General features: G+C 45.3%; 1 protein-coding gene and 1 pseudogene across 1 annotated transcript; one reads left to right on the top strand and one right to left on the bottom strand.

Annotated features, from left to right (window-relative positions):
* Positions 1-24,335: 24,335 nt before the first annotated feature.
* Positions 24,336-24,934, bottom strand: LOC115503014 (annotated as a pseudogene).
* A 9,761-nt stretch (positions 24,935-34,695) lies between these two features.
* CDH1 (cadherin 1) lies at positions 34,696-117,639 on the top strand. Its single transcript, XM_030298968.1, has 16 exons — positions 34,696-34,858; positions 35,742-35,856; positions 93,332-93,549; positions 95,211-95,354; positions 95,454-95,609; positions 96,367-96,511; positions 97,861-98,036; positions 98,297-98,425; positions 100,432-100,614; positions 101,886-102,130; positions 106,352-106,497; positions 109,432-109,656; positions 109,971-110,201; positions 113,089-113,219; positions 114,796-114,939; positions 115,864-117,639. The coding sequence occupies exons 1-16, from the start codon at positions 34,811-34,813 to the stop codon at positions 116,071-116,073; spliced, it is 2,646 nt and encodes an 881-aa protein (XP_030154828.1). The 5' UTR covers positions 34,696-34,810; the 3' UTR covers positions 116,074-117,639.
* The last annotated feature ends 1,328 nt before the right edge of the window (positions 117,640-118,967 follow it).

Here is a 118,967-nt window from a genome sequence, read left to right as displayed (position 1 = left end):
TGCTTTTGCTGATAAGGTGAGAGGATTCGGTGTCTCAGCCAGCAAACACCTGCTGCCCCTTATCTTAAACTCCTCTCTGAAAAGCCTGAAACCCTATCTTCAGCTGAGACTAATAATAAAACCAAACAGCCCCTGTGCAGCCTGGCCTTCCTCCCCTGGGATTTTTGGAGGGTGTTGAGGAGGAGAAGTGGCCTTTTCTAGCCAAGGCTGGTCTTTGTGGATGGATCTAGATTCCCCTGGCACTGGAACTAGTCACCAGCCTCTGAGTGAGTTGGAGAAAACGAACCTGGGCTCTGGGATGGGGATGGATATATAACATCCCTTTCTCACTCTGGGCCTGCTTCTCATCTGCAAAATGGGATTTTAGGACTCTGGCCTTTAGGGCCTATAATAAGGAATCCAAATAAAGTTTAGCACCCATAAATAACCAGTGTGTTTGGCCATACCAGTGGGGACCACCTGAATGTTAATCCTTCATATTTTGTGGTGCAACAGTTTGGTACGTGTCCTTCCAACCTTTTCCCCCTGTGCATTCATTACACACACATTTTGCATTATACCTTTTCACAACAGGGCCTCGGAGGCTGCCTTTCTGCCTATGACATACCCAGTTTGGATGTCAGCATTTATTCAATGTCCCCACCATCCATGGACATGAATGATTCTACTTTTTTGCCCTTAACAATGTTGAAATAAACTCCTTGGAGCACCCAACTCTGCAGATGCTTCAAAGCCAGTCCTCCAGTGACTAGGAATGAGTCTCACTAGGGTGAGAGGGGCCTGTGGTTCTGTTTGGGATCAAGGCTGCTTGTTTTCCAAGTGGAGGGTTCAGTCAAGGATGACAGCTTGGTGCTGAAAGGACCCCTTGGGCTCATTGTTTTAAGTGATTCCCCCCTCACCCTCATCCAGACTTAAAAGCCAAGGTCCCAGATCCCTAATCCAAAAAAGCATGAAGTTGTTGGAGGGGCACCTGGCTGCCTTGGTTGGTGGAGCATGCAACTCTTGATCTCGGGGTTATAAGTTCAAGTCCTATTTTGGGTATAGGGATTGCTTAAAAATCTTACAAAAATGAAATTGTTGGAAATAAGAGTTCAGATGGCCAAGAGACATGCCTGTTTGGCCTCATCTTCCCAGTGTTTCTCCTTAAACCCCCAAATGCAGAGCACTTTGAAAATTGCCCCCAATCCACCCCTGTCATTTTTCAGATAGGAAAAGATACAGGTTCCAAAAGCAAGCACTCCCCCAAGATCATCCAGCAGGGCCGAGATGGGCAGAGCCCAGGCCTCACTTCACACGGTGCGTTTTCCCTTGCTGCTGACCTGAGCTGAGGGGCTGCAGATAGGACCCATCTCCCCAGGTGGGCTTGTCCAGGCCCTTGAAGGGGCCTGAGGAAAATGACTATCATCCTTGGAAGGTGGGCAAGTAGCTGAGGCCTCAAATTCATGGCCTCCATTGCGAGGCATGGACCTTCCTTAACCACAGGCCCACACAAAGGCACTCCAAGAAAGGTCCAGGCAAGGAAATGCCGAAGGATGGCCAGTCGGGAAGGGGCCCTGAGGTCAGCTTGGTGGCCTGCCATTGAACGGGTGGGGGCAATCACTGGAAAGCCCCTTTTTCAGCCCACAGCCTGTATGTCCAGTTTCAAACTCGCATGGGAACTCCACAGGGCCAGCTCTTGGGCTAAAGGTAGAGCTACTTCCCACCTTCCACTAAGGAGCCACGGTTCAGGGCACAGATTCAAATTCTGGCACTTCCAGTGTATGTGCCTTAGACAAACTACTTAGCCTACCTGTGCCTCACTTTTCTCATCTGTAAAATGGTCATAGTAAATAAATTAGTGTCTGTAAAATGTTTACAAGGGTGCCTGGCATACAAAGCTGCGTTAAGTGTGATCTCTACTGTGGTGGTTGTTGAGACTGACAGGGCCAGTTACTGCTCCTTTATCTCCACACCCACAGCCTGAGTGGAAACTGCACTTCCCACCTGGAGAGAGACATTCCCCGACTGCACAAAGTAGTGAGGGCAGCCGTGATTTCTCCGCAAGCCCTTCCCCACATGCCCAGCAGAGGGCACTATTCATCAGAACCGCAGACCGTCCCGAGCGCCTTCCACTCTGGCGACTGAGGGCAAAGTCTACAGGAAGGGAATCTGAGGGCGGAACAGTCTCCCTGGCTGGCACGCACCTTGCAATGGGAGTCTGCCGTGCGCCAGGAAATGCCTTGGACATTTTGGTGACGATAGTGGAGGCAGCGGCAGTCAGTATTGGGCAGTGACTGGCCCTGCCTTTCACGTGGGTGGAGTCAGTTACCTGCATTCTTCCACCAACAGTCCTAACAGGTTTTATGCTTCCCTTTTTAAGAGGAAATTGAGAGTAAAGAGAGTAAAGGCCATATACAGACAATGAATGACCGAGGCAGTTTTGGGGTCCAGGTTTCCTTGATTCCCAGGTATGAGCTCTTTTTACTATTAAGAATAAAAACTCCAAGGCACCTGCCTGGCTCAGTTGGTGAAGCTTGCAACTTTTTTTTTAAATTGCTTTTAATGTTTTTATTTATTTTTGAGAGACAGAATGAGAAGGGGTAGGGCAGAGGGAGAGGGAGACACAGGATCTGAAGCAGTCTTCAGTCTCTGAGCTGTCAGCACAGAGCCCAACGTGGGCCCTAACTCATGAACTGGGAAATCGTGACCTGAGCTGACGCTCAACTGACTGAGCCACCCAGGCCCCCTGGAGCTCGCAACTTTTGATCTTGGGGTTGTAAGTTCAGGCCCTGCTTTGGATGTAGAGATTACTTAAAATCTTTATTTCTTTCGAGAGAGAGCTCACATGCAAGCTGGGAAGGAGCAGAGCGAGAAGGAGAGAGAATCCCAAGTAGGCTCCATGCTGTCCACACAGAGACCAATGCAGGGCTCAACCTCAAGAACAGTGAGATCATGACCTGAACAGAAATGAAGAGTCAGATGCCTAACAGACTGAGCCATCCAGGTGCCCCTAAAATCTTAATTAAAAAAAAAAAAAAAAAAAAAAAAAAAGAATAAAAATTCCAGCTATGATGGGAGTGTGGGTGCTGACAGGTAGTGAGAGAGGGACTTCATATAAGGCATAGGGTCCCCCATGCAAGGCAGAGTTGACCCTACCTGACCCTGAGATTCTGAGGCCCTGACACTGAAAAGCCACAGCATTTCCAACCACTTCTGGGGTCCCCCTGATTATGTGGGGCATCGCCCTACATCTTTTTCATTGGTTCACTTAACTATTTATTGAACATGTATTCTGTACCAGGCACTGTTCTAGGTGCTGGAGATACAGAAATGCAGAAAATATTCACAATCCCAGCCCTTAATATACTGGGGACTTTGGGTGAAATTGTGGATAAGGCTCACATACCATATGAGTTGACTCAAACTGTTAAATAAAAGATATTCTATCTTCGTGCTGGAACAAGCATGGCTTCACAGCTATCTGGAAGGCCAGGTTTTAATCTGGTTCTTCACACATCCAGAGTACTGGGCCAGAATGTGGCTTCACAGGCAGAGTTAGCCCCCAGCCCAGGAGCAAAGGTCAATCTGCTTTTCTACCCATCTCATGCTCCATCCACACCATGACATTCCTGTGTGTGTACCGCAGCCCATGCATCCAAGCTTTGTCTACTGATCCCCCACGGCCTTCCATCCCCTGAGCCTGGGAATATGTACCTGGGCTATGCTGACTGCCCTCTGGACAGACCTGGTGAAGGCCTAGGGCCATTTGGTCAGGGAAAGGTCCCGATGGCAAGGGAGGGGACCCGGGTGCTAGCAGTCACAACTCCTTGGCCTCATGGAAGGAGCTGGAGAGCCAGAGCAGGGCCTTCTAGAGCACAGTGCAGAGGCCCTTTCTGCCCAGTCTAAGGGCAATCCTGCCAACATTCAATGGGAGACATAGCATAAATAAGATAAGTCAGTAAAATACATGGTACAATGAAAGGTGAAGCTATAGAAGAGAAAGCTGGGATCGGGTGCAGGAGGGATGGGGCTGGGGGCGGGGCTCAGTTCTAATAGTCCGGGAAGTCCTCGCTGAGAAGGGAGCATTTGAGCAGAGTGGAGGGTACTGGGGAGCAAGTATGCAGGTATGTTTGGATAAAAGGAACAACAAATGCAGTGGCCCTGAGGCAGGAGTGTGCTGGGTGGGATTCAGCAGGGAGGCCAGTGTGCCTGGAGCAGAGCAGGAGTCAAAGGGCAGTGGGAGGTGAGGTCAGATGCGTGGCCCAGGGTTCCCAGTTCTGGACCGCTGCCTCTACTCCAGGGCTGGAGGCTAAGTCTAAGAAGCCCTGGAAAAAGGCCTGACTCAGCAACCCGGGTTCTCTCCCAGAGCTGGTGAAACCTGATTCCTCCTCTGCTCCATCCACAGCCGCTGAGGAGGCAGCAGCCAGGACCTGTCCAGGCCTGCGGGCAGCTGCAGAGCTGGCAGGCAGGAGCTGCGAGATTCTTCTCTCAGTGGGTGGGGGAGCCTGTCAGAAAGGGTCCTCAAAGCCCAGTGGGGCAGAGTCCTGGTGAAGAGTGAAGCCCCTAGAGGGCACAGAATGGGTGTGAGTCACCTGAGGGTGTGACCTCTCTAGGCCTCAGGTTCCTAAGACGGCCCTCTCTCTCAGGGCTGAAAAGAGGCTGCTGGGAGGTAACACTTGGAAAGCACTCAGCGCTCTGCCTCGTGTTCAGTTAGCGTTCAGTAAGTGGTGACTGCTGTTATTGTTGTTGCTGCTTGTTATTTGGCCTTCAAGTTAGGCCCAACCCTCAGCTGCCTCAGCATTCCTGTGCCCACTGCCCAGCAAGCTGCAGGGGTGTGGCGGGCCTGGGGAGGAATCTGAGAGGGGATGGGTGGGCCAGGAATGCTTGGGCTGGGTTCCATCCGTTCTGTGCCCCCTGCCTTCCAGTAAACCAGGGCCGGCCGGCTGATAGGACAGGGCAGGCCTCTGTGTGTCACCCTGGAACCTGACGACCAAGACATTGTGGGGAGACAGTGCTAAGTGATTACAGGAATTATTATCGTTAAAGCTCGTGTGAATTAGATACTTACCATGTACCAGGCAATATGCTAAAGTTTCACTCCAAATCAAAAACAGAGTTATGTCTACAGGATCTGACCCCTTTGCCTCTGGGACGTCACCTCCTACTGCTCTTTTTCTTCATTCACACTGTTGTTATGACTACATCAGCCTCCTGTTTGTCCTGAAAAATTCTAGGCTGGCTCCCACCTCAGGGCCTTTGCATTTGCTGTGCCCTCTGCCTGGTTTGCCGTTCCCCTCAATATCTCAGGACTCCCTCACCTCCTTCAGACATCATCCAAATGTCAGCCTGTCAGAGATTCAACCCCTGGATTACCCAGTTTAGAACTGGCAACACTGCCCCCTCACCACACTTTATTTTTCCATAGTGCTTATTGTTCCCCACCATACTATACTTTATATTTTATCTATTGTCCTATTTAGTTTTTCTCCTCCCCATACCCTTTGAAGGTTAGCTCTGTGAGGGCAGGGATTTTTGTCCCTTTTCTTCACTGCTACATCCTCAACCCACAAAATAGTGATAGGAACATAGTAGGTATTCAGTAAATATTTGTTGAATAAAGGTGCTTTAAATTCTCAAGGCAGGTTTTAGAAGTTCCTTTTCGGAAAAGAGGAAACTGAGGCCCAGGGAGGCAGGGCAAGTCACCTGGGGTCATGTACAGACGACAAGCAGCAGAGCTGAGAGAATCCAGGAACAGCATGTGTGACATCTCATTTAACCTTGACAGCAGTCCCAGGAATGGTTATGATCATCCCATTTTACAGAGGAGCAAACCGAGGCCAGAGAGTGGCACAGGTGGGAGATGAAGCTGGTTCTGTCCTGACCAAGCCACTGTTTTGTGTAATAAGGGCTTCTTGCCTGTGGCGGGATTTGAGATGACTTTGGCCAATACACCAGGCAGGTATGGAAGTATTAAATGATCCTAACTCACATAGAAAGTTACTCTATTTTCAATTTTCCTGCAATCCTGCTTGCATCAAGGAAAGAGTCCTCCTTTTTTGTCCTTAGCAAGTCTAATGACTTAAGACTTATGGTTCTCTCTCTGGCTAAGAGGGCCTAGGGGGTACCTGGGTGGCTCAGTCGGTTGAGTGTCTGACTTCGGCTCAGTTATGATCTCATGGTTCTTGGGTTCGAGCCCCAGGTTGGGCTCTGTGCTCACAACTCAGAGCCTGAAGCCTACTTCTGATCCTGTGTCTTCCTCTCTCTCTGCTCCCCTCACCTCTCTCTCTCTCAAACATAAATAAACATTAAAAAAAAATTTTTTTTAGAAGGCCTAGAATTTAACAGCATTGTTCTGTCATTATTATATTTATATTTACTTTCTAGTTATGGCAAATGATGCTGGTTTTCCATTTACACTACCGTAAATGTTTTGCGTTCAAAATATATTTCCTTGGGGCACCTGCGTGGCTCACTCGGTTAGGCGACCGACTTCAGCTCAGGTCACAAACTCACAGTTCATGAGTTCAAGCCCTGCATCGGACTCAGTGCTAATGGTGCAGAGCCTGCTTGGGGTTCTCACTCTCCCTCTCTCTGCCCCTTCTGCATTCTCTTTCTCTCTCAAAATAAATGAATGAGGTTTCATGAAATAAAATATATTTTCTTGGGGCACCTGGCTGGCTCAGTTAGAAGAGCACACGGTGACTCTTGATCTTGGTGTTATGGGTTCGAGCCCCATGTTGGGTGTAGAGATTACTTAAATAAAACTTTAAAACAAAATATGTTTCATAAATAAATACATAAATACATAAATAAATAAATAATAGTTCCTTAGATTTTAAATAGTCCATTTAAGGGGCGCCTGGTTGGCTCAGTTGGTTGAGCATCCAATTTCGGCTCAGGTCATGATCTCACGGTTCGTGAGTTTGAGCCCCGCATTGGGCTCTGTGTTGACAGCTCAGAGCCTGGAGCCTGTTTCAGATTCTGTGTCTCCCTCTCTCTCTGCCCCTCCCCCACTCATGCTATGTCTCTCTCTCTGTCTCAGAAATAAATAAACATTAAAAAAATTAAAAGAAAAATAGTCCATTTAAGGGCACCTGCATGGTTCAGTCGGTTAAGCATCTGACTCTTAATTTCAGCTCAGGTCATGATCTCATTTGAGCCCCGTGTTGGGCTCTGCACTGACAGTGCAAAGTCTGCTTGGGATTCTCTCTCTCCCTCTCTCTCTGTCCTTTTCCTGCTCACTTGCACATGCGCGTGAGCACACTCTCTCTCTCTCTCCCCCAAAATAAATATTTTTTAAACAAATAAACAAATAGTGAATCCACTTAAAGAAACAATATTAAGTAAACATTAGTGAAGGTAGAACTCAGGGAAGCCATAAGCAGTGAAGGTGGTATTTCAAAGAATGAAGCTATAAAATTAAAATCCATGCTCTACGTTTTAGATGTTCTTTCAAAGAGTATTCACTTTTTTTGGAGGGGGTGGCAATTTACATCCAGAAAGTAAAAGAAAAATTATGTGCTAATCTGGGTATTAAAAGTTGCCTACAGGGGCGCCTGGGTGGCTCAGTCCAACTTTGGCTTATGTCATGATCTCACAGTCTGTGTGTTTGAGCCTCGCGTCAGGCTCTGTGCTGACAGCTCGGAGCCTGGAGCCTGCTTCGGATTCTGTGTCTCCCTCTCTCTGATCCCCCTCCCCCCTTTTCATGCCCTCTGTCTCAAAAATAAGTAAACATTAAAAAAAATTTTTTGGGGGCACCTGGGTGGCGCAGTCGGTTAAGCGTCCGACTTCAGCCAGGTCACGATCTCGCGGTCCGTGAGTTCGAGCCCCGCGTCGGGCTCTGGGCTGATGGCTCAGAGCCTGGAGCCTGTTTCTGATTCTGTGTCTCCCTCTCTCTCTGCCCCTCGCCCGTTCATGCTCTGTCTCTCTCTGTCCCAAAAATAAATAAAAACGTTGAAAAAAAAAAAAATTTTTTTTTAAGTTGCCTACAGTTCAGAGGAGAATGGGAGGGAACTTTAGGGACTGGAGAAATCCAGGAAAGCTTCCTGAAGGAGGAAGCCCTTTGAGTTGGCTTTAAAATATACATAGGAGTTAGGGGCGCCTGGGTGGCTCATTCAGCTAAGGATCTGACTTAGGCCCAGGTCATGATCTCACGGTTCGTGGGTTAGAGCCCCACATCGGGCTCTGTGCTAACAGCTTGGAGCCTGGATCCTGCTTTGGATTCTGTGTCTCCCTCTCTCTCTCTCTGCCCCTCCCCCACTTGTTCTCCCTCTCTCTCTCTCTCTCTCAAAAGTAAATAAACATTAAAAAAAATTTTTTTTAATATATATAGGAGTTAGATAAGGGCTGAAAAAAAAAGAAGAGTCCCCTGTTTTCACTTGCCATCAAGTAAGGTAAGAAAACTGAGGCCCAGAGAGTAGTTATAGCTCAAGTCTTGAGGGAACCCAATGAAGTAGAAAATAAACCAAGCCAAGCCAGGGGAGGTAGGACCAGGGGTGGCAGGGAAAGGAGGGACAACAAGGACCAGGGTGGCAGTGGGGGTGGGGAGGAGAGGACAAGAGAAGTTTTGGGCTTGAGGCAGTAAGGAGTCCCAGTGGGCTTTGGAAAAAGGGAGAGGCCCCTAAGAACAGCAAACAGGTAGGCAGAGTGCATAAGAGCATGAGCTCCGGAGCCCCACTGCCTGGGTTCGAGTCACTCTCTGTCACTCACGACGAGTTATCCATTTCTCTACTCATTAAGAAGGGGATGATGAGGGTACATTCCTCACAAGGTTGCTATAACAATTGAATAAGTTGATGCATGTAACAAACTTAGAACAGCACTTAGTATATAGCAAGTCCTCAATAAATATTAATCCTTATAGTTATTATTACTAACTATAGGGTGGACTGGAAAAAACAAGACGTTGGAGTCAGGATGCTGATCAAGGGGCGCCTGGGTGGCTTAGTCGGTTGAGTGTCTGGCTCTTGATTTCAGCTCATGTCATGATCTATCAGTTCATGAGTTTAGGCCCCACATTGGGCTCTGAGCTGACAGTGTTGAGCCTGCCTGGGATTTTCTCTCTCCCTCTCTCTCTGCCCCTCCCTCACTCTTGTTCTCTCTCAAGTAAATAAACTTAAAAAAAATGTGTTGGGGTGCCTGGGTGGCTCCCCACGTTGGTCTCTCTGCTGTCAGCACAGAGCCCACTTTAGATCCTCTGTCTCCCTCTCTCTCTCTGCCCCTCCCCCACTCATTTTCTCTCCCCCTCAAAAATAAATAAACATTTTTTAATATATATTTTTTAATGTTTATTTATTCTTGAGACAGAGACAGAGCGTGAACAGGGGAGAGGCAGAGAGAGAGGGAGACGCAGAATCTGAAACAGGCTCCAGGCTCCAAGCTGTCAGCACAGAGCCCGACACGAGGCTCGAACCCATGAACTGTGAGATCATGACCTGAGCCGAAGTCGGATGCTCAACCGACTGAGCCACCCAGGCGCCCCTAAATAAACATTTTTTTTTTAATTTATTTAAAAAAAATTTTTTTTCAACGTTTTTATTTATTTTTGGGACAGAGACAGAGCATGAACGGGGGAGGGGCAGAGAGAGAGGGAGACACAGAATCGGAAACAGGCTCCAGGCTCCGAGCCATCAGCCCAGAGCCTGACGCGGGGCTCGAACTCACAGACCGCGAGATCGTGACCTGGCTGAAGTCGGACGCTTAACCGACTGCGCCACCCAGGCGCCCCCCAAAAATTTATTTTTTAAAAAAGGATGCTGATAAGAAGGCTACCACTTCTGTGTCTCAGTTTCCCATCTGAATCACCTGCTCTCTGGGGGTTCTCCTTTCCAGCTTCGTGAGGTGTGGGAGCCCATGGAGTACAGGGAAGAACAACTACTAGAACTTGGTGCCTGCCTCATCGTTCAGCAAATATTTATTGAGCCGCTGAGTGCCAGGCCCTAAGAATATATGGAAAAACATGCCTTCCTCTTAAAGCTCCAGGAGGAACCAGGCAATTACAATGCAGACCAGGAGGAACCTAGCCTGACCTGGTGTGGATGGAGTCAGGGAGGGCTTCCTAGAAGAGGTAACACCCAAGCTGAGACCTGAGGTCTGTGTAGAAGTTTGTCAGGAGCTGGAGAAGGAGATCAGGAGGAACAGCATGTGATCAGCAGGGAGAGGGGCATGACCAAATTAGTACTCTAGAATGATCCCTCTAGCATGTGTCCCAGATATACTTGCATATATGCAAAATTCCAGATGGACAAAGCCATTCAATGTTGTTGCATTGTCTGTAAGAACAAAAGATTGGTAACAACCCTTACTTTGGGGGGGGGGGTGCTGCTTAAATAAACTGCCACATTCACGGCTTGGGATGGATATTCTGCAACTGAAAGCAAAGAAGGAAGAAGCTCTTTAAGGACTGATGTGGAAAGATCTCTAAGGTATCTGCCAAGTGAGAGAGCAAGTTAGAGAACAATGTGTAAAGTGTGCTACTTTTTGTGTAAAAAAAAGCGGGGGGGGGGGAATGAGGGTATGAGTTTTTTTGTTTTTGTTTTCATTTACCTAAACATGCAGAGAGAAACTCTAGGATAGAATAGAATAACCATCCAAAAGAACTTTTTGTGATGACAGAAATGTTTGTATTTGTGCTGACCGACACTGTAGCCACTAGCCACACATAGCACTTGAAATATGGCCAGTGTGACTGAGGAACTGAATGTTTCTTTCATTTAATTTACCTGATTATTAAATTTAAATCCAAATAGCCACATGTGGAGGGATGCTTGGCTGGCTCAGTCAGAAGAGCATGCAACTCTTGATCTTGGGGTTGTGAGTTCGAGCCCCACATTAGGTGTAGAGATTACTTAAAAATAAGAAAATAAATAAACTTTAAATAGCCACATGTGGAAAGGGGAACTAACCAGCACAGAAAACATTGCTGTGACCCAAGTAGAGGTGATGATGGGTGGGGCAAGAGTGGTAGTGAGGAGTAGACAGAAGTGAGTAGATTCAGGGATATTTGGGAGGATTGGATGGCTGATTGGATGTGGGCTGATAGGTGAGTGAAAGGATGGACTTACAGGGACACCAGTCTGGCTCAGTCAGTAGAGCATGTGATTCTCCATCTTAGGGTTGTGAGTTGGAGCCCCACATGGGGGGTAGATTCACTCAAAAAAGCAGGGAGCATGCCCAGGTGGCTCAGTCGGTTAAGCCTCTGACTTCAGCTCAGGTCATGATCTCGCACTTGGTGGGTTTGAGCCCCACGTCGGGCTCTGTGCCAACAGCTCAGAGCCTGGATTCTGCTTCTGATTCTGTGTCTCCCTCTCTCTCTGCCCTTCCCCCGCTTGTGCATCTGTCTGTCTCTCTCTGTCTCTCAAAAATAAATAAAAATGTTGGAAAAAAAAAAGAAAAGAAAAAAGTAATAAGGAAGGTGTTACAGACTAGATGTTCAAGCTTCTGGTTTAGGCAACTAGTTGATAAGGTGCCATTTTCTGAAATGAAGAAGAAAATTAGAGGAACAGGTTGGAGAAGGGCAGTGATGAGTTTGGTTTTGGACATGCCTGTATTTTGAACACTTTGAGGTGCCTATGGGACATGTCAGTGCAGATGTTCAGATGCAGTACAGTTATATGAGAATCAGGGTGTGGAGAGAGGTCTGGGCCACACCCAGGCCAGGGGACCTTGGAAGGGAGGGGCACTGGTGCTAGCTTCCCACAGCCTCCATCCTGCTTCCCACTAGAGATGGAAGAAGGAAGTGGCCACCAGATAGAGAGGAAGGAAGAAGACTAAAGGAGAAGCGGGGAGACCCTTCAAGATCTTTATGTCATAATTCTCATTTCTGTGGAGTGGTTTCCTGGGGAAAGAAGTAAAAGCTGAGGGACAAGACCCAAGTATAGGGCATGAAGGAGAGACAGAGCTTCAGGGACCCTGCTCTATCATCTCATGACTTGCCAGGCAATTGGGAGGAACTGGCAGTAAGAGGAACAAGGTACCCAGTCTACCCCTGTGCTTCCTGGCAGCCCAGCAGTGAGAAAGCTTGGGGATGGGGGAAGTAGGATGTCACTGGGCCAACCCCAGTACTGAAAATCTAAGAGAGTACCCCCATCCTGGATGACCCCATGAATCAATGAGTCTATGAAAGTTTCAATAAGAGCAGCTGAAAAGCTGAATAACAAGTAGCCAATGAGAACTTCAAAGGAAATGATAATACAGTAAAGCTATGATAATAATAATAATAACCCCCTTGTCTCAAGAGCTTAAGAAAACTTGTAAAAGCCAAGTCGTTTGCAGAATACTTTTTTTTTCTTTTAACCCATTCCAATCAGGTGGCCAGAGCAATCTAATCTTTTTAAGATATAGATCTGATAACATTCATTGTGCTCTATGATAAGGATATTATGACCCCCATTGGACAGGTAAGAAAATGGGGAGGGGCACCTGGCTGGCTCAGTTGGTTGAGCATCTGACTCTTGATTTTGGCTCAGGTCAGGATCCCAGGGTCATAAGATCGAGCCTCCGTGCTATGCATGAAGCCTGCTTAAGATTCTTTCTCTCCCTCTCCCTTTGCCTCTACCCTGCTCATGCTCTCTCTAAAAAAGTAAATACAAGGATGCCTGAGTGGAGCAGTTGGTTGAGCTTCTGGCTTCAGCTTAGGTCATTATCTCGTAGTTGGTGAGTTCGAGCCCCACATCGGGCTCACTGCTGTCAGCACAGAGCCTGCTTCAGATCCTCTGTCCCCCTCTCTCTGCCCCTCCCTTGCTTGTGCTCTCTCTCAAAAATAAGTAAACACTTAAATAAATAAATATAAAAAAGTAAATACAAGAAAACCTTGGATTGGGAGTAACTTGTTCTGCAAGTGTTCGCCAAGACGGGCCAACGTTTCTAATACATTTTAACTTGATGAACGAGCGACGTCTTACAATAGGAGTAGTATGTGATGCTGAATGTCACATGATCACAACTAAGCCAGAGGTTCTTCTCTCTTTCTCTCTCTTGCTGCGGGATTGTGGGTGATTGTCTGCTGTGCTCCAATGCTCTGTCTCAGCCCGGTGTTTGACAGAAATTGGTGACTTTTCCAGAACATTAGAAGGTGCCCACAACTGGCACTAGCCTATTTTTTGTCACTTCAAAGCACGTATGGACAGTCCTTTGCTTTTCCAAACAAGAGTAAGCTTAGGAATGCTTTGCTTCATTCTAGGTCAGGCTGCCTGCAGATATAGACCCTGTCTTCTGCTGCCTTATTGCCAGTTACATGAAATACAGTATATGACAAGAGTTTATCAATACTTTACTGTAGTCAACACACATGTGAGTGTATACAGTGGCCCCCATGCAGAAGAAGATTCCATTGAGACAATAGATAGCAGTGATTCCATTAATGATAGGAAAATCTGTCCTACATAATAACCGTCCTCTCTCTTGTTTCCCTCACACGAGCCATGAAGTATTTTAAATGTAAGTGCAGGTTCATTTGTTTATTTTTCTTTATATTTTGTATTTTCTTTGTTATTTTGTATTATATTACAGTATTATAATCATTTTTATATGAATATTTTGGGATTGTGGAAAGAATCATCTGAGTTTCCATTATTTCTTATGGGGAAATTCATTTTGATATACAAGTGCTTTGGATTACAAGCGTGTTTCTGGAACGAATTATGCTCACAAACCAAGGTTTTACTGTAAATAAAAATTTTAAAAAGCAAATTTAAATTAAAAAATAATAAAAATAAAAAATATCTTTAAAAAAATAAGTAAGAAATAAAAAGAAAATGGGGATAAGATAGGTAGGGAAACAGCTGAGATTTGAACTCAGGATTTCCTAGCTCTGAGGTCCTTATGCAGTCCATTTCTAGGCCCAACACATCATCCTCTCTGGCGTGGCATTTTCTCCCTCCCACTGATATTGGCCCTTGGCCAGTGTTTCCCCCTCTTTCTCCTCCTGATACCTCTCCACCCTTCCATCCCTCCCCTCCCTCCCTCCCTCCCTATGTCTCAATGGAAGTGAAGTCAAGATTGTTTTTGGTGGAATGCACTTTATGATCCTTGAGAAATATTTTAAATGTGGATCTCATATATTGTTTCCATTAAGGAAAAAACAATAAAACCAAGTCAATTCATTCTTATACGTCACTCTTTTTTATTTCCGCTAGTAATTCAGTTGACCCACAATTAAAGACGAAAAGTTTCCCTAATGCTAATCAGGTTGCTCTTGCTCCTGCTGGCTGGGGTCAGGAGCAAGTTTATTTTTCCAGAGATATTAGGCATCTTGACTCAGGAGCCACCAGGGAATAACTTCAGGTTTTTCATTTCAAGTGTTTCAGAGGGCTGCTTACAAACACTCTGCCCATCCTCCCTGTACCTACCAGGTTTCTTGCTTAAGACATATACTGTTGCTTTTGAGTTTCGCTGCCTCCCAAGGATTACCCCTCCCCCTTCTGTGCCAGAGTGACCTTCTCAGAACATAGATCTCATCATGTCCCTTCTTTGCTTAAACACTTCAGTTCCGTTCCCATGACCTACTAGATGAAGTCCAAGTAACATGTCATGTGAAGCCCTCTCAAAACCCTGGCCTGAATTGACCTTACAGGCCTAATGCCTGCCCGCTCATCACCTCTCACCAGGTACAGGCCCCACAAGCCACATTGGGCAGTTCACTCTTCCAGAACATATGCTTTCCTATTCTCCTTTGCTTGTGCTGTTCCCCTGTCTGAGAGTCTTTCCTTCTCACCCCATCTGTCCCTGAATCTGGTAAACTCTTACAAGCATTTCCTCTGCAAAGCCTTCCGTATAATCCTAGGAGAGTCAGAATTACCTATTCCCTTGACATTTTGTTCCTTATGCTAGTAGAGCTCATGAGAGCCTAGCTCTCTTTTTTCCTTTAAACATTTTATTTTATTTTAATTTTTTTTAATGTTTGTTTTTGAGAGAGAGACACACACAGAGTGTGAGCGAGGGAGGGAAACACAGAATTTGAAACAGGCTCCAGGCTCTGTGCCACCCAGGTGCCCCCTTTAAGTTTTTTAAAACTTATTTATTTTGAGAGAGAAAGAGAGGGAGAGAGAACGGGAAAGGCAGAGAGAGGGGAAAAGAAAGAGAATCTCAAGCAGGCTCTACACTGTCAGCGCAGAGCTCAATATGGGGCTCAAATTCATGAGCAATGAGATCATGACCTGAGCTGAAACCAAGAGTCCGAGGTTTAACCACCCAGGTGCCCCATGAGAGTCTAACTCTTAGGCGTTTTGTGTCCATCTCCTCTCTGTCTTGAGCTCACTGAGGGCCTCTGCCTTAATATTCCCAGCCCACATTCTTTTTTTCTTTTTTTAAGATTTTTACTTATTTTTAAAGTAACCTCTACACCCAACATGGGGCTCAAACTGACAATCCTGAGATCAAGAGTAACACACTCCACCGACTGAGCCAGCCAGGTGCCCCTCCAGCCCACACTCTCACTGCAGCCCCACGCACTGTACCTGGGACCCAGGCAGGTGCTAAGAAATGCTGAATTGAAATCCAAGACCGAAAACCTTCTCTGAATCCCATCTTCACATTTCCAGTAAAGGGAGTTAATTAACAGCTGGCCTCTCAACTTTCAATACCATTTTGCCCCTCCTTTAGCTTACAGGTGACTTGGCTCCTGCCATAATGTCACTTCACCCAGGAAGTCTTCCAGGTTTGAAGTCTCCCTCCTATGAGCGTTTCCTTAGCGCCTGCATTAGCACTTATCACCCTGAATTATAAATGCCTCTTTACCTAACCATCTCCTTCACTAGTCTGAGGATACCTTGAGGGTAAGGGACTATGGGTCTAGCCCAGGGCAGGTACCTGGTGATAGTTAATAATTACAGAGCACTTTCAGCATGCCCAGTGTGTTTTGAGTGCTTAACATATACACTTTATGCATACTCAAAAAAATTTTTTTAAGTACTTTCTACCCCAGGACACCTGGGTGGCTCAGTCGGTTCAGCCTCACGTCATGATCTCGCATTTCCTGAGTTCAAGCCCCACGTTGGGCTCTATGCTGGCAGCTCAGAGCCTGGAGACTACTTCGGATTCTGTGTCTCCCTCTCTGTCTCTGCCCCTCCCCAGCTTGTGCTTTCTCTGTCTGTCTCTCTCTCTCTCAAAAATAAATAAATATTTTTTTAAATTTTTTTTATTTTTATTTTTATTTTTTATTTTTTTAAATTAAAAAAAATTTTTTTAACGTTTATTTATTTTTGAGACAGAGAGAGACAGAGCATGAACGGGGGACGATCAAAGAGAGGGAGACACAGAATCTGAAACAGGCTCCAGGCTCTGAGCTGTCAGCACAGAGCCTGATGCGGGGCTCGAACTCACGGACCACGAGATCATGACCTGAGCCAAAGTCGGCCGCTTAACCGACTGAGCCACCCAGGCGCTCCTAAAAAATTTTTTTAAATAAAATACACTCTCCTCCCAATGTCGGGCTCAAACTCACCACCCCAGGATCAAGAGTCACATGCTGTACTGACTGAGCCAGCCAGGCACCCCTGTATACTAACTCATTTAAATGCCAGAACAATCCCAGGATGTGGGTATCATTAGCCCCATTTTCCAGAAGGGGAAACTCTCTTTAGAGAGATTCTAAACTTTCCCAAAGTCACACGTCAGGAAATGGAGGAACAAGGATTTTAATCCAGGCCATCTGGCTCCAGTGCGAACTCTTACCCACTGCATGATAATAACTGCATAGTGATGAACGGAAGTAGGGTTGATGGTAAGGAGCCTGGTACACCCTGAACTCCTGTTCATCTTCTCCTAGGAGACATAGTCCCATGCCAGACTGCAGGGAGTTGCCCAAATGCAAGGCCAAGATCTGTACTAATAAAGCGTTCTTGCTGTATAGCATTTTAATAAAGACTTGTTTTCCTCTGCCAGAGAAGCCACCCCATTTCCTGCTACCCCACAGGGAGGTCCTGGGAATGGTTAACATTGCTTTGCTGATGAATAACCTCTAAAGTAGCTTTAGTAACAAAAGACCTCACAGTACCAGGTCTGCTGCCAGACCTCTTAAAGACAATACCCTCTCTTCTTGCTGGTGGGCACAATATATGGCTCAACCCCCTGAAATATGCACATTATCTTTGACTTGGTAACTCCCCGGCAAAACCTATCCATGAGATTCATCAAAAGTGTATATATAGGGGCGCCTGGGTGGCTTGGTCTGTTGGGCATCTGACTTTGGCTCAGGTCATGATCTCACGGTCGTGAGTTCGAGCCCCGCGTCGGGCTCTGTGCTGACAGCTCAGGGCCTGGAGCCTGTTTCAGATTCTGTGTCTCCTTCTCTCTCTGCCCTTCCCCTGTTCATGCTCTGTCTTTCTCTGTCTCAAAAATAAATAAACGTTTCAAAAAAAAATTAAAAAAAAAAGTGTATATATAAAGGAGTTCCTCATAACATTGTTTATAAGACTAATCACTGGAAAAACCCCCAGGTCTACCAGAAAAGGGATTCGTTTAATAAATTATAGGCATCGGGGTGCCTGGGTGGCTCAGTCAGTTAGGTGTCCCACTCCTGATTTCAGCTCAGGTCATGATCTCACTGTACATGAGAGTGAGCCCTGCATTGGGATCTGAGCTGATGGCACAGAGCCTACTTGGGATTCTCTCTCTCTCTCTCTCTCTCTCTCTCTCTCTGTCCCTCCCCTGCTCACACACGTGCACATGCTTGCTCTCTCTCTCAAAATAAATATTAAAAAAAAAATAAATTATAGGCATCTAACAGTGGAAAAGTATACAGTCATTAAAATGCTATTGGAAATCTCTATTTATTGATGTGATAGGGTGCTCACGAACTGCTGTTGAGTAAAACACAGGTTACTTTATAGAACAGGTAGAATTAGGTAGTTTATTCCTGAAGGATACATTAAAAATGGTAACAGTACTTGCCTTTGGGGAGAGGAACAGAGTAGCTGGGGAACCAGAGAGGAAGAGTTACTTTTTTTTTTTTTTAAGGTTTTTTTTGTTTTTTTGTTTTTTTTTTAAGTAACCTTAAGTAATCTCTACACCTAACATGGGCCTCAAACTCACAACCCTGAGATCAAGAGTTTCATGTTCTACTGACTGACCCAGCCAGGCACCCCAGAAAGTTACTTTTTAATTTGTATTATTATTATTATTATTTTTAAAGTTTGTTTGTTTGTTTGTTTGTTGTAATCTCTACACCCACCATGAGGCTCAAACTCCCGACCCCAAGATCAAGAGTCACATGCTCCAACTAGGGTCACTGATACGGCTATTCTAGTTGCTAAGATACTATATTGAAATTTTTTCATATTAGTTCATAATCAACTGCTTCCCTGAGGCCCTCAAGGACTCCCCACACCTGCTGCCTGCCCCCATGGCCCCCAAACCTCCCTACCACCCGGTAATCAAAAGGGTAAAGGGCCTGGGGTCCCTGTTCTGGTGTTAAGGGCTGGTGTTTATTATTTTGAGTGGTGCCTAGGTTTGCCAGTTGTTAAATATTACTGATGTCATTCTTGCTTATTGCCCTGGATTGTAAACACCTGGTTATGTTGTCTGTTTATTCCACCAAATGGAAAGCTCCTTGAGGGCAGGAAGCCACCCCCTTCACCAGCAAAACTCTTGGCACATGCTAAGTGCCTGACGTGTGTTTACCAAATGAATGGATGGATGAGTGAGTGAGGAATGAATGCAGCCTGAAAAGTTGGAGAGTCACTCCGGAAAATTACAGGCCTCTCATCTTCCGTCTGGACTCTGGAGTTCCTTCCTGCCATGGAGACCTTGCTCTTTGCCCAGGTTTTATCTCTGTGCTGGTCTCCACCCCTGCAGGAGGCTCTGTCCACTTGCCACAGTCTTTCTCAGCTTCACTTTCCCTTCCTATAAAACATGGACTGTCACTGAGAACTGCTGACCCTGAGAGGACCAAGATGGATCCCTTTCTTTCATGAGCCCATGAATAGACAAGAACACGTGTGTCCATTTACACAAGCAAACACGCACAAGGACAGGAGGGGACAGTCAGCATGCTCACTGACTGTGGTAAGGTGACTAACTGAGCCTGGTTTACCCTGGGCTTTCCTCGTTTTACTTTTTTTGAGAGAGAGAGAGAAAGAGAGAGAGAGAGAACACATGGGGCAGAGGAAGAGAGAATCTTAAGCAGGTTCCATGCTCAGCACAGAGCCTGACGCAGGGCTCAATTCCACGACCCTGGGATTATGACCTGAGCCCAAATCAAGAGTTGGGCACTCTAGGTGCCTGGGTGGCTCAGTTGGTTAAGTATCCGACTTTGGCTCAGGTCACTCTCTCATGGTTTGTGAATTTGAGCCCTCTTTAGATCCTCTTTCTCTGCCCCTCCCCTGCTTGCATGTGAGTGCTCTTTCTCTCAAAAGTTAATAAACATTAAAAAAAAAAAAAAAGAGGGGCACCTGTGTGACTCAGTCAGTTAGGCGTCCGACTTTCGCTCAGGTCATGATCTCATGGGTTCGTGAGTTCGAGCCGTGTGTCGGGCTCTGGGCTGACAGCTCAGAACCTGGAGCCCGCTTCAGATTCCGTGTCTCCCTCTGTCTGCCCCTCCGCTGCTTGCACTCTGTCTCTTGCATTGTCTCGAAAATAAATATTAAAAAAAAAATTAAAAAAAAAAAAAAAACAGTCAGGCACTCAACCAGCTGAGCTACCCAGATGCCCCTGGACTTTCCTGGTTTTAACACCAAGGGTCCTATACTCCAGGAACATCCACTATCCCTGGCAAATAGGGATGATTGGTCTCTAGCACTGAAGGTTGGTTGGGTCATTCTTCATGGACAGTGGAGGGGTGATGGCCTTCAGATGGACTTCTGTGTTGCTGGTGCTGAGCCCAGGACCAGGCACGTGGTGGGTTTGCCACAGCTCTGCCACTTACTAGTCTTGGAAAATCACCTCACCTCTTGGCGTCCTCAAGAGGGGACAGCATAGTATCTTCCTCAGAGATGTTCATGAGTCAATAATATGAAAAGTGCCTGGTACTAGTACCTGGAACACAATGAGTATTACATAAATGAGGGCCATTTTTGTTGTTGTTGTTACAATTATATATTACATGGATGAAAGGTTTCTGGATTTTTCCATTTGTGAAACAGAAAATGTAGGAGGTATAGGGCTACAAAAGTCACCCCTCGGCTAAGCTTGCTCTTAGCAAGATTCTCCTCCCCACTTAAAAAAGAAAGCTTTCGGGGCGCCTGGGTGGCGCAGTCGGTTAAGCGTCCGACTTCAGCCAGGCCACGATCTCGCGGTCCGTGAGTTCGAGCCCCGCGTCAGGCTCTGGGCTGATGGCTCGGAGCCTGGAGCCTGTTTCTGATTCTGTGTCTCCCTCTCTCTCTGCCCCTCCCCCGTTCATGCTCTGTCTCTCTCTGTCCCAAAAATAAATAAACGTTGAAAAAAAAATTAAAAAAAAAAAAAAGAAAGCTTTCTTCTGATAAAATTCATAAACCGCACAATTCACCCATTTCAAGCATCCAGTTCAGTGGCTTTTAGTGTATTCACAAGGTTGTGCCGTCATCACCGCAATCTAAGTTTAGAACATATACTTCCCTCTCTAAAAGAAGTCCCGTACCTGTTAGCAGTCACTCGCAATTTTCCCTCCAACCCCCCGGTCCTGCCCAGCCCTAGGCAACCCCTAACCTATTCTCTAAAAAAAAAATGGAACCATAAACTATGTGGCTTCTTTGTCTGAGCACCATGTTTCCAAGGTTCATCCATGTCGTAGTGTGTATCAGACCTTCATCCTTTTCATGCTGACACCCCACCGCCCTCCTTCAATCCATTTTAGATATATCTAGAAAGGGTTAGACACTCGGCAAGTCAGAACAAGTTGGAGCTTGTGGAGACAGAGACCAAATAATTTTTTATTTTTGCTATATCTGTTTCTTTTATTCATTATATCTTACATTTTCTTTTTCCCTTCCTTATTGATTTTTAAAATCTTTTTTGTCTTTATTTTGCTTATTTTTTTTAATGTTTATTTTTGAGAGAGAGGGAGGGAGGGGCAGAGGGAGAGGGAGACAGAGAACCCCAAGCAGGCTCTGTGCTGTCAGTGTAGAGCCCCACGTGAGGCTCAGACTCACGAATCGTGAGATCATAACCTGAGCTGAAGCCACGAGTCAGTTGCTTAACTGAGCCACCCAGGCACGCCCCCCCCCCTCAGATTTTATTTTATTTTTTTACTTTTATAATTTTTTTGTAAATTTTTTTAATGTTTATTTATTTTTGAGAGAGAGAGAGAGAGAGAGAGACAGAACGCAAGCAGGGAAGGGGCAGAGAGAGAGAGGGAGCAGAATCTGAAGCAGGCTCCAGGCTCTGAGCTGTCAGCACAAACCGTGAGATCATGACTTGAGCCGAAGTCAGATGCTTAACCGACTGAGCCACCAGATGCCCCAGATGAACTTATGACCCCAAGATCGAGAGTCACATTCTCTTTCAATGGAGCCAGTTGGGTGCCCCTTATATTTTCTTTATCTTTTAAAGAGATAATATTTGAGTTTTTTTTAGAAGAATAAATATATAAAAAAAAGAAGAAGAAATATATATATGTTACAAAACATAATATAACAGGTAATTGTGCACTCGCCAGTCACCCCAAATTTCCCTCTTCATAGAAATATCTGTGGGAAGATGAGGATTTGGTGTCCTCACAACTGTCCCAGCTTCCCTCTCAAACAACTCCCAATTTTTTTATCCAATTTTGAAAAAAAGATTTTAATGTTTATTTTTGAGAGAGACAGACAGTGCAAGAAGCAGGGGAGGGGCAGAGAGAGAGGGAGACGGCAGCTCCAGGCTCTGAACTATCAGCACAGAGCCCGACATGGGGCTCAGACCCACAGACTGTGAGATCATGACCTGCACCGAAGTCAGACGCCCAACTGGCTGAGCCACCCAGGCACGCCAACCCAATTTTTAATAGTTATATGTTATTCATAATACTTATATTTTGTTCTGTGACTATAATTAAGTCTTCTGTGCTTTGTCTGGAGGTTAAATCTAAAAACTGAAAGCAAAAGGCAACAGCACCATTCCATAAATGTCACTCACTTGAGAACCCCTGGCCTCCAAAAGAAGGAAACGTGAACCTGGCCCATGACCCAATTTCCTATCTCAAGAAGCTCAAAGTCATTGTTTTTATTATTTTCATTTTTATTTTTTTTAGTGTTTATTTTTTATTTATTTATTTTTTTATAAATTTGGTAGTTTTTTTTTTAATTTTTTTTTTTTAACGTTTATTCATTTTTGAGACAGAGAGAGACAGAGCATGAACGGGGGAGGGTCACAGAGAGAGGGAGACACAGAATCTGAAACAGGCTCCAGGCTCTGAGCTGTCAGCACAGAGCCCGACGCAGGGCTCGAACCCACGGACCGTGAGATCATGACCTGAGCCGAAGTCGGACGCTTAACCGACCAAGCCACCCAGGCGCCCCTATTTTTTTTAGTGTTTATTTTTGAGAGAGAGTGCGAGGGGGGAGGGGCAGAGAGAGAGAGGAGGACAGAGGATCTGAAACGGTGGTTAGAGCTGACAGCAGAGAGCCCAATGCAGGGCTTGAACTCACAAACCTGGAGATCATGACCTGAGCCGAAGCTGAAGTTGGATGCTTAACCGACTGAGCCACCCAGGCACCCCAAAGTCATGGTTTTTAGAGGCAGAAGGAAACTAAAGAATCCTTCCAGGCCAGCTGAGTCATTTTAGAGACAAGATTTCATTGGCAGAGCCTGGAGGGTGGCCTTGTCAAAGGTGAAGGTAAGAGTAGGAGGGGATTTCTCTCTCCATCCCCTCTGGGTAGTGTCCTTGGCTCTGAGAGGAGGCGAGGGGCCTTTTCTGCTGGAAGGTGGGAGACAGGTCTTTGGAGCCCGCCTGGACAGCAGTTCTGCAGCAGCTTATCTGTCATTCCTGAGTTACCGGGTAAAAAGACATCGGTGCAAACAGAGGGCACACAGCCAGCTATGGAGCTCCCCCGCTTTCAGCAGGCCTGGGAGAGCGTGAGAGGCTGGAGGGAGCCCGCTGCCCACAGACTGCACTGAGGGAAACCCTGAGCATCGTGAAATGTGGAAATTGTAATAGTTAATGTTCATTTAGTACTTCTTGTCTGCCACATTTACCTAAGTTATTTCACCCAATTCTCAAGACCACCCAACCAGGTAGGTGCTGCTGTTATCCCCATTTGCGCAGATGAGAAAATTGAGAACCAAAGAGAGTTTGACTCCTTCAAAGGCTTATAACTAGCCGGTGGAGGAGCAGGATTCAGGCTCAGGCAGTGAGCACCTATCCATGCCAGTTCCATGCTGGGAACCATTTTGTCATACTGGTGTTGGAGCCCGATCACCAGCCTCAAGCCTACTCTGCTATGACCTGGTTGTTCATCTCTCTGGGCCTCAGTCACCTCTTCTGGAAAATGGGTATAATACATTCTGCTCTGTAGGCAGGTTGGAGAACCACATGACCCCCCCACCCCCACCAGGGCCCACCCCTCTGGTTTTAGCTCTCATCATTACCCCACCCCACCTCTTGATGCACTGAAGCCCCAGCCTGGCTGAACAATCACCAGCTCCAGCCATGCCCTTACCACCTTCTCCCGGCTGCCCTGGGGCCCGGAATTTCAGGTCAACTTGACAGATCAATCCTTGCTCAATTAAGCAAGGTTTGCCTCTCAGTTAAAATGGTACCTATAAATAAAGCCTGCCCTGACCCTAGCAGCGTAGCATGGAGATTAAGAGGCTTTGGAGGCCAGTGGTCCTGGGTTCAGATTCCAGTTCTATCACTTGTACTGTGTAACCCTGGACAAATCTTGTCACTACTCTGAGCTTCTGTTTCCACGTCGGTGAAATGGATGTAGTGGTAACACCCAAAGGGAGGTGTGAGGCCCAGTGAGAGAAGGCATGCAGAGTATGCTGAGCTTCAAAACATGGTAGCTATCTTCTTGATGATACCACATATTGCAATTACGGGCATTTAGCACAATGCCTGGTACATAGTTAGCATTCAATAAATATTTAATAAATAAATGGATAATGTTTACCTGTCTGCATCCCTCATTACCTCTGAGCTTCTTAGGGCAGGACACATTTTTAAAAAAATTATTGTTATTATTATATTATCGTCTCGGTTCAAGTTTAATAGAAATGGCAAAAGATCCAAAGGGATGCCCCACTACCATACAGATCAGTTGGCCTACCCTCGTAGCACAGCTCAGGCCATTCTCTCCAGAGGAAGAAAGGCGGGCCCCCTCAACCCCTGAAGGAAAGGCCTGTCCTGTCTCCTACCACTTCTGCACTGAGTCTGAAGTCTTGTGTTTTAAGCATGACAATAATACAAAAGAGATTCTTGTTTTCATGGCCCCCCACTGCAGCCCGGCCCCAAAATGAGCCAGTGCTCACTTCTGCTTAGAGAAATATTTTTTGCTTTTCTGGACATCAGGCTTGATGCTAGCACTGCCAAGCTTTCAGCCAGCTGGGCGTACTTCCTCATGCTTGTCAGTAAACTGGACGGCTTGAACCACTCTCAGAGTCTCATCCACAGAAACGCCGATGGGAAGGTCATTCACGGTGATCTGCCGAAGGATACCTTCATCGTCAATGATAAAGAGGCCCCTAAATGAGATGCCTTCGTTAGCCTTTAAGACTCCATAGTCCTGAGCGATGTTACCTTGGGGTCTGATACCAAGGGAATGTTTGTGGGTCCCAGTCCTCCTTATTTCTTGGGTGCATGGCTCCCTTTTAGGTGACAGAAATGAGAATCCACAGAGGCACCAATCACTTGGCAATCAAGTTTCTTACATTCTCCTGCCCTGTCACTGAAAGCAATGGTCTCCTTGGGGCACACAAAGGTGAAGTCAAGAGGGTAAAAGAAGAACAAAATGTATTTTCCTTTGTAGTCAGACGGACTGATGTCTTTGAACTGGCCATCTGGCATAACAGCCGTGGCTTTGAAGTTGGGGGCGGGATGCCCAGTTTTGGCATTTCCTCAAGACATCTTGCTGTCAGCAGCTCTGAGACAGAACGCACCAAAGATCAATCAGGAAGAAGACGCCTTAATTTTTTTAAGTAAACTCTACACCACACATGGGGCTTCATCTCACAACCCCAAGATCAAGAGTTGCATGCTCTACCAACTGAGCCAGCCAGGCACCCGAGGGCAGGAAACATATTTATTTGTGTCCCCAGTGCTGAGCAGAGTACCTGGCACATGGGAGTGCTTCATAAATGTTTGTTGTTTGCCCTAATGTTATGGATCTGGGCAGCCATCATCTACGGTGCTAAAATCACAAGGTAAAAGGCTGCTGGAGAACTTGATAATGGGGGATCGGGTGACACTAACTGAATCTTAGTATTCTAATAGAGCTGACGAATTTCTTGCTTCCAGATATGATGTTGCAGGAAATAGTACCACATATGAAATATTTTGCCTAAAAAAAAAATGAACCTGAATCAAATCAAGCCTCTGGATCTGAGGACTAGTTTGTGTCACATCTAGGATAGAGGTACATGTTACATGACACGACGAGGATGCATTTGACCAAATACAAAACATAAGACCTCCAACAGGACAAATAATCCGGTGTCTTAAAAAAAATAGCAAAATAGAACGGATTATATCAAATTAGAGAAAAGAGGATCTGTTCATTATCTTGATTGTGTTGATGGTTTCACAGTATATGCCAAAACTCATCATCAAATTGTATACTTTAAATATGTACAGTTAGGGGCGCCTGGGTGGCTCAGTCGGTTAAGCGTCCGACTTCAGCTCAGGTCATGATCTCGTGGTCCATGAGTTCGAGCCCTGCGTCAGGCTCTGGGCTGATGGCTCAGAGCCTGGAGCCTGCTTCCGATTCTGTGTCTCCCTCTCTCTCTGCCCCTCCCCCGTTCATGCTCTCTCTTTGTCTCAAAAATAAATAAACGTTAAATAAATAAATAAATAAATAAATAAATATGTACAGTTCTATTTCAAAAAGCTAAACAAAAAGGGGTGGGGAGACTGTTATGGAGACTTAAGGGACATAACAGCCCAATGTGAACTGTGACTTTTGCCAGGATCCTGATTCAAATGAACTAATTGTAAAAAAGACATTTATTTTTAATGTTTACTTATTTTTGAGAGAGAGAGAGTGCAAGCCAGGGAGGGGCAGAGAGAGAGAGGGGCACACACAGAGTCTGAAAAAGGCTCCAGGCTCTGTGCTGTCAGCACAGTTCAGTGGGGCTTGAACTCACGGACCCCGAGATCATGACCTGAGCTGAAGTCCGACGCTTAACCAAATGAGCCACTCCGGTGCCCTGTGTAAAAAAGATATCTTTAAAAATATGGCCTAGCCATTGGATGATATTGAGGAATTATTGTGAATTTTATTAGGCATCATTACATAATGGGATGATAGTCATGTTTTAAAAATGTCTCAGAGATGTAGACTGAAATATTTATAGGAGAAGTGACATGTTATCTGGGATTTAAAAAAATATTCTGCAAAAATAAAAAAAATTAATGCAGAGGTAGGGGTGCCTGGGTGGCTCCATCAGTTAAGTGTACGACTCTTGGTTTCAGGTCTCAGCTCAGGTCATGATGTCATAGTTCATGAGTTCGAGCCCCCCATTGGGCTCCACGCTGACAGCACAGGAGCCAGCTTGGGATGCTCTCTCTTCCCCCCTCTTTCTGCCTTCCTCCTCTCGTGCTCTCTCTCTCTCTCTCTCTCAAAATAAATAAATAAACTTAGGGGCGCCTGGGTGGCTCAGTCGGTTAAGCGTCCGACTTTGGCTCAGGTCATGATCTCGCGGTTCGTGAGTTCAAGCCCCGAGTTGGGCTCTGTGCTGATGGCTTAGAGCCTGGGGCCTGTTTCAGATTCTGTGTCTCCCTCTCTCTGACCCTCCCCCGTTCATGCTCTGTCTCTCTCTGTCTCAAAAATAAATAAACGTTAAAAAAAAATTTTTTTAAATAAATAAACTTAAAAAATAAAATAAAATGCAGAAGTACACTTCTGTTAAAATGGCCAAATGACCCCACCACATGTTGGTGACACCCTGGAGCAATAGGAGCCCTTGCTGCTGGTGGCATGCAAGCCAGCTTGACAACTTCTTACAAAACTAAACATACTCTTACCATCCATTCCAGCGACTATGCTCCTTGGTATTTATTTACCCAAAGGGCTTGAAAACTTAAATGTACACAAAAATCTGAACACGAATGGTTATAGCAGCTTTATTCATAATTGCCAACACTTGGAAGCAACTAAAATGCCCTTCAGGGGTGAGTAGATAGTTAGATGATGGTACATCCAGATGGTAGAATATTATTCAGTGCCCCCCCCCCAAAACCAAGCAAACAAGCAAGCCACAAAAAGCCATGGAGAAATCTTAAATTATATTAATAAAAGAAATCATAAATAAATACATAAATACATACATACATACATACATACATACATAAATAAAGCCAACTGAAAAGTCTACAAACCTTATGATTCCAACAGTTGGGGAGGGAAAATTTTTCTTTATTCTTCAGAATTCTTCTAGGTGACTTAAGAATAAAATTGACATGAGTCTGATTAACAGAAGGAAAAAAAAGCTTAATTACATGCACGTGGAGGCCGAATCATAAAATTGAGACCCAAAGAAATGATCAAGGCATGCAGTTTTTATGCATTTAAAAATTTTAATTCCAATATAATTAACATACCGTATTATGTTAGTTTCAGGTGTACAATTAGTGATTCAACAATTCTACACATTACTCAGTGCTGATCATAACAAGTGTACTCTTAATCCCCTCCCCCCCACCTCCCCTCTGGCAACCACTGTTTGTTCTCTGTAGTTCACAGTCTGGTTTTTTGTTTGTGTCATTTTGTTTGTTTGTTTGTTTGTGTTGTTTCTTAAATTCCACATGTGAGTGAAATTATAAGGTAATTGTCTTTCTCTGACTTATTCCATTTAGCATTATGCCCTCCAGATACATGTTGTTGCAAATGAAAAGATTTCATTCTTTTTTTTTTCTTTTTTTTTTTTTTTAATTTTTTTTTTCAACGTTTATTTATTTTTGGGACAGAGAGAGACAGAGCATGAACGGGCGAGGGGCAGAGAGAGAGGGAGACACAGAATCCGAAACAGGCTCCAGGCTCTGAGCCATCAGCCCAGAGCCCGACGCGGGGCTCGAACTCCCGGACCGCGAGATCGTGACCTGGCTGAAGTCGGACGCTTAACCGACTGCGCCACCCAGGCGCCCCAAGATTTCATTCTTTTTAATGGCTGGGTAATATTCTGTTGTGCGTATATACCACATCTTCTTTATCCATCTATCTATCAGTGGACACTTGGAACACTTACATAATTTGGTTATTGTAGAGCATATATCTTTTTGAATTAATGTTTTCATTTCCTTTGGGTAAATACCCTGGAGTGGAATTACTACATCACATGGTGATTCTATTTTTATTTTTTAAAATGTTTATTTATTTACTTAGAGAGAGAGAGAGCAGGGAAGGGGCAGGGAAGAGAGAGAGAGGGAGAGAGAAAATCCCAAGCAGACTCCATGCTCAGCTCTGAGTCTGATATGGAGCTTGATCTCACAGTCAGGAGACCAGGAAATCATGACTTGAGGTGAAATCAAGAGTCAGATGCTTAACCAACTGAGCCACCCAGGAGCCCCGATTCTATTTTCAATTTTTTGAGGAAACTCCATACTGTTTTCTACAGAGCTTTTTTTTTCTAAGCTTTTTTTTTTAATGTTTATTGGTTTGTTTGTTTGTTTGTTTGTTTGTTTGAGGGAGAGAGCACAAGAGGGGTGGGGGGGTGGGCAGAGAGAGAGGGTGACAGAAGATCAGAAGCAGGCTGTGTGCTGACAGCAGAGAACTCAACGCGGGGCTCGCACTTGTAAACCGTGAGATCCTGACCCGAGCCAAAGACGAACGCTTAACCTACTGAGCCACTCAGGCACCCCTTTTTAAATTTTACTTATTTATTTTAAGCAATCTTTACACCCAGTGTGGGGCTTGAACTCCCAGAGATCAAGAGTCACATGCTCTTCTGACTGAGCCAGCTGGGCATCCCCCACAGAGCTTTCATACATTTTACATGAAGAAATATAATCTGTGAGGAATTGACAGGATAAAGAAAATTTAGGTTGGGAGCTCCAATTTTTTTTTTTTTTTTTAATGTTTATTTATTTTTGAGACAGAGAGAGACAGAGCATGAACAGGGGAGGGGCAGAGAGAGAGGGAGACACAGAATCTGAAGCAGGCTCCAGGCTCTGAGCTGTCAGCACAGACAGCGGGGCTCGAACCCACGGACCGTGAGATCATGACCTGAGCCGAAGTCAGACGCTCAACCAACTGAACCACCCAGGCGCCCCGGGAGCTCCAATTAATAAGGAATTCTAAACAGAATTTGGGCTGAGGTAGTAAATGAGTACAACTAACAAGGTTTATTTATATAAGCTTCCCTGGCTCTCACTTCTCTGTGTCTCACCATACGGATGGATGTCTATTTACCTCCTGGTACAGGGAGGCTACCTTTCACATGGGAGATTTATTTCCTACTTTCAGGCGGACAAAGGAGGGTCCAAGTGTCTTTTTTGCACTGGCTATTTCTTAAATAATTCAAAATAATCGATATGCCAAAATGGCATATGGGGGGGAGTTGACTTGTGCCCCCAAACACATGACATTCTGGAAAAGGCAAAATTATGGAGACAGTGAAAAGATCAGTGGTTGACAGGAGTTAGCAGTGAGGCAGGGATGAACAGGCAGGCAGAGCACAGAGGATTTTGTTTTGTTTTGTTTTGAGCACAGCGGATTTTTAGGGCAGTGAAGTGACTCTGTGTGACTCTATAATGGGGGATACATGTCGTTATACATTTGTTCAAACTCATAGAATTGTAATGTAAAGTTTGGGTGATTGTAAGTGTCAATGTAGGCTCATCACCTGTAACAAATGTACCACTCTGGTGGGGTGTGTTAGGGGATGCTATGATGTGTCAAGGGGTATTTGGGAAATCTCTGTACTTTGCTCTCAAATCTGCTGTAAACATAAAACTGCTGTTGGAGCACCTGGGTGGCTCAGTTAGTTAAGCATCCAACTTTAGCTCAGGTTATGTTCTCACGGTTCGTGAGTTCAAGCCCCACTTTGGGCTCTCTGCTGTCAGCATGGAGCCCGCTTCTGATACTCTGTCCCCTTCTCTCTCTGATCCTCCCCCTCTTGTGTTCATTCTCTCTCTCAAAAATAAACAAATATTAAAAAAATTTTTTAATTGTTAAAACTGCTGTAAAACAGTCTTTTTTTTTTTTTTTTTAAGAGGGGTGAAAGGTGCAACAAGACTTGGTACAACTGTAAAGTTTACAAATTAGGAAATTATGAAAATTGCAAAAAATAATGATCGGACCTAGATGATAGATACGTGGTATTTCATTACACTCTACATGGTACGCAGTATACTACCTTCTTTACTTTGTGTTTGAAACAAAAATGTTTTTTGCAGACGTGAGTGGTTGAGCCGCAAAGGGCAAGGGCCGCACCCCTATCGGTTACCATTATTTTAACAGGAGGCTGAAGCTGGATATCCAGTCCCCTCCCATGTGTGCTGGCAGGCAGCCTGGCCCAGCAGAGGTTCCAGGAGCCCCTAAGACAGAGCCTCCTCTCTCCACAGTGCTGGGCGCTTGATCTGGCTGGAATTTCTAGCAATTTCAATTTCCCTGGGATTCCTCTCCAGCCAGCGGGGGGTTAAGCTCCTGTCAGAGAGGCTTGGGGAGGGGGTGCCCCTCTCAGTCTGAGTACCAGTATTACCACCGCTTTGCCAGGAGATGAAAGCAACCAGAGTGCCTGAGGAATTAATCATTAGCCTCCTGGCCGATCAGTGGCGAGGACACCCAGGAAATGAAAGTTCATCGGAGTCACACCCTGCAATAAGGAAACTTTATTGCTGTCCCAGTGATGGATGCCCAGTGAACACCGGCGGTAGGGTCTGTCATCCACCTGGAGCGGCTCCAGCAAGGCCTCTGGTCAACATTTCTTCTCACTGTAGATACTCGAAATTCTACCATTAACAGCGGACTGGCCTTCAGAGAGATCTAACTCCAAGATTTGGATTTTTCTTCCCCTCAGTTGAGAAGCTAATGAACGCAGTGGACCTTGCCACCTGCACTGACAAGGTTGGATACAATCTCAGAGGGTACGTGGCCCTCCCAGAAGCCCATCCACAGACACCAGTTTAAGAACCCTGGGCGGAGTTTACTAGCTCCAAAGTTCTCATTCTTTTGAAAGGAGCACACCCAAGAGCCCTCTTTAAAATGCAAATGATCCCTGGGAAGGTTGAAAAGACTAACCAGCCGGTTTGAAAGAGTTTTTCCAAGCTTGGGCAGAGATAGCATAAGAGATTTTAATGGTGGGGTGGGGAGGCTGCACAGGGGCTCACAATTTTGCCTAGCACTGGGAAGGGAATGTAGTGAGCCAAGAGTGCCGATAGCTAACTTTACAGAGCACTTACAACAATCTTGTGAATTAAGTGCTACCAGCATCCCCATTTTATGGATGAGGAAGCCGAGACTAGAAAAGGTCAAGTGACATGCTATGCAGTTAGTGGCAGAGGGGGAATATGAGGCCTCCATCAGCCTAAGATCAAAGGCCATCCTTTTTTGATGGAAGAGGAAACAGGCAATTCACTGAGGGCCACAGTCACTCAGTGCTCCACTTCCACCCCCCGTGTGTCCCCTCCTCACTCCAATAACCTGAGAGCGGGCAGTGCTTCACGACTGTTCCCTGGAGCTTGAAGGACTTGCTGAGAAGTCTGAAGAGAGCATCATGCTGACCTGTCTTCACTGCCCCTAATTGTTTTCTAAAATCCTTTTTATTGAATTATCAGAGTGTAATGGAAGAGTCGATGAGAGTCGCTTCAGAGTTACAAGGCCAGGGCCTGCTGGGTGGAGAAAAGCAAAGCCCTAAAGGCTCCCCGGGCTGAGCAATGGTATAAAATATGTATTTTTACATAACTGGGAGAAAAAAAAGAAACGGACAAGCCACCCCGTGGGGGAAACGCCTCTTTCCGTATTTCCATTATCTTGTGTAATGCACAGTCGGGCAGGAGCCGCAGTGGGAAAGGAAATACTGGAGCCTTTTCCCTATGAGCCTCCTGGTGGGTTAAGAGGCAGAGAGAGCCAAGATGCAGAAATCCAAATGGCCTGGGCCGGTGCTCAGAAACCCATTAAAACTGTGGGGACAGGTGAGGAAACCCATTACAACTGAGGGGCCGGGTGGGGGAGGGGAGCTGGGCTGATTCCAAAGATCGCCTTGGTTGGCAACAATACCTCTCCTCTGGGCTGAGAAAGTAGCCTTGGTGAGCTCAGATTCACCTTTAGGTCTGCGTGAGGTATTCTAAACGGGGCCTCCCCAGTGAGGAAGGGGGACACGGGGCGATCCCTCCTAAAGAACAACCACCACACCAAACATTTACCGAGCAGTTGCTACCTGGTGCCAAGTATTCCCTAGTGATTTTCCTGCATGGCTTCCATCGACCCATTTATACAGATGAGAGCATCGAGTTGCCCAAAGTCCTACAGCTGGTGAGCGGCTGACTCCACACTGTTTTTTTTTTAATTTTTTTTTCAACGTTTATTTATTTTTGGGACAGAGAGAGACAGAGCATGAACGGGGGAGGGGCAGAGAGAGAGGGAGACACAGAATCGGAAACAGGCTCCAGGCTCTGAGCCATCAGCCCAGAGCCCGACGCGGGGCTCGAACTCACAGAGCACGAGATCGTGACCTGGCTGAAGTCGGACGTTTAACCGACTGCGCCACCCAGGCGCCCCGACTCCACACTGTTTTGTAGTTCTGACCGTGCTTAGGAGGGTGAAGGGAAACATAGTGTCCTTGTCAGGGTAGCCAAAGCATACTGACATGGCTGGCCTCTGGCAGTCGGACAGGGAAGCTATCTGACCTAACGTTTGCATGTCTGTTCTTTTTTTTACCCTAAAATTATTTCACTAAGGACAGAATTCTCTAGAGAAGGCAGTGGTGGCAAGAGCGTGGTGTTAAGAGCCCCAATCTAGGGATCTGGAGATCTCAGGTTCTAGTCTTGGCTTTGATGTTAACTTGCTATGGGACATTGAAAGTTATTTGCAGAGGTGCCTGGGTGGCTCAGTTGCTTGTGTCCAACTATGGCTCAAGTCATGATCTTGAAGTTCACGAGCCAGAGCCCTGCCTTGGGCTTTGTGCTGACAGCTCTGAGCCTGGAGCCTGCTTTGGATTCTGTCTCTCTCTCTGTCTCTCTGCCCCTCCCCGGCTCACACTTTTGTCTCTCTCTCTCAAAAATAAATAAATATTAAAAAAAAAAGAAAGTTATTTGCAAATAACAGGCTTGGATAATCTTTAAAGGGTCTCTTCCAGGTCAACATTGAAAGACAGATTGAGGGGCACCTGAGTGGCTCACTTGGTTAGGCATCCGACTCTTGATTTTGGCTCAGGTCAGGATCTCCAGCTTTGTGAGAGCACATAGGGCTATGTGCTGACAGCTCAGAGCCTGCTTAGGATTCTCTGTCCCTCTCTCTCTGCCCCTCCAACCACTCACACTCTCTCTTTCTTTACCTCTCTCAAAATAAACATTAAAAAAAAAAAAAGAGGACAGGTTGAAAACTCCAGCTCTAGCTCCTAGACAATCTGGGGTCTACACGCGGTGAAGCTGATAGAAAGAAGGGTCCTGGAATCAGAGCACCTCCCTCACCTCCTTGCCTCCAAATGTTTATGCCTCAGTTGCTTAGCAAATGAGAATAATAAAAGCTCTTGGGCTGTTTTGGAGATGATATTAAGCGAGAGGGTCAATGTTAAATGCTTGGCATAGAGCCTGGCTCAGTACCTTTCAATGCTCTGCACCTATTGTTGCTATTGTTATCCTTATCCTTCACATCTGTATAGAGCTTTTATGGTGCAGGAAACATTGGTCTTATTTATTTGTTTGTTTGTTTATTTATTTGCGAGAGAGACAGAGACAGCACGACTTGGGGAGGGGCAGAGAGAGAGAGAGGGAGAGAGAATCCCAAGCAGGCTCAGCACTGTCAGGGCAGAACCCCATGCGGGGCTGGAACTCACAAAACTGTGAGATCATGACCTGAGCCCAAACTAAGAGCCGACAGAGCCACCCAGTTGCCCCTTATTTATTTATTTTCATTTATTTATTTATTTTTAAGTAGGCTCCATGCCCAATGTAGGATTTGAGCGCACGACCTTGAGATCAAGATGTTCTACCGAGGGAGCCAGCCAGGCGCCCCAAAACATTGGTCTTATTAATTGGTTGGCAACCTCACAACAACATAGGGAGGATTTTGTGATTAGTATTCCCATTTGGAGGGTGGAGAAACTGAGACTTGAAAGGTAGGTCCTGCCCAGTGGATTGATTTGTACACTCACGAACCTGTGGAGATCTGCAGTTAAGAAGACAGGCCCCGATAAAGAGAGAAGTCCTTTCTGCCCCCAGGTGTTAGTGAGCCACCGCGCGGCTGGGAGGGAACTTGGAGGAAACAGGAATCCTGGAGCCCCTATTCCCTCCCCGGACTAGCAATCCATCGCTGGCCGGCCGGTCGGCCGGTCACCCGGTCGGCTGGAGGCTGTGAGGCGGGGTCAGGGGCGGGCCTACCGCCCCCAGCCCGCGGGGAAAACCGAGACCCAGCCGCGCCGCTCATTGGCTGCGGTTCGCAGGTGTACCCTCAGCCAATCAGCGCTGTGGGGGGCGGCGCCTTCCAGGCTCACCTGGCGGCCGCGACGCTGCCCGGCTCAGTGGCGTCGGGAACCGCAGAGCACCTGTGGGTTCGCGGAAGTCCTGCCGTACTCTAGCCCGGCCAAGCTCCGCGGGACCCAGCCCGACCCGACCTCTGCCCGGCCCGCCATGGGCCCTCCGTCCAGTAGCGTCTCCGCGCTCCTGCTGCTGCTACAGGTACGTCGCGTCCCTTGGTTTTGCGGGGGACGCCTTCCGGCCCCACCATCACGCGCCCGGCCCCGTTCCTCTCTCTCCTCTCGTCCCCTCTTCTTCCAAGAAAGTTTAGGTCCAGGAATGGCCTGGAAGCTGCGCCGCGCTCTGGGCTCCACGGAGGTGGGAGTGGGAGCGGGTGCGGGTGGAGAGCGCGTGGCTTTGCCCACTCCCTCGCGCAAATACTAGAGGTGGGGGGCGAGCCTCGCTGCGGCTCTGGGGACTCCGAGCTGGCGGCGGTAGAGGCTGGGGGCGGGCAGTGGGGGGCGTGGGGCAGGGTGGGGGCCGGGGTACAGAAAAGGGGAGTCCCGCTGCAAGTCGGGGGAGCCAGGAGTAGTGGAGATGACCCCTGAGGTAAGGAAAGGGAAATCAACAGAAATAAAAGCACTTGCCTATAAAGAAAGGCTCGTAAACAGGTGTGGGGCGCCGTGGGTTAATAAAGGGCTCAAAAGGTGTTGGGGCGCCCCTCGGTGTGAGGAACTAGACTTAGGAGTGGGAGTGTTCCCAGCATAAGGAAAGTGAAGTGGGGAACAGTAAAGTTGCGTCTAGTGAAATTAAAAAGGAGAATGCAAAGAAAGGAGTGGTTGGTCGGGAGGAGGTTGACCCAGCAGCCCCCCTCTCCCGGGAGTACCTGGGAGCTTGGCGGCAGCAAGTTTCGGAATGAAAGAGTTTGGCGTGGCTGCCTGCCCTGGGGGTTGGGGGTGAGGGTGGATCCCTCCCACAGGCCGACGCTGGGAGCAAGGGAGGGGCGGCGCGGTTGGTTTCGGTGTGGGCAGGAGGCGACCCCTCCTCGCCGGGGGGAACCCCCCTCCCCCGATCACCCTGGTTCCATACCTTTCCCCTACTCCAGGTCACATCAGGGCTCTGCCAGGAGCCCGAGCCCTGCCGTCCTGGCTTTGGCGCCGACAGCTACACGTTCACCGTGCCCCGTCGACATTTGGAGAGAGGCCGAGTCCTGGGCAGAGGTGAGGACGTACTGTTGGGGTCCCGAGCTGGGTGCGGTGGGAGTGGGAAGGGTCCAAGAAATTGCTCCCACGGCTCTGGGCTGGACTGCGCAAACCCTTTTTTCCTGGCTCAAATGGCACCCCTTTGGAATTTACACAGATGTAACGATCTAAACTTTTACTGTGGTTGAGAGAGCTATGGTATTGGTAATTATGTGGGGGGGGGGGGAATTTTTTTAGAGGCCTTTAATGTGTCTCAAATTGTCCTGACCACTTGAGAGTCTGTCATTTCAGGCTGCTAAAACCTGATGTGTGGGGTGAGGGGCGGCAGTAATTCCCGTTTTGCAGATGAGCAAACGGAGGCTCAGAGGGTGGAGTCCACTTGCCCCAGGTCTGCCAAGCAGGAATTTGAACTAGGACTGATTCCCAGGCCCCATTCTGCACCATCTCTGGGATGACTGAGGTGCCAAGGGTTGTGGCATTTGCTCAAAGAGATGAAAACATTTTGATACACTTACTATTCCCCCAATGAATAATGGTTTAAAAAAAAAAACAAAAAAAAACCAGTAGCTGTGACTCAGGAATGAAAACACACACAATGTACTTCTGGGCCTTATCACTGTGATAATCAGGATTCTAGAGTTAGCTTTATTTCACTGTTGCCCAGAAATGAGAGAGCAAGGGAAGCTTGGTTTCTCTTCTGGTTTCATTGATTCCCAGATGCTTATTTCCTACCAAACGATTTCTTCCTCTTGATTTCAGTTGATTGGGCAAGTATCATAAGTATAAAAGAGACACTTTTTAAAATGAGAAATCACCCACAATTCCCCTGAGGAAATTCACTGCGTTTATTCTTCCAGTCTTTGGCCACATGAAAACTTGAGCAATCACGCTGTTGTGTGAAAATTGTTTGAATTTTGGAAGTTGTTCCAATAGTGGGTGGCATTCCCTCCCGCCCCCCCCACCCCCACCCAAACAGAGAAACTGCAGCTCCATTGATTAAACATACTTGGTTTTCTGAGGCCTGCCTGTGTTGTGTGGAGCTTTCTATGAAGTGAGAAAGGAAGTGTCTGATTTTGCAGTGGGTCCACCATTAGTCGATGGTTGACAGCTTGCCCAGCCCTGTGCTGGGTAACTCAGGAATGAATTGAAGAGATATGGAGACACTCCAGCCTGCTGTTGGTATTTCACGTTCCAGCAGATTATGGAGAATGCCCCAGGACCCGCTTAGAGGGCACTGTGGGACATGGGCATTCAGGTGCCAAAGAATGTGGGTGGTGTGGGATGTTTTGATGAGTATCAGTTGGCAGTGAGGGCTGCTGGCTTCTTGGAGGAGGCAAAGTTGACCCAGCCTTGAAGATTGGGGCAGGAGTTAGAAATTGGGGGTGTGCCTGTGTATATGGGGGTGTTCCAAGACAAGCGCCGGTCACTTTGTTTTCCCGTACCAAGGCTTTTGGTAAGTCCAGATGTGAGTTAGTCTGCTTTTATCACTCCTGCACCCCTCTTCCCCAGACAAGCTCTTGGTCTGACCAAGAATATTATTGCATAATAATATAAATATTACCATTATTATTAATAGCAGCCTATTCCTTTTGAACCAGACTCTGGGGCAAGTGCTCGATTTTATCCCACTTAATATTCCCAAGAACTGGGGCGCCTAGGTGGTTCAGTCGGTTAAGCGTCTGACTTTGGCTCAGGTCATGATTCCCTAGTTTGTGGGTTTGAGCCTCCCATCCAGCTCTGTGCTGTCAGTGTGGAGCCTGCTCTCCCTCTCTGCCCCTCCCCCACTTGCACTCTTGCTCTCAAAAATAAACATTAAAAAATATGTATATCTATTCCCAAGAATCTTATGAGGGTAGGCACTGTTATTTTTATTTTGCAGGGGAGGAAATTGAAACGTAAAGCAATTTAGTAATCTGTTCAGAGATCCACAGCTGGTCTTTGTCCTGTTCTCTCCCCCTCTCAATCATTTCAAAAAAAGAGGTGTTTGGAGAATTAGTGTCCATTGTGCAGTGAACGTTCTCTTCCCTGTGTGCCTGAGAGAGCAGAGGTGTTGATATAGCAGGACCCCGAGAACGGGAGGAGGTGGTGATGGAGGTGGGTCACAACAGGTGGGAAGTGGAGAGAGGCCTGTGGTGGTGAGCTTGGTGGGAGAGGCAGCTTATGAAAGCCGCCTGTGTGGCTGGGTTCAGTGTCCTTTATGTCCAAGACCCGTCCCATCAGCAGATTTGCTGACATTTCACCGTTTAGACCTTCCTCCGAGTCCAGTGTGGAATTACCCCAGGACGGAAGTGCCCTTCTGGTAAAATCACACATGTGACCTTAGAAGACTGGCTTTGTGACTTAAAAAGGCAGTTAGGATTTAGGGTGGTGGCCTCACTCTCTTTGGACCCTCCAGGGAAGTGGAAGGATGTGACATTAGCACCAGGTTTAAATATTCGCTTCACGGGAGTTTGAAAAGAAGGAACCTGTTGCTTTTTGTCCACCGTTTGCCATAGGGTGTCACGAATAGGGTTTGACCGAACTCAGGGGACCCTGGAGTGGTTTGCTGGGGCGATTGTTGTGCTCTGTGAGATGGACGACCCCACGGCCTCGGCCTTGAATTTATGTCTTTGGTAACTCTCCAGGTTCTAGAATAGAGAATGTTTTAAAAAACAAACAACTTTAAACCGGTTCTCTAGAGTTTGAGAATTTTTCTTTTTTCTGGCATAAACTGGTTTGAGAAACCCCGGCTATTTCATATTGCCTTCAGCTTTAAGTTGATTGAGGGGTGAGCTGCAAAAAGCAGACAGGCTTGGAAACCCATGGCTTCTTGCTTTGCTTCACCACCTGGTTTCAGGTGTACAGGGCTTCTGTTTTGGGTTTGAGCTCTGGCTCCTTGATGGATTGACCTAGCTCACAAGCACCCACTTGTGTGGATTAAATACATCCATTTCCCCCTTTCTAAAAGATCTGCTGAAAGGTGGTAGAAACAGGGTGCAGGCCTCCTAATTAAACTGGGCTTAAAAAAAAACAAATACGGAAACCTGCTTTGGGAATCTCCTTACATCATCAGACACCCACTCCCCTGTCCCTCAAACTCACTCAGTTCATGATGACTCACATCTGTGACAAAGGTTAATGTCAAGCTCACCGGGGAAGGAGATCTGGGTCCTCCCAGGTCCTGGGCCCTGCAAGGCTATGTAAGGAAGTCTGGCTGCCTCTCCCCCTGGGGCCTGCCTGCCGGACCTGTCCTGCCTCTGCCAGATGGTTATGGAAATCCCTGTTTGCTCTCTGGAGCTTTTTATTGGGTGAGACTTTTCTTCCGAAATGCTCACCTTGGTGTCTGTTACACATTCCCTTCCAAGTGTAACCCCAGATAAGCCAGATGCTGAAGCAATCACCTCTCACATCTCCCCGGAGCTGCCAAAATCCTAAAATCCCCGAGAGGCACCTGTCAAAATTCAGACTTTGAGTTTCTACTCTGCCTCAACTCCCATCTCTTTTTAGGGCTTTAGGCCTTCAAGGAGGGGAATGAAGTCTGTATGGCTGGTCAGGAGAGTTTGTGAGTAAGCACATCAAAGGTCCAGGTTTGTCTTTCAGCTCCTAGCTATGTGACATTGGGTAAAACACTTTATTTGATTGGGTCTCGGTTTCTCCACCTGTGAAATGGGGGGGGGGGGTAGTAGTACTTAGTGGTTTGTTGTGAGGATTAAAAGGCATGTTTGTTTTAATTTGGCTAGCCAACAAGTAAGAGTGCCAGCACTGGGCTAGACTCTGGGGTTACAGTAATTAATAAAGCAGATCTGGGCTGAACATAAAGAAGAGAGATGATGTAAAGAAACAGGAAATATTAAATGGTGCCTCATATTCTTAGCACAGAGTAGGCACTCAAATATTATTTTGAAGAAATGAATGAATGTTTATTACCCCTCATATATTGGCTTATTTTTCCCCCTCTCAAATTCTTTGGCCTCAGGCCCGTCCTAGATCTAAATGGACCAGAAGAGTTGTCAGTTAGAACGTTCTAAGATTCACGTGAGCACTGCACGCCCAGTCTGTGCTTCTAGAAGCTGGGCTACCCCATAAGTGTGTCCCAGGATTACAGCGTGCTGAGTGCTTCCTTCTGAATGCCAGAGGGCAGAGGTGGGAGCCCTCAAACCTGAATCTGGAAGGGGAAAGGCAGCCATTTTTAAGTGTTTTTCATCTTTGGTCAATTGAAAGAAATTCCTGTGGTGGCCTTTCGTCCTTTCTCTGCCTCTCTCTCTTGCTACTTCAACTTTATCTTTCATACACTTGAGCTCATGCTTGCTGCTGTCCAGAGGGCTTTAGCCACCTTGTTTTTACACATTTCCTCTTCTCCTTCCTTCCTCTTCTCTGCATCTAATCCTCCACCCCCCCCCCCACCCCCCCCCCCCCCGCCAAGGCTCTGGTGGCATATTTCCATCATTTAGAAGGTTCTTGAGGCACACTGCCTAGATTGAAACCCAGGGAATGTCCCTTGCCACCTGAGGGGAGGTCGGCCAAGGAACTTATCCTCTAAGCCTTAGTTTCCTCATCTGTAAAGTGGGCCTAACAGTACCAGGTGCTCAATGAATATTAAATATTAAAGCCCCGAAGTATTTGGTGCCTTCAGCTTGCGTCTCTCCCATGTGTTTTACCTGTGGTTCAGAACTTTTCCCTGTGCTCCTTCCCACCCCGTAAACCAGCCAAACCAGTTTCCTCACTCTCCCCGCTTCTGTGTTAAAGCAAACACTGCTCTGCAAACAGTGACAGACCAAAGTGCCCTTTGCTAGGAGAGGGAATTTGGTGACAGTCTTGTTTGCCTCTGCCAGCGGACTCCGCGGTGGGGCTGCCTGTGGACCTGCTTGTGAATATTGTTTGCAGATGGAGTGGGAGGGGTGGGGCAAGGAGTAGCTGGGGGTGGGACAACAAGATGACCCTGAACTTGTCAGCTTCTGCCTGGTTTTTAAAATTATTTCATGGGACACCCGGCTGGCTCAATCAGTAGAGTACGGAGGTAGACTTTTGATCTCGGGGTTGTAAGTGGGTTTTTGTTTATTTATTTATTTTGAGAGAGAGAGAGAGGAAGAGAGAGAGAGAGACAGGAGAGAGAGAGAGAGAGAGAGAGAGAGAGAATATGAGCAAGCACTCTCACCATCGGGAGATCACAACCTGAGCTGAAACCAAGAGTCAAATGCTTGTTTGACAAAGGTGCCCTTTTGGGTTGTAAGTTTGAGCCCCATGTTGGGTGTAAAGATTACTTAAAATCTTTAAAAAATTTAAATTATTTTATAATACACATGCTGTAGGATACTGTGTGTTTTCCCATTGCCAGAAATGCTCCGCCCTAGCTTCTGAGAGTATGGGTTACCTGCATGGCTTCGTGTGGGATCACCTGGAACACTTCAAAGATGCACATTTGCCCTCCTGCACTTCACTGAACTACAGTTTCTGAGAGTGGAGATCTGGACATGGTAGTTTTTAAAGCTCCCCAGGTGTCTGCTGCCACCAGATTTGTTGTCCTGGACAACTCCAGTAGCTAGGTCACAATGTTTGATGAGTAAATACCTGGTGCCAGTGGGGTATGAACATCTCGTTCAGCCTGAGGCCAGGGATCCAAGGGCACCCTTGATCTGGAAGGGATAAGGCTGGTCCTTCTGCCATGCTGGCAAAGGAGTGCTCTGTGGGTGTGGGGTGGGGCACATGGGGTGGGAATGGGGGACCCAGAGAAGTAGCTGCCTCCCCACCATGCACCTATTGCTTGGGGCACTGACTTAAGACCCAGCCTTTGATCTCAGGGAGATTCCAGAAATCTCTGAGACCCTTGCAGGGGGTAATTTCTGTACATTCTGAGAAGGGCTCTGCGGTGGGAAAATGTTCAGAGGATTCAATGAGCGCTCAGTTTTACCTGCTGGGCTTTGGTGAGTGATAAGGCTCCAGCCAGCTAGAGGTGAACAGACTCTCCAGGTATGGGAAACGGGGTGCCCAAAGGCATGGCGGGCCATGAAGGAGTCAGGCTGGAGCTGTGCTTGCAGGAGATGGTCCCAGGAAGAGAGTGCCTAGGTGTAGACCACAACCAGGCTATCGCAGGGCCTTGGACTTTAGTCTGCAGGTAATAGAGGGTTTACTTTGTTGTTTAAGAAATCTCTATGCCCAATATGGGGCTTGGGTGCATGACTGTGAGATCAAGAGTCGCAAGCTCCACCAACGGAGCCAGCCAGGGGCCCCGGGTTTTCTCTTTCTATTCTTTTTTTTTCCTTTCATTCCTTCCTTTTCTTTTAGTAGAAATCATTCACTTGGTTAAAAATATATAGTAAAAATATGTGTGTGTGTGTGTGTGTGTGTGTGTGTGTGTGTGTGTGTGTGTGTTGCCGACAGTGAAAAAGTCTCCTTCCCACCCCGACCCAGGAAGTGGCAGAGCTGGGGCTCCAGTCCTGCACTTGAATCTTCTAAGACTTGTGCCCTCATTGTGCCCCTCATCTGCCTTGTTGCCAAACTGCATCTCCAGTGGAAGCTGAGTCCCCTTTCTGAGGGAAAGGAATTCCCGCCTTCTCCTTGGAAAAGATGTCTTTATACCTTTTGTGTCTCACTGATTTTAACTGTGATGCTGGAATTCATCCTCTTTTGCTTTTGAAGGGCCTCTTTTGTCTTATATGGGTGGGTAACTTCCAGCCTGTTTGCCTGTTACCTTCACTTCCAAATAAATGCTAGCTGAACCACACTTCTTTCTTTCTTTTTCTTTCTATCTATCTATCTATCTATCTATCTATCTATCTATCTATCTAATCTGTGAGAGACAGAGTGTGAGCAGGGAAGGAGCAGAGAGAGAGGGAGACACAGAATCTGAAGCAGGATCCAGGCTCTGAGCTGTTAGCACAGAGCCCGATGCGGGGCTCAAACCCCCGAACGATGAGATCATGACCTGAGCTAAAGTCAGACCCTTAACTGAGCCACCCAGGCATCCATGAACCTCACTTCTTTTACTCTCTGTCTTCAACTTTCTGGGTCCCTGAAAATGCAATTCTATTGGCATTGAGAATTAGAGCTTGGGAGGGAAACTGTAGTATAATGAGGTTCCAACTGGGACTTAAAAAAAATATTTTTTTAATGTTTATTTTTGAGAGAGAGAGAGAAACAGAATGTGACTGGGAGAGGGGCAGAGAGAGAGGGAGACACAGAATCTGAAGCAGGCTCCAGGCTCTGAGCTGTCAGCACAGAGCCCGATGTGGGGCTCGAATCCACTAATCCCAAGATCACAACATGAGCTGAAGTCAGAATGCTTAACCAACTGAGCCACCCAAGTGTTCCCTCCCCCACCAAACTGGGACTTTTTCAAGGTGCGGGAGAGATCTGGGCCTGGATCCCTGTGAGCTCAGGCATTACTGCTGAAATCTAATGGGGCCTGTCTGGAAAGGTTGAACCTGTTCACCATGAGCAAAATCATAAACGGTGGCCAGCACAGGCCCCCGTGGGATAATTGGCCAAGGCCTAGATAATAATTAGTGGGCCTTGTAATTAGGAAAACGTGTAACAAGCTGAAATCCTTTCAGATTTATGGTACCTGGGCAAGTTGAAGGCTACGGAGAACACCTGTTTCTGTGGTTTGGCATTCAGACACACTTCTACACCTTCTCTGTTCCCAGGAGAGTTCTCCTGAAGGCTGTTGTAGAGCATCTTAGGTCATTCTCCTCTACCCCTACCCCAGCAGTCTTTTCTCCATTCAGCAGCCACCAGTGATGGTTTTTAAAATTTGAGGAGTTCCTGGGTAGCTCTGTCAGTTACGTGTTCAACTCTTGATCTCAGCTCAGGTCTTGATCTCAAGATTATGAGTTCAAGCCCTTTGTTGGGCTCTGTGCTGGGCATGAAGCCTACTGAAAGGAAGAAAGAAAGAAAATTTAAGTTAATACAAATAGTGAATAGTGTATTGCATGCCTGAAATCAATAAAATGTCTGTCAAATATACTTAGGAAAAATTAACTTAAAAATCAGAGTTGGCCAGTGGTTCCTCATTTCACAGAGAATGTAAGTCAAAGTCCTTTCTATGACATGTAAGGCCTCCGTGATCTGCCCCCCACCCCCAAACACTTCCCCTACCCCTTACTTCTTGCTATCAATTCTTCCTGACTCTACCTAGAAACACACCAGACACACTTGTACCCCTGGGCCTTTGCACTGGCTATTGCTGCTGTCAATAATACTTTTCTGATATCTGCATGGCTCACTCACTTTCTTTATTTTTAAGTAAGTTGTATGCCTAACGTAGGGCTTGAACTCACGACCCCAAGATCAAGAGTCACATACTCTACTGATTGAGCCATCCAGGTGTCTCTCATGGCTCACTCATTTAGGTCCATGTTTTTGCTTATATGTCACCCTCTCAGTGAACCCTTTCTTGAGCCCCTATTTAAGATAGTTACTCCTTCTTGCACTCCCCTTCCTCTTTTGCCTTATTTTCCTCTGTAGCACTTTTCACCATCTGGCATGCTATGTATTCCACTTATTTCTCCTGTCCATTTTCTTAAAAAAAATTTTTTTTAATGTTTGTTAGTTTTTAGGGAGAGAAAGAATATTAGTGGGGGAGGGGCAAAGAGAGAGGGAGACACAGAATCTGAAGCAGGCTGCAGGCTCCAAGCTGTCAGCACAGAGCTTGACATGGGGCTTGAACTCACCAACTGTGAGATCATGACCTGAGCTGAAGGTGGACACTTAACCAACTGAGCCACCCAGGAGGCCAGGGAATTTCATCTTGTATATTTTACTGGCTGTATTGTGTCTAGAGCAGTGCCTGGCATATAATAGGTGCTTAACAGGTATTTGTTGAATGAATAAATGTGGTTTCAGAGTGTGTGTGTGTGTGTGTGTGTGTGTGTGTGTGTGTGTAGACCTATATATTTTTTGTATTTAGGAGATATCCCAGGGTGGTTTTTGTATTTAAGAAAAGCTAGAACTTTGTCAGTGTGAGCCATAGAAGGACATGAGGAGGAGGGGACGTTCACAGGGCATGTGTCTCAACTTGGCCCTCTCCAGCTTCTCGGAGCCCTGCACACCTCTGGTGTAACCTTACCTAATTGTCTTGTCACAAAACAGCTTGCAGTCTAGAGTCTAAAGGTCAGAGGAGCCATTTCTGCCCACACTTCTTGGTGTAAGGAAGCACCAGATCAAAATCTAAACAGATACCTGAGCCAGCCAGGGCCATCTGTTGGGTTTCCTATTGTCTGGGTAACACCTTCCTTGAGCAAGACTCCCAGACGCACCCAACACCTTCCTGGGTATCTGCAGCATCCTTCAAGGCCATTAATTGTTCAAGACCTGGTATCCATTCTTCCAGATGTTGGCAATGCACAGAAGCCTGGAAGGAATTTGCTGTGAGATGCAAAAAACTCCCAAGACAAAAATTTAAAGCTGACTTAATTAGCAGCTCATGGCCAAGAGAGAAATCTCACAACTCCAAAGTCCATCTGATTGATGAGTATTGAGAAGGTACTATATGGCAATTTATGTAAGATACATTACCCTGCCTTCAGGAAGTACTTAGGGTTTGCCTAATGGGCAAAGTTGCCAGATTTAGCAAATAAAAATACAGACACTTATTTATATTTGAATTTCAGATACACAGTGATTAATTTTTTATTAGTATGTCCCATGCAATAGTTGAGACATACTTACCAAAAAATCATTATTGGAGCACCTAGGTGGCTCACTCGGTCAGTTAAGTGACCGACTCTTGATTTCGGCTCAGGTCACGATCTCCTGGATCTCACCTGGCCCCGAGTTTGGCTCTGCACTGTCAGCATGAAGCTCGCTTGGGATTCTCTCTCTTTCTCTCTCTATGCCCTTCCACCACTTGCACGCACACGCATGCTCTCTGTCTCTCAGAAAGAATCATTATTGTTTCAACCTGCATTCCCGTAAACAGCATTGCTTCCATATGCTGTCTCTCCCCTTCAGACCTCACAACAACCAGTGAGAAGTGACTGTCGTGGCTCTGAGAGGCTGTAAGATAGTGCAGCTCATGCCGACAGGAAACTGGAGAGCCTGGAGGTATGTTCTGGTGGCTTTTGGACTCCAGAGCACAGCAAAGCCCATGCCCCTCACGGCAGGAAAAGACAGCCAACCAGATGTCTGCGATTGACCAAGTGAAGGGGATGGGTAACTCCTGCTCTCAAGGTCTCAGGGGGAGGGAAATCCTTCTAGATGAGCATCCTCTGTCTGATCACTGAACACATTTGTGTGGACCACCTGCCAACACGAGTACTGTGCTTTCTAGGCACCGAGGCTATAACGGGACAAAACAGACAAAAATCCTTGCCCCCTTGCCCCTTCCCTTCTAATCAGAGGAGGCGGGAGAAGGCAACGTGGTGATCTGCGGAAGGAGAAAAATACAGCAGGAAAGGGGATAGAAAGAACTGTGTGTGGTGGAGTGGAGGCATTTGGGGGAATCATCACTAAGAACCGTATTTACTTAAAGACCTGAGGAGGTGAGGTGCTCAATAGATGTTAGAATTGGACTGTGTTTTTGAGGGGATTGGACTTGCCACATTCTTTTAAGCCCAAATTGGTGCCATTTAAAGACTATTCTCTTAAAAATAAAATAGAGATTATTCTCTTTATAAGGTACAAACTCCCAATTATTAAGACACGGGATACACTGTATAGCATAGGGAATACAGTTAACAGTAGCGAACAACTTTATGTGGTGGCAGATGGTAGCTGGATTTATCTGGTGATCTCTTTGTAATGTGTATAAACGTGGATCACTATGTTGTACACCTGAAATTAATACATTGTAGGCTGGCTACACCTCAGAGGAGGAAAAAAGGCTATTCTTTGGGCAGGTATTTTTTTTTTTAGAGGAATGATCCTGAGAGCTAACGTCTCCTTTAAAAGGTATCAGATTCAAACCAGGATCTAATGTGCTTTCCAAGCCACCCGCCCCTTGGCGTGTTGCCCAAGAGGCATATGGGTTTAAGTCTGGTTTTCTTAACCTTCTCATGGAGGAGGGATGGGATTGTCCTGTAAGCATCATGATTCTTGGGCATATTTGGGTGTGTTGGGGGGTGGGGGGTTGAGTTACATGTATCCTGGTGTCCCAGGACCTCTTTGGTCAGAATGAAGTATGAGGACTTTCAAAGACTGCAAACTTCCTCCTCCTCAAATTCTTCATCACAGTTGTGTGGGAGTGTTTGAAAAGGGAACAAGATGACCAAGTTGTTTGTGGGAAAAGTTGTGCCTTTTTTGTAGGAAACGTCATCCCTTGAGTCAGCCATGGGACAATAGCCTGAGCTCTTATTGACAGGTGGGGTGGAGCGCTGAATCACCAGCTGAGAGGCCTCCCCTGGTGAGGTTATCAGGATCAGGTTGAATCCACTCTGACCTCATATTCACAGTAACAGGTACTTTAGGTGACTGCTCTTAGTCATAAGTCCCAGGATGCTGGCCCTAAGATCTCTTTCCTCTTCGCCAGAAGCCTGGAGTTTGCAGAAATGACAGGGCTCAGCAGCTGCTTGGTGGAGTTCACGTGGCCGATTTCATTAGCACCTCCGCTCCTGGGCTTATAATGACTAAACTTTCTGGAGAAATTAGAATTTGTGGGTGTACTTCCTGTACCTTCTGATTTAAGTCTGCGTCGGTAAAGAAATGCTCTTGTATGCCTTGCAGATGGATGTTTCAGAGCTTGTCATTAAAATCTTTGAATTGGAAACTTTTCATGTAAATTGTGCTGATTTTTCTTGGGACTTTAGTTGTAATTTCTCTCTCTCTTTTTTTCCTTCCTCCTTTCTGCTAATCCTCTCACCCAAACCATGGGAGTACTTAAAAACTTCAGGAATGAAATACCTGGGAGGTGGTTCAGCTCAGGAAACTTTACCAGCTGTGAGGTTGCACTCCCAATTTCAACAGATTTGATGTCAACGTTGTGCCTTTAATCTTTAGTGCTTATTTATTTCTTTTTTATCCTGTGAAGTGAAGGAAAGAGTCTCCTTGAGCTCCCTCAGAGAGTAAAGATGAATTGGGGAGGGCAGTAGGAGGAGCAGAATTGTCTGGCTTCAAATTCCGACTCTTACTTGCCATGTGACCTTGGGCAATTTACTTAACCTTTCTGTGCCTAGTCCTCTCCCCTTTAAAAAGGGGATAAATTGTAGTTCCTGCCTTACAGGGTTGAGAGAGGATTCAGTGAGTTAGCATGTCTAAAGTGATTTCAGTGCCTGGCACATAACAAACACTTTTAAGTATTGAGGTGGTTTTTTTTTGTTTGTTTTGTTTTTAATTTTTTTCAATGTTTATTTCTGAGAGACAGAGACAGAGCATGAACAGGGGAGGGGCAGAGAGAGAGGGAGACACAGAACCCAAAGCAGGCTCCAGGCTCTGAGCTGTTGGTACAGAGCCCAATGTGGGGCTTGAATCCATGAACTGTGAGATCATGACCTGAGCCAAAGTCGGAGACTTAACTTTACCCAGGTGCCCCTTAAGTATTGAGTTTTTATTATGAGATGTTTCTGCTTTAGATTTGTGTCAAGGGGGTGAAACAAATAGTTAGATATTAGAGACCAAAGGAGCCAGAGAGGAGGATTACGGATGAGGAAGGGCTCCATCCCCTGTGTCTTTGCTCCTTGACCTCCCCAAATCTAAGATGCGCTCTACCCAACACCCATTCAAGTTCACATTGTTTGTCCATATGTCAACCACTGCCAACCAGGTACACTGTCATGAAGCCACTTTATGCTAATTTGTAGTCAAACCTATCGGTTCAACAGTCCTATGAACCTGACAGTAATATTGTCTCCATTTTACAGAGGAGGAAACAGACCCAGAGTTAGTGACTTGTCCAAGGCCACAGAGCTAGGAAATGGCAGTGATTTGAACCCTGGGCTGCTAAACCAAAGCTTATGCCACCACCTCCATGTGCTACCTTTACCTGGCTGGTGCTGTTCTGTGAACTCCAACTGCTCAGGTCCCTTTCAACCTGCTGTTACTATTTAATATAATTCCCCAGTGTTTTCTTGAATTAAGTATGTTTAGATACTTATTGCCGCCCCCCACCCACCGTTAACATGAAGATAGCATATTATATATACATTGTTCTGTACTATGTTTTCTTTACTTGATATTTCTTAAAGATTGTCCTCATTTTTTTTTTAAGTTTATTTATTTTGAAAGTGGGAGAGAAAATCCCAAGCAGCCTCCAGGCTTGTCAGCAGGAGGCCCACGGTAGAGCTCAAACCCGTGACACTTAACTGATTGAACCACCAAGGCACCCCTGTCTTCTCTTGATGGATATTGACTGCTTCTGGTCTTTTACAAGTAATGTCAAGAGCCTTCCATTTATTTATTTGTTTGTAACCTCTATGCCCAATGTGGAGCTCAAACTCACGACTCTGAGATCAAGAGTAGCATGCTCTACTGGCTGAGCCAGCCAGGCACCCCTGTTAAGAGCATTCTAGATGCTGTGTGCAGGATGCTTGTGATATGGAGGTATTTGTGGCCCCTGGGATGGTCATGGATCATAGGAGACAGATTCCTCCCCACGCCAGTCGTGTCATGGGAGAAGTACTGGGTTTTCAGGATTTCCTGATGATGCATGAAATAGGGTTGTTCTTAGTATTGAGCCAAGGGCAGATTCTCTCATCGAAACTGAGGACTTTAGTCTTGCCAGGGGTTCTTGCCCAGTCTCCCACGGTGCCTATCAGTAGTTCAGTAACACTGTTTTTACCCCGTGCCCAGGATCGTTAAGCCTCCCTGAGTGGGAAGTTTTATGGATGACTAACTACCATGGTCTCTACTGCTGGCCTTTTGAGAAAGCAGAGAACCAATTAATCTGCTTTGAAATACTTGTAAAGGCTATCCTCCAGTGGCCCCATGGAGAATGGGCTGAACAGCATTGGGGCAGAAATGCAGCCAGGAGGGAGACTTCTGAGATTGGTTTGTAGCACTGGAAACGTATGTTCTATGTTCTGTGTACTGATAGCTCCTTTTCCAGTTGTGCCCCTGAAAACATCTGTGGTTAACCCCAGCATCACCCTGCATCTGTAGCCCTGTTCCAGACCGTGAACTGCAAGGTCTCCGTAGCCCTCAGACCCTCCCTCCAGAGAAAGATTCAGAATTGTTCAATATTAAATTCAAAGAGCATGTTTTTAAAAAATCCGTTCTTTGGGAGCAAAATTAGAAGGGGCCTTAAGAATGACTTCGTTTTTCTCTTTCTTTTTTTAATTTTTAAGTAATCTCTATACCCGACATGGGGCTCAAACTCACAACCCCAAGATCAAGAGTTGCATACTCTACAAACTGAGCAGCCAGGCACCCCAAGAATCATCTAGTTTCTGTGGTGCCTGGGTGGCTCAGTTGGTTAAGTGTCTGGCTCTTGTGAGATCAAGCCCCACTTAGGGCTCCACACTGAGTGTGGAGCCTACTTGGGATTCTCTCCCTCTCTCTGCCGCTCCCCTGTTCCTGCTCTCTCCCTCTCTCAAAATAAATCTGGTTTCTTAGTTTATACATGAATTGGCTCGTTCACTGAGGTTAGGTGAGTGGGCCAGAGTCACACAACTGGTAGATGTTAGAATAAGAATATTGTTAGGGGCGCCTGGGTGGCTCAGTTGGTTAAGTGTCCGACTTCAGCTCAGGTCATGATCTCACGGTCCGTGAGTTCGAGCCCCGCGTCGGGCTCTGTGCTGACCGCTCAGAGCCTGGAGCCTGTTTCGGATTCTGTGTCTCCCTCTCTCTCTGACCCTCTCCCGTTCATGCTCTGTCTCTCTCTGTCTCAAAAATAAATAAACGCTAAAAAAATTTTTTTTAAAAAAAGAATATTGTTAAACTGCACCATAATAATCATTGTACCCGTTTATTGATTGAGTACTCAACTGTTCTTATAGGATCTCATTTTTTAATTCTGGCACTAACCTTTGAGGTAGTATGACAGTTCAATTTTCAGAATAAGATGGAAGCTTCTAGAGGTTATTGACCAACCCAGGATCCCACACCTAGAGGCACATCTCTCTGCCTCGCCTGGTTTTTTTACCATCCCTGTGCTCAGCAGCTCCATTTCTGGGAATATCTGTATTCCAGATTCTTCACTTTGGCTTAGAAAGGAGGCTTAAGGTCTATCCAATACAGCCTTCGAAGTCCTTGACCAGTTTTGGCCCTTGGGGTAAATGGGGCTTCAAGATGGCCTGCCCCTTTGAAAACCCAGAATGAAAGGGGTGGTACTGGTGCCCTTGAGCTCCACCCCCCTTCTTTTTTTATTTTTTAAAAAGTTTATTTATTTTGAGACAGTGAGTGAGCAGGGGAGGGGGAGAGAGAGAATCCCAAGCAGGCTCTTAGCCCTCAGCACAGAGCCCCATGGAGGGCTCCAACCCACGAACCATGAGATCATGACCTGAGCTGAAACCAAGAGTGGGACGCTAAACCAACTGAACCACCCAGGTACCCCTCATTATTAGTATTTAAAAGATTTTTTTGTTTTTGTCAGAGAGCTCACGCACACTAGTGGGGGGTAGGAGCAGAGAGAGAGAGAGAGAGAGAGAGAGAGAGAGAGAGAGAGAGAGAGTCTTAAGCATGTTCTACGCTCAGCACAGAGCCCAAAGTGTGGCTTGATCCCGCAACCCTGGGATCATGACCCGAGCCAAAATCTAGAGTTGGACGCTTCACTGACTCAGCTGTCCAGGCGCCCCCAAGCTCCTTTTAAATCTGAATGGTGAAGTGTGGCAAGAGACAAAAGTTTGCAAGCCGCCATTTCAGAGCTTCATAGTCTCCTTTAATTATTATATTTTTCTTTTCTAAACTAACACTTAAAGTTTGTTCTTAATCACTTGGGGGTGGAGGTTTTAAACTATTTAACTGTGTGAATGCCTCAGCTTACTTGATCTCCCTCACAAGCAGGATCAGAGGGAACATACTTTGTTTTTTAAAAAATTTAATAGTAGTAGTGGATTAGGATTATTTAAAAAAATTTTTTTTTATCTTTATTCATTTTTGAAAGACAGAGAGAGACAGAGCACCAGCAGGGGTAGGGTGGAGAGAGAGGGGGACACAGAATCTGAAGCAGGCCCCAGGCTCTGAGCTGTCAGCACACAGCCCGATGCATGCGGGACTCAGACTCACAAACCGTGAGATCATGACCTGAGCCGAAGTCGGTCACTCAACCGACTGAGCCACCCGGGCGCCCCGGATTAGGGTTATTTTTTAAGTGGGGGACTGGTCTTAATCCTCTGAAGGTTGACACTGACATGTTTACAGATGGAAGGAGGCGCCTGGGATGGGTAGGGAGACGGGTTGTGATTTCATCGATGAAATCACAAGTTCGATATTGTCGGTACTGCGTGATGGATATGTGGGGCTCATTACACAGTTTCCTCTACTTTTGGACATGTTTGATATTCTCCATTATAAAGCTTAAATTCTAGAAAGAAAACCTGAATATAATAGAAAGTTTAAACATCCTCCAAAATTCTCTCCCCTTCTCAGGTGGCTGCTGTTAACGGTTTGGCATGTATCCTCCCAGACTTTTTTCTAAGCATTTTTAGAACATGTGTGTCCATATTTGTGGTTTTCTTTTGCTAAATTGGAGTTTTCTGTAAATGGAAGTATGAATTGTTCTGCAAAATGTAACCATCTCCTGCCCCTCCTTTATAATATGTCCTGGGCAGTTTTGCACATCAGTGGTTGAACTTTTCCCCCTCATTCTCTTTAACCTGAGGAAGGTGTTTTTAATATCCTAGAAGCCGATTGAGTTCCCCTCAGTACAGTGTTTTGAGTGCCTACTGTGTGCTCTGTGTCAGTCACAAAGTTTCTCCTGTCTTGTGGGGTTTGGCGACGGGTCGGAGCTTTGGAAAACGCTGAGATGCCAGGTTTTCAGACAATGGGCGCATTCAGAATCCAGGTGGGGTAAGACCTGTGTGGGCTGGAGCAGCTGGAGAAGCTTCTTCCAGGGGGAGTCAGGTGGAGCCTGGCCTGCGGTATTGGGTAGCATGTGAGCAGGAAGGTGGGGAGGAGTCTGTTGTTGGCTGAGAGGAGGTTAGCTGAGAGGAGGTTAGCCAGTGGGTATGGAGGAGACCACCCGTGGGGATTCTGGGGGTAGGAACATGACAAAGGGGATGTTTGGATGGTGTCTCAGGAAGCTGAAGTGAAACTGAGCTCCCAGCTCCGGAGTCACAGCAGGATGGTGTGGGGCTAAGAGGAAAGTCCCTCGCCCCCCCCCCCCCCTTTGGCCCTTCCAGCTGGCCTCTAGGGCTGATGGGGCCTAACAGGACCATAGAAGGACAGTAATGTGGCTGCTGCTGGCTGACCGGGTGGGGCCCTGTTGGCAGAGACCGGGGCAAGCTGGGAGAACAGGAGCAGCAGGTTGCCTGCCCTGGGGCTAGTGGGCTGAGTCAGTCCCAGGCTCTGCTGGAGTAATCTGGAATGGGCCATAGCATGAACCACAGGCCCTCAGAGGCGGGCATGGTCTGGCCTGGGGCATCATATCTAGGGCATTCACCCAGCTGTCCCACAGCCACCTGAATGCTTATCTAAAATCCACCTCTGTCCCCTGCCTTGCTTCCAGGTGCCCATCTCAGCAAATGGCACCACCCATCCTATCTATTCATTTGTTCATTACTCATTCATTCATTTGTTCATTCATTTGGTAAATAGTGATTAAGAGCTATTCTGTGTCAAGCACTGTTCTAGGACTGGGATACAGCAGAAAACCAGACATGTACACCTCACCCAGGTGGAGTTTGTGTTCTAGTATGTTGATGGGAACAGGCTGTAAACATAATAAACACGTAAAACATTTAGGGGCTTGGGATGGTGACAAATGTTGAGGAAAGGTGAATCTGAGCGAAGAATTGCTGGGAAGCAGTGGGTTGGTTTGAGAAGGCCTCACTGAAGAAGGTCATTTAAGCATAGATCCAAGAGAGGTGATGGAATAGGCTATGTGGGGAAGGGTGTTCTAGACTAAGGGAACAGCAGGGCAGAGGGCTTGAGGTGGAATGGAAGAGCAAGAAGGCCAATGTGCATGGATTTGAATGACCAAAGTGGAGGGGGCGATAGAAGGGCAGAGGGGGATGACCCAGGGTCAAGGGGCTTGTAAGGACTTTGTCTTTAACTCCTGGCTCCTCTCTCCCGTTGACTTCACAATTTCTTTTTTATAAAGTAGGCTCCATGCCTAAAGTGGGACTGGAACTCAGAGCCCTGAGGTCAAAAGTTGCATCCTCTACTGACTAAGCCAGCCAGGTGCCCCTTCTTTCCCTGCTTTAGTCCAGATTCCACCCCCGCCCCCCCACACCAGTTCTTGTCTCTTTGCCTTATCTCTTCCCTTCTCCATTCTAGGCAGTGGAAGATTCATAAGTACTTGTTTGACGAGAAAGGCTCTTCAATGGGCGAGTATCATGCTGGTGGTTAAGAGCTTGGGTCCTGGCCCCTGATTGCTCAAGTTTAAGACCCTGGTCCAGAGTAAGGCCCATGCATTCACATTTCTGATGCTGCTGGTGGTCCATCCCCAGGGTAGCCAGACCCTATACCCTCCACCAGCAGCACTTCTGTGCTTTCTGCCAGGCTAACTCATCTCTCAGGGCTAGCTCAGTTGGTGCTTCTTCCAGGAAGGCTTCCTGACCTTCTGCTCTCAAGGCCTTGGTCAGGACATCTACCCTCCAGCCCCTTCTCAGGTTTGGGATCCCCTGAATTCTCTCTTCCCAGCAGGTCGGGTGCCTGTGAAGGTCCCCGGCACAGCACCTAAAATGTAGTTGGCACTCAACTGAGTAGTGTTTGAGGAGAGGCTATTCACTGGGGAGAATTAGGCTATGGGTCTAGGGTCCCTGGAGCTTGGGGTGACCTGTTTCCATCTGTTGAGGGCTTAGGGGGAAGTGTATTATAATGTAGAGGAGAAAGTCAGATTCCTAGACCTCTTATTTTTTTAGTCACATTTTGCTCTTCCTCTTCTGAAAAACAACAAAAAACCACTTATAGCTGAGCTTGGATGGGATTCCTCTGGACATTCTTTTAATCAGTACAGTAGAACCTTGGTTTGCGAGCATAATTCATTCTGGAAACATGCTTGTAATCCAAAGCACTCAAGTACCATGCGAATTTCAAGAACCATTGGTTCAGTTGTGATCTTGTGACGTTCGGCCTCACGTACTACTTCTATTGTAAGATGTCGCTCCTTTCTCAAGTTAACATTTATGAGAAATGTTTGCTCATCTTGCAGAACAAGTTATCGCAATCCAAGGTCTTACTATCATAGGAAATTTAAAAAGTTTTATCTGCCCCTCCACTCATGGCTATTTGTTTCCTAAAGATAAGTCAGGTGTAAAAAGCAGCTTAATTTAAAGTATTCATCTTCTCTGCTTTTTACATTGGAGGGAAATTAGGGTGATGGCTACTTACTTTTTAGAGTGTTTAGCGTCAGCCAGCCACTTAGCTCAGAACTTTAAGTCACTCTTTAACCTACTGAGCCTGCCCTTTACCAGACACTCCTGGGAGGTCAGGGCTGCTGGTGAAAATCACCACCCCCTCTGCAGAATTTCCATTCTAGAAGTGGGAGGGACAACTAACTAAGTACAATGTTATTAGGAAGTTGGGGGAAAAAGACCCGTGTAAAGCAGGGTGTGGGGGGTGGGTAGGGGTTGCATCTGTAATCTCATCATTGCCACCACCACGTCCTTGGTGTCCTAGGCCATTCCCATTCCCATTACACAGATGATGAGTTTAGAGAGGGAAACTACTGGCAATCCTGAGGGTGGAGGGTGTGGAGACAGTTGAGGAAGTGGCTGGGAGGGTGAGGAAAGGAAGGACCTGGAAGTGAAGGAGGGAAGTTAATATTCATGGGGGGGATGTCTCAGGCTCCTGTCCCCACTCCTTGGAAGGTGGACACCCTGAATGCTCTGCCATTTGAAATGGTGATTAGTTAATTAGCAATTGTTTACAGCTCTTCAGCCGTAATTCTGGGAAATAGCTTAGTCTTTATTGTGCTTCAAAACCACCTGTGTAACTAATTAAAAATGCAGACTACTGGGCCCTACACCTCAGAGATCCCCATTTATAAATCTGGGAGGGGTTCGGGAATCTGCATTTTTAAATAAACCCCACTCTATGCTTAGATGGAGGTTCTGGGATTGCACTTCAAAGGAAGCTGGTGCACAGCTTTGGTTCCCAAACCTGGGCTACAGTTTGTCTCACCCAAACCTGGGTTACAGCTTAAAGCGCAGACTTGGAGGAACCTCCCCGTGAGACATCCAGAGTCTAGAGATTGGCAGGGGAACTGGCGCATTTAAAAACACATGTACTCTCTTCTGGTGATTCTTGATTGGGCTTAGTTGGGGTGGGGAATCCATGAACCCACCTGAATGTAAACCAAGTGGGTTTGTGTGCACAAGTGCACTTAGAAGCCTTTGATGGGTTCGGTGGGTCCACAGCTTTTATCAGACTTTGAGACATCCAACTACCCTGAAAAGAGACTTAAGGCTTGGCTCTGTGCAGCAGAGCAGAGTGGGAACCCACCCCAGTGTCTCTCAAGTCAGAGGTGAAGAGAAATTACATTGAGGACTGTGAACTTGCATGTTTTCTTGGAGAAGCAGATATGAACAAAATAGGCAAATCATGCGGCCTAATGACAAAAATTGAGGTGGAGGAAGAATTCTATTGTGTTTGGAAAGGAGAGCTTAGATGGCCAATGGGCTTTTCCTCTCTTTGGTCCTTTCTTCCCTCCTCCCTTCCCTCCCTCCCTGCCTCACTCCTCCCTCTCTCCTTCCCTCCGTCCTTCTTTCCTCCATTATTCATCTTTCATTCAGGTAGTCTTTGGGCGTCTGCCATCTCCAGGATCCTCAGTGATCCAGGCTGTTAGTACAGGAAGGGCAACATGGATGATTCAAGACAAGTGGATGATTTGAACTTACTTGGTTTTGGACTGAGGTGTTAGGAGTTGCCCAGTCAACATTAAAATGCATCACCAAGCCCTGCCGCTGTCCTGGAGAAGCCAGCATGAAACTCAAGCTAAGCAGAAAACAGATTCAACATGGAGATAAGGCAGCTGCAGTTTCAGTTGTAAGGTTGGGCCAAGTAAGAATTTTAGGGACTTTCCTCCCTGTGAACAGGGACTACAGTTGCTTTTCTACTTTTCTGGGTGGGGGGACGGGGGTGGGATTCGGTTATGAGTAATCCACCTGGAGTCTGATAACAGAATCAGCGAATGTGTAAGGCATTTTGGAAATGTGATTCCAAATGCGCTTTTGAGATTTTAGAGGGCTACTAATCATGAACCTGAGGACTCATGGGTTATTAAAAAGATTTGCTCTGAGACAGGTGATTTATCTCCCCCCCATTTTTTTCCCCCAGTGTTTATTCACTTTTGAGAGAGAGAGAGAGACACACACACACACACACACACACACACACACACACAAAAGCATTAGTGGGGGAGGGGTAGAGCCAGGGAGACACAGAATCTGAAGCAGGGTCCAGGCTCTGGGCTGTCAGCACCGTGAGATCATGACTGAGCTCAAGTTGGACACTTAACCAACTGAGCCACCCTGGCACCCCTGAGTTATCTCCTTAAAAAAAGACATTATATATATATTTTTTCTTTTTTTTCTTCTTCTTTTTTTTTTTCTGGACATGTCATGGCTTTCAAACACTTAACATTTGTTAAAAGATTTATTTTTCCTTCATGGGGAAGTTCACTAGTATAGTTGGATCTGGTTTCTCCTTCTATTTTGTGACTTGTTCTCAACTAATCATCCTTAGTATAAGTGTCAAATAATTGAAGGCCATTTCTAAGAACCTTTCAGTTATTGTTACTTTTTATTTTATTTTATTTTATTTTTTTGTTTTTTGAGAGAGAGAGAGAGAGGGCATACATGAGTGAGAGGCAGAGAGAGAGAGAGAGAGAGAACTGAAGCAGGTCTTGAGCTCACCCAATGTGAAACTCAAACTCCTGAACCGTGAGAACATAACCTGGGCATGAAGTCAGATGCTTAAACTACTGAGCTGCCCAGGTGCCCCAAGAATCTTTCAGTCACTGAGAGGCACTGGCTTTACATTTGTAAGCTCATTTAGTTTGCACACCAACCCCATGATGATCATTTCCATTTTAGAGATGAGAATGAGGCTCTAGGGGGTCCCCTTGGCTACTTTGTGGCAGGGTGAGGACTTACAGTTGGATCTAAGTGCTAGGACGCACAGCTGCCCTTCACTGAGGTAACTAACTCAGGCTGTCCAAGGTCGCAGGAGTCCAGTCCTGGGACATTCCTAAAAGGATTTGTTTTCAAGGATGTCCTGTCTTTCTGTTTTCTTCCTCTGCAAAATGGGATTAGTAGTACCTATTTATAAGGTTATTGGGGAGATTAAATGAGATGAACAATAAAGAATGTCAGGCATGCATTGGGCATTCTGAAATAGTAGTAGTTATTGCTGTTGCTGATTAACTGTAAAACATAATCACTATTTTTATTATTATTTTATTTATTTTTGAGAGACAGAGTGTCAGGCGAGGGAGGGGCAGAGAGAGAGAGAGGGAGACACAGAATCCGAAGCAGGCTCCAGGCTCCCAGCTGTCAGCTCAGAGCCCATCGTGGGGCTCGAACCCACAAACCATGAGATCATGACCTGAGTGAAAGTCAGATGCTCAACCAACTGAGACAGCCAGGTGCCCCTATTTTTATTATTACAGTGATAAAGCTCTTAACATACGCCAGGCATTGTGCTGAGCATTTGTATAGTAACATAGAACTTGCCCAATCACTCTGTGGGAGTAGTAGGTTCTCCACCGATTTCACATGAGGAAATAGAGGCCCAGAGAGGTTCATTTATTTATTTATTTAAAAAAAATTTTTAATGTTTATTTTTGAGAGAAAGAGAGTACCAGCAGGGGAGGAGCAGAGAGAGTAGGAGATACAGAATCCGAAGCAGGCTCCAAGCTCTGAGCTGTCAGCACAGAGCCTGGCGTGGGGCTCAAACCCATGAACCATGAGATCATGACCTAAGCCATTGTCAGACACTTAACCAACTGGGCCACCCAGGCGCCCCCAGAAAGGTTCATTTAGATTGTGGTTCACCATGACATGTAGATCTGTTGCTTAGAAGGTCTTAAGGTCATTTTTGACCTCTTCATGGTAGGATACGATGAACTGGATCATCCCTTCCAAATTTTATTTATTATTAAAAAAATTTTTTTTAAATGTTGTTTTGTTTTGTTCTTAGAGAAACAGAGAGAGAGGGAGACACAGAATCCAAAGCAGGCTGCAGGCTCTGAGCTGTCAGCACAGAGCCTGACGTGGGGCTCGAACTCACGAACCACCAGTTTATGACCTGAGCTGAAGTTGGACACTTAACTGACTGAGCCACTCAGGCACCCCCTTACTTATTTATTTATTTATTTATTTATTTATTTATTTATTTATTAAAAATTTTTTTTTAATGTTTATTTACTTCTGAGACAGAGACAGAGCACGAGTGGGGAAGGGGAAGAGAGAGAGGGAGACACAGAATCTGAAGCAGGCTCCAGGCTCTGAGCTGTCAGCACAGAGCCCAACACAGGGCTTGAACCCACAAACCGTGAGATCATGACCTGAGCCGAAGTTGGTCGCTCAACCGACTGAGCCACCCAGGCACCCCATTTTATTTATTTTTTAAAAGTGTATTACTTATTTAAAATTTAAAAGTTTATTTATTTAGAGAGAGCGAGGGAGAGAGAGAATCCCAAGCAGCCTCCTGGCTGTCAGCACAGAGCCTGACGCAGGGCTAGATCTCATGAAGCGTGAAATCATGACCTGAGCTGAAACCAAGAGTCAGACACAACCAACCAAGCCACTCAAGTGCCCCTTTATTTATTTATTTTTAAGTAAGTTTTACAAATATTCTGGGGGTCAAACTCACGACCCTGAGATCAAGAGTCGCAGGCTCCACTGTCTGAACCACCCCCCTTCCACATTTTAGACAATGATATTCCAATAATGGGGAAGTTGGGATCCCCCAGATGATGGGGTTTCTTTTTCCTATGGTGCCAAGACTTCTTGAAACAATGTTCTTTCCTTTAAGACTTCATTAAGAACCTCCTCTTTCTGTTGGACTATTTCTTCACTTTATTGAAGAATTTGAAGGCATGGGTTACCTAGATAACATAATATCTCCTGTCTCAGATAGGGATTAGGAAATGAACAGAGGAAAATTCAGGATAAAAGATGAAGATAGGAGGAGGGTTGAGTAGCCACATGCTTTCTCTAAAGGCTGTATCCCTGCTAAAAGGCTACACATTTGGCTTTGAGTTTCCTACCAAAGTAAAGAGGGAAATAAGATCCCTTGTTTGGTTGGTGTTTTGTATATTAAGCATAAATCAGTCCCTTAGTGGGGAACTCAGATGCTCTGGAGAGCTCGTTCTCCTGCACTTCTAGCAACACCCCTTATACCTCAGACTTCCCATTTGTAATTGTCTTTCTTATACAACTGATACTTGTTTGTTGTCAGGAAAATAATAAAAGATGTGGACGACTAAGAAGAGAGAAAAGATTTAAATTGTGCATACTGTCCCTGCTTAGATATTAGAATGGGAAATATTTTGGTGTGTATCCTCCTAGAAGTAAGATCCCTATTATTATATCTCTTAGGCAGTAATATAATTTAAATGCATACTATAGCAATAATAATGTAACGGTAGAGATTTTACTCTTGCATGTTTCTCTAGCACTCTGCTGCCAGAGGGCGATTGTGTCTGCTGTTCCTTGAGCCTGGGACACCCTTCCACCACGTTTTTCACGGCTCTCACCTTCACTCCTTCCAGGTCCCTGCTCCAATTTCACCCCCATCAGAGTCTGTCTTGTATAATGGTGCATGCCTGTACCCTGTCACTGTACCCCGCTACCCTGTGTTGTTTCTCATGGCCCTCAATACTGTCAACTTTATATTGTATGTTATTTCCTTGTCTCCTTTTCTTAGAATGTGAGCCCCTTGAGGGTGGGACTTAGTTTGTTTTATCCATACCTCTAGGGCTCAGAACACCACCCTGCACATAGTAGGTCTTCAGGTATTTGAATGAATTCCTATACATAGCTCTTATTTCTGTGTTTATTACATATGTGATCTATATCAAAAATTATAGAAGCGGGGCGCCTGGGTGGCGCAGTCGGTTAAGCGTCCGACTTCAGCCAGGTCACGATCTCGCGGTCCGTGAGTTCGAGCTCCGCGTCAGGCTCTGGGCTGATGGCTCAGAGCCTGGAGCCTGTTTCCGATTCTGTGTCTCCCTCTCTCTCTGCCCCTCCCCCGTTCATGCTCTGTCTCTCTCTGTCCCAAAAATAAATAAACGTTGAAAAAAAAAATTACAGAAGCTATGTAAACGTTTTATAGAGATGTATGTACATATGTACAGTTGAAAACCATGATCTTGCTATGTTATACCTACTTAACATATTTATACATAGTTAACATCTGTTTGCTGCTTTCTTCCCCCCCCCTTTTTGTGTTTTGTTTTGTCTTTTAATTTTTGAGAGAGAGAGAGAGAGAGAGAGAGAGAGAGAGAGAGAGAGAGTGTGTGTGTGTGTGTGTGTGTGTGTGTGTGTGTAAGCAGAGAAGGGGCAGAGAGAGAAGGCAGAGGATCTGAAGTGAGCCCTGTGCTGACAGCAGAAAGCCTGACATGGGGCTCAAACTCACAAACTATAAGATTATGACCTGAGCCAAAGTCCGATGCTTAACTGACTGAGCCACCCAGGTGCCCCTGTTGGCAAGGAGCACTGTTGTACACCTGGCTTTTTTCGAGTCTTAGTCCATCTTGGAGACCTTTCCTCCCAGTCAGTTCCATGTCCTGTCTTGGCTGCTATTTTATTTTTTATTTTTATTACTTGTTTTTTATTAAAAAACATTTTTTTAATGTTTATTTATTTTTGAGACAGAGACACAGCATGAGTGGGGGAGGGACAGAGAGAGGAAGACACAGAATCCGAGGCAGGCTTCAGGCTTTGCTCTGTCAGCACAGAGCCTGATGCGGGGCTTGAACTCATCAACTACGAGATCATGACCTGAGCTGAATTCGGACGCTCAACCAACTGAGCCACCCAGGTGCCCCTGTTTTTATTATTTTTTAAATTCAAGTGTAATTAACATACAGCATTATATTAGTTCCAGGTGTACAACATAATGATTTAACAATTCTATACACAGTGCTCATTATGATAAGTATACTCTCTTTTAAAATTATTTTTAAAACTTTTTTTAAGTTAATTTTGAGAGAGGGAAAGTGTGAGTGGGGGGAGGTAGGGGGGGGGAGGGAGAGAATCCCAAGCAGGCTCCATACTGTCAACACAGAGCGTGACACTGGGCTTGAGCCCATGAACCAAGGATCATGACCTGAGCCAAAGTTGGATGCCTAACTGACTGAGCTACCCAGGTGCCTCATGATAAGTATACTCTTAATTCCCTTCACCTATGTCACCCATCTTACCCCCACCATCCCTCCGTCTGGCAACTATCAGTTTGTTCTCTGTATTTAAGAGTCTTTTTTTGTTTGTCTTTTTTCTTGTTCATTTGTTTGGTTTCTTAAATTCTAGTATGAGTGAAATCCTATGGTGTTTGTCTGACTTATTTCACTTAGAATTACACCCTTTAGTTCCATCCATATTGTAAATAGCAAGATTTCATTCTCCTTTTTTTATGGCTGAGTAATATTCTGTATGTATACATACCACATTTCTTCATCCATTCACCTATGGATGGACACTTGCATTGCTATGTAAATTTGTATTGTATCTTGGCTATTGGAAATAACCCAATAAACATAGAAGTGCATATATATTTTCAAAGTAGCGTTTTTGTAATCTTTGAAATATCCAATAGTGGAATTACTGGATCATATGGCAATTACAGTTTTAATGTTTTGAAGGACCTCCATACTGTTTTCCACAGTGGCTGCACCAGTTTGCATCCCCACCAACAGTGCCCAAGGGTTCCTTTTTCTCTGCATCCTTGCTAACACTTATTGTTTCTTAGGTTTCTGATTTTACCCATTCTGACAGATGTGAGGTGATAGCTCATTGTGGGGTTTTTTAAAGATTTAATTTAATTACAGAGAGTGTGAGTAAACATTTTGAAAGTTTATTTTATTTAATATTTGTTTTTGATGGAGAGTGCGCATGCACAAACAGGGGAGGGGCAGAGAGAGAGGGAGACACAGAATCCCTAGGAGGCTCCAGGCTCCAAGCTGTCAGCACAGAGCCCATCGTGGGGCTCGAGCCCACGAACCACAAGATCATGACCTGAGCCAAAACCAAGAGTTGGATGCTTAACTGACTGAGCCACCAGGAGCCCCTAAAGATTTTATTTTTAAGTAATCTCTATACCCAACATGGGGCTCAAACTCACAATCTCAAGATCAAGAGTTGTATGTTCCACTAACTGAGCCAGCCAGGTGCCCCTCATTGTGGTTTTGATTTGCATTCCGCTAATGATGAGTAATGTTGAGCATGTTTCATGTATCTGTTGGCCATCTGTATGTCTTTTTTGGAGAGATACCTGTTTGTGTCTTCTCCCCTTTTTTAAATTAGATAATTGGGTTTTTTTGGTGTTCAGTTATAGAAGTTCTTTATATATTTTGGATGTTATTATTTTTTTAATGTTTATTTTGGAGAGTGAGAGAATGCAATGAATCGGGGAGGGGCAGAGAGAGAGAGAGAGAGAGAAAATCCCAAGCAGGTTCTGCACTGTTGGTGCAGAGCCTGATGCGGGGCCTAAACTCACAAACCACGAGATGATGACCTTGAGCCGAAGTCAGATTCTCAAACGACTGAGCCACCCAGGTGCCTTTGTGTAGAAGCTTTTTATTTTGGTGTTGTCTCAATAATTTTGTTTACCTTGCCAAAGGAGACATACCTAGAAAAATGTTTCTACAAATGATGTCAAAGAGATTACTGCCTGTGTTGTCTTTCAGGAATTTTGTGGTTTCAGGTCTTTAATCCGTGTTGAGTTTATTTTTGTATATGGTGTGAGAAAGTAGTCCAGTTTTCTCAATGCCATTGGTTGAAGAGACTGTCTTTCTCATTGTATATTCTTTTTTTTTTTTAAGTTTTTTTTAACGTTTATTCATTTTTGAGAGACACAGAGAGACAAAGCATGAATGGGGAAAGGGAAGAGAGAGAGGGAGACACAGAATCCAAAGCAGGATCCAGGCTCTGAGCTGTCAGCACAGAGCCCAACATGAGGGTCGAACTCAACAACTGTGAGATCATGACCTGAGCTGATGTCAGACGCTTAACCGACTCTCTATTCTGTTCCATTGAGCTATATGTCTGTTTTTGTGCCGGTACTTTTTTGATTACTGTTGCTTTCTGTATATCTCAAAATCTGGCATTGTGATACCTCCAGTTTTATTCTTCATTTTCAACATTGCTTCAGCTATTTGGGTTCTTTTGTGGTTCCACACAAATTTTAGGACTGTCTTCGCCACTATTATGTTTTCTTCACCTTTGTCTGAGAATCAGTAGTTGGAGGGGCTCCTGGAGGACACTTGTTCCACCCCTTTCTCTGGCCTAGATGGTCAAGCTTAGCTTCCTACCTACCATCCTGAGAGTCTTGCTCACCACCACCTGGTGTGAGCTCCAGGGAGCTCTGCCTCACATGCTCAAAATGTCACCTTCTGGACTCAGGCCTCTTTCCCATGGATGCCAACCCTGGCCAGGTCCCCTCTGCCTCCATTCTCCCCCTGGGACTGGAAGCATCCCACAGGTAAGAATTTGGATCTCCTTTCTATCCTACCCTGACCCCAGCCCCAAACATAGAATTTGGCACTGAGTAGGCACTCAAGGAATGTGTATGGATGGATGAATGACTCCTCATGTTCTGTCAAGCGGACATCAGTCAATCTATGTTTTTCGGGGCCTGCCTTTTGCTGGCACCAGGGTACTGCAGAAAGGGCAACGTGCCAGGCCCGTGCCTTCAGGGAACTTCCGTTCTAGTGTCTGAATAGACATTAACATGTAAATGAATAGGATTTCAGGGAGTGGCACATTCTATGAAGGGAATAAAGCAGAGAAATGGGGTAGAGAGTAAATGGAGTGAGGAGGGGACCTCATGTAGGGAAGAGTGGGTCAGGCAAGTTTTAGGAGGGAGTGTGTGTTATGTGTAGTGATGGAGGGGAGGATGCGAGAAAAAGAACTGTCAGAAGCAGAGAAAAGCCAAGACCCAGAGCCCAAGACAGCAAAGAGCACAGTGTATGGGGGGAAGAAGAGGCCCTTGTGGCAAGGGCCTGGTGGATGTGGTGTGGTAACAGGTAGGAGACTGCATTGGAGGGGTAGGCAGAGGCCAGATCCTGTCTCTGGGTTAGATGGTCCCTTCATTTATGTTTATATTTATATTTATATTTATATTTATATATTTATATACAGATATTTAAATCCCATGTTTTTGCAAATGGCAAGATTTTTTTTTTTTTTTTTAATTGAGTAATCTCTATACCCAACATGGGCCTCAAACTCACAACCTCAAGATCAGGAGTCACACTCTCTTCCCACTGAGCCAGCCAGGTGCCCCAAGATTTCATGCTTTTTTATGGCTGTGTAAAGATAGTCTTTTCTGAAAGATAGGTAAATACCTCTGTGTCAGCTTCCACCCTGATGAAATGATAGAACCATTCCATTCGGCTGATTTATCCTTCTGGTAAATCAGGGAACCACCTTTGCCCTCAACTGGAGGCGGTTCTTTCTGTTTGTTTAGGAAACCAGAACATGAAGTTTATTCAATGAATATAGGTAGCTAAGTGGAGGCTATGTGTGTCAGAGGATTTGGAGTGGATGGTTGAAAATGAGCTCCTACCCCCTGTATCCTGTCTCTCAGTTCCAGCTAGATCTACCCTCCCCTGACTGCTGTACATATGTGCGGTTTCCCGCTCCAGCTCTGTTGCAGGTAGCATGTGGTTTTCTCTTCCAGGCCTGAAATAGCAGCTAATGTTCACTGAACTTCTCTTGTGTCTGACCCTGCGCTAAGGGCTTTACATGGATTAACCTGTTGAATCATCTCACCCCTTGAGGAAACAGGGACCATTGTGATCTTTGCTCTACAGATAAGCAAAGTACCGTGGGAGGAGGTGGTTGCTAAGTGATGGAGCCAGGGTTTGAACTTAGTCATTTGACCTCTCACATGTGCTCTTAACCACTTAATACTATACTGTGGGCCTTCCTGTAGGACTCTAGGATACTTGTCTCACAGTCGACCTCATACTGCCACATGATGGCCAAGAGTTTATGTCCTGGACTCCTTGCAGACAGAATCATTGTCTTCATGACTCTTGTCCTCTGGCCAGGCATGGAAGGGAAGGGCCCCATTAGTTCTGTGATGCCTCCTCTCTAATTTATGGCTTGACAGATACTACTCCTCCCAACCTCTTGGGAGAGAAGGATAAGTCTCTTTAATTAGTCCACTGAGGTTAATAAACCATAGACCTTTCAGGGAAAGTTCAATAAGCGTTCTCAGAGCATCTTTTGTGCGCCAGGCTCTGCATTCAGAACGAGAGATCGATGTTAGCCAACGTTTATTGAGTACTTACAGTGTGCCCAGCACTGGACTCACCTCTCCCTCCATGTGTCATTTTTTTTTTTTAAGTTTTTCCCTTTTTGAAAGTTTATTTATGTATTTAAGTAATCTCTACACCCAATGTGGGGCTCGAACTCACAACCTCAAGATCAAGAGCCGCATGCTCCACCCACGGAGCCAGCCTGCCTGCATGTACTTACCTTGCATGTATCTTCCCACACTCTGTGAGGTAGCAACTATTGTTACTACTACATTGTAACAGGACAGAGGCCTTCCTAAAAATCACCACACTGCAAAATCACCCAATAAGAACCACAGGATTTAAAGGGAAATGGCTAGGGGCACAGCACTCAAATACTTCATTGTGATACATTTTTTTTTTTTTAATTTTTTTTTTCAACGTTTATTTATTTTTGGGACAGAGAGAGACAGAGCATGAACGGGGGAGGGGCAGAGAGAGAGGGAGACACAGAATCGGAAACAGGCTCCAGGCTCTGAGCCATCAGCCCAGAGCCCGACGCGGGGCTCGAACTCACGGATCGCGAGATCGTGACCTGGCTGAAGTCGGACGCTTAACCGACTGCGCCACCCAGGTGCCCCTTCATTGTGATACATTAAAAAAAAAGTTTTGCCTGTGGGAGTAGGTGTGATGGGGCTGCGTCTTGTGAGTTCTTGTGGAAGGAGGATAATCGGAAGTCAGATGGAAAGTGGTAACACCAGATGCAGATGGGTGTGGCTGGAAGATCTGTGTGTTTTGTGCATTCCTACCCTTCAGAGTATACTGCTCCGTATTCACCTATGTTTCTCACAGACAAAATTACACACATGAGCAAACTTGAAATTGGAGTTATGCTCAAATTTTTCCCTAATAAGTCATTCATGTTGGAACACATTTGCATTTTCGAAACAAGTATAATAGAACTGACTGTATTATCTGTATCTTGCAGTGAAGTAAAACTGAGTCTTAGAGAAGCAAAGTGACTGGCCAGGCTTATGCAGCTAGGAGATGGCACAGCTAGGGTTTAAACTCAAGTTCTCCTGAATGCTCAATGCCACAGGGCTCGTCCTGTTCTCATTCGGGGGAAGCAAGTTATGCTAGCAGAGCTGGCCACGAGCAGAGACTCTGGGACATACCTAAGAAGAAAGAAGGGTTTTGGCAAATGGCCAGGGGTTACCAATATTCAGAAGTAGATGTTATTAAAATGTCCAGTCTAGCATGGACCCTTTGCAGTCAAAGTGTGGATGCCTGGCATCAAGTGCTCAAACAGATCCTGAGGTCCTGAGCAGCAGCTGGCGGGGGAGGGTTGTGGGCATGGGGGAAGCCCTCCCCACCCCACCCCACCCCACCTCACATCACCTCGTGGTTCCGGGAGGAGGCCGCTCACCCGCTGACAGGGGACTTGTTCAGTGGATCAGCCATTGGTGCAGCTGTCCGTGCCTCCAAGCTGAGCTGAACGTCAGTCCTCACTGCATCCTCAGTAAGTACGTGGTTGGTTAGTTTGGTTAGTTCTTCCCCCATTCACACAACTTCTCATTACGAAAAACTTAGAACATACATAAAGTTAAGAAATAGTCCAGTGAACACTTGAATACTTTTCATTTTACAATCAGCACCGTCAGATTTACCGTCCGTGTATTTATGTTTGCTCTGTGAGCCATTTGAAAGCATGTTACAGATGTATCACCTCTACATATTTTAGCCTGTAGCTTAGGAGCAAGGGCATTCTCCTTTTGAATCACAACTAAAAATCACCATTGTCCCAACAAAGAAAATTTACAGTCTCCTCCGACAGCCATTCCATGTTCAAAATATCCCCAACTCTCCCAGGAATGTCTTTTATTGATTATAGAATCTTGCAAGCCATTTATAAAATGTTGGCTTCTCTGATCACCATGTAGACGGTAGGGGACATGAGAAGTGGTGGCATTCTTCCCTTCTGATCAGAGCCGCTGGCCTCCTTCTGTTCTCCCGTTTTGGGGATAGAACTTAGAGCATCTGTTGGTTGCAAGGAGGTGATGGAAGTTTCTGTTTTTGTGTTTGTAAGCACGTGAGTTTCATGTAAGCTGTATCCATGTACATATCAGCCGCACATGAAACTCAAGTTTGTAATTTTAAAAGACTTTTTCTGTTTCCTTCCCCTGTAATAAAGCATAGCTGGGACTTCTAGATCTGAAGCTTTGGGAAGTAAACAGAGCTGGTGGAGTCAGCATGTTGCTTTCAAAAGGAATAAAAGGTTATGATTTAATAGGCCCTGAAGTTAGACCTCAAGGTCAAGACAGTATAAACTCTGGTGTAAAGCATTTTCCAGAACACTGACTTATGATGCTTGGGTGTTCAGCGTGAGCTGAATACCCCATTTCCACTTTTTATCTATATTCCACAGACTCCCCAAAGAGAGGAAATTTAGCAGTGAAAGTCATAAAGTCCCCAAAGACAGCTATTTTGGATTTCTTTTAATGTAGTAGCAGGTAACAAGGACAGTTCCTGTAATTTTGCTATTTTGGATAATTATGTTCTCTACAAACACAAAAAGTGCTTAGTATTATGCCTGATGTGCACTGAGTTCAGTGTTAGCCACCCTACCGTGTATTCACATGCGGATTTGACTCACTCAGACTTGAACTTGCCTATAAATGTTTTACATAGTAAAGTCTCATTTTGTTTGCAACCTTTTTTTTTTTTTAAGTTTACTTATTTATTTTGAGAGACAGAAAGAGTGCAACCGGGAGGGGCGGGCTGGGGGGAGGACAGAGGATCTGAAGTGGGCTCTGTGCTGTCAGGAAACTCAAACTCATGAACTGTGAGATGATGACCTGAGCTGAAGTCGGACACTTAACTGCTTAAGTGACTGAGTCACCCAGGCGCCCCTTGTTTGCAGCTTTTAAAGAACAGGAATCCTGGGGCGCCTGGGTGGCTTAGTCGGTTGGGTGACCGACTTCGGCTCAGGTCATGATCTCGCAGTTTGTGAGTTCGAGCCCTGCATCGGGCTCTGTGCTGATGGCTCAGAGCCTGGAGCCTGCTTCGGCTTCTGTGTCTCCTCCTTTCTCTACCCCTCTCCTGCTCACGCTCTGTGTCTCAGTAGTAAATAAATATTTTTAAAAAAAAAATTAAAAAAAAATAAATAAAGAACAGGAATCCTTCACATCTACTTTTACAGGAAAACTTAACACGTTTTGATTTATGCAGTATTTTTTCATGTCCTTTTTTTCTTTAGTGTTTATTTTTGAGAGTGCGTGTGTGAGCGAGCTGGGAAGGGGCGGAGAGAGGGGGGCAGACAGAAGTTCCAGAGCAGGCTCAGCACTGACAGCAGTGAGAATGATCCTGGGCTCGAACTCACAAACCACGAGGTCATGACCTGAGCTGAAGTCTGAAGCTCATAACCAACTGAGCCACCCAGGCGCCCCCAATTTACGCACCATTTTTAGCAAAACAACCTGTGTGTAAAATGCAAGTGTGACGGACTTGTAGGTCCGCTAGAGTCTTTTTCTGTCTGCACTTTCTCATTTAATCGTCTCCAGTCCTTAGATTAAGAGGTTGCCATTAGACCCATCTCTTAGATGAGGAAACTGAGGCCTGGCAGAGGACAAACGAGTTAACTTGAACTGGAGGTCTGTGTGTGTGTGATTAATTACTACCAGGCGGTCCCACCTCCTATGGATAGCCCTGTCACAGATGTGATATTGGTGTTGATAAGCCTTATAGAGCGTGGTGTTCAGGTATGTCACCTTCCTGTGCCACCTCCAGGGTTTCTCCACAAACTCCGTGTGCTCAGAAACCATCTGTGAAAGCATAGTGGTCAAGAGCGCTGGGGCCACACAGCCTGTGCTCAGATTCCAGTTTCATGTCAGTAACTTAAAAGCTGTGGGACATTGAGCAAGTTACTCAACTCCTCTGCACCTCAATTTTCCCATCTGGTAAATGGAGATAATACTAGCATTTCTTATAGTTACTGTGAAGATCAGATGTCTGATATCGTGAGCCTGCCCCATAGTACGCGCTATACAAAGTGTTAGTGGCAATAATAGTATGTGCGTAGAAAAGGTCAGTGGGAGAAATAGTAGTTGTTGTAATTACCACCACCATAAGGCTTCAGCCGGGGCTGCCTTCAAAGCAACTCTGTGTCTGAAGTGGTGATTTTCTAGGGGCGGTGACATGTTTCCTTAAAAGATGATTAGCAAAGCCACAATAAGATAGCACTTTGCACCCACTCGCTGGGATGGCTGTCATATGAAAAACAGAGGGGCAAGTGGCTGACTCACTGGGTAGAGCGTGTGAGTGTTGATCTCGGGTTTGTAAGTTCAAGCCCCACAGTGGGTATAGAAGTTACTTAAAAAATAAAGTCTTCAGAAAAGAAGTAAGTAAATAAAAATCAGGTCTTCAGGAGCACTTGGGTGTCTCATTCAGTTAAGTGTCTGACTTCGGCTTAGGCCATGATCTCCTGTTTTGTGGAATCCCCACATTGGGCTCTATGCTGACAGTGCGGAGCCTGCTTCGGATTCTCTGTCTCCCTCTCTCTCTGCCCCTCCCCTGTTCATGCTCTCTTGCTCTCTCTCCAAAATAAATAACTAAATAAACATTAAATAAATAAGATCTTTGAAAACCAAAGAAACAGAAAATGACAACTGTTGGCAAGGATGTGGAGGAGTTCGTTCACATGCTACTGGTGGGAATGTAAAGATGTGGAAAACGGTCTGGCATTTCCTCAAAAAGTTGAGCGTAATTGCTATGTGGGCCAGCAATTCCACTCCTGGGTATATACCCAAGAGACTTGAAAACATATGTCTACACAAACACTTGTACGTGAATGTTCACAGCGTTATTTCTATTAGCCAAAAACCGAACAAACAAAAACAACAACCCAAGTGTTCATCAGTTGATGAATGGGTAAGCAAAATATGGTCTGCCCATATAATGGGATGAGATTCAATCATTAAAAAGAACAGGGTGCTGATACATGGTACAATATGGATGTCTTTGAAAACAGGCTAAGCAAAAGAAGCCAGACTCAAAAGGCCACATAATGTGTAATTCCATTTATGTGAAATGTCCAGAATAGGCCAATCCATATGGACAGGAAACAGATGAGTGACTGCTGGGGGGGAGGGGGGAGAGGGAAGGAGAGGAATTGGGCTGTTGATGGGTATGGTTTTCTTTTTGGGGTGATGGAAATTTTCTGGAATTGGATTATGGTGACAGCTGCACAACATAGGGAATAACTTAAAAATCACTGAAATTATGCACTTTGAATTGGTGGATTTTATGTTATGTGAATTATGTCTTGATTTTTAAAAATGCCAAGGGCTAGAAAATACGTTATTAGTGAAACAGTTCCTGTTTGGAGTAGTAGAGCTTTATCTGAGCTTTCAGGAAACAACCTTGAAATGTAGGTGATTCCGCACGGCCCCACTCCCTGAAGAACCCTGAAGGGATTCTGGGAAACCACAGCCACCTACCTGCTGAAGAAAATGAACACCCAAGATAAGTTTGATGTATTGTGTAATGCAAAGGCAGGCAGGCTCTCCAGATGAGCCTAAGCTAATGGCTTAAAAGGGTGTTTTAAAGGAGAACATTGCATCCTGATTGGTCTGAACTCTTGCCCAGTCAGCAGAAATGGAACATTGAGACTAAGAGGGGAAAGTATTTAAAACTGGGATCGTTGGCAGGTCTTTGCCTTGTTGTATGGAGTTTGGTTAGTGCACTGTTTTCCCATTTAACTGATGGACAGAAGGTTTTCCTTCTCTCCCTGCCTCCTCTGGCATGCCTCCTTTGTCAGAAGGCAGGAAGTTCTCTGGGAATTAACACCCAAAAGTTGCACCCTTATCTAAGCAAGTAAGGCCTTTGGGGATGGTCAGGTCGCCACTCCGGTTTCACTAGGGTCAGTGAGGTCCAGTATCAGCCAAAGTGTTGAGCCAACTTTACTTATAGCTCTTAGAGCTAGTTCTTGTGCTGTTGAAAATCTCCAAAGATCTCCTCTAAATGGGCCTTGTCAGATGTCAACACACTGCCTGCCCCATCAGCACTTAGCTTTCTACCTGGAGTGCCAAACTTTAATGAAATGCCCCAGTGGCTTCTCTGAGAAAAAAAACCTCTCCTGTCTGGAACCTGACACTCCCATTAGGTGATCTTGTGCAGGAAGAGTGAAATGATAGAACCAGGGAAGAGAGTCTACAGAACAGATGAGAGAGGTAGGGCAAAGTGGAGACTATAAAGGCTTTGGGGTCAGGCTGGCCTGAGTTCAGTTTTCATCTCTGCATGTTTGCTAGCTGTGTGACCATGGGGAAGTCACTTCACTTCTATCAGTCTTGGTTTCTTCACCTGTAAAATGGGACCACAGTACCTACCTCCTAGGATTGTGAGGATTAATTAAGAATCTGCAAGGTGCTTGTGATGGTTAATACTTGAACACTTAACTAGTAATCATAGGTGTGAGATCATTATAACATAGCGTACTAGCCTGTTTGAAAAGACTCATGAAGTTAAGATGGGTACTCCTGACTCATGAGTATCCTTGTCCCCCTTCTGTTGGGGCTGACCCCAAGTCCCTTAGTCACTGTCTAAAACTGGGGATTTGGAGCCTTCAATTCCTGGTCATTTCCAGGCTCCACCATGGTCTCTGGAAAGTATGTTCACCTCTGTTGGTCTACTTGTTCAGGGTTTATTTGCTCTTGGATTGACTTTGGGGCCGTCTGGCCCATAATATCTTACCAATGTTTAGGGAAGACAAAGGCACCATTTATTCACTTGACAAATGTTTATTGAGTACCTATTAAATGCTTGGCAGTGTTGAGTCTGCTGTGGATATATAGTAATAAACACGACATTTCAGGGACCGGCAAAACTTCTGCTCTCATGGAACTTAGGAATAGTAGGTAAATAGTAAGTAAATAGGTCTGGTAAATCTATAATGAGGTGGTAAATGCCATAAAGAAAAAACAGAAGAAGCATGAGGAGGGAATACTAGAGACAGTGGGGTGCCGTTTTAACTAGAACGTTCAGGAACTGCATCGAAGGTAACATTCACCTTGACCTTTGAGTGGAGGAAAGGAGAGAAGGAGCCATGAAGAGCTTGGTCCTCTGGGTAAAGGGAACAACAAATATGGATGACTTAGGAGCATTTCTAGCATGTTGGTTTTAAACAGTGAGTGAGGTTGGGATGGTTGGTGACAGGTCAGAGAAGTAGCTGGGGCCTGACAATAGGGAGTTGGGCATTTATTCGGGAAGAAATGGGGATCCTTGGAGGACTTTGAGTGGATCACAGGCAGATCCTGATCTGACTGGTTGTACCAGGCCATTGTGTGGAGCAGAGGCCCAGGGGACCTGGGGCAGGGTTAGGAAGACCTTCAGGAGGCTACTGCAATGATCTGAGCATCAAGAGATGAGTTGGGTGGGTCTGGGGAAATTAGTGTCCAGTGCTTAACTGTCACCATGTTCTTCGCTTCCCGTTTTCATTTCCCTGCCCCAACCCCTTACCTGTGCTTTGTTTTTTATTATTCATAGCCCTCAAAACACACCAGCAGGAGGTTTGGAGTTACTTCTCTGCTTGCTGGTGCTCGAAGGTTGGGGTGGCATTGGAAGCAACCAATCTTTGTGGCATCATTTGAGCCCCTTCATTCTCATTCTCCCTCCCAGCAGTCACATGCTCAGTGTGTCTTTAGGCCAGAGCTCTGCTTTGGGAATCTCTGGCCCCTTCAGGAAATTCTCAAAGGCCATGGAGCTTCCTACTAGTGTCTACATCTTTACTGGTAATTCCATGGACTCCCCCATAGACCTTGAATTGGTTCCGAGGTTCTCACTGCTAATAAGTTCTCAGGAGGGACACAGAAAAGGAAAAGAGTATGGGAAACTTCGTTTCACAGGCATGGAGTTATTTCCAGGTGGCCTGAGAAGGGAGGACACTGTTCCCTGTGTTGCCTTCACTTTGATCTGAAGAAGTGGGAAAGCATTGACTTCCTCACATTTAGATCTTGCCCATAGGCAAGGGGCCACCACACCCAAAAGTAGGAGTGGCAAGTCCTGAGGGGTATGGTGAGTCCAGAGGGAGGCACTGATGGGATTTTAGTCTACTGGAGGGCCATAGAGCCTGTACCACCTTCGTGGCCCTGCCTCTCCTGCAGGGTGGCCTCAGAGGCAGCTGCACAAGTTTCCAGTTCCGAATGTCTATAATGTGACAGTAACTGCAGCACAGTTTACAGGGTCCGCCACATGGGATGCTCTGGCTGAGTGCTTGATGAGAATTCTTATCTTACCAACAGATTTCCATGGTGTGTAGGGACCATTCTTTCTAAAATGGACGACACTGAGACTTAAGGGTTGATGTTGATCATACAGCTGGTTAGAGGCATAGTTGAGATTAGAATCCAGATCTATCTGGACTCCCAAGTTTATGCACCTACAAGTTTATGCAGCTCAGCTGTATGGGGGCTACACCTGCTGAAGCCATCTGAGCGAGTGAGGGGTGTTGGGGAGGCCTGGCAGCCCAGTTCCATTTGAGGGTAGATCTTAGCTTAAGACATTTCCTTTCCTTCCCAAGTGGTCTCACTATTTCGATTCCCCCCCTGACCTTTATCTTGCCCTCTGGTGCCATCGTTACCAATGTTTCTAGGCATCAGCCCTGTACAGTCTGTCCCTCATTCTGTAGAGGGCAGTGTGCCATTCTTGCCCCTCTGCCTCTGGACTAGTTCCAGGGGTCAGTGTCCCTCTTAAAGCATGACTTTGGGAAAGAAAAAAGCATTCATCCTTTAGCTCGTTAGACTGTGACCCTGAGAATGTACTTCTCAAGCCGCAGATGGAATTGGATAGAACAGGACCAGATAGCCTCTCATATCCTGAGTGTCTTGTTTCTGATAATGCAACTGACGTCTGCGTTAGGGGTTTTTGGAAGCCTGAATGCAGGGCTTTCCTATTGAAATTAGTTGGCTAAACACTATCCCTCCTTCAGTTTAACTCTGTCATTAAAGAAAAAACTGTCAGTTTATGTGAAGATAGAAAGCAAACATGAACCAGTTCAAATGGTACAAAAGGATATAAAAGCAAGTCTCCCTCCCACTTTTCCCATCAGCCCTTTGCCTCTAGAGACAACCCAAGTTACCAGTCTCTTGTATCCTTCTGAATGTTGTTTTTTTAAAGATTAATTTATTCACTTAAGCAATCTCTACACCCAACGTGGGGCTCAAACTCAACTCCGAGATCAAGGGTCACCTGCTCTACTGACTGAGCCAGCCAGGTGCCCCTCTTTCTGAAGATATTCTAAGTGTGTTCTTCATCCCATTTTGCTTTTTGATTTTATTTAAAGACAAGTTCCTCCATATTATTACACATAGATTTACTTGATTCTTTTTTTTAAATTTTATTTTAGAGAGGGTGCCTGGGAGTGAGCAGAGAAGGGGTGGGGGGGGGGGAAGAGAGAGAGAGAGAAAGAATGAATCTTTTTTTTTTTAATGTTTATTTTTGAGAGAGAGAAACAGAGCACAAGTGGGGGAGGGGTGGGGGGGGGAGGAGTCACAGAATCCAAAGCAGTCTCCAGGCTCCTAGCTGTCAGCACAGAGACTGATGTGGGGCTCGAACTCACCACAAACCGTGAGATCATGACCCGAGCCGAAGTCGGACACCTAACCGACTGAGCCACCCAGACGCCCCTACGTGATTCTTTTTCACAACCATTTCATTCTTTGTAATTTCTGCACTATTTTCTGTTGAGTGGATGCTTATTGTTTATTTAACCAGTCTTCTGTCGATGCCGTTTCTGTCTTTTGCCACTTCCCCACGCCTGCAGTGACTCTCCTTAAATACGTATCCTCCTTTACCTGTGTGAGTCTGGCTGTGGGATGAGGTTGTAGACGTGGGCTTTGCTGGACAAGAGGTGGTAAGAATGGAAAATCTCTAAATGTGGTCAGAATGCCGTCCAAAAAAAGTGTACTGGTTCCACTTGCCATGATGTCCAGGAAGACCCCTGAGCCCACATCTTTGCTGATACAGTTCAGATGGTGTGTGTCATTGATGAGAAAACTAACCCAGGAATAATGAAAGGACTTGACTACTCATCTTCCTGACAAACCCCTGAGAGAATCTGGTCACCTAACTCGGCGTCCAGCATTTTTCTTACTAGACCGGCAGACTAGAGTCCTCCCCAGCAGCACCCCTTCCTTGTCTGGTCATGTGTGGATCATCCCCTTCCTTCATGCCACCCATGTGGACCCCCTCCCTATGATCTCCTGCATCCTGGGTTGCTGAGATTCTCAGAGGGGTCCTGGTCCCCTGGGGACAAGTCTTCTGAGCTTTTGCAAAAATATAAATTCTTCTCCTGTAGAATGAACAGAAAACACCTTATATGTGGTCCCCTACGATTCTTTTTTTTCTTTTTTCTAACCTAGGGATGAGCAATATGTTCACATGGCTGAAAAAGTGACCGGTACAAACAGCATACACAACGAAAAGTTGAGTCCCACACTGTCCTTTTTTTGGTCCAATAACAGCCCTACCCCCACCCTGTAATCTTGCTTAATGGTTTCTTCCAAATTTGTATATGCAAACATAAGCAAGTATGAATATATATTATCCTGTGTACTGCTTTGTGCCTTTTACCACTTGACAATATGTCTTAAGTTTCGTTCCTTGGTAGTGCATAAAGAGCTTTCTTGTTCGTTTTGTAGCCACAATAGTATTTTTTTGGAAACTAAAGAAATTCCATAGTTTATAACTGACCTCTCTTTTTTTTTTTTTCATTTTTTTAAGTGTTTGCTTATTTTTGAGAGAGAGCGAGCGAGGGAGGGGCAGAGAGAGAGCGAGACATAGAAACCGAAGCAGGTTCCAGGCTATGTCAGCCCAGAGTCGGACGCAGGGCTTGAACTCACGAACTGTGAGATCATGACCTGAACTGAAGTAGGACACTTAACCGACTGAGCCACTCAGGCGCCCCCTGACCTTCTCTTGATAGATGCTTGAATTGTCTCCCATATTTTGCTACTACAAACTGCCTTAATGGATAACGTTGTACATAGTTCATTTCGCATGGTGCAATATTCCAGTTTTGATCCCATGGGAAAATGGTAAGAGTCTGGGTAAAAGGACCGTGGAGTCTTGTCAGAGTTGAAACCAGGAAAATGAGAAGTTGGGGAGCCGCTGCTGGGACAGGGGCCACAGATACTGTGGTGGCAGCAAACATACAGTTGCATCTTGCAACAGTGGCCATGTGGCCTGTGGCTCTGCCCCAGCATATGGCACAGTCCATGTCTCCAAACCTTGACCTGGTCTTCATGTCATTTTTTTTTTTTTTTCATCCTACTTGGAATTCTTGGAGTGAGCACCCTAATCTGAGATATTTCTCCTTTTTCCTGGTACTTGGAGGGATGTAGGATTGGTTGCAGGGTTCATTTCTCAGGAGCCTGTGCAAGGGCACACGTGGGGTCTGAGGGTTTACCTTTAGAGCCAGCTGAGTGGATTTAGCAAACGCTCTTGGAAGCAACTCACTTTCGCATCAATGCTTATTTGTTCTTGATAATGAAAAATGATGCTAGCATCTATTAAAGAAGAGAAAGCCTCCTCTTGTAAGCTCTATTGGACAAGTGAGCACTTGTTTCGGAGTCATCTGCAAATGCATGTGACCCAGAGACTCTGTGGGAAATGCCTCACTTCTGCAGCCTTGGCTTCCAGCTGTTCTTTGGAGCCGTTTTAGGAGTTTTGTTGCAAATGTCAGAGGCAGGAGGCCCCAAGCTTTTCCAGCACAACCCACACTTGGAAAAGGTGCAAGCCTTCTTTGTGTTGCAAAAGAGGTTTCCAGACCTTGCTCCTGAGTTTACTGAATGATTCCAAATTCCGAACTCTGCAGCAGATTTCCGTGTTTCCGCAGCCAACGTCAGCACATTTCTGTGTGAGCCAGGGCTTGGGAACTGCTGCCCCCAGATTGGCGCATATTTCTATCTGGGTTGTGTTCTTTATAGAGAATTGGTCTGGCTTTGGTGGTCTATCTTTGTGGCCAGGATGGGTCTGCCTCCGTTTCACATTGCTCTTACCTCTCTTTGGAGCTTCTCTCCTTCCTCAAGTCAGAGCCTGTGGTGGCAGGTCCTGGGTGTGAATTCTGCTTCAGAGAACGACTAGCTCTGTGACCTTGAGCAAAGGACTTAGGCTTTTCTGGGCCTCTGGCTCATCAGCATCCAGGGTTTAAAGAGCACCACCTGCTTTATACCAGCTTGGGAGTCCAGGTTTTCACGTGCTCAGCACAAAGCTTACGCATAATGAGTATCCTTATATTGGATATTTATTCTTCTAATTGCTGCTAATTAGGAATTATTTATCGCCTCTCTTCTCCCTCCCCACTTTAACACCCTAACCTTGGCATTATGGGGTGCATGGATTGTATCTTTTCTGAACCATGGGACTTTGACTCAGAGGAGACCCAAGTAACTTATTTTTGTTACAGGTTCATCCAGATGTGAGTTACATACCACACAATTTACTCACAGCAAGAATACAGAGAGATAATTTTTATAAATGTACACAGCTGTGTGGCATCCCCACAATCCACTTTTAGAATGCTTTCGTTCCTCAAATCCCCTCCTGCCTACTGGCAATCAAGCCTCATGCCTACCCCACCCCCAGCTCCAGCCTGCCGCTGCTACTTTCTGTCTCTAGTTTTCTAGAATTTTTACATAAATAAGAAGGTACTCTTTACTGCACTGGTAAAAAATAAAATAAAATAAAATAACCAAGCCTGGGCCATGCCACAGACTAACTGAATCTGATCTTCCAGAGCTGGCAATCTTTTCCAGTCTTTGTCCTTTTCTTCCACTGAGCATAATGTTCATCAGTGCTATTGCCCTTAGGGGGGGTGTGTTGTTTCCTTTTGTTGCAGAGTAGTTTAGTTATATTATATCTATCCTAATAACTGCATAGGTTAATGTTTTTGTTTTGTTTTGTTTTGTTTTTTGTGAGAAAGAGAGCACACTCATGAAAGTTGGGGGCGCGCAGAGCAAGAGAGAGAATCTTAAGCGAGACTTAATCTCACTGTGAGATCAGGACCTGAGCCCAAATCAAGAGTCAAGAGTTGGATGCCCAACCAAGTCACCCAGGCATCCCTAAGTTTGTTTTTTAATGGGTAAATGGAGAGAAAGAAGAAACTTAGGAAAGAAGGTTCTTAAGAGTATTATAGTGTCCATACCCTAATCTTATTTGTATTTTTTTAAGTTTTTTTTTTAACGTGTTTGTTTATTTTTGAGACAGAGAGAGCATGAGTGGGGGAGGGTCAGAGAGAGAGGGAGACACAGAATCTGAAGCAGGCTCCAGGCTCTGAGCTGTCAGCCCAGAGCCCCATGTGGGTTTCAAACTCATGGACTGTGAGATCATGACCTGAGTTCAAGTCGGACACTTAACCAACTGAGCCACCCAGGCACCCCCCCACCCCTGCCTTTTTTAAAAGTAATTTCTACACCCAAGGTGGGGCTCCAACTCATGACCCTGAGATCGAGAGTCACACACTCTTACGACTAAGCCAGCTAGGTGCCCCCATGCCCTAATTTTAGAAAAACAGGCTATCGGGGGCATCTTGGGTGGCTCAGTCAGTTAAGCGTGGGACTCTTGATTCGGCTCAGGTCATGATCTCATGGTTCATGAATTCGAGCCCTGCATCAGGCTCCGTGCTGACAGTGCAGAGCCTGCTTGAGATTCTCTCTTTCTTGCCCTCTCTCTGCCCCTCCTCCCCTGCTTGTGCTCTCTCAAAAATAAATAAACTTTAAGAAAAAAAAGAAAAACAGGCTATCAAGGGATTGTAGGACAGGGGAAATGAGTGAATTAGGAGAGGGCTATAGAAATCTGGGGGAACAAATTTACAGGCATAGACAGTGGCTTTTCTGTATGAATGGGAACTTGAGGACATTGTGCTTTTGGCTTGTTCTTTTATTTTTTATTTTTGGTTAATTAAATGCTTATATTGAGATATGCTTCTCACATCAGATATTTCACCCATTTAAAGTGTAGGATTCACGGGCGCTTGGGTGGCTCAGTCAGTTGAATGTCAGACTCTTGATTTTGGGTCAGGTCATGGTCAGGTCATGGTCTCACAGTTTGTGGATTGAGCCCCATGTTGGGCTGTAGCAGAGTCTGCTTGGGATTCTGTCTTCATCTTTCTGCCCCTTCCCTGCTTGGTCTTTCTCTCTCTCTCAAAAGTAAATAAATAAACTTAAAAGTGTAGGATTCAAAGAAAAAATAAAGTGTCGGAGTCAGTGGCTTTTCAATACATTTACAGTTGTGCAAACACAGACAGTTTTAAAACATTTTCATCATCCCAAAATGAAATCCCTCACTCCATTGCTGTCACTCCTCAGCTCTCCCCACCCCAAACCCCACCAGTCTTAGGCAGCCACTAATTGTTTTTTTGTCTGTAGGTTTACCTATTCTGGACATTTCATATAAATTGAACCATAAAAAGCAATCTTTTATGATTGGCTTCTTTCGCTTAGGGAAATGTTTTCAGGATTCATCCATGGTCTGGGGCGCCTGGGTGGCTCAGTTGGTTGAGCGTCCAACTTCACCTCAGGTCATGATCTCATGGTCTGTGGGTTCGAGCCCCGCGTCGGGCTCTGTGCTGACAGCTCAGAGCCTGGAGCCTGCTTTGGACTCTGTGTCTCCCTCTCTCATCCCTCTCCACCTCATGCTCTGTCTCTTTCTCTTTAAATAAATAAATAAACAAACAAACATTAAAAAAAATTTTTTTTAAAAAAGATTCATGCATGGTCTAGCATGTATCAGCAATTAATTTCCTCTTATTGGTGAATAATAATCTCTTACATGGATAGACTGCATTTTGTTCATTTATCAGTTGAGGGACACTTAAGTTTCCACTTTTTGGCTGCTATGCATATGCGTTTTCTTACATTTTTCCTTTGATGGATACACGGCGCTGCTTTATGAAATTAAAAACAAAAAACTAGGGTTTGGTAGGGAGTTGGTGTGGGTAACAAAGCACCCTCATAAAAAGTGACTCAGAAAATGTGAGGTGTGTGTTTTTCCCATCGTGTCAGCATTCATTGGCCCAGGGTAAATTGGAAGGGAAATCACTGGGTATGCTCATCTTACTGCCAGACAGTGGTGGAGAAAAGAGGGGGTCCCAAAAGAAGTCAGGCTGTGGAGAAGATAGCATATGTAGGGGTTAAGACTATGGATTTCGGGGTTCAGTTAGACCTATCTTAGAATTCCAGCCCTGCTGTTCATTGGTGTGTGACCCTGGGAGAGTCACTTAACATCAGTCACTTAACTGATAAAATTGAGAGTGATCCTTCCCTTAGTGGTTGTGATAATATAAAGTACTTACTCTACCTCTGGCCTTGCACAAAGGGAGCCCTTGAAGAGCCATTCTCCACCCTACTGGGTGCTCTAAGCACCTGGGGCAGATTTAAAATAGGCTCAGGCCTGGGTATTTTTATTTATTTATTTATTTATTTATTTTTTATTTTTTTTTTTCAACGTTTATTTTTATTTTTGGGACAGAGAGAGACAGAGCATGAACGGGGGAGGGGCAGAGAGAGAGGGAGACACAGAATCTGAAACAGGCTCCAGGCTCTGAGCCATCAGCCCAGAGCCCGACGCGGGGCTCGAACTCACGGACCGCGAGATCGTGACCTGGCTGAAGTCGGACGCTTAACCGACTGCGCCACCCAGGCGCCCCAGGCCTGGGTATTTTTAAAAAGCATCCCAGAGAATCCATGTGCAGAACATGTTATACCCTGGTTGGAGATGATGTTAGAGATATTTTGGTCAAGGTGCTTTATTGCACACTTGAGCCCTTCCTGTTGCATTAGCTGCCGGGATCTAGTCCCCTACCCCAGGCCCGTGAGCTGCCTTTACCTGTGAGGTGTCCGCAGGAGCTGGAGGGAGGAGGGGTTCAGCTGCCTTGGAATTTGGAACAGAGTGCCCTTCCTGGCCGCAGGCAAACCAATAGAAAGGAAAAGTGGGCAGAAACTGTGGTGTGAGGGGGAGCCTTTTCTTTCTAATCAATAAGCAAACAGTTCCTGGAGTTGCCCAACCTGGCCACAGGAATGTTTCCTGGATTGCAGCCTGTGGGAATGATCAATTATCGCCTCTGTATTTAGTCAGGCGGTCGGTGTTTGTGTACTTAACATGCAGCCAGATGCGGGGACAGTAAAGCTCCCAATTTAATGTGGAAGCCAGAGGGTCTGCCTCCCCATTCTCTCTGTTCTTTTTGAGGAAACCAAACAAGTTTCCCTCCCTCTGTCAGGGAAGAAGTCCCTGCTCCACCTCTGCAACAAGCAGGGTGCCAACTCCTGTTAGAGTGAAGTTCAGTGTTTGCCCACTTCCCTTTTTTAAATGAATTGAGATGGGATTCCTTTTTGCCTCGTAGTGTCCACCCTGGAAAATGGAATCCAAGTCCTCGGGCTTCTCAAGCTGAGCCACTGCAGCCCCACTAAGGCAGGAATATTGAGGTTAAACTGTGTGAGGTTTTATCAGTGGGTGCTGGCTCGTTGCTGAACTGTCCAGTGGAGGCCTGGAAAGGCAAAGGATTTAAAGCAGTTGTTTTCTGGCCTTGATAACAAAAGGACAAGGGGGATGGGGAGGCACTCTGGCCCTTCTGGACTGGAGGAAGCAGGAGCCATTGCTGCCCGTGTGGGATCCACATGCTAATGTCACTTTCTTTGCACTGGAAAGTCAGCCCCAGGAGGGCAGGGATTGTTTCCCTGTCGTGTTCATGGCTGCGTCTTCAGTACTAGAACAGTAGGTGTTTGGTGGGTGTGCAGGGCTTGAGTAGCCCTGGAACTGTCCCCCACACTGCCAAATGGCTCGCTACCTTGCTTTGGTATGCAGCCGGAAGGTGGGAGAAGCTTCTCAAATGCCCCTTCTGGAGGCCTTCCCAGATGCCCTTTATTAAATTGTCCCCTCCACCCTGGCTGTTGCATAAAGCCTTGGAACCCCCTTACCTGCTTATTTTTCTCTCTCAACACTTTTCATTCATGACATTTGTTAACTGAATTGTTAATGACCTGTTCTCCACCAGAATGTAAGCCCCATGAGGGCAGGAGCCTTACTTTGTCTACTTGCTGTATTTCCCAGTCTTTAGAGTGTATTTCCCAGTCTTTAGATTTCCCAGGCAAAGAGGAAGGGCTCAGTAAATACTTGTTGAACAAAGAATCCTTAAAACAGTCCCTCCAAGGAGATAGATGGACATCTCCATTTAGAGAACAGGAAAACCGGTGCTCAAGGGTGGGGGGGGGTCAAAGTAACTTGCCTACAGTGGCACATATGAAGCAAAGTGGGGATTTGAACCTGACTCAGTTTGACCCCCTTCACACAATGTACAACTATAAAACTGTGTGTAATTGGTTTTTACCACTTCCACAGTTGGAGTTGGTTTTAAAAAAAGAAAAAAGTGCCGTTGATGATACTTTTTTATTCTGCTGATTCTGATCAGCATCCTTGGTGTTTGCTCTCCAGAGAACAAACAGGGCATTAGCCTATGAAGAAACACAACTGGGAAGCAAAAATCCACCACCAGAGTGACCCAGCCAGCATGAGTAACCTTAAAGCAGGGGAATCGAGGGTGCTGGGTCACCCCTTTATCCTTGCTGGCTCCCCTTTGGAGAGGAGGGGCCTGGGCTAATTGTTCCTTGATCTGTAACCTCACTGTTTTTTGTCCGTGCAATGATACCCTGCTCTCCACCTCAGTCTGTTTTATGGTTTTTATATTTTTAAGATTTAACTTTTAATCTCTATACCCAATGTGGAGTTTGAACTTACAACTTTGAGATAATAGTCATACACTCGACTGACTGAACCAGGCAGGCACCCCATTCCTCAATATGTTTTGATGGAAACAGATGTGAAGGAGCCTGCTCCTTAATTCCTACCCAGGCCAGGATCATTGTTGACGTCTGTTTTTAGGGTGTTAGTTAAATGAAGACACAGTCGGCGCTTGGGCGGCTGAGTCAGTTAAGCGTCTGACTTTTGCTCAGGTCATGATCTCTCAGTTTGTGAGTTTGAGCCCCACATTGGGCTCCACCCTGGCCATGTGGAGCAGCTTGGAATCCTCTCTGTCTCTTCCTTTATCTCTCTCTCTCAAAATAAATAAATAACTTTCAAAATTTTATAAAAAATAAGAGGGGCGCTTGGGTGGCTCAGTCGGTTAAGCATCTGACTTCAGCTCAGGTCATGATCTTACAGTTCATGGGTTCAAGCCCCGCATCAGGCTTTGCACTGACAGCAAGGAGTCTTCTTGGGATTCTCTCTGCCTCTCTCTCTCTGCCCCTTCCCTGTTCATGCTCTCTCTCTCTCAAAAATAGATAAATAAATACTAAAAAAAAAAAACCCTTCATTAAAAAATTTTTTTCAATGTTTGTTTATTTTTGAGAGACAGAGACAGAATGCAAGCAGGGGAGGGGAGGAGAGAGAGGGAGACACAGAATCCAAAGCAGGCTTCAGGTTCTGAGCTGTCAGCACAGAGCCCAACATGGGGCTTGAACCCATGGACTGGGGGATCATGACCTGAGCCGAAGTCAGCAGCTTAACCGACTGAGCCACTCAGGTGCCCCCGCCCCCCTAAACCTGCACTTTAAAAATAAATAAATAAATAAAGACAGAGTCCACTTATTTATTACTTAGTTTTACAGTTTGTATGTATGTTTGTATTTTGTTTCAAGTTTTTATTTACATTGTAGTTAGTTAACATATAGTGTAATACTGGTTTTAGGAGTAGAATTTAGTGATTAATCACTTGAATGTAACACCCAGTGCTCACCACAAGTGCCCTTCTTAATCCCCACCCCCCACCCACCTCCCTCCATCAACCCTCACTTCTCTATCATTGACAGTCTCTTGTGGTTTGCCTCCTCTCTCTTTTCTTTCTCCCTTCCCCTATGTTCATCTGTTTCATTTCTTAAATTCCACATGAGTTAAATCATGTGGTATTTCTTTCTCTGACTTACTTCACTTCGCATAATACACTCTAACTCCATACACATTGTTGCAAATGGCAAGATTTCTTTTGATGGCTGAGTAATATTCCACGGTATGTGTACGCATGTGTGTATGTGTGTATATGTGTGTGCGTGCGCGTGTCTCTGTGTGTGTATGTATATGTACACACACCACATCTGAGACTATAATTTGTTCCAGGCAAGGTCGTGTCGAGAGGCCGGTGCAAGAACTCGGTAGATTTCATGAAAGTACACTTCCCACCCCTGAGATTCCATGGGAGCTGCCTGTTAGCACGGGAGGTTGGGCGGGTGCAGGCACCCCAGCCGACAGCTCTCATGGAGCATTGCCACTCAGGTTTTATGGGCACAGGCTGTAAGTCATGCTGGTCCACCGGGAGTCCACGCTGTTTATCTTCCCCAGAAGAATGTTTGAGGTGTAAGCTAACCGATGAGAGGAACTTCGACTTATTTTAGCTCTGTAATGGTGTGACCCACAGCAGCACATTCTTGGATCTGAAATTTAAAACTTCCTCTTTCACTTGGCTGTCTGACTGTCCCTATGTTTTTCTGTGGCGCTGGGACTGAATTTCCAAGGCACAGCATTCCTTCAAGGAGAGAGAGGGAGTATATGTGTATAAGGGGAAGATGGAGACAGGGGACACTTTCCTGTTCTTACTGTTACTCTACCTGTCCTGTTCTCCTGTGGGAACTTGCTGTTCTCCATTCAGCTAGGAACTAGTTGACGCATAGCTTACTGATACTAAGGTGGTTAAGTCCTGAAGCTGCCTCAGACCACAGGTTCTGCCACTTCTTCTGCTATGTGGCTTAGCCAGGTGTCTCCACTGAGACTTCAGTTTCCTCATTTATTAGCCAGGCTGCTAAATTCCTACCACGCACGGCCAGTGTGTCAAGTAAGGCTATCGGGTTGCTCGTTCTTTTATAGCAAATGGACACATACAGAGATGTCTAGGGGCTAAGAAGATCGTCTTCTTGGTACAACTTGAATCTCAAATAGAGGCCTGATAGTCCTTTCCTTCCCGTTATTTATTTTTTTATTTATTTAATGTTTATTTTATTTTTGAGGGAGAGACAGCCAGACACAGAATCCAAAGTGGGCTCCAGGCTCTGAGCTGTCAGCACAGAGCCTGACGTGGAGCTTGAACCCACAAACCATGAGGTCATGACCTGAACCGAAGTCAGACCCTCAACCGTCAGAGGCACGCAGGTGCCCCTTCTTCCCATTTTTTAAACGTGCATTTTTTTTTCTTGCTGAGCGTGGGTGCTTAGTAAACCCATAATGTTGAGTAATTTTATGGACACCCATCAAAGGAAAGTGTTCCAGTATCACCCAGTGCATCAAAGAAAATGGAACCTAGAAAGAAGTTTTATAGGCGGTGGTGTCCGTGGAGAATTACGGCTTTGTGATTGGAGTTAGAAACACCATGCCTAACCAGCAAAAAGAGGCTCCTACCTAGCGAAGTGGTAATATGTCTCTCTCCCTAGGATTCCTTTCATCCATCAGGTTAAACTTTTTGTCTTGTATCTTCAGTATTTAAGGTAGAAACCACAGTCCTTGGTTTGGAGATATGCAATGGCAACATGACCCCGCCCCGGCAGCTCCAGGGGCCTCAGGAGGCTCTTGATCTTGTGTGTGTGACTTTGTCTTCCTAAGGCTGAGTGCTCAAGTTCAAATGGTCCTTGAAATACATCTAAATGCAGGGTTCTATGATGTTGGCTGTGGGAAATGCGTTCCAATGAGAGAGAAACAATCCATAATGCATGCCTTTGTGTATAGTGTGGGGAAAACACTGCTTTCAAGTAGTTGCCGCTGAGAGATTGGGTTATCCCACTAGTTAGCAAATAACTCAACTATGGTTAGCTGGCTTTGATTGTAGGTCCCTGTCCTTACATCTCAACATCTCCCAGAAATACATGAAGGCTTCTGAGACTGTCTGGTTCCACCCACTCACATTCCAGCTGTGGGGCTGGGTGGGGGTGGAAGAAGAAACGGAATCCTTAAAGCAGGACTGTTTGAGCCACAGTGGCAATTCCAAGCAAAGAATGTTGCTCAGTGCTCAAAGCCCTGCCCTGGACCAGAAGCTTTTCATGAACTTGGGTTTAATTTTTATTTGAACCTCAGTCACTTCTTCCAGGGTCCTCTGATTAAAACTACTACTTGGTGCCACGTGAGGTAGAAAATAGGGCCCTTTTAGGATAAATAGCCCGCAAAAGTCACAATGTGTTAAAAATGCTTTTTAGGGGCGCCTGGGTGGCGCAGTCGGTTGAGCATCCGACTTCAGCCAGGTCACGATCTCGCGGTCCGTGAGTTCGAGCCCCGCGTCAGGCTCTGGGCTGATGGCTCAGAGCCTGGAGCCTGCTTCCGATTCTGTGTCTCCCTCTCTCTCTGCCCCTCCCCCGTTCATGCTCTGTCTCTCTCTGTCCCAAAAAAAATAAATAAACGTTGAAAAAAAAATGCTTTTTAAAAGTCACTTTTCTTTTCGTCATTTTAAAAGGAATTCATTGTGGGGCGCCTGGGTGGCGCAGTCGGTTAAGCGTCCGACTTCAGCCAGGTCACGATCTCGCGGTCCGTGAGTTCGAGCCCCGAGTCGGGCTCTGGGCTGACTGCTCAGAGCCTGGAGCCTGTTTCCAATTCTGTGTCTCCCTCTCTCTCTGCCCCTTCCCCGTTCATGCTCTGTCTCTCTCTGTCCCAAAAATAAATAAACGTTGAAAAAAAAAATTTTTAAAAAAAAGGAATTCATTGTAATTCTGATGCACCATATAATATGTACAAAGATATAGAAGGAAAATATGTTTAAAAAACCAGAATCGGGGCTCCTGGGTGGCTTGGTCGGTTGAGCATCCGACTTCGGCTCAGGTCGTGATCTCGCAGTCTGTGAGTTCGAGCCCCGCGTCCGGCTCTGTGCTGACAGCTCAGACCCTGGAGCCTGTGCCTGTTTCAGATTCTGTGTCTCCCTCTCTCTCTGCCCTTCCCCCGCTCATGCTCTGTCTCTCTCCCTGTCAAAAATGAATAAACATTAAAAAAAAAAATCAGAATCGCCCCTGCCCCCACTTCAACCACACTTTGAATCTGCCCCTCCCACCCAACAATTACCATTAGGCTCCTGGTGGGTAGAGTTGCCTACTGTTGGGGGATGTTTAAAGACTTTTTCTTCTTAATATGTATTCCTTTTTATTATTGCTAGATAAGCATGTCCCCATTTTGCAAATGGAAACATTGGTGAAGAATGCTCACTTTGGAGCCAGACAGCTCAGCCCCTCCAGTCACAAGCATATAATTGAGGACAAAGAAAGCAGAGGTAGTGGTCCCTACCCCAAAGGGTGGCAGAAGGTGAGGAGGAATTACAACACAAAGAGCACAGTGCAAGGGTCTGGCTTGTAGAGAACACCATGAGGCCGAGCGGTTAGGAGCAAGAACTCTCAGACGGCCTGGGTTCCAGTCCCAGCTCTGGGCCTCACGGCCTGCCTGGGTTTGTTCCCCACATGTGAAAAGGAAACACTGGTAGTACCACCCTCAGAGTTCCGGAATGGAGTGAGTTAATGTTTGTAAAGTGGTTAGAATGGAGCCTGACACTTAGTGTTCTACAAGTGTGTAAAAATATTAAGAGAATAGTAGATAAAAGGTAGTTGAAGCTATTAGTCGAGGCTGTGGTTTTTGGTGGTGGTGGGGATGATGTTATTGCAGTGAAAAGCTGTCCACATCTACAGATGGCCACCTGGGTTCTTGGCTCTTGTCACTGGGATTTTGGTTTCTAGACCAAATGACCAGTTTTAAATTTTTTTTTTTTCAACGTTTATTTATTTTTGGGACAGAGAGAGACAGAGCATGAATGGGGGAGGGGCAGAGAGAGAGGGAGACACAGAATCGGAAACAGGCTCCAGGCTCTAAGCCATCAGCCCAGAGCCCGACGCGGGGCTCGAACTCACAGACCGCGAGATCGTGACCTGGCTGAAGTCGGACGCTTAACCGACTGCGCCACCCAGGCGCCCCCCAAATGACCAGTTTTAGGAAAGGAGGTCATCCTGACTTAAAGAACACTTACTTAATCCCTTGCTGGCTTTATGTTTATTTTTGTTTAATTTTTTATCATGGAAACGTTCAAATATACCCTGTCCTCATGGACTGATTCTCTTTTTCTTGTTTGAGTCCCCCATGCTGCCATTAGTGGTCACTGTGGCTCTGAGACATGGCCTGGTCCTTGCCAAGGTTGAAGCAAGGAGCCTTCTGAAGCTGGAGATTCCCTCATCTTTCTTGTAATTTCTGGTTTCTCAGCCCAGAGGATCAGATTGCACAGAAAGATAATGGGCCTTAATGAGCACCTGGAAATTCAGGTTGGGGCAGCGCACACTTCTTTGTCACTTCTCAAGGGGTGGGGCTTAGCCACCATTAAGACAAGATGACCCAAGCTGGTTAAGCTCCTTGGCTCAAAGTTATTTGCAGAACCATTTAAAAATGTTCAGGCTGCTGCCCTTGGCAAGTCCAGTCCTGCTTGTCCCAACTTTCACTGCCCAGATTTGGGCCAGCTGGGGAAAGGAATTAAATCCATGCATAAACCAGAGCAGCTCTTGTCCTTGTTTCTGTGACAGCCCCCCCCCCCTAAGATCACCCCATTACTTCTGCTGGGATGGGTTCAGGGGAGGTTATTTGAAAAACATCTAGTTTGAGATGGAGATCCTATTTTAGACTTAAAAGGCAGTGTCTGCCCATCCTTCAAGGACTTTGCCTTTGTTCTTCTCATTTTTGGTTCCCCTGTTCATGTAGCACATACTTGGCTTCTAGCATATACTTCTAGCTTGTCTACCCAAATGCACAGAAAAAATACTCATTATCTACTGCTCGCACTGCTCTTTCACTTGCAAAATGTGATCACATTTGCTGTCTTGGTTAATATTCACAAAAACCCTGAAGAGGTAGGCTCCGTCAATGGTGGTATCCTTCATGTCCCAGTAGAGAAAACGGAGGCCCAGGGGGCTTAAGCATATTGTTTAAGGCCACTCAGCAAGAACATGGTGGAATCTGGGTTTATTATCTGGTCACAGATAGTAGATACAGAGCCAGCCTATAAGGCGAGGGTAGAGGTGGGACCATGGCTGTGATTTTTTTTTTTTTTTTTTTTTGTATAAACCTGGAGGACGGGGGGTGGGTGGGTGATTATTTGAAGGACCCTGTTCCCTTCCTGTGAACTATCTTTTTGTTTGGCTGGATAGCGACTCCCAGTTACTTGTACAAGGTGGCCCCAGATTTCTGTCATCCCTGGATTCTAGCTAGGGGGCAAAATAAACCAGGGCCTTAACAGTCTCTTCAGGGCAAGGGAACGCGGTCATGAGACTAAGTAACTCAGGGTAAGGGCCAGTCCCAGCTCTGCTTTCACTAAGGATAGGATGTCAAGCAATTTTCTTAAGCTCTCCAACCCTGGATTTCTTCATCTTCTGAATATCTTCATCTTCAAAATGGAAATGATCATGGTGTTCACCCACCCACACCAGTCAGGTCTTATTTTCTCTGGAAAGGGTGTGGCTGTTGGCTTCAGAAACATTTGCAAGGGTGGCCCCTGGTGGAAGAAAGTGAAAACTGCAGCCCAGGAATTAGGGGTGGCTTTAGGACTTTGTGGCAGAGACGTGATCCTCATAAATGTAGAGGTGTCTAGCCTTGTAAAATAGGCTCAAGAGCAGGAGTTTTTATAAAAGATCTATTTGGAAAAAGTAAAAATTACACTAGAGAAATTAAGGGCGAGTATTTGAAAGGGATGAAAACAGGCCACCTTGAGAAGTTCCCAGAATGAGCTGCTTTATCAGCTGTTCCCTGTGTCTAGCTGGCTCTTGAGACAGGTTTCTGCAAGACTGTCTCCTTCAGGTCTCTGCTCAGCCACCTCCACCTCAAGAGGCTTGCTCTCATCATCCAGTAATAGTTACACCTTTCTGAATCCCCCTCTCCTCTGATCACTCTTGTATTACTCTCTTTAATTCCTTTCTGTCTAGCATTTATCACTTCCTGAGATGATTGATTTCTGTATTTGTCCATGTTTTCCACAACAGTGTAAGCTCAGTGAGGAGCAGTGCCTTGTCTGTCTTGTCTACAAGTTTGTCCTTAGAGCTCAGCACAGCTTCTGGCATAGAGCTTGGTGGAAACCTGTAGAATGAACCCTTTAGGACATTTTTCACCACCAGCGTCACCATCTTTGGGTATTGGTGGTCTTTAAGTTTTAATACCTTAATAGCTATGAAGTTTTAAGTAGAGTTTGGAAGTCATTGGTCATAACATTCCCCCACCCAAGTAGTCCTTCCCTGTCTTTTGCATTTGTCTTGCTGCCCTGTATGATCAGGTTGAAGACTTTCCTGTACAACTTTCATTATCTCCCCTGACAATGATCAGTTTCTCTTCTGCATCAGATTGAAAGCAGGTATTACCTCTCTATGCCTGAGATAAGAAAAATAGAATTAGCACTCAACAAGTATTTACAGTTATCAATGTCTTCTGTGGGATACTCATGAGGGTTGAATAAATGATTAACCAAAGTCACATTTGTTTTCAAAAACTTAATTGGACAGACATTAATATAGTGCTTATTATGTGCCAAGCACATAGAGATGTAATTTAAGTCAACCCTAGGGGCACCTGGGTGGCTCAGTCAGTTGGGCATTCAACTTCGGCTCAGGTCGTGATATTGCGGTCTGTGAGTTCAAGCCCTGCGTCGGGCTCTGTGCTTGGAGCCTGGAGCCTGCTTTGGATTCTGTGTCTCCCTCTCTCTCTGACCCTCCCCCGTTCATGCTCTGTCTCTCTCTGTCTCATAAATAAATAAATAAACAAACAAACGTTAAAAAAAAAAAACTTAAATCAACCCTAGTGGGTAGTTGCTTTTATTGCCTTCATTCTACAGATGGGTAGACTGAGGCACAGGGAGATTAATTTGCCCAAGGTCACAGAGCTGATAATAAGCAGAGCTGGGACTTGAACCAGGTAGCCTGTTTCAGAGTCCATATTCTTTAGAGAGAGTGAGTGTGAACGAGGGAGAGGGATAGAGATAGAGGGAGGGAGAGTCTCAAGCAGGCTCCACGCACAGCTCAGAGCCTGACCCAGAGCTTGATGCCATGACCCTGGGATCACGACCTGAGTCAAAATTAAGAGTAGGATGCTTAACCAGCTGAGCCACCCAGGGGGCCACCCCCAGGGTCCGTACTTGTTATCATCATGCCATGTCCCTCTCTCATTGTCTGCCACTGGTTTTGAAATGTCAACATTTATGTATTTATTTAAAATGTTTATTTTGAGAGGAGAGAGAGAGAGAGAGAGAGAATGAATGAATGAATGAATGAATGAATCCCAAGCAGCCTTCATGCTGTCAGTGCAGAGCCCAACTCAAGGCCCGATCTCACGAACTGTGAGAGCATGACCTGAGCTGAAGTTAAGAGTCAGATGCTTAACCAACTGAGCCACCCAGGCTCAGTTACCCCACCTGCTACTTAAATGTAGACTCTGCAATGTCTCACTGTACCTTAGTCTCTAACTTTTGGATTTAGCAAGCATTCTGTCTCAGTAATCTTAGCAGTCTGTTTTTATATTGTCAACAGCCAACTGAAGGAGAGGTCCCTTTTGTTATTGAAAAGAAGTTACTTTCTAGACACGTCACTGTTTGTAGTTTACAAGTAGATAAGAAAGAAAATCAGGGGTGCCTGGATGGCTCAGTCGGTTGGGCGGCCGACTTCGGCTCAGGTCATGATCTCGCAGTCTGTGAGTTCGAGCCCCGCATCAGGCTCTGTGCTGACAGCTCGGAGCCTGTGCCTGTTTCAGATTCTGTGTCTCCCTCTCTCTGACCCTCCCCCATTCATGCTCTGTCTCTCTCTGTCTCAAAAATAAATAAACGTTAAAAAAAAATTTAGAAAAAAAGAAAGAAAATCAGACCACAATGAACAGTCTTCCTGTAATTGTGAAGAACATGATGATAATATTGACTACTTTGGTATCTTTGCTGTTCTATCTCCAGACGATGGCTTGTTTTGCGTGAGTCAGGCTTTTGGTGGGTGAACCACGTTTGCTTTTTAGAGAAGGAACACTCATGTCTTTAATCTGCCCCATTTCCTAATCGCTGTGATGTGTGCCCTGCAGTGAGTTTTGAAGGATGCACCGGTCAACCAAGGACAGCCTATTTTTCTGATGACACGCGAATCAAAGTGGGCAGCGATGGTGTGGTTAGCGTCAGACGGCCTCTGCAGCTTCATAAACCAGAGATGAGTTTTCTCGTCCACGCCTGGGACTCCAGCCGCAGGAAGCTGTCCACCAAAGTTACGCTGAAGGCAGCAGTGCGCCATCACCGCCGCCATCACGTACGTTGTAGCGTTTCTTGGAAGTTCACCATTGTTTTAGTCCTCTGGCTAATGCAGGTTCCCTACCCTTGGCACCATTCACATTTGGGGCTGGATGGTTTTCTGTTGTGATGTTTAGCAGCATCCCTGGCTGTAGCCCACCAGATAGATACCAGCAGCATGCCTCTAGCTGTCATAACCAAAAATGTCTCCAGACAGCCAATGCCCCCCGGGTTGGAGAATCACCTCTAGTTGAGAACCATTGGTCTAACTGAACTAATCGTTGGGAATTTTTTTGAGTAGGTGGGGGGAGGGATCAGCCGGAATGATGGCGCAGTGTGAATATCTGTATTTTCTGTGGGAAGTGTAGAATAGTGGGTAAGAGCATGGACACTATCTGGAACTGAATCATAGCCCTGCCACTTACTGCCTGAATAGATCTAGGAGAGTTACTTAACCCCTCTGTGCTTGAAATTCCTTATCTGTAAATGCAGATAATAATGAGTGCCTGAATTAATACATGTGAAATGATATAACTGTGCTAGGCATACGGTAAGTACTCAGTAATTATTAACTGTCTTTTTCTTGGAGGGAGAATGAGCAGGAGATCAATCCTCTGATCATTTTATTTTACTCTTTGTGTTTCTAGTGGGGAGAGTCTTGGGAGGGGAAGAGAAGATTCAATGGGAAACATTTTTTTTAAGTTTTATTTATTTATTTTGAGAGACAGCCAGCGTGAGCAGGGGCAGGGCAGAGAAGGAGGGAGGGAGGGAAAGAGAGAGAGTGTGTGTGTGTGTTATTGGGTATGTGAGTAACTAATATGTAGGAATGCAGTACTGGGAAGGATTTCTTATCTCATGTCTGTCTTGTGCATTTTGAAACAAATTTGAAAAGCCAGGAAATGGTGCTTAAATCACATTTGGCAAACAGTGATCAGTGATTATGTGGGGAGTGGGAGATGGAATTGTCCTCTGGAACCTTTACAGTATTATGGTTAATCACTTTAAAGCACTTAAACAATTTGGAAGAAACTTTGCTTCCATCTTCAACTATCTTATTTCCCTGTGTGTGCATAAAGCTATCTTTATCACACATGAAAACTGTTCAATACAAGTCTCAAAGGGCGTTTTTGGTTCCCATCCCAACAGCTTTAGTTAGAACAAATGGAAACTCAATAGATAAAACAACACAATGAGGTTAAAGAATTTGTATTGATCACAAAGTAGTTCTTAGCACCAATTCCTAAAACTTACCTCATCTTGGCTGATAACTCCACTTTGGAGGCCTATACCCCAAGGAAAAACATAAAAGAAAATTGAAACACTTGAATATCCAGTTGTTGAATAAGCTCTGATATTACATCATCAGAGTGTAATGTTCTTTTAAAAACAACAGGTATAATATATATAGGCTTGAAATAACTTGCAAAATAATATCAAACTCTCAAATGTATAGTTGTGTATGCATACTGATTACTTGAACTCTGGACATTAGAAGGATCAAAAGAGAATGCCATCTTTATTATATGGCAGAGAGTTTCATTGGGTTGTGTTTTGTTATTAAGTTAAAGTCATCGACTGCCCTCAGAATGCTGGAGATGCTGGCTGGGTAGGTGGAACTGTTGGGCCTGTATTATTTCTCCTGAATTACCTGATTTTGTTCTTCATCTCCTTTCCTTTTAGGACACTCTCTCCGAAACCCAGACAGAAGTGCTCACATTTCCCAACTCCCAGCATGGTCTTAGAAGACAGAAGAGAGACTGGGTTATCCCTCCTATCAGCTGCCCAGAAAATGAGAAAGGCCCATTTCCTAAAAATCTGGTTCAGGTAGAGAGCAGGAAGTTCTTTACTTCTCTGGAAGCAATTTGTCAGAGAAGGACTAAGAAGAAAAAGGGATAATGCTGTTTCTTTCTGTTTGGTCTTCAGATCAAATCTAACAGGGACAAAGAAATCAAGGTTTTCTACAGCATCACTGGCCAAGGGGCTGACACACCTCCTGTTGGTGTGTTTATTATTGAAAGAGAAACAGGATGGCTGAAGGTGACGGAGCCTCTGGATAGAGAACAAATTGCCAAGTACATTGTGAGTATCTCTCAGAAGCCTGTTAATAATGGGGTCCTATCCTCCCAAAATTTTTTGGTCAACCCATGTTGGATCCCTAGATCAGGTGCTCTGGACATGTGAGGCTTAATTTGATAGCTCTGTACCTGTTAATAAAGGGAGATGACAGGAGAGCTGGGGAAAAATTGGGGGGGTGGGGGAGGGAAGCATTAGTATTTTCTTTGTTAGGAATAAAGAGAGGAGAGTCCTTATGCATGAGTTAAGACCCAAGGTAGCAATTTACTCTTGGGGCCAAAAGTCCCTAACCCAGAGGAAGAGGCCAGTGATGACATTGGGGAGCAAAAGCCATTCTTAGACCTTGGTATCAGAGTAAGCTTGGAGAGCTGAAGGGTAATGCATTGAGGCCAAATGTAGAAAAATCTGGGGAGACACTAGACTGGAGCAGTCAGAGCAAACATTAGCCTGCTGGGAATGAATCAGAGTGTTTTAGGGTTCTACTGTTTTCTCCTAGGCCTAGTTCCCTAGCCCTCCTATGGGAAATGGGAGCTCTGACCTGGTAGCTGTGTTCTCCAGCCCATGAATCTTTACATATCATGACCTCAAACATTGTCATGACACCACTGAAGCAGCAGCACATGTCCGAGAAAAGTTCTCTGCTAGGGTGTCCTTCCTTGGGTCTTGGAGAGTGGGGGGGGCGGGGTGTGGAGGCCGGTCACATGACTCCTTCCCTTTCTTCCCCCTGGTTGGGACCCATGTAACCTTCACTTGGCTGTTTCAGCTGTACTCTCATGCTGTGTCTTCAAATGGGCATGCAGTCGAAGACCCAATGGAGATTGTGATTACGGTGACAGATCAGAATGACAACAAGCCCGAGTTCACCCAGCAGGTTTTTGAAGGTTCTGTCATGGAAAGTGCTCTTCCAGGTATGGCCAATACATAAGGCGTGTAGTTCCCAGAAAGACACTTAGATTCTTTGGACTTAAAAGTGTTGGGGCTGGTGTTTGGGGTCAGGCCCTTCATAGCGATAGAACTTCTTTAGAAGCTTGCACCATGTGTGTAAAACATCCTTTCTACAGAAATGTGTATTATAAAATAGGAGCAGTTTAAGAACCTTTCCCGATTAAGAAACAGATGCATGCCATTCATGACCACATTCTTTTCTGTCCCCTGTAAAGGTAACCGCTGCCCTGACTTTTGTGGTAATCATTCCTTTGCTTTCATTTGTCTATTTCACTGTGTGTATATTTATCTCTATATGAGCTCTTGTTTGTTTTGCATGTTTTCAAACTTTATGTACAGGGAACCACACTCTACATGTATTTCTGTGGCATGCTTCTCTCGTTTAGCTTTATGTACATACGGTTCTTTGTGTTGGTGCCTATAGCAGTCCAAGGCCATTCATTCTCATTGTCATGTAGTATTTCTTTGCATATATCTCCTGATGGAAACATGCAAGACTTTCTCTAGGGTATAAATCCATAATGGTAGATGGCTCAGTTATATTGTATGTGCCTGTTCAGTGTGATACTTGCTGACAAGCTGTTTTCCAAAGGGGTTGAACCAGTTTACAGTCCCACCAGCAACATATATATCCTGGAATTTTAGACTTTTCAGCTCTGTTGACTGTGTGGTGGTATCTCCATACAATTTTAAATTGCATTTCTCTGCTTTATTAATGGGCTAAGCATTTTCTGTGTTTGCCGGCCCTTTGGGTTTCTTATGACTTCTTTCTTTGTCTTTTGCTCTTTTTTTTCACCCTTGGGCCATTTTTTTCCTTTTCCTAGTGATCCCTAAAGAATTTTTTTTGATGTGATCAGCACTAGTCCTTTGTCAGTCACAGGTGCTATAAGTATTCTCTTCTGCCTTGAAGGCAGTGATCTCAAGTGACCATCCTCTCTGGTGAAGCCGTGACTTACAAGCCACGTCAGAAATTTGTGGGATTTTTCCTAGTTTTCACCTCATTCACTCTGTTTGAGAGACACGGCACTGTTTCAGTTTAAGGTTACTTATTCCCCGTGGTCCTCCCCTCCAGCCCAATCCACAGTATCTTGTGGCAAAGCTGAGTCCTTGGAACACTGCTCATTTGGTGGAATGCTGTCAACCCTCCCCCCCCGCACTGGTAAGAATTTTGGAAATTAGAAAATGGAGAGCCATGACACGGTACCAACCCTAGGCTTCTCCTGGATCATTCTGGACAGAATTGAGCTGAGCAATGTTGACCAAAATCCAAAGTGCAGCTTAACTGAATCTTCCTCTCCTTTGGCACTCCCAGGAACTTCTGTGATGCAGGTCACCGCCACAGATGCAGATGACGACGAGAATACCTACAATGCTGCCATCGCGTACACCATCCTCTCCCAAGAGCCCCCGCTGCCTCAGAGCACAATGTTCACCATCAATAGGGACACAGGAGTCATCAGTGTGGTCACCACCGGGCTGGACCGGGAGGTCAGGGGTCAAGAGGATATAGAGGGGGTTGAGGGCAAATAGACATCAGCTAGATCACGTGGACCGTGCAAAACTCGGCAGAGGCCAGTTGCCACGTAGCATGTTATGGTCTGAGCTTTGCATCTAAACATCTGTCTAGAGGTTTTATACCTAGAAGGCAGGCTAGCATTCAAGCAAATGATAAAGTGTTTTGATGCTCTGGGCTGGGCTGGGCCTGATGTGGTTCTGGGTCCTGACTCCACTGTGTTTGATCTCTGCAGAGTGTCCCCATGTACACCCTGGTGGTTCAGGCTGCTGACCTGCAAGGCGAAGGTTTAAGTACAACCGCAACAGCCGTGATCACGGTCACTGACATCAACGATAACCCTCCCATCTTTGAACCAACCACGGTAATTTTGCAGCCCCTCGGTTTTCAAAGAAAGGTCCTCTGTTGTTTCACAGTGCTCATGGGTGAAGCCTTTGACAGCTTTCCCTAGACTACTGAACTTCAGAAAGCAAGCAGATTGGGGTGACAGTTGTCCCTGCCATCATCAGCCTGGGCCCTATTGGCACACATTTGTGAAATTATAAATGGCACCTGAGGTGCCTGGCTGGCACAGTCAGTGGAGAATGTGACTCTTTTATAATTTTTTCAATATTTTTTTGATGCTTTTATTTATTTTTGAGAGAGAGAGAGAGATATGACAGAGCATGGCTGGGGGGGGGGGGCGGCGGGGGGAGCAGAGAGAGAGGAAGACAAAGAATCCAAAGCAGGCTCCAGGCCCTGAGCTGTCAGCACAGAGCCCCACGTGGGGCTTGAACTTCACTGTGAAATCATGACCTGAGCCGAAGTTGGAAGCTTAACTGACTCAGTCACCCAGGCACCACAGAGCATGTAACTCTTGATCTGAGGGTTGTGAGTTTGATCCCCATGTTGGGTATAGAGATTACTTTAAAAAAGAAAAAAGGGGGGGGGCACCTGTTGAATTCATGTTTTCATTTTGGGTATCTTGGTCACAAGTCCTACCAGGTTTTGTTTATTCATTGAACAAATATTTTCTTTCTATTCTTTTCTTTTTTTAATCTTTATTTATTTTTGAGAGAGAGAGAGAGAGTATGAGTGGGGAGGAACAGAGAGAGAGGGAGACACAGAATCCAAAGCAGGTTCCAGGCTCTGAGCTGTCAGCACAGAAGCCCGACATGGGGTTTGAACTCATGAACCACAGTATCATGACCTGAGCCCAAGTCGGATGCTTAACTGACTGAGCCACCCAGGCACCCCAAAACCTTAAATCTTAATACATTAATTAGAAATCAGCTCAGTGGTTAATGACAGAGACTTGACTCTTATGTCCTAAACAAATAGGGTAAACTTTCTAGTGTCACAAAAAGCCCAGAGCTAGATTATCTGTGCTGTCAATGAAACCTCTTTTGCCTTACTTTGCCACCATCCTTGGTGCATAGCTTCCATCCTCGGTGTCCTCTTATGGCCCCAGATGGCTGCTAGCCCTCCAGCTATGTCTGTGCTTCATTCAGGAAGGAAGCAAGGCCACGGGGAGCACAAGGCATTGCTGCTAAGTGAAGTCCTCTTATTTCTGTGCAGACCCATACAAGTTCCATTTACCTCTTAGCAACTGCAGTCTTTGAGGATGACTGGAAGTAAAATACATTGTCTGGGCACTTTGCTGCCTCCAACAATATCTTTCGTGAAGAAGGGGTGAATGGATATTAGTATTCAATTAGCAGTGTCTGCCACCCTAACCTAGGCATTGTGAGTAACATTTATAGTAAGATTTGACAGGAGGTTGGCCAACGCGGGACAGGGGACAATGGAAGAGTGCTCCAGGCAGAGGGAGCAGCATATGCAGCATGCTCTGAATCAGTGAAAAGCTTGATGCATAGCAAGAACTGAAAACCAGTCAGTGTAGTGAACTAAATGAGCTTGGGTCCTGCACGACCTTGTAGACTGAGGTAAGAATGTTAGAATTTATCCTGAGTGCAAGGGGATGTCATCAAAGGTTTTAAGCAGAGGACTCTACTGACCAGACTTTTGTTGTAAGAAAATTATTGGTACCACTGGGAATGATAGGGAGAGGAGAGTAATGGATAAGCCACAGTGTCTTGAATTTGATTAAGACCATAGTCATCAACTGGGTCAGAGTGTGCTGTGAGGGGCTCAGGTAGCCAGGTCCTTAAAAAGCTTCTTCAGGTAGTCATGAAGGATGATGTTCCTTGAGTAGTATTGGCTGCTCCACCAATAAGAAATAGAGGCTCTACTGATGGAGTGGGCATTTCCTCCGAGATTCTTCTCCTTGAATCTTGGGCTCAGAAAGTACTCCTTTAGCCCTCTAGGCCCTGGCTCATCTATTGGGTCTCAGGATGTCATAAGTGGTCCATTTTCTCCTTTGCTCTGTAGTACCAGGGGCAGGTGCCTGAGAACGAAGCTAATGTCGAAATCACCGTACTCAAAGTGACTGACGCCGATGTCCCAAATACCCCAGCGTGGCAGGCCGTGTACACCATATTGAACAATAAGGATGACCAATTTGTTGTCACCACAGACCCAGTAACCAACGATGGCATTTTGAAAACAGCTAAGGTTTGTATGGTGCCTGGCAAGATGCAGAAACTGACATCTTGGAAACTCCCCTGTCCACTGGTGTCTTCTCAGAAGTAGAAGTAGCATGGCATTGGTGGGGTAAGGGTGGGAGGCTTTCCCAGGATCTGTTGCACCATTTGGGATTTGCAGTGACTATTCCAGCACATGTGAGACTCAGGAAGCTCCTTGAGGTTGAAGAGAAAGAAAATACCATGTGTTTTAAAAGGCTTGCTCCCTTAAACATTTATCTACTCCTCCCCTCCATATCCATTTTGCAAATAAAAGGGAAAATAGTTTACTGGTCTCTGCCATTTTGCTGGATTATTTTAGAAGTGGGACAAATGACTTTTTGAGAAATGTTTTGGAAACCTGAAGACTTAGGAAGTTGGGTGATTTACTTGTTGAGGTTACTCAGAGTTAATGGATCCCTGAATCAGCCCCAAGGCTTTGACTTCCTCTTGAGAGCAGACCATTCTGCATTATTACTTTATGCATTACTTACTACATAATCTTATCTCCCCCTAACCATCCAACGTCAACATTGTCTATGCTACCAACAAAAGAAAGAAGCTAGTAAAATGAGTCCCTACCATACACAAAGTCCTTCATCAAAGTTCCCAGTTTTTTCCTTATGGCAACTCCATGAAGTATTCCTTTTCCTACATATTTAGATGTAGAAACAGATCCAGAAGTTAAGTTGCCTGGATCACACAGCTAGGATATGACCCAGCTGGGCTTTGACCTTGTTGCTGACTGATCTAAACTGCATGTTGACAGTAAACTTAATTGAGGTCATTGAGGTGGACAAGCAGGGTCTTCTGTCCGTCTGCTGTCACATGGATGGCATGTCACATGGGATGTGAACATTCTTACTGGCCTTGAATAATGAATGACTTAATGTGCTAGTGTTTGTTCACTGGGGTTTGCTGTTTGACGTGTCCCGTAGTTTGTTTTTATTCTTCTCCTAGGGTTCTCATCTTGATTATGATTGCATGGTAGTCATTGGGAGCTTTGTAAAACTACGCATGTCTGGGCCCCACCCTCAGAGACTGCTATTTACTGGGTTAGAGTGCAGGCCTCCATTTTCTTCAAAAGTTCTCAAGTTAATTCTTCCTAATTAACTAGATTAGCTAGATTTGAGAACCCCTAGGATATTGCTAACCAAAAGCAATAGTTAAGGACTTAATTTTATTTATTTTTTTAACTAACATAAAATGTATTTTTGAATTTTTTTTTTTTTTTTTTTTTTTTTTTTTTTTTTTGCTCCTTAGGGCTTGGATTTTGAGACCAAGCGACAATACATTCTGTATGTGGCCGTGGAGAATGTGTCCCCGTTTGAGGTTATTCTCTCCACCTCCACAGCCACAGTCACCGTGGACGTGGAGGATGTGAACGAAGCCCCCATCTTTGTGCCTCTCCAAAAGGAAGTGCACATACCTGAAGACTTTGGTGTGGGCCTGGAAATCACATCCTACACTGCTGAGGATCCGGACCAGTTTATGGAACAGAGGATAACGTAAGTGTGAGGATTTTTTAACAGACTTGCAACAATTGAGTATGAGTGTATGTGTGTGTATAAAATACTTTGTTCATAGCATTTTACCATCATCGGTCTGTGCAAGTCCCCCACCCCCCCGCTTTTTTCTAATTCCATTTTACTCTCATTCTCCACACTTTTTCCGTTCCCTCCATAGCCAGCCATTCCCGATTTACTGTTGCTTCCTGTTTGCAAGTTCATGCAGTGTACTAAGAATGTGGTTTTAATTTACATACATGATGTTGTGTTAGAAGTAGCTCAGTATTTCTTCTCCTTTTAAACTTGAAGTCACCCCATAATCTAAATCACACCCACAGATGTTGAAACCACACCTGCCAACCAACTACAACACCCCACAACCATGTATGATAAAGAATGTTCTTAATTTTTTGAGGGCCGGATTTGACTAGGAAAAAACTATGAGAATACAAATCCAAAGAGGACACATGTGTCTTGTTAGTAATACCATGGTTTCCAAGAAGTAACGGGCCTCCGCCAACGCGCCCACTTCCTCTTCTTGGAGAGGTAGGTTCCTACCTGTTAACATGTACTTTAGGGGAAACTGTCACGACACCTGAACTATCTTCTTTTAAAGTTTATTTGGGGCGCCTGGGTGGCGCAGTCGGTTAAGCGTCCGACTTCAGCCAGGTCACGATCTCGCGGTCCATGAGTTCGAGCCCCGCGTCAGGCTCTGGGCTGATGGCTCGGAGCCTGGAGCCTGTTTCCGATTCTGTGTCTCCCTCTCTCTCTGCCCCTCCCCCGTTCATGCTCTGTCTCTCTCTGTCCCAAAAATAAATAAACGTTGAAAAAAAAATTTAAAAAAAATAAAATAAAATAAAGTTTATTTAAGTGATCTCTACCCTCAATCTTGAACTTATGACTCGGAGATCAAGAGTCACATGGTCTTTCAATTGAGCCAGGCAAGTGCCCCAGGCTCTCAACTATTTAGAGAAAAACATACAAATCCAGAATAGCGTCTTGCATAGTAATTGAGTGTGTTCTTGTTTGGTGGGGTGTTTGTGTTTTAGCATCAGTGCTTTTGACTGGTTCAAGTTGAAGTTCAAACAGAGTTTAAGTGTGATTTCGGCCTCAGTGGTTAGTTTGGGAAGTGCTGATTCTGTCCTAAGTGAAAGGGCTCCTGAATACCTTTGGACCACACATGTGCCCTGTATCGGAGGAGCTATATAAAAGGTGCAGGTAGAGATCTTAAAGGCTGCTAGCACTGAGTCATTAGGTCAAGGGTGATGGGGAATTTTTAAATGAAGGAACCAGGCTGATAACACCCAAACCTTCTGATTGTATTTAACATTTACTTAAAAAAAAAAAAAAAGTGGGGCGCCTGGGTGGCGCAGTCGGTTAAGCGTCCGACTTCAGCCAGGTCACGATCTCGCGGTCCGGGAGTTCGAGCCCCGCGTCAGGCTCTGGGCTGATGGCTCAGAGCCTGAAGCCTGCTTCCGATTCTGTGTCTCCCTCTCTCTCTGCCCCTCCCCCGTTCATGCTCTGTCTCTCTCTGTCCCAAAAATAAATAAACGTTGAAAAAAAAAAAATTAAAAAAAAAAATTAAAAAAAAAATAAAAAAAAAAAAAGTAAGGACAATATAACATAATGTACCACTTGATATGTATGATTTAGTAGCATGCACACGTCACTATGGAAATATTTTTTTTTGGAGTAAACCAAAGTTGAGGCAGAACCTAGTTAAGCGTTAGAATCTGATTTTGCAGAAATGCAGAGAATGAAGAAACAAATGCCACAAATCTGGCCAAATGCAGAATGTGGGAACTATATGACAAATGACACTGGAATAAGTGGCAAAAGGGCAGGGAGGACTGCTTTAGATCAAAAGAGTATTAAGAGGCAAATGAACCAATTGTAATATGTAGACTACAACTTGAAGATAGATTCAACACTCCAACTATAAAAGATAAAAGATACCTTTGAGTCAGTTAGAGAAATTTGAGCATGGACGTGACATTAGATGACAGTAAGTAATTATTACTGTTTTTGTTAGATGTGTTGGTGGCATTATGATTATGTTTTGTTTTATTTTTTTCTAATTTCCTTATTTATATGGGGCACCTGGCTGGCTCAGTTGGGTAAGTGGCTGACTTCAGTTCAGGTCATGATCTCATGGTTCATGAGTTAGACTCCTGCATTGGATCTCTCTGCTGTTGGTACAGAACTTGCTTTGGATCCTCTGTCCCCATCCCTTTCTGCCCCTCTCCCACTGGTTCTCTCTCTCTCTCAAAAATAAACATTAAATTAAAAATTTTTTAAAACCTTATCTATATAAGATATATGCTAAGATACTTACAGGAAAAATCTTTTGACATTTGAGATTTGCTTTAAAATAATCTTAATTTCAGGGCACCTGGTTGGCTCAGTCGGTAGAACATATGACTTTTCATCTTGGAGGTCACGAGGTCAAGCCCTATGTGAAGTGTACAGATTACTTAAAATCTTAAAATACTTCAAATGTGTTGAATTTGTACATGTATCCAATGTACTGCTCATAATCCAAGGAGTCCTCTAGGTGGTCCAAACTATTAGGGCTAGTAAGAAGTGTTTTTAATCAAGGTTGAAAACTATAGTGGGAAACCAAAGACCTCTTGTATGGTTTTCGTTGAATGATGAAGCCTTGGACTGTATGGTTTCCAGGCCAGTTGATGCCTTAGCTTGCAGTAGTGTAAGGGTCATTTAAAGCTTCTCTTTGGGCAAGTACGGGGACCAAGTCTGTGTGTAGAGCCCCTTACTCCTGGAACAAAGACCGCTTGCTAAGTTCATGGCTTTGTACTCCTAAGGAAGTGGAGATATGCCTGGAGGTATCCAGAGCTCTTTTATCCTTAGCTTTTTTGCTTCTTTTTCTGAGCCTTGCCATGACCCTAGCAGATAGCTGGGCAGTATATCTCTCTTTTTCATGCCTTTGTTTTCTCTGATTGACTGCTTCTGGTACTCCTAAGTAGGTATAGCTTAACGGATCATTCTGGCATTTTGAATAAAACTTTTCTTTCCCTTTGTAAGGCCAGAAGCAACTTGAGCTTCTCTGGCACCTGCCATGAAAGGCCAGTAGTACAGCGCATCCTCCAGTCACTGTGTCAACACGAGTTTCCAAGTGTTTGTGGTGGGGGTTTTGAGTGGCATATTGCCACCATTTGAGTACTGTACCCTTTGGGGAGCTGGCCTATAAGACTCTGCTTTACCTGTGTGGGTCAGTTGGTTGTGTCCGACTCTTGATTTCAGCTCAGGTCACGATGTCATGGTTTGTGGGATCAAGCCCAGAGCCTGCTTGGGATTCTGTCTCTCCCTTTTTCTCTGCTCCTCCCCTGCACATTCTGCTTCTCCCTCTCAAAATAAATAAATAAACTTAAAAAAAAAAAAAAACCTTAAAGTTCATAGTACTCCTTGCTTCAGGCAAAAATTACCCATAGATACTAAATCTATTGGGTGAAAGTTAGTTGGTGAACAGGATATTGTCACATTTTCTCCCCTCAGACCATAGACTAATGGTCTTTTTTCCCCTTAGGAAAAAAGTACCTTTAATGGGAAGAAATCAGGTGCCCTATCCCTTATCCAAGTGATCAAAGTTAACCAAGAAAAGAACAGATGTCATGTGCCTCCTAATGTCCTCCTGAGAAGGACAGTCACCACTTATCCAGTGCTCTTGCCTCCCTTTCCCTCACATGAATTGAGTTTACTTAGAAGGGAATAATCAGACCAGCCCAGATTGAGGAGCTTTCTCCAAAACAATTGGCCTGCACGTTTCAAAAATACCAGTGTTGAGAAAGAATGGAAAGGCTAAGGAATGTTTCCAAATTCAGGAAACGTGACATCTAAATGTCATGCGTAGATGGATCCTGAATCAGGGCAGGGATGCTCCAGAGGACAGTTTTGGGGAAATCGACAATTTAAATATGTACCATATATTAAATGTTACATTTCCTGAAATTAAAAATCCAATTGTGATTATATAATAGAATGCCTCTGTTCTGAGGGGATAATACGCCGAAGTATTTATGAGTAAGAGAACATGATGGCTGCAACTTCTCCTCAAATGGTTCAACAATGGGTGAATCCAGGTGAAGGGGACGTGGATGGTCACACTTTCCTGTGGATGTGAACGACGAACAAAGAGGAGCCTTAGCCTTCTTAACTATGTGCCGTTCACTCTTGTATTGTAAGCCAGAGCTTGTGCCTTTTCAGGTATCGGATTTGGAGGGATGCTGCCAACTGGCTGAGGATTGATCCAGACACTGGTGCCATTTTCACTCGGGCTGAATTAGACAGAGAGGACTTTGAGCATGTGAAGAACAGCACGTACACGGCCCTCATTATCGCCACCGACAACGGTAAGGATGTTCTTAGGGTTTGGCCTTGGCCGCCTCACCCTCCCGGCTCGTTTGCTTCTTTGCCCCCCACCTTTCTTTTAGAGGCAAGAGTTCATTCTTCCTCTTTTATCCTTAAACAAAAAACATACGATTTTCAAGGGTACAAATAATTTAGGTCAAGTAGAAGTGCTTTTAACCATTTCCTCTTTATAACTGAACCCATTCCTTCCCCACAGGAGCCAGACTGCCTGGGTCTAGAGCCTAGGACATAATACCTATGTGACTTTGGACTTACAAGCTTATTTCTATGTCCCTCAGTTCCTCTATCTGACGAAATGATAATACCCCATCTAGATTTTTAATGAATTCATTTATGTAAACATGCCTAGAAGAGTGTCTGCTACATAGTACTACTCTATAAGGACTATCATTATTTTTATCATCATCATTATTAGTGAAATGTGACTCCCTCCGGGCTGTTTCTGTGTGTTTGAATTCATTTTTCTGCTTATGAATTATAGTTTATTATAAAGCCACTATCTAGTTTATAGCCTGGTTTTATTGTAAAAACCATTATTTTATACATGTTGATTTCTATTAAATTTTTCATTTACTTGATATGTAATTTATTATTATTTACAATATGTCTTTAAGACACAGATTTACTTTGGCACTTTATAGACTTACCTATTGGTAATAAAGAAATGTTACCTAGGGCTGCCTGGGTAGCTCAGTATGTTAAGCATCCAACTCTTGATTTCGGCTCAGGTCATGATCTCATGGTTCGTGAGTTTGAGCCCCACAATGAGCTCTGCCCTGACAATGTGGACCCTGCTTGGGATATTCTCTCTCTCTCTCCCTCTCCCTCTCTCTCCCTCTGCCCCTCTCCTGTACATGCATGCTCTCACTCGCTCTCTCTGTCTCAAAAATAAATTTAAAAAATTAAAAAATAATAAACTGTTACCTGGATCTAGCATAATTTAATTATTCACACATTAAAGAACACTGGGATGGTTTCTACTTGGTCATCATTTCCAAGACTTTCATATGTAAACATCCTTGTACATGCCTCTATGTGCAAGTATTTCCCCTGGCTAGATATTTAGAAATAGAATTATTGTTAGAACCTACTCACTTCCTGACATTGTGAATGAGTCTCTTTCCCTCACTAACTTACCAGCTTTCTGAAGTAGTTGACAATCTAGAAAACACAGCAAAGCGAGTAAGGCCATGATGGGGCTGGGCGGATGGCTGTTGAATGATGCAGCCTCCATCACATTGTGAATGTGCTGGCGAAAGATAAACCTGTTAGAATTTAAAGCCTGTCCCTGGAGCTGTCATTTGGGAGTGAGTGAGGAAGACAAGTTAGACCTTGACTGGGTCCCATTTGCAGACTGAAGCAGACTCCAGCCTCTGAGCTGTCAGCACAGAGCCCGACGTGGAGCTGGAACCCACAAACCGAGAAATCATGACCTAAGCTAGAGTCAGACGCTTAACTGACTGAGCCACCCAGGCGGCCCATGTGTATTTATTTTTGAGAGAGAGAGAGAGAGAGAGAGAGAGAGAGAGAGAGCGAGCGTGCACAAGCTGGGGAGGGACAGAGAGGGGGGGACAGAGGATCTGAAGTGAGCTCTGCACTGACAACAGAGAGCCCGAAGCGGGGCTTGAACTCATGAACCGTGAGATCATGACCTGAGCCAAAGTTGGATACTTAACCAACTGAGCCACCCAGGTGCCCCTAATTAGAAAAAATTTTAAATGGCCCCTGCTGGGTTTTTGGTTTTTTTTTTTCCTCTCCCATAAGGTAAAAGGATTCATCCATGGATGAATGCATAAATAAAATATGGTATATGTATATAATGGAATATTAAAACATGGATAAATCTTGGGGGCATTATGCTAAGTAAAAGCCATGTCACAAAAAGATAAATACTGTATAGTTTCACTTAAGGTGTGAAAGTGGTCAAATTCATAGAAACAAAGTACAATGGTGGTAAGGGGCGGGGAGGGGGCTGGGGAGAGAAGGAAAGCAGGGAGTTTAATGGTTACAGAGTTTCAGTCTTGCAAGATGACACTGTTCTGGAGATCAATGTGAATATACTTATACTGTTGAGCCTAAAATGTAAAATGAACTTTAAAATGGTTAACATGGTAAATTTTATGCTATGTGGGGTTTTTTTCAAAGCCATCATTTTTTTAAGGGTAAAAAGAAAAAATAATCACCACATTCTTGCCACCCAAGCATGATTATAGGTTTGAGATAATAGTCCTGTGCATTTTTTTTCTATAGTAAACTAATATTGGGGCACCTAAGTGGCTCACTTGGTTAAGTGCCCAACTCTTGATCTCAGCTCAGGGTTGTGAGTTGGAGCCCCACGTTGGGCTCCATGGTGGGCATGGAACCTACTTAAGAAAAAAAAAAAAACCCACACTAATATTAATGATGATGCTTGAGTGTCTACTCTTTCTACCATTTTATGCTAGATGCTAGCATAAAATGGTAGAATACGTATGTCAGAATGTAAAAGAAATGCACACAGAAGTGTCCAAGTCTTTTTTTCCCCAAGTCTACTTTGAAAATCAACTTGCAACTTGTAGCCATTTCAAAAGCTCAACCCTTTGATAATGACCTTAAAGCCAGAGAAGTTCGGCAAGGGAGAACTGGTAGGGGGACAAAGAGGAATTCTTGGAGTGGTTCAAGTTTAATGGATGCATAAAGGTACGTGCAAAAGAGTAGGGAGCCTGTCCTTGGTGTGAGGAATAACTTGAGTAATTGTTGTTAAAGTGGGGAATAGCGTGTTGGAGAGCTGCCTGACCAGAAGTGAAGATGCCCTGAGATGGGGAGGGTGGGGCCTGGTGATGAATCTCTGAAGAGCCAAGCCAGGACTGGGATTTGGTCTGATTCGAGGCAGTAGAGCTTCATGAATGTGGTATTTCCTACATATTTTCTCTTAGGTTCTCCACTTGCTACTGGAACGGGAACCCTTCTCCTGATCCTCTCTGATGTGAATGACAATGGCCCCGTACCAGAACCTCGAAGTATGGATTTCTGCCAGAAAAATCCACAGCCTCATATCATCAACATCTTTGATCCAGATCTTCCCCCCAACACATCTCCCTTCACAGCAGAACTAACGCACGGGGCAAGTGTCAACTGGACCATTGACTACAGTGACCAAGGTGGGAACTGGAGTCTTACTCTGACCCCATGCTTTTCCCTGCTCCTGCCCCCCACCCACTTCTGAAAGTCCCTTCTCAGCTTCTCAGATGTCACCTCTTTTGTCTGACGCTTGTTTATTTGCCCCATCTGCATTTGAGGCATTCCCCCAAAGGTCCCTTTCCTTTCCTGGTATCTGACTCTGTAACATACTGCACAGTGATCTTCCACCCAAGCAGCTCCATTTTCTTTACCCTAATAATTCTAGAATGAGGTCGTTTTGTTTGTTTGTTCTTTTTCTCCTGGTCCCATCATTTATTTTTGTTGCTTCCTCCAGCCCGTGAATCTCTAATTTTGAAGCCAAAGAAAACCTTAGAGTTGGGCGACTACAAGATAAATCTCAAACTCGTGGATAACCAGAACAAGGACCAGGTGACCACCCTAGATGTGTACGTTTGTGACTGCGAAGGGGTCGTCAACAACTGCAAGAGGACCATGCCTTACGCTGAAGCGGGGTTGCAAGTTCCTGCCATTCTGGGCATTCTCGGAGGAATCCTCGCCTTACTAAGTAAGTATGCCTGGCAAGCGTTTCAGTCTTTGGCTTCTAAACTGGGGGAGGTTTATCTGTTACTGAGCATTTTAAAGTTGAGTTCTCCAGGACTGGAAGGGAGCACTGTTCCGTTAAATCAACAGGAGCCCAGTCCGTCTATTTTGTTGTTCTTTGAATCCTTCAGGGCAGTGCATACAAATCGCCTGCATGAGAATTCTGATCTGGGGTGGGACCTCACATTCCACCTTTGTCACCAGCTCCCAGGGGATGCAAATGTTGGAGGTTCTTAGAGCAACCCGGAGCAGCAAGTCTTTAGGGTACTATTCTCATCGGCATGGTCAGAGCTACCAGCTCACCACCCCCACCTTCCGTCCTGGAGAAGAGATGAGAGAGGAAGTGGAAGGCACATATCTGGAAAGTGCACCTTCACTCCCATTCCAATAGCTCAAACACAGCCACACTTAGAATGTCCCACCCTAACTGAGTGGCCATGTGCCCATTTAACACTTGGCAGAGAGTGGGGGTGGAGTGTAGGGTGAATAGTGAGTATCAATGACTATCAGGACAGAGTGGGGGAAAGACCGTGTATAATTAGGGGCTGAAAAGGGCGGTCCAGGTCATGAATGCCTTTGCATTCAGTAGAGGAGGCTGTTAATTGAGCCTCAAGGAAGGTTTGGTGGAAGATGTAGGATGGTTGGGACAGGGACTGGTGGCATCCAGATGGACAGAGGGGCATCCGTGACGGTTCCCACACTAGTGAAGGCACAGAGAGGAAGGGGAGGCAGGGAGGAGACCAACGTGGCTGGAGTAGAAGAAAGTTCTTAGAGGGAGCAGTGGGGCCACCTCTGGGGTTTCAAGTTGACTCAGCACAGGTGTTCTTTCCCCTGCCGCTTGCTGCTTCAACAGATTCATTTGCTCCTGCCCTTTGCTGCTTGTGTCGTCTCCAAACTCAGAAGGAAGGAGAGTGTTGTTTAGAATTCAGTGAGCTTTCTGGACTTGTGTTCCTCAGAATTCACATGGCTTTATTGCCACCGTGGGATGAGGTTAAATCACCTTCCTGTGTCATCAGCACAGGCGTGACAGTACAAGCCCTGCCTGCCCACTTACTTCCCACTCCAATTACATTTGAACGGGCCAGTCTGCTCTGGGGACAGCAGTTACAAACTAGTACTTTCATTCTGAGGAAAATGTTCAAGACTGCAGTTTACCCTTAAAATACCAATTTTTTAGTAATAGCCTTACCTCAATTTGTTTGGGGCATATTTTATTAGACACAGAGGCCAAGGACAACATGGCAGAAAGCTTAAATGTGGAACAACATTGAAAGCAGAAGCAGTGCCAGGATCCACACTTCTAGCTTCTTGTTCCTTGTGGGCAAGCATAGAACTTAGCCTTCTAAAGGTGATTCTATAAAGATGCCGGGACATGTGGATGTTCATGTAATCCCTCAATATTTGATTGCTTGCTTTGTGCCAGGCTTTTTGAGGATCCCACTGGGATTACTGAGGTTTTGGTACAGTGTATGGGGTGGTACTTCCTGAAGCAGTAAAAATATGTAGTTACTTTTCTAAAGGTATAACATTTGAGTAACGTTTGATCAGTAACATCTTCTTGGAGATGATAACCTGCTCCTTGCTTTTACTTGCTCTACGCTCCAGGTGGATGGTGACTGTTGGCATCTTATATGGTCTTCAGGGCCGTGTCCTCGGTGCCAAGGCAGGTCTAGGCCGACCCAGCAAGTGCTCACTGTTCCTGTTTATGGATTGTGATCAAGGAAGTTTGCTTATCTGAATAAAGTCTTGGAAACTTGCTGATTTCAGAAACAATAGGGAGTTTGGGTACTTCTAAGAAATCTTTTCCCCAAGTCTCTGCAACCTCCTGTTTCAGTCCAATAATACTGTTTCAGTAGGATGTCCTTGCCCTCCTCCCTCCCCCTGTAGGGTGTCCTTTAGAGGTACTTGGGCACAAGCATCTATGAAGAAAACACATTGAATCATAATTTTTTCATTCACAATAAGTAGTTTAAAAGTTTTTAACAGCTGTTAATCATATATACCCTAGAAACATCCCATGATCAGATGAAAACTTTGGAAATTAAACAGATCGTAGAGCTTGCCCACATGATTTTTATCTTAAGATAAGGGAATATACCAGCCGATTTTATGGTCTGTGTCCCATTCCTCTGAACTGATTAAAAATAATGTGCACCTGTCAATCACATTTAGGGTGACTCAGCCCTGTTCACAAACCTCTAATGGTTCCAACTCAGAATCAAAGCCAAAGTCCTTCTAGCAGTTGACATATCCCTGCCACCCCTCTGTTTGCTTCTTTCCCCCTCACTCACCCTGCTGTGGCCATGCTGACTTCACTTTTCTTAATCATGCCAATCATGCTTCTGCCTCAGGTCCATTGTCCTTACCACCATTTCCTCTGCCTGGAGCATTTTAACTCAGATTCTGAGAAATGACTGACTGGTTTAATAAGTCCAGTTAGGGGCGCCTGGGTGGCTCAGTCAGTTAAGCATCCTATTTCGTCTCGGGTCATAATCTCCCAGTTTGTGAGTTTGAGCCCTGAGTCTAGCTCTGTGCTGACAACTCAGAGCCTGGGGCCTGCTTCGGATTCTGTGTCTCCTCCTCTTTCTGCCCCTCCCCCACTCATGCTCTGTCTCTACCAAAATTAAATAAACATTAAAAAAGATAAATAGTCCAGTTGAAGACACGCTTGAATTCCCATGTAATTGTCCACTATGTTATACTGTATACGTTAACTTCAGGTATGTGAGCATCGCCATGTGGGTTGTCTGACAGCCATCTGTCTGGTAGGCGAGGCAGTGATGCTGTGTGATAGCTGCTTTTTATGGCCTTCCTGACCTGTGGCTCTCCTTGTTCTCTCTTCCCCACACCAGTCCTGATTCTGCTGCTTTTGCTGTTTGTTCGGAGGAGAGGGGTGGTCAAAGAGCCCTTACTACCCCCAGAAGATGACACCAGGGACAATGTTTATTACTATGATGAAGAAGGAGGTGGAGAAGAGGATCAGGTACCTTTTTAAAACTGTGGCAAAAAGCTATGTGGTGATCTCTGTTTGGAAGAAGCAATGATTAGGAGAAGGTAGGCATTTAAAATACCGTTGTTCTGTTCAGCGCCCAGATGAATGGACAGATGCAAAGGGCAGTTAAATAACTTGCCCAAAGTCACACAGGTAGGAAGCAGTCAAACCAAGTAGTCTGACTCAAGCCTGTTCTCCTCATGGCTGTTCTCAGGACATGAACTTCAAATTATTTAGACATAAAGCACTTAATCTGTTGTGATATTTAGTCCCTTGAGTTTATAGGTATGCTAAACTTTTGCTTTTCTTTTTGTAGATGTTAAATCTTCAGGCCTTCTTTATTTTCCCTGATTTTGGAGATGATCTTACCTTGCCCCGGAGTTTTTTTGTTTTGTTTTGTTTTTGTTTTTTAAAGTAACCTTAATGCCCAACCTGAAGCTCAAACTCAGGGACCCGAGATCAAGAGTCGCATGCTCTACTGACTGAGCCAGCCGGGCACCTTTCTGGAGAGTTTTTGAAAGTGTATTCTATCTAGAAAGGGAACCTTGGGCCCCATCTCGGAGTTCTGCTTTTGAGTCCCGCCATGCATGAGCACATTTGCTGAGCGATGTGGTCTGGAAGAATAGCCTGTTTTGCACAACATATTAAGGGGTACAGAGAAATGTCCTTCAGGCATTTGTGGGACACCTGTTGGCCTCAGCTACTGTCTTAGTCTGTGTGGACTTCTATAACAAGATACCACAGACATTGCTTAAAAGCCACAGAAATTCATCTCTCACAGTTCTGGAGGCTGGGTTGTTTAAAATCAAGGCACCAGCAGATGTGGTGTTTGGTGGTGGCTTGCTTCCTCCTTCATAATCAGCCATAATGTACTCGCACGGCAGAAAGGAATCTCCAGGGTGTCTTTTATTAGGGCACCGGTCCTCTTCCCGACGGCTCCATCTACCCTCCTGACGTAATCACTTCCCAAAAGTCCCACCTTCAAATACCACCACCTTGAGCATTAGGTTTCAATGTATGAATTTTGTGAAGGACACAGGTATTGAGTATATATGGCAGCTAGGCTCACAAGAATCTGTGGATCGGCTAGGACTTAGTTAATAAGGTATAACAGCCTACATCCTTACCACAGGTGCTCCTCATGATCATTTGATGTCTTTCCTTTTTTTTTTTTTTTTTTTTTAATGTTTATTTTTGAGAAAGAGACAGTGTGAGTGGGGTAGGAGCAGAGAGAGAGGGAGGCACAGAATTCGAAGCAGGCTCCAGGCTCTGAGCTGTCAGCACAGAGCCTGATGTGAGACTTGAACTCACAAACCATTGAGATCATGACCTGAGCTGAAGTCGGACGCTCAACCGACTGAGCCACCCAGGCACCCCTGATGTCTTTCCTTCTAGGGCTATTGTGAAAACTCTTAGGTTGAAAATTGCCATTTTAGTTTACACTGGCAAATGCTTGCAACTATTGACAGGGTATTTTCTGATACCAGAATCTATAATCCAAATATATCCCCTTATTTGTGACTGTTTCTTTTTACTCTGGGGTCTATTTTTACCTTTTTCTCCAAAGGACTTTGACTTGAGCCAGTTGCACAGGGGCCTGGATGCTCGGCCTGAAGTGACTCGCAATGATGTGGCACCAACCCTCCTGAGCATGCCCCAGTACCGGCCCCGCCCTGCCAATCCTGATGAAATTGGAAACTTTATTGATGAAGTAAGTTAGCAAAATCAAAAGCCATGGTGCCATTCATCTCTAAACTCAGGAACAGTTGTGTTGAAAGTCAGGAAAAAGTCTTTAGATTCTTTGCTTTATGTTTTCTCCTTGTCTGATCCCTGACTGCTATTTTTTATTTGTGTCTCATCTGAATTTCAGAACTTAGAGCACTTCAAATCGTTCCTAGTGAATTTGCAAAGTCCATATGGCAAAACCAAGAATGACTTGAAAGGATTTAGTAAAAGTAGACATGAAGCTAAAGGAATTCAAAGTAGATCCAGTTTGGGTTCACTAATGAGTCTTTTTGCCCCTGCCTCCCATTCCTGGTTGGGATGTGATATTAAATGTGTATCATAAGTCTACCTAAGGGCCAGAAAAATAGCATCCCTTTGTATATGTCAGAAATGCATTCAGCTTTAAATTCCAGGAGCTGAAACAGATATAACAGAGGGTACCTTGTTTTTGTGCTTGTTGCCTCATGAGCACAAGATGGCTGCCACACTTCCAGGCCTTGGGTCTGTGTTCCAGTCAAGAAGAAGTAGGGAGGGTAGGGTAGAAGCCAAAAATTTTCATTCAAGCAAACTGTTACTGCCAAGTAGGGAGTTTATTCTATATGTTACAATATGACTGTTTTCAGCCTCTGTCCATCCTGACGGGCTTGTTTGTCTCCTGCCTACACATAACTTATCATTAGTATAGAGGAAAAGATTCTGCAATTTACCTGTAATGTTCTCTTTTCATGAAATATATATTAGATTTGTCTTCCTTGGCTGTTTGTATAAATTTACCTTATTGGTGTCATAGGATGGTTGCATGGTCATGTGTGACTTGTTGCTTGAGGCACCTAGAGGAGGCATCTTGCCTCAGATGACCGGTGTGCGATTCCTTGCATTGAAAGATCCTTTCGTCCTCCTTCTTCTTTAGAACCTGAAGGCAGCAGACAGTGACCCCACTGCTCCTCCTTACGACTCTCTGCTTGTGTTTGACTATGAAGGAAGCGGTTCTGAAGCTGCTAGTCTGAGCTCCTTAAACTCCTCGGAATCAGACCGAGATCAGGACTATGACTACCTGAATGAATGGGGCAATCGCTTCAAGAAGCTGGCAGACATGTACGGAGGTGGTGAGGATGACTAGGGGACTCGAGACAAATGGGGAAGGAGATGGGCCCCTACATCGTGTGATAGAAAATGCAGGGCTCATGGTTTCTCAGTTCCCTTCACTTGAGATGACTTTCTGGGGAAGAGAGACTGCTCGGTGATGCAGTTAGGATAGTTGGGATTTCCACTTTATAGATCTAATCTGTGTGTGTTCGAATGATTTCGCCCTAATTTTTGAATCTTTTTTTCTTTCCTCACTCTTTAAGTGGTGATGCTGTCCCAAAGACCCCCATATGTTAATACTTCAGAACAATAGCTTCAGCCTCAAAAGGTTCTGCTAGCAACTTGCAGATTTCCTTAAGGGTTTTCGTCTCATTTTTTAAGGGAAGGGAGGGGTCAACTGCCCTATTATTTTGTGCGTGTATGTATGTATGTGTGTGTGTGTAATTATTTTTAATTTGTGTACTTTTTTCCTCCTATCACTGCACAGTGCCCCTTGTTCTACTATCCACTCTTACTCCTTCTGAACCTACATTGCCCCAGACAGGGGTTCTCTGATGCAGAAATTTGGGGGCCCTTTCAGGATAAGTGTGGTCTTAGTCTGGCCATAGTGTGACTGGGTATTATTTACTCTTAAGACCTTTAATCTTCTGAGTATATAACTTGAAATAGGTATCCATCCACTTACTTGTTGTGCATAAGAATGTTTGTTATGTGTATGTCATTACTGGGGTGATCTGGTTCTAAACAGGAAGCCTTGACCAGAAAGGGTGGTGAGTTTTCAGGTGCCACTCCACATCTAATGTTCATCTAACACTCAAACAAGAGAGTGATCTATTCCAACACTTACGGTAGTGCCTCGAGTGCTGCAGCCAAAGACAGAAGGTGTTTGTCCCAGCGGAGAGCAACATGAAAAATGGGTTTGAAGGTGGCAGGAGACAAGTTGTTGAGCCTGGCAATTTAGGAAACTGAGGCTGAGGATGGTTGAGGTGGCTCTGCCTCTAGTCCTGAAAAAGAATGGAAGAATCTTAACATGTGACTCCAATCAGGATCCTGCTACCAGAGTTTCTTCCTGACAGCCCAGAACCCCCCAAGTGCCTGCTGTTGTTGATGTCCACAGGATATGCTGGCTGATCTGGAAACATCTGCCCCAAATTCCAAGCATGCATAGAAAACAATATCAGGAAATCCAATTTATTTTCCTTAGGAGCAGGAAGAAAATACGGCCCTAAAATGTGTTAGTAAGGGGAGTGTGGGGAGAACTCTGATTTGGATCTTCTTTTAGTTGAAATGTGAACTTCAAGAACCTTTTGACAACCATGGAAAATAATCTTATCTAAATTGCTTTACTGTCTGTCAGGTGTTTTTTGAAGAAAAAAAATCATCCCTGCAATCACATCTTGGAATTGTCTTGATTTTTCAACAATTTAAACTCGAATGTAGTCCTGTATAGAGAATGTCACTATAGTTTTGAGTATATATGTGTGTGGGTGTTGATAATTTTGTATTTTCTTTGGGAGTGGAAAAGGAAAACTATTCAAGCCGAGAGAATTCTTAAATATTCATTTTTATAAATTTTATTAAAGAATTTTGTTAAACATTGTCAGACACATGTTTTATTTGGTTAGCCACAATTCCATGCAAGACCAGTGGTACTTGGGCTTACTCAAAACATGGAGAAGGAAGCTTCATGTTGAAATGACTCCTCCAGAACTTTGTGTCCTTCTATTGCGGGCAGAGTGTGGGAAACTGCATTTACAAATTCACTTTACTTGAAAACTATCCATATGGTATGTGGAGAAGCCATTAACATTCTCTTCTTTTTTTTTTTTTTATTTATTTTTTATTTTTTTTAAATTTTTTTTTTCAACGTTTATTTATTTTTGGGACAGAGAGAGACAGAGCATGAATGGGGGAGGGGCAGAGAGAGAGGGAGACACAGAGTCGGAAACAGGCTCCAGGCTCTGAGCCATCAGCACAGAGCCTGACGCGGGGCTCGAACTCACGGACCGCGAGATCGTGACCCGGCTGAAGTCGGACGCTTAACCGACTGCGCCACCCAGGCGCCCCAACATTCTCTTCTTAATGGAAAAACTACTGTGGGCATTGCTGAGGGCTAGTAGAGCTTCAGACAAATTCAGTCAGTCAGCAAAAAGTTTGTGTAGTCCAGTGGTTCACCACTGGGGGAGAGTATGGCTCCCTCTCCCGGAGGACTTTGTGCAATTTCTGGAGATACTTTGATTGTGATGACATCAAGTCAAGCCCAAGGATGCTGCTGATCATCCAGCAATGCACAGGACAGCCATGTGCAACAAAGAATCATCAGGTTCAAAATGTCAGTAGTGCTGCTGTTGAGACACCCTCTTACAGTTCTGTCACTTTCCTCTGCTGGAGTGTAGGACTTGAGATAGATATATAAATTTTTTTCAGTGGTGGTCAAATATATGTACAGATCTTGACTTATGTGGTTATATCCCAGTAAACCATCATAAGTTGAGAATATGTCAAAAGTGCATTTAATTTGCCTAAGGCACCAGACATGAGATCGTAACCCACTTTAAATGTGCTCAGAATACTTAACATTAGCCTATAGTTTAGTAAAATCATCTCACACAAAACCTGTTTTATTTATTTTTTTAATATTTATTTTGAGAGAGGGGCGCCTGGGTGACTCCGTGGGTTAGGCGTCTGACTTCGGCTCGAGTCATGATCTCACGGTTTGTGAGTTCGAGCCCCGCGTCAGGCTCTGTGCTCAGAGCCTGGAGCCTGCTTCGGATTCTGTGTCTCCTTCTCTCTCTGCCCCTCCCCAACTTGTGCTCTGTCTATGTCTCTCAAAAAATAAATAAACGTAAAAAAAAATTAATATTTATTTTGAAAGTACATCATGAATGAGGGAGGGGCAGAGAGAGAGAGAGAGAGAGAGAGAGAGAG

Source organism: Lynx canadensis, chromosome E2 (assembly GCF_007474595.2).
Source record: "Lynx canadensis isolate LIC74 chromosome E2, mLynCan4.pri.v2, whole genome shotgun sequence".
Taxonomy (NCBI): Eukaryota; Metazoa; Chordata; class Mammalia; order Carnivora; family Felidae; genus Lynx; species Lynx canadensis.
This window is presented reverse-complemented; position numbering and strand designations above follow the sequence as displayed.

What these genes read in the sequence shown, in the direction of transcription:
- CDH1 (XM_030298968.1), top strand. Translation starts at nt 34,811, where the DNA reads ATGGGCCCTCCGTCCAGTAGCGTCTCCGCGCTCCTGCTGCTGCTACAG. An exon ending in CGCTCCTGCTGCTGCTACAG is followed by an intron (nt 34,859 to 35,741) that starts GTACGTCGCGTC and finishes CCCCTACTCCAG; the next exon opens with GTCACATCAGGGCTCTGCCA. An exon ending in TTGGAAACTTTATTGATGAA is followed by an intron (nt 114,940 to 115,863) that starts GTAAGTTAGCAA and finishes CTTCTTCTTTAG; the next exon opens with AACCTGAAGGCAGCAGACAG.